At 34.2% G+C, this 104,698-nt stretch overlaps 2 protein-coding genes across 9 annotated transcripts; both read right to left on the bottom strand.

Moving 5' to 3' along the window:
* Nucleotides 1-1,195: 1,195 nt before the first annotated feature.
* Nucleotides 1,196-2,779, bottom strand: LOC124354419 (protein yellow-like). Its single transcript, XM_046804857.1, has one exon. It carries the CDS (start codon nucleotides 2,750-2,752, stop codon nucleotides 1,514-1,516), a length of 1,239 nt encoding a protein of 412 aa, XP_046660813.1. The 5' UTR covers nucleotides 2,753-2,779; the 3' UTR covers nucleotides 1,196-1,513.
* Nucleotides 2,780-15,699: 12,920 nt separating this feature from the next.
* On the bottom strand, nucleotides 15,700-102,049 carry LOC124354420 (trehalase-like). 8 transcript variants are annotated; one of them, XM_046804860.1, is made up of 13 exons: nucleotides 49,218-49,364; nucleotides 46,559-46,701; nucleotides 39,365-39,481; nucleotides 38,462-38,561; nucleotides 34,876-35,051; nucleotides 33,044-33,308; nucleotides 28,825-28,949; nucleotides 25,379-25,512; nucleotides 23,930-24,096; nucleotides 22,685-22,868; nucleotides 20,604-20,803; nucleotides 18,775-18,910; nucleotides 15,700-15,945 (listed from the first exon to the last, which is right to left on the bottom strand). In XM_046804860.1, the coding sequence occupies exons 2-13, from the start codon at nucleotides 46,675-46,677 to the stop codon at nucleotides 15,926-15,928; spliced, it is 1,743 nt and encodes a 580-aa protein (XP_046660816.1). In that variant the 5' UTR covers nucleotides 46,678-46,701; nucleotides 49,218-49,364; the 3' UTR covers nucleotides 15,700-15,925. The 8 variants fall into 8 exon arrangements, with proteins under 8 accessions (XP_046660816.1, XP_046660817.1, XP_046660822.1 ...); XM_046804861.1 differs by lacking the exon at nucleotides 49,218-49,364 and adding an exon at nucleotides 47,254-47,376; XM_046804866.1 differs by lacking the exons at nucleotides 46,559-46,701; nucleotides 49,218-49,364 and adding an exon at nucleotides 101,994-102,049.
* Between the last annotated feature and the right edge of the window lie 2,649 nt (nucleotides 102,050-104,698).

Below are 104,698 nucleotides of genomic sequence, written 5' to 3' on the forward strand. Positions count from 1 at the left end.
TCTTTCTGGGCTTTAAGGTTCAGATCTCACTTTTAATTATTTTTTTATATAATTACATAGAAACTGTTCTAATTTATAAAACAAATAAGTATGTGTAGGAAACAATTTTTCATGTATAAATTGAAGAGCTATATTAACTGGTTGTGTTGAAAAACACAGCAAATACCACAACACATCTATTCTAGATTCAGTACTATTATATTTATATAGTAAAATGAAATAGAACTGGCGGTTCCCAGTCATGCTTTGAAGATTAACACATGTGTAATATTATGAAAATTATCAGCTAAATTGTTTTAAAACTGGACCTTGACCCGCTAGTTCTGGTCCTTGTCGAGTTTACAATGTACCATTCACTACACGTGTAAGTGCAACCTTTGCCTTTCCAGAAAATACAACCATAATCGACCGTGAGTAAAAATGGACTCTGTGGTTTAATTCAAGTAATGACAATTTTTATATATGAATTAAAACTTCTTACAAAATCCAGTCATTCTAAGTTGAATTTTAAATTTGAAATAGTTTCAATACTTTTTTAAAATAAAATTCCAGGTTTTACAAGAAACTTTGATATCTTGTTATTTTAATAATAGATAGTATTAGACCCGGTATCATATGTCTAGAAATTGATCGGTCCTTAGAAATAATGCTATAGTTTTGGAGGCTGTAAACCTTCTTAAAAAAATTTTGACTTTTAATTATATTTGTTTAATAATAGAAGTTATGTAATATCAAATTAGACAATATTTCTATTAATCAATATTTATAAAGTTAAGGGTGGATGATTAATTTAAAATTATAATATCATAAAATTAATCTCATTCTTAATACATGTTTTAAGCAAATGTAAACGGTAAGTCACAATAAAAATACACTATTAGTTATATTATTTATTTGCTATTATTTATTTCTTCTGTTTTGATTTTAGTTCATAGTTAATCTTTTTCATTGTGTTCAAAGAGGTTTCCGCCGATGGAATATATCATTATTGTACAAATTATATTGAATACATATTATTGTACTGTATAATTTTTTAAATCTCAGAGTTCCAGAATTATTTAACTTACATTAGTCATCTGTTTTCATCTATTGAACAAAGAAAACTATCAATTAAGTTGATTACTAGTTTCTTAACTCTCCAAGTGATAGTGAACTATTTATACGACTTTATGGTATCACCAATAAAAATACTGTAACGGTAACAAATAATAAACATTTATTGTTAATACTGTACAAAAACTGTTACTTTACAACAATATACAACACAGTGAACAGTAATACTACTATTTACATGTACTATTAAACAATTATAAGTTATTACAATTTAAAATAATTAATGCTATTTAAAAATCAGTGTAGTAATCATTTATGATTAATGAAGAAGTTTTAAAATAAAATTTAAATTGATTTATAATAGTTATTTTGTGTATTTATAACACTATTTTAAACCAAATTTAAAGTATCTAAGATAGTTGTTATGATGATCAAAGTTAAAAACCGCTTACTCGAACTCTTACCTCAAGGCAACTAAAACTAGTAAGATAACAAAACAGGCGGTTGACGCTATAGACTTCGCTGAGCTGGCCGGCTGAGGGGCGTACATATATGAGTTACTTCTTGTGTAGGCTCTGATCAACCGGAAGTTGGGAACCTCTAGATTCACATCTCCATTGAGGTACGTCTGGAAGCGGTTCGAGAGGACCCAAAGGTTTTCGGAAGCGTCGAAGGCGAAGCTGCTGGGAAACTGGAGGAATGAGTTGTCTTCCGTGATGATCCTGCTGAAGTCCTCGAACCTCCTGGAGGTATTCCATTTTCCCAGGGAGTCCTTCTCCAGGATCGTGTAGTAGAGGTTCTGTTTGGAATCCAGGATGAGCGCGTAGGATAACCCCTGGAGGCTTCCGATGGGTTTAATGAAGGAAGATACGTCGCTTTGGAGATCTTGAACTTTGACGGAGTATAACATCTCTTCCCATGAAGGATTGAAGTAGAGAGTTTCCTGCCAGACTGATAGGGCTAAAGAGAGTTTGTTCAACTTCAATGGCACTTCAGTTCCGTTCACGATGACAGAAGTCGGTTTTACTCTCGGAAGGCCCTCGACTTTAATCGCAGATTTCGTCTCGTTCTTATAAACGATGATCGAAGCATCGAAATCGTTGACGGCACTTATGTACGCAGTCTTGTTTCCTCTGGGGTCGATGACAATGTCGGTCAGGATAGAAGCTGGACGGAGGAGTTCACGGGAGAACTCGAACTCAGACACCAGTTCACGTTTCTTGATGTCAAAGATCACCAACTTAGGAGGACATTTGTTGTCTGGCTCGCCGAACTCACGAAGTTCCTCGATGGTACCTGAGTCAGCGACCCACAGAAATCCATCAGGGTCTATCTCTATAGCTTGGACGTTCTGGAGGGAATTGCAGTCACCCACCTCTTGGAAAGACCACGATGGGAAAGGCTGGAGTCTTGGAGAAGCGCTGTTGCTCATCGGTACAGAAGACACTGTCACTAGAGTAGCAGGTACGCCGGATTTAGACCTCGGAAGAGTTAAGAAAGCGGTTTCCTCCCAAATCTTAATATTCTGGATTATATTATTCTTCGGATTGTACATCCTCCTAGCATATGCCTCAAATTTCGCTTGGGAGTTTTGCCACTCAAAGTCCAACTTGAACCATTCGTAGACCACTCGGAACTCCTCGACTGCCGCGCCACACGAGGCAACCACCAGCAACACCAGTACACCACACGACCTCATGGTAGCCGCCGCTTGACTGCCGGCTGGCCGCAACAATGCCTTGCTCCAGGCCCACCAACCATATTCCCGCTCGTGGTGAAATTCCCTCACATCTAGTGTTTACAAATCGCTGCCATAAACAAACAATTTCAACCTTCATAATGGCATTTCAATTTGTTTTATCTATATTCTAAGTAAATAGCACAAACTAACGCAAACTTAATATTTATTCAGCTAAGAATATCTATAACCCATAAATACCTAATACAAAATGTTACAAGATTCAATTGAGTCTAAATAAAGCGAAATATCAAAACATGTCAAAGTAAATATTATTAAACTGTACAAGTGATACAAAATGGCAAACCGAGTTTAAATTTGTTAAGGATTCGGCCTGAAGTTTGTTTTATTTACGCAAATGTGTTTGCCACCTTTTGTATTATTTAAGGGATTTAATAGATTCCATCTAAAAATATTCTGAAGCAAAAAATACAAAAAACTGAAATTCTATTATTGTATCTTGATTTTATCCCAAACGATAAATAAATCAAATAAAATATTCTATTAATATTCTAAATAATAATATTACATGCGTCTAAATATAATTTAAACGTTTTTTGAGTATCAAATAGTAAAGTACAAAAGATTATAAGGTGTTTTCTGAAAACATATATCGAAAAATCCACAGAAAAGTTTAACATTGTTCTTATGGAAATCTATAATTAAAACGGACGCTAGTACAGCTAGCTCTTAACATTTATACCCCCTAAAACCCGGCTTATAAGGCATTAATATTATAAACTGTGTCTAATAAAGCTAAATTGTTTGGTTTACTGTTATAAAATATTGGTTTTAGAGGATAGGCTATACTTTGCATATTACTTCATATCTATTGCTGATTTTAAATCTAAGCAGCTACATCATGCAATTTATATTTCTTAGTGAAGAAATCGAACTGCTCGTACAATATTGAAAATATATCAATTCACATAAAAATTGTGTTGATTTAGATACCTTCATAGGCATAATCAGGATTGAGTGAGAAGAGGTAAAGATTACAGCAAAGTTTAGTGGTATGGAATATCACAAGGACGAAGGAAAAGCCCGGGAATGCTTTTAAAGAGAAGCAGAAGAGTGTTGACATCTCGATGACTTCTACAGTTTGGTAGTTACGGTAAATGATTTCTTGGATGTCCGTCAAGAGTTTGTCCAGTTCTAAAGATTAACAACCCTCTGCCTCAGGCGCGAGTTCTTTGTTGTATGTTTCTCTGGTTCACTGTCAAATTGTTGATGTCCTCGTCTTAACGGTCTTCAAGTTTCCATAAAATCGCTTATTTACCCTTAAAGTTGATAGAGATCTACGTGTTCATTTTCAGCTGTTAACAGAACAAGTTGGGAGTTCACTTCTTACTTCAGGAGACCGCAGTTTTGAGCCAAGTCGTCTAGTCGTTAGAAGGTAAAGGCGGGGTGTAAAATTATGGACAGTTTTCTCACTGAAAGTGACCCCTGTTGCTTTATCTGAGAGATCAAATTATTCTTTTAGAACACTTGGCAGTCCACGTAATATTGTAATAAGAAGCGCCAAACTGTGTCTAATTTTAAATTATATACTACCAGTAGGCTACTTAATAAATAATGAATATTACATTATTATTATACAAATTTATATCTAAATGACATATCAACCTACTAAAAGCAATAATTTAAGTTCATAACGAATAAATTTATGAGGCAAATAAAATAATAAACTAGTGTTGTGTGGTGTAGTAGTTGATTTTGAAATAGTTTTGCTGGAACAGTGTATTAATATAACCTGCAATGTGCAGTCGATTATAAGAACGCATGTAGTATTGTTAATTGTGGTTATATAAATTGTAGGCGTACCAAAATTGCGGCATCAGCTACAGTTATTGGTAGACTGCCGATAGGTGGCATAACAGGATGAGCGGAAAAATATAAGCCAATGTAATCTTTAAAACATACATTGCATTTGATTTGGTAACTAATGTTTTTAGATTCACTGGGTGGATTTTCAGATATTCTGTATGGTATTTGCTCCACACTTAATTCTCTAAAAATACGAATGACTGGACAAGGGTATTCATATAGACATAAAAAAGGCAGAGCAAAATGTACTGGCACAATTTAAATCCAGTCACAAAAATATCGCAATATAAATAACCGAAGAACCATGGAACAAGCTCATCAATAAAATCTAAATTTCCAAGTGGTCTAATTTTAATAGACTTAGCCAACAAAGTCTATCTTAAATAATCAAATCAAAAGGAAAGAACAGATTTGGTCTCATTGATACTTTACTTATTTATATCTATTACCAGCGGTTACCCGCGGCTTCGCACGCAATTTCGGAGGCTTTGCACATGTTTGAGCATTTCTCGTTCGAGTGAATTATACTTCCAATATCGATGTTGAATTTGCCTTGATCCAAGAAAATATGTCTAAAAGTGTATATTTATGGCCGTTGTAATTTACTCAGGTCCTAGTATTTTTGTATCATTGTTGATTTTGTCTTGTTTCCCCGATCAAGAAAATAGGCTATATTATATAGAGTGAGACAGACCACCCGTCCTGTCCTCGACATATAGTGGTTGAACCGAGAAACCTACCTTCTTCGTTTTAACCAAAATTCCCAATTTCGACCCCAAAGAATTCGGGAAAATAATTTTTAACACAGCAAAGGTGCCATATATATATATATATATATATATATATATATATATATATATATATATATGGGGGGAGAGGTCGTTTTTTATATTTTCATGAGAAGATTGAGCCGTAATTCATTTTAAAGGTTTATTCACACTGATAATTTGGGAAAGTTTAAATTTATTTCGCTTCTTGTACACAGGGTGGTCAAAAATGTCAAAGTTAAAATGTCCAGGTTTTTTTAACCTTTTTGACAAAGTTTGGGAGAAATGATAAGAGATGTTAATCATGTCTTATCAGATTTTATATATTTTGGTTAGTCAGTCAGTTTTGTGTTGTTCATGAAGATGTGTTTTGTCATTCAAATATGCCATTTCTCGATGAAAGCATTCTTTGTTAGGTGAATTTTTACAGAAGTACACAGCTGCTGCTGCTCTGTACGCTCAACGTTACCCGGACCGTAAACATATTTGTAAAAGACTTGCTAGTCATATTCATGAAACTGAAAATGTAAAACCGGATCACAACAAAGAGAAACAGCTTACTAGACCTGTAAGGGATGATTAGGCACTAGACGTTTTAGGCTGCGGTTCAGCTCAATCAACATCTCATCTACAGGAGTGGCTACCGATGCAGGAATTAGCCAATGATCAGTACTCAGGATCCTTAAGGACAATAAAATGGACCCATACCGGATTTCATTGCATCAAGAACTGCATGGAGATGAATGACCTTCTAAGAATAAACTTTTTTGTAGCCTCATGAATATGAATATTTTTAGCAAGGTTTTATGGTACAACGAAGCATCCATCCTGTATAGAAGAGAAAAATAAATTTAAACTTTTTCAAAATGATCAGTGAATTTATCACTTAAAAATGGTAAATTCTATACCTTTAAATGAGGTATGGCTCGATCTACCTTATATTTGAACATCTTTCAAAAATGACCCCTTACCACCCTGTTCCCAAAGTGACGTTTTGGGGTACTTTTAAGTGTTAAAAATAATTTTCCTGAATTCTTTGGGATCAAAATATGGGGATTTTCTTTAAGGCGAAGAAGATGGGTTTCTCAGTTCAGCTGCTGGCTATAAATCGTGGGTGGTGGTCTGCCTTACTTCTGTTTACATACATAGGTCAGAAACCTACTTTTGTTAAAAGACAACTAAGATGGGATTTAAATTTGTAGTAAGAGTGAATAGTAACTTTGTCTTTTATATAGACGCATTACAGTACTAATCAATCACTGCATACCTAATATTTGCTAAAATGTACAGTTAAAAGTATATTTTACTACAATATTTCAGTTTCTTATCTGAATATTATTTTAATCTGCGGCCAATAGCGGTTATAGAAAATGTTGAAATAAGAAATGTTGTTACTATCAAGCTTACTATGCACTTTGAAGTTAATGTAAACAAATTGAAAACTGTGGTTATATTAATTAGATGGTTGTGCTGTCATAAAACAATGTTTACACAGAACGGTTGATTATATTTAACATACTCTTTCAAAATATTTGTTTACTGCAATGCAACTTTAGAAACCAAGAGGGATGTTTTCACAACTTTAGAGACCAAGTGGGGTGTAGTCCGAAGGGATTTTCAAAATAAAATAAGCCTATATCATAACTGAAGACTAAACGAATGAGCATATAAAATTTCAGTATGATTGGTCAAGTAGTTTTTACGTGATTGAGAAACACATGCACGAACACAAACATACATATAAACACAAACACACAGACAGGCTAGTCACCATTAGATATGTACGTAATACAGTAGCATAGATAATTTATTATTACCTGACCGATTATATTCTTGCTGAAATATTCTAGTTTTCAATTATTATTACTATATTCTGATTGAATTCTGAATATTATAATATAAAGTTTTAAATTAAAAAACACTGGGTTTCTTATATTAACCATATAATTTTGTTCTTAAGCAAACTGAATGGTTTCCTACATTAAAAAGAAATTAATGTATGATTCGTTTTCTGATTGATATATTTCAAGTACCTAACATTTCCACTGTTATTTTGAATACAGTTTACCTATTACCTCAACATTGTAAACGTAAATTTCCGAGCTCAAACAATAAAATGAATTATTTTACGACATAGTCATCGTTCTTACAACTTAAATTCGAACCTACAAATAGTTATAGTATACTTTTAGACCGTTGCACTGGCTACGGGTATAGAAATTTACTGATTTATTTTACACCAAATAATGAGTTAAAACATATTGTGATTTATCATGTTTTGGATTCATAGGCTAAGTTTTAAAATAGTTGTTACTCAAGGCTTTGCATGTTATTTCTTATTAAGTCATGGGCATATCCTTTCTAAATGCCATATCAGCAAATACACCTGCGGTCATTGGAAGATATACCCATCTCCTGATCCCCTTTAGGAAAACTGAACTTGAAGTTTAAAAGACTATATCCAATTATTAAAATATAGGTGTAATTAAATTGCAAATTCAGAAATTTGTGTTTATATTTTTTTACTTTTATTGAATTGTTAACAAAGGTTAGGATTAGTTAGTTTGATACAGTTGTTGATAAAATTGACATTGAAAGAGCAGAAAATAAATTGATAAATACAAATACTGTTTTTTTGTTAATCACATAAAGAGGCTTTTTCTACATTCCCACATCAAACTTGACCAAATATTTAATTATTAGCCAGATGATATTTGGGGCAGTGTTGCCATATCACTGCTGACCACCAGTTGTACTGGTATATTGAGACAGATCAATAATTTGTTGTACATGTAAAACTAGAGAGTGTTGGGCTCATAATGTAGCCACCATTTGACTATTTGATGCAGGGTGTTCTGATTTGTTTATTCTGAGCCTTTCTCCGTGCGAACATGGTTACCCCTAAGACCAATGTAACCAGTTCCACTTGTTTAACCCTCCAAGTGGTAATTTAATCACTTTAAAGTGCTGGGCTGTTTTGAAGCAAAAGTACATGGTTTCTTAAAAGCCCCTTTTCAGATACAAATAGACATTCAAAGATCATGTGTTATATAACATTCTTTTCAGAAAAACATGCTTTAGGAAATAAAGATAATTCAAAACACTTACCACTTTTCTCTAAAAAAAGTCTTGATGAGTAGTAGATAATTTTTTTCTTTTTGTTTTATATATATATATATTTACATTTGACTGAAGAAACAGTTAGATTCTGATCGCTGCACTACCCTCTTTCTTTTTCCCCTCAGGGGCGGTCTTACTTTCGAGGCTGTACGGGTAGTGGCGACCCCGAGGTACCCTAGCTAATGCTCCAGATCCCTTCTCTTCTTGTTCTGGAGGTCTATGGCTGGTACACTTTTCTATGTGTCAGCCTATCTTTCTTCTTCACTCTCTTCTATCCGAGGTAAACTTCCTCAACCCTTCGATTTAGTTTTCCTTTCATTTCTCCCACTAGGGGCCAAGCCACGGTGGAACAGCATAGGCCAGGGCTGAATGGCTGGTGGCAAACCAGTCGGACTATGCGGACTCTGGATACCGGCGACCCTCCAGTTTAAAGCAGCTTACCCAGGCATGCGGGGCTCTGTCTGGGTCGACCTTCCATTCCCTAGCTACTCGTGGGAACAACATGAAGAAAAATAACAAAAACCAAAACCAACCAACCCTTGAAACGGTTCCTGAAGCTGTTTCTAACCTACCTCTTCCTGCTGAGGTAGCTCCTGAAGCTACCTCGCATACACTATCACCTGGTAATACAACTCAAGAGGTTGTTATGCCAACATCCCTACCTTCTCCTCAACAAAGTGCCTCAGGAACACAGGAGGTTCCAATGCAAACTGAAGCTCCCATACATGGCAAGGCTTTATCTGAGGATGGTAGTACAAGCGCTGAGGAAGCAAAAGCCTTTCAAGACATGGAAGATCAGCTCCTCAACAGCCCAGGCACTCCCATGTCTACAGGTACGCTGGATGACGCCACAGAGCAACTTGGCAACCTTAGAATGAAGAGGCCTCATCTCACCACAGCTCAAAGGAGAGAAGCACTCAAGGCTAAACTTCTTGAAAAGGGTGAAGCTTTTGACCCTTCCAAGTGGAGGAGGGAGAAAAAGAAGAAAAAGAACAAAGAACGGCAGGCGGTCTCAACTCCGGGCCCAACTGCGGGTACCAAGGCGGGGGAGGGGTCGGCCAAACGCCCCAGAGGCACCTTGGCCACCCCACCCTCCGCTGAGGGGCCCGCAAAGAAGGCTAGGAGGGAAACCCAAAAGCCGGAAGCCCACGATCCCGAGGCCTCTGGTAGCACATCCAAGGCTACCTACAGAGAGGTCGCAGCGATCAAAATGGCCATAGCCCTCGATGGCTACCCTGATGCGAAGCATAGTGAAGAGCAAGGAGAAGCCATCGAGGATGCAATTATGGAGGAAATCCAACCCCTGGAGGATGGTTCCGTTCCATCTTTTGCGGGCACCTACCTAGAGGAAGGTGTTTTAATTGCTTCCTGCATTAACGAGCACACCAAACGTTGGCTGGAAGAAGTAATTCAAAGAATAAAACCTCTGGGAGACGACATCTCTCTGAGAGTGGGTCTGCGTAAGGACATCTTGAGGTCCACTAGGGTGTTTTTCAGAGCTCACCCGAAGCTTCTGAAGAAGACACCTGAAAAGGTACTTGAAATGTTTGAAAAGCAGAATCCCAACCTAAACGTAAACGAGTGGAAAATCCTTCCATCCAAGCCAGATCCGAAAGGTTACGGATTCGTCTGTTTCCTGGACGAGGTCTGCTACAAGGCTGTGAAGGCTTCCAACTGTAGAGCCAACCTAGGACTCTGGCAGGTCTCAATTGTCTCCTCGACAGGCAAGGACAATGCCACGAGTCCTACAAATCAACCTATAGCACAGTAAGGCTGCTTCGGCAGCCTTCTGCCAGTTCTTCCTCCAGGAGGGATTTGATCTGGCACTAATTCAAGAACCATGGCTTCACCAAGGGAGAGTGGCGGGCCTAAATGAAACCAAAGGTAAGTTAATCTACTGTACCTCTCTAAGGAATGTCAGGACCTGCATCCTGTTGAAGAGAGGCTTAGATTTTCTAACCCTCAACGAATTCTGCTCCAGAGATCTCACTGTGGGCACACTGACCTGGAAGAATGGAGGCATAGTACAGAGCACAATTGTAGGCTCCGTATACTTGCCATATGATGCCAGGGAACTCCCTCCATCAAGAGACCTAGAGCTCCTGGTGGAAGAAGCACAAGCCAGACATCAACAACTACTTTTAGGTTGTGACGCCAATGCCCATCACTCTGCTGGATGGGGCAGCACCAACACTAACCCCAGAGGTGAGGCACTTCTACAATTTCTTCTAGTAGGGATCTATTTGTATGTAATAATGGTAACCGCCCTACGTTCGTAACACGAATTAGACAGGAAGTTATTGATATAACAATCTGCACACAAGGTATACTTGGAGTGGTTGATAATTGGCACGTAAGCGAAGGGGCCTCATTATCAGATCACAGGTATATCCGCTTTAACTTGCAAGGTGAAGCTGCAGAGGTCCTCTATCGCAATCCCGGGAGGACTGACTGGTTGGGCTATAAGTCTGACCTTCAGTCACAGTTGGGATCGGTAGGTGGAAGGGTGCGATGCTTCACAGACATAGATCAGATAGCTTCTGACCTGCAGAATGCTATAATCAACTGCTTCCACGACAATTGTCCATTGCGACGGGGGAAGAGTCGAACCAATACCAAGTGGTGGACTGCGGACCTCGCTCGCAAAAGGGCTAATGTTAGGAAGCTGCACAATCAATGCAAAAGGAGCCGTATCTGGGAGCCCTATCATAGAGCTCTAACAGAATACAGCTTAGCAATCAAAAAGGCAAAACAAAGTTCCTGGAGGCAGTTTACACAGGAGGTAAATGAATTAAGCGCGGCAGCTAGACTGCAACGTTTATTAGCCTCAGGTCCAACCGGTCACTTGGGATCTTTAAGGTCCCAGGGAGGTCAATACACTTCCGGGTCTGGTGACAGTCTCAAACTTCTCCTTGAGACTCACTTCCCTGATTGCATCTTTGAGAATGACGATACTGGAACGTCTGGTAACCATGAGGCGGGCTCTTGGCCAAGAGCTGATCGTGGTAGCTGGGCCATTGCCAGAAGGATTGTCACTCTCTCTAAAGCCAAATGGGCAATTTCTAAATTTGCCCCTTTCAAATCTGCAGGAGGGGATGGAATCTTTCCGGCCCTGCTTCAGCAAGGGCCGGAGAATCTCCTCACTCTTCTATGTGAACTATTCAGGGCGAGCCTAGCTTATGGGTACATACCACAAGTCTGGCGTCTCAACAGGGTGGTCTTTATCCCTAAAAAAGGGAGAGCGGACTATTCTGTCCCTAAATCTTTCCGTCCCATCAGTTTATCTTCGTTTCTACTGAAAACATTAGAAAGACTGGCGGAGAGGCACTTGAGAAAGGGAGTTCTCTCAGACACTCCCCTTCATCGCAACCAACATGCATACCAGCAAGGCAAATCCTGTGAATCAGCACTGCACCAACTAGTCAGTAGGATTGAGGATAGCCTGTCCGCCAAGGAATTGGCATTGTGCACCTTCATGGACATTGAAGGAGCTTTTGACAATGCTAAATTCACTGCGATGGTAAGTGGAGCACAGCGACGTGGCCTCGAGCCAGCTCTGTGCCGGTGGCTTAGGGCCATGCTGTGCTCCAGACGGATCAGGGCCGATCTCAATGAAGAATCGCTTGTGATCGCACCCACAAGGGGATGCCCTCAAGGAGGCATCCTGTCACCTCTACTGTGGAATCTAGTAGTAGATGGTCTACTTGAGGACCTTACTAACAATGGAATCTATGTCCAAGGATATGCAGACGACATAGTCCTTATGGTACAGGGAAAATATACAAATGTTGTTGCTGATATCATGAATATCAACCTTCAACATGTACACAACTGGTGTCTTGGAGAGGGACTGAAAGTAAATCCCTCTAAGACAGTAGTTGTACCATTCACTAGGAAAAAGAACCTAGAGTCTCTTTCCAGGCTGAAACTCGCATCCACACAGCTTGAGTGGTCAAAGACAGTCAAATATTTAGGACTGACTCTAGACCATAAGCTTACGTGGAATGACCATCTTAACAATATCCTGCACAAAGCAAAGTGGGCGCTTATGACGTCCAGGAGACTTGCAGGAATCTCATCATGGGGCATAAAAACCCATATAGCACTATGGCTTTACAAAGCAGTTGTAAGGCCCCAAATCACTTATGGTTCATTAGTCTGGTGGACAAAGGTGAATCAGGTAACTGCTAAAGCCAAGCTTGAAAGCTTACAAAGGCTTGGCACAATCTTTGCAACCGGAGCATTTAGGAGCAGTCCTTCAGCGACCCTCGAGGTGGCTTTAGGACTTCCGCCTCTTGATGTCTACATAAAAGCTGAAGCACGCAAGTCAGCTTATCGGCTGATGGTTGCTGACTTGTGGAGGAATGGCACGTCTAGAACGGGCCACGGCACCATCACCGAAGCTGTAAACCCAAACGCTATTCTCGAAATGGTCTCAGACATAATGAGAACGGAGTTCGTATTCAATAAGCCATTCTCTGTTGACTTCTACTCCAGAGATGAGTGTAAATCGCAAGATAATATCCCAACAATAAGAAAGAGCTTTGTCTGGTACACGGATGGCTCGCTTATTAAGGGCAGAACCGGATATGGAGTGTTCAGTCAATCCCCTAGAACTGCCCTTTGCGGCAGTTTGGGACGGAACTGCTCCATATTTCAAGCCGAAATCTATGGTATCCTGGCCTGTGCCAACCTAGGCCTCTCCAGAGGGTACCAAGGAAAGAACATCTACATAATGTCAGACAGTCAGGCAGCTCTTAAAGCTCTTGACTCCAACAGCATTTCATCCAAGCTTGTGTGGGAGTGCTTCGACACTCTCTGCAAGCTTGGATCACGCAACTTTGTACGTCTTGGTTGGGTACCGGGCCATACAGGCATAGGTGGCAACGAATGCGCCGACGAGCTTGCCAAAAGCGGAGCAAGCATGCCATACACTGGTCCAGAACCGAGTTGTGGTATAAGCAAGTCAGCTGCTTACCAAAGTATAAACAAATCGTCCAGGAAGACACACCGCTTGCGGTGGCAGAGTCACCAAGGACAAGCACTCGGCAAAAGACTGCTTACTGACTCTAGCTCCGGCTTCACCAGATGGCTGATGGGGCTGGGCAGGGATCAGGTTAAGCAAGTGATTGCCTTGATCACTGGACATGGCCACTTCAGGAAGCACCTAAACACTCTAGGTTTACGAAATGAGGACTCGGAGTGCAGACTCTGCAATAAGTCTGAAGAGACTGCAAAACACATAATACTGGACTGTGAGAGACTGGGAGCAAGGAGAAGGGCTCTTTTCGGTGATAAACAACCAGGCGACGAACCAGATGCTAGTATCGGGGAAAAGCTTCTTAGCCTAATTAAGGGCACAAAGATAGGCTTTTACCCCTCTAACATCAAAGGGGCACACAATAAGCTCAGGTTGACGTGTGAGGATCTGTGAATCCACCCCAATATCCCAACGCAAAAAAAAAAAACCCTCTTTCTTCTGCCTCCCCCTACAGGCCTCCTGAAGTGTTCTAAGGCACTGTAGCAACCAGGATGAACACCACAATCATATCCAGGGCACCAGTACCGACTACATGTTTTTGAGAAGTAGATCATATAACGCACACACAAAGTTTCACACCAGTCAGTCGCACCAGGTTATGGGCACCATCTCCAGCTGATTGGCGAGTGCGGCAATAGCTGACAAAACAGCTGACTGTTATTTTTCATTCTTCCAAAGGCTTACAAAATAGAGCCAGTGCGTAGAGAAATCTCTCCTACGTTGTACTATGAAAATTATGGAAAAATTAAATAAACCATTTTACGCTAATTTAACAAAAACGAACATATCGCACAGTGCGATAGTAGCACTTTAAAGTGGTTCGAACATATCGCACAGTGTGATAGTAACGCTTGGAGGGTTAATAGATTGAAATCAGGACTCTCAAAAAAAACCAGGAGATAGTAAAGAGTTACACACCAAATTTCAACCCTCTAGGTAACCTTGTTTGACAGCTATTGTGCATACAGACAAACAAAAATTGGATTTTGTCATCAGCAACTGATGGACGAGGCTTCACTAAATTCTTAGCCAATAATTGAATCTTCACATCTTAAAATTCCTTTCACCCCAAAACTGTCAGTACCAATAGATGGGCATAGGTCATCTCCTTCAGTGCTTGTTTGCAATTCTTTACATTGACAAACACTTCAACACAATGCCAGTTTGCTGAGTTTGAGCAGCTAATAAAAACAGATAGATTGTCAACAGAATTAAATCAAATAACCACTAAAAATCAGTGTCTTGATCATGTCAACTTTGTATAATTTATTGGGATATTCTTGGGTAAGAGTTCACTTTGGATTACCATGTGGACTATCTCTGCAAAAGGTTACACACAATCTGTTATGCACTTAGCCGCCTGACCGTATGTATAATAGGGTCCTCTCTGACTTACTCTCTTACTCTTGTGGTACAAGTACTTTTGAGATGGGTGTACCATCTCAGTATCTCAGTTTATAAAAGGCTTCCTCAGTATCTATGCAACATGACCAGGCCAGGCCGTGTATTTTACAAAAAATTTAAAAGTGTATTTTATAAATAATTGTTTTTATTTTGTTGAATGATAATAGTATAATCTGATACATTATCTTATACTTAATAGCAAAATCTTCTTTTAATTCATTAAGTTTAATGTATTTTAAAATAAAATATAATTTGACATGTTCTACTTTAAGTTATACATAAAACAAACTTCAACTGCCACAGTGAAGGATCTTCTTCGAGAATAACATACACATTTACATTACAAGCTCTTGTTGTGTAGGAAGAGGTTCCAGTAGACATGCTCATTGTTATAACTTGTTACATCCACAATGTTAGAGCAACTTAGTGTAACTCTTATGTTTTCTCATCTAGATACCAATGCAGTCATTTGTTTTACAGTTTCTACAATAATGATTTATCCTTATTTTCAATCACCCTCTTACTACTTTTTAAAATAAATTTCATTCATTCACCATTCATTTATAAAATGGACAACAAAATGATTATTTACTTTTTAATGAAAATATTTCATTTGTACATATTATTTATAAATGCTCCTGAATCATTTTGGTTGACAAAATAATTTTAATAATACATTTTCAGGGTAAAAATTTCACATTCTGACTCTTTCCCACTGAGAGAGTTAGGTCTCAAATAAACTATAACCATTTAAGAATCATAACCTAACACAGTTTATTGTTACATCAATATCACAATTGCTCTTAAAATAATAAGGTAATTAAATAATTATTTTAACAACGTTTGACGTTTTTTTTAAACTGGATGTATGACCCCCGACACTTGGTACGAGGCACTATGGAGGAGGCACTTGGAGGCTGATGGCACTTGCGGGCTGCTGCGCTTGGACGGAATGTGGAGAGTAGAGAGATGCCTTTAGACAGGCGAACTAGAGCCTGTAACATGTCCAAAATTAAGTTGCAGAACTGTAATTACACTTTGTTGGAGAATCAGATTCAGAGCATTTGTCTTTGAGCTTATAAGATAGAAAGATAATACATAAATGCTGGTTGAATAATAAAAAATTGATACATCCCATCAAACTAGTGTATGGTATTCTTGAATCTGATAAATGTGGGGAGAATACATATTTAAATGGTGGTATTTTGCTCAAAATTCATCAGATTAAGTTTAAAAAAGGACTAAAATCACAACATAAAAAAATGCAGGTGAGCAATAATGGTTGGAAAATGAGTTAACTCAGCAAAAAACTGGACACAAATATTAGAAAACATCAAAGTAAAATGATTTTAATAGGGGCTAGGGTAATAAGTAAATAAATACATACATTTCACATATTCACTTGTTTTTCTTTAAATTTTTTCCCAACTCTTTTTTTGGCATTATGATACATAACTGATATAATATATGGTCACACACAGAACTAAAAGACAGGAGTGAATTTTTGAATTCCAGCATTAGAGAAATTCTTATGCAAAAAAATCAGGACTTTATTGCAGTAATTTTGAAGTAATTAAAATACTGAATTTTATAATTACATAAAATGCTTTGTTGTAATAGTTATACTATTATAGATAAAAACAGGTACTCTGAAATCAATTTTCACTAGCCTATTATCAAACAGTCAATAGACTATGTAGCAACATTTAACTTATACAACATAATTGTTTTATTGGTTGCATAAAAGTAACATAAAACTTTTCAAAGGGGAAACTAGAAACTGCTTTTACTAATTTTAGACCTGTTTAAACACATTTTTTAGATTTTATATACACTTATACAACACACTTTGGGAAGGTTACAGTTAAAACAATACATGTGAGAAGTTTGAAATTTATTTGTTCCAACTCAGCATTGAAAATTATTGGAAGGATGTTATTCAGTTAACATCATAAATTCAATGATGTTTAATTTGTTAGTAAATTAATGATCAACGATTCAGTATTCGAGAATTTCTTTCAGCAAAAGTTCTTATGTAATTACGGACATTAGTATGAAAGCAGATGCAAATAAGATCATTCAAAACAAGATCACCCTTGAAAACTGTGTATTAATACTTCTTTCAACCTATGGATTAGTAGTTACTAAAAAGCAAATTACTAATAAGTAAAAAATGAAATTGTTAAGTGGAAAATGTGGGGAAATAATTGTGTGGGATACAAAAAAAGGTTAAATACCACTGGAAGAGGGAATTGAGAAGCAACAGGCAAGTTTGTGTAAATAATAATGATGATAATGATAGTATGATTTCCAAATGATTGGTTAACAAAATCCTTGTAGCAAACAAAATGTAACTAAAAGTTGAAACAGTGTACTTTTGGAAGTTATCTGGACAAAAATATTCGTATTTTCTTTTTATATCTTAATAATCTTAGTATTTTATGCAAGATAAGGCATATATACAACAAGAAAAATATGTTACAAGGATGATAAAATTTTACAGCAAGATCAGTTTGTAATTCCAAATAACAAACCATGAAGACCATGAATGAACACACAACATTGTACCCTTAGTACATTTTTAACTTAGTAGGCTGTTTGAGTCATAAGTATACTGGCAGATGAACACAATTAATTATAAGTTAATTGAAACTGAATTTAATGATAAATATATTATTTCTTAAGGAAGTACACAAAGTAAATATTTATGTACTTCGAAAACTTGAAAGCATGGTGAACATTTTATTCTGGGATTGAAACAAACAGTGAACATATATTTTAATACTCCTCAACATATGGTGTACCCAAAGGAGAAGGGGAGCATTTCACAGCGAACTTAATTTTGAAAGTTAATTAAAGGAACTCAGAAGGTTTGAATTCCAAGGGATGTTATATTCAGCAGTGGTGTAGTCCAGGGAGGCCTTGGGTAGGAAAAGTCTTCTTTTATATTTTTAAAAACACAGAATATGTTTTTACTAATAATTCACATTCAATTTAATTTTCATCAAAAATGTAGAACTAGATCAAACAAAATTAAATTCTGCTGAACGCTAACATTGTAAAGCAAAAATGATAGATGTTCAAAGTGACAATGGAACATACTATACTTACACAACCTCAGACAGAACAACATGAGACGAGATGAGATGATCTAGAACAGATGGTAATTTATGTTAAGATTAAAAACATGAATCAAGCCCAAGCCCCAGATGCTGAGAGTGATGTTACTCCACCAGTATAGAAAAGCCACAAACACATTTGTAATACAGTGTGTTATTGGTACCCCACCCTCGTAATATTGTCTGTTAAGGTTGTGCAATAGGTTTTTTGATGGGTCGTCTTTTTAATAATAATTTCAGAGTCACTTCCCTTTAAGATAACTTCCTTGAAAATTAAAAAAATATTTTTAAACTGTGTATAACTCCAGGATTGTACCCTATATAGCATTTAAAGAAGAAACTTTAGACAATTGTATACTACTGCAAAAAGTGCAGAAGCATTTTTTAAACTTTGTGCCGATCGAATGTTTTCACAAGCCATTTACATTATCAGCACATAATTTTTTCATTTTGAAAACTTATAAATATTATTTTTAAATAGATATTTAACCTTCTTCTATTTTACAAAAATGTTAGTTATACTATAAGGGAATTTTTTGAAGACTTTTTCTAAGTATTTCAAAGTTGTTGAAAGGTCACAAGTGTCAACACTTAACTAAACTATGTTCACTCAAGACAAAGCAACCAGCAGACATGCAACACCAGCACCGACTGAACCCCCCATCATCCCACACCATGGTGCATTATAATGTAATTATTACTCACTTTCACGTTCGTGCACAGTGATATCACGTCCGAAAATGTCCAAGATCTGCAGGATCACTCCGTTACTCCAGCCGAACCCTGTCTGGGCCTCGTACTCTCCTCCCGATCCAGTCTGCCCCAGTAGCTCCACATCATACTGTGGACAATACATTTAGTAATATTTTCATAGCTCTGGGTCAAGCTACAAGTATATAAAATTTACCGTGGTAAAGACCATTTTAAGTAAAGGTTAGTGCTGTATCAAGGGTAGGCGTTTTTATCCCCCATTAATATTTTTACCTTCAAATTTGAAAGTTGCAGCCAACAGGAAAACACATGTATACCTTAAACAATATTTGATTGCTATGTTAAAATTAAATAAAAAAACTAGTATTATTAACCCTCTAACCAGCATATACCATATCAATGGCATTAAGAACAATTCTGTAATGTATAATCTATATAACCTGGCACTAAACATACATTTAGAAGATAATATTTTTTTCATAATTTAATGTTTTGGTTTGTTTTACTTTCTATTGGCTACTTTACTCATTGTCTGATGATGAAAAATGTTTTTCCACGAACATCTGTGAACAGTTGACCAAAATGTTTTTCGCATTGTTCATATTTGCTACGTATCTGGTGTTCATACTGTTGATTCAAAATTTGTTTGTACGTTTTATTGGAAATTTACAAGATTGGATAATTGAAAAATGGTGAAATGGTAGAACAAATTTATCCAAAAAACTAGTACACCTTATGAAGGATTATAAAAAGTTTTTGGAAAACTTGTAAAAATGCAATTAAAAGAATATAATGATATTCCATGAAGGTTTATTATGATAATTATGAACAATAAGTTATATATCAGTTGAATTTATATCTAAAAGTGCTAGAAAAAGTGCCAGTACATTTGGAGAAAACCATTCAATCCCATAGTCTAAAGGCAAGAGTTAATTTGCACTTTATAAGCTCATAGCTGTTTAGTCTGGTATTTCTTTTAATCGATGGAGGATTTTGTTCCTAAAAAACAAATTAATTACAGTCACATTAGTTTTGTTAGAGGTCAAAATGGGAAAATATAAAAAAGGTTAAAAATTGTAATGATATGTTTTTCTCAGATTACATTTTTCCTTGTTTAATACATTAAAAACCGACAATCAGACACATAAATAATAGTTATATTATCGTCAGGCCACTAGATAAAGAGACTGAAAGTTATCACTGTACGGGTCTGTTATGTGGTTAGCTGATGCTGGTTTAACATTTATTTACATTTGAATAACACATTTGTTTTGAGGTGATAAACGGACACTACCTGTTCAAGAGCTAATTTGAAGCAGATGATGGGTACATTTATTTGCATATACTACTTTGACTATGAAAAGGAACAGTTATTTTTAAAGTTTTTTAGAGCTAGATAAGATTAGCTAATTTACTTTTGAACTTTATAAATTCATGATTATGCCTAAAACTTTTTAAACAGTTCCTCAAGCTTTTGGTGTTGTGTACACTTAAGGCATAATTTTTATTTATATTTCTAAATTTAAACGTCACACCATCAATTAAAGTTAAATGGTTAAACCTTTACATGACATGGATCTATTAAGATACATCATCCTGATTGCTTGTAGCCTCAATTGTGTGAAGGACCGTACTCTGCTTTGGGAAAAACATTTGGCCTGGGCCCGTTGTGTCCCGCCGCCACGTCGTCTGTCGACATAGTCCCTTCAAACAGACCTGGCTCGGGCCCCGGTAAAATTGTCAGAAAAAACTGATCCGAGTACGGGTCCGGTAAACTCCACTATATACCACCAGGTAAAGAGTTAAAGGAAACCTTTTCTCACCTTTTCAAACATCTTGTTAAAGATCATGTATCCCTTGTAGTTGGACCTGAGCCATCTCTCTGCGTAGAGTCGTGCAGTCTCCGTAGCTGCAGGGGTTTGCAGCCGTAAGAGCCCTTCAATCAGGATAGACTGCAGAGGGGGCCAAGCGTTGGGGAAGTCCCATTGTTCTCCTGATGCATAGAGTGATGTAGGAATACCACCTGGACAACAAAGATTGCATGATACCTCTATTCATGTTTGCTACATTTGTATGTTAGATATAATAGAATATGTTATTTGTATAATAAAACAAAATGTTTGTGTTATATTCTTTTTATTTTAATAACTAACTTTTTTTCAAGCTTGCCCTAAGACACCTTGTGTTTGTCACATTCTCTGTGTAAACTTTTATTAGTGGAAAAATTTGACAATAAATGTACTTTGTATTTTTTTAAATAGTTCTTGCAAAAAGCAAAGAATCAGAATCAAAGAATAGACAGTGGTCTATAACGAATGGTGTCGACAGGAATCATAGAGATAATCATAATTGCAATTTCATTGACAGTAATTGTGAGAAATCTCCATTTCCACTTCCCATTGCAATGTTAAATTTCATGGACTCCAAAACCTATTGCAAGAAGTGATTGAATTTTATGTCCTTTGTAGTCTTGTTATAACTTAAATTTTACAAACCCTTAGAATCAATATTTTAATAACTGGCCATTAATACTGATAACCCAATTATCCTGGAAACAGACGATGTTACAAACTGGTTAAAGTAAATGTCATAGAAACCTGTCTTAAAATTGAACATGCTGAGAAATAGAGAAAATATTTACACCATCTTATGCCAAGTGATTTTTAGAGCTCAATCTGTTAAGATAAACTTGGACCATAAAATTGGTAGATTTGTCTAAAAAATGCATCTAAATGTGAAAAACTAATAAAAAAAACACTTGGAAACATAAGGCTGATATAGGCAGAACGATGATCTTTATATCTAGAGGTAAAATATTTCTTTGTGTACCGTACCTGATCTATACTCAGGGTGGGTAATTGTTACAAGTACAATTGAATAAAAATACAGTTTTTTGTTGGTTTGACTAAAACAATTTGGCAAACACTATGTTATGTAAAGACAAAGTTTTGTTCCTGTCAAAGAAACATAAAATAGTATGATCCGGAATCAAAAAGAAATCGATGTAGTGAATAAAATGAAGATAAAAGGGGCTAAAGAAGTTCACACCTCGCAGTATCAGATCTTACAGGAAGGTAATATGAGATAGTTCACATTTACCCATCTGAGACTCAAATGATTAAATTCCAAAATTGGCCTTCTAAAATAATGGCCACTATTTTTTGGATAAGAAATATTGGTCATTGAATATCTCTTAAAAACACACACACACAATAATACACCACTAAACGTATCATGCACCAGTTTGAAGAAGTGTGAGATGTTGCAGGGAAGACTTTACAAGAAGTATAGTCAGCAAAGAGTTTTAGTTTGACAATGTCCCTGTTCATAAGTTGTCAAGTCTGAGTGATGTCATGTTCCAAGAAATCAATCCATACATTCTACAATCCAGTCTTGACTTCTACCCAGGGGACTGTTCTGCTCATTGGCTAATTCTCGGATGAAAATAGAAATAGAAATACCACACCTAGAAATACCACAGAACGGTTGAGGCCCTGTCATGTTGAACACTAAGCCCAAGTTTGCTAGGACATCAGTTATTTAATTCCCAGAGACTCCTTAATAACCATGAATGCAACACACAGTTGCATTGTTGATTCTACCAGGGGAAGAAACAACTCAATAGCAATCCCAGACAAGCTCGGAGTTGAACACAAATGAGTCCAACACCTTTAATGTTGCCTAGCTATCTGTGAAAATGCTAATCGTCTTACTCCTATACCACAGAAGATTCTCACAAGTGATTACTATCTGTTCAGTAATTTGAAAAAGTACTTACATTGACACAAATTTGAGGATTAGGATCAATTGAAAGCTGTCTGTTTTCTTTCAAATAATACTAAAAAAATGCAATTTATTGCTGAAAGAAAGAAGAAAGTATTGCTCAGACACCACGCTGACTGACCTATATACTCTCCTACTTTGCTGTCATTGAGGTAGGTGATAACTCTCTTGCTCAGCTCTTCCTTGCTCTTGGTATAGCTACCGGTCCAGAGAGGGGCAAAGTTGCTCATGTAGAAGTAGTCCCGGGACTTGAGGTTCTTGAGGTCGTAGTCCAGCCACATACCTCGGTCCTCTCGCCACAGGATCTGTCACACAAATTCCTGTCATTCACTAATATTGTTTATGTTTACTAAATCTATATATTGGATATTGTGCAATGTTTTTGCTTTTAATTCGAATTTGAACAATACCATCATCAGGCTCCTTTAAGAAGCCAAATCAGGTGAACAGGTTAGTTGACATGATCTTTAGAAATACGAGGGCTATTCAGAAAGTAAGGAACGTTTCCACCTGACGCTATGCTTGTGCTAGGCACCTTAGTCAGCATCCAGCCATGACCATGGGAACAACTCCATGCTGCCCGTTTGTTTTATATTCAAATTTTAAATGTGTGCTGCAATAAAAAATCCCGCCAGTTATGAAGTGTGATCTGTAATTCGATGTTGGTTGACAAAAAACTTAAAACCAATATAAATTCATCGTAACTGTGTGAAATGTACAGGAACAACGTAAGTTCCTGAGACTGAAAGTTCTGGAAAATTGTCATCCGAAATTTTGGTTTTGCAAGACAAGGCCCGATCTCACATGGCAAACAGTATGCAAGAACTCTTGAACTCGTTCAAATGAGAAGTTTTTCTTCATCCCCCTACAGTCCTGATCTTGTTCCAAGTGATTTTCACTTGTTCTAAAAAATAAAAACCTGGCTAGCAACACAGGGTTTTGACAATGATGAGGAGCTCCAGGTAAGTGTAACTGAGTGCAGACCCCACAGGGAACAAAGTTCTATGGAATAATGGTTTCCAAAAAATTTACAAACAGCAAAGTTCTTGTTGGCAGGGGCCAAAGAAGATTATCAAATTGTTTTAGATTTGTTATATTGTAAAATCTGTATTTCTGTTAAATACAGATGGGAATTAAATACTAATATGGATTATGATATGGTTGCTATGTAGCCATGTGATTGAATTATTTATTTTTTCCCTGTGTACATGAAGAAGTTACCAGTTCTTTAAACTTTGTGCTTAGTAATCCTGTTATTTCAAATCATATAATAATGATGGATTTTGTATTGAAAGATGGTAGTTAAACAATGAGTAATTTAGTACAATATCACAGTTAATAAAGAACAACAAAACAATCTACTTACAGCTTCTATAGCTTGTAGCAATTTGGTTGCTCTGTGTTTGTAGTGGGTTGCCTTGGCAGCATTGCCGATTTCTGCGTATAGAGAGCTCAGGATGCGTGCATTGTTCTGCAGGAAGGCGTTGAGATCCACAGGCACTATGTGGGGTGTGTCTATGTCACTGAGGTTACCTGTTGGCATCGGAGATTAGGTTGTGAGAGGCTGCTTCATAATGAGTCATACAAAATAGGCATGTCACACTTATGAAGAATAGGTAAGGTAACATATACCAGAAAACCTAAACTAAATTGATCACATACACAATTACACATTATTAGTCATAATAAAAAGTAACATTTCAGCTTCCACAGTACCACAGCTTCTTCACAAAGGTGGGTGAATAGAACTTAAGGACACAAGGTCGATTAATCCTTGTGCTGGCAATTTTTATCAGCTGTTTTTATGCTTTTCCTAACATTGTTGTATACCAATAAAATTGAACCCACAAATGTTACTATCATTTTATATAGAGAATTTCAAAGAACAATAATATATTACTCCTATTTATCAATTTCATAAAAAGGTTGTCTATGTTTGAAAATGCTGAGTAAGAATTTTTCAAACTTCATACATATTTTTATTAACCTATCCTGCATGTATGAAATATGTATACATTTCCATCATATACAAAAGAATCAAAATTAAGTTCTTATAAATAATTAAATAGTATTTCCTTCCCAACTAGCAGACTCAAAATCAGTAGAAACATTCATATTCATCTCTGGTGCAAGGGCGTAGCCAGCGAGGGGGTCCAAGGGATCTGTCCCTCCTCCCCAAATGTTCAATTTTTTAATTAAATTTTAGTAAACAATTATTATTATTTAAATAATTCAGTACTACTGACATGTACTGCTGAAAGATCGTTCTCAATAGAGAAAACCGTTCGTGAACTTTTTAAGGAACAAATTGGGGCCTTAACAAAATTGTTATCTTAAATTTATTCTATTTACATCCATAATTACAATACAACTATATAAAATTATGTTAATATTTTTTTAAATGTATAAATTTTAAAAGTATGAAAGAAATAACTGGTTCCTAAAAATGAATGTTTGCAAGAAACTATGGGTAGCATATGTTTTTTTTGTATATTAAAGAAATAAAAAATATAATTAAATCAAAACAGTCTAATTGCTGTAGAGTAATAGTAAGAACTACTATTGTCATTGTTTTGGAAAACTAACAGATACAAAACAGTGAAAATATGCAGCCGTGGAGTATTAAAGACAATATGATCAATAATTCTTTACACCATTTAAAAGATTTTGGTGTATTTTTTAACAGAGTCTTTTTTATTCAATCCCCATTCATCAAGCTCATGAAACAATGTTTCTTACAGTAGTCTGGAAAGGCCGCTAAAATATCAGACCAATCTCAATATCCCAGAGAACATGCCAAAATATCCTCACTGACCATTGTTTGTGCCATCTTTGATGAACCATCTGGTGGAGAAGTCGAGGCCAGATTCTGCCGCAGACTTGAGACTGATGTACAACTCCTCCTTCTGTTCCTCATTAGGGAGACCCTCCGCTGTGGAATAGTCCTCCCTGAAGACACATAGTTTGTTGTTAACAATGCTTCGACACAATACTCCACCACAAGTGTAACAAATGGATAGATCACTTGGCCACTCACAGTTCCTTGTAGCTCTGATCTAATTTAATGTACCACATTTAGTTCAGTTTCTTGAAGAACTATAATTGTAAACACACTCTACGGAAAAATGTTAAGACCTCCACTCGGCAAAACTCAATGCCTAGAGTTGAATAGAGTCCATGCCAATTCATCTTACAGGACGAAAAGGTGACGGTTTGGGCGCAACATAGTATTTTTGAGACAGACATAGCTATTAACCCTTCCCTACACCTCTATCAGATTTTCTGGTAATCAGGGACGTACCAAGGGGTGTATATGGGAGGTCACTTGCAACCCTTTCTGAAATTACATTTACTTTATCAATATTTTCTAAGTAAGAAATAATTATTTAAAATTCTAAAAATATATTATCATATACATTATTAATATTACATTACGCTCTTAACTCCTAGAATATTGTTTCACCTCATATAATAAATTCGTGAGTATGCCTCTCACAGTCATAGTGTGGAGGAGAGATGAGTGCCTTGACACTGTTCAGCACTCACTGCACTCAACATCTTAACATTATCTCTGAAGATGTTGTACCTGTAGGTAACACGTTGACTGCATCTTTATATTGAGATATTCTGTTCGTCCCCAAGTTGTACAGATAAAATACTACCATTTTCAATTTTGACTGTAGCTAAAGTGGTGGCGAATGAATACCAAAGCCTCAGGATGGTATAAAATGAGATGTTAATGATTCTTTAAAATGTTTCAATTATAATTATCACACTTCCACATTCTTACCTTTAAATAAATAGTTATTCACACGTCTTCTAAAGTATTCCACTTATTTATTCTACTTATGTATAAAGTGAACTAACACTGTCAAAAGTAATTGAATTACTTTGTTACATTGATGCGGGGTAACACCTTAATAAAAAAACAATAATGTTCTTTTATTTAATCTTTAACATTTTAAAGAAATATTTTAAATTAGTAAAATATGTTTTATAAAAATATTATTTTTTAAGCTTTAAAATTGGTCTTTTAAATGGAATCCTTTGTAATAGTTAGAACCAATAAGTTAAAAAAATTAATTTAATCTAATGTTTTGTTAAAAGGTATTTATATTATTGCCTATATTTTGTATTGTTTAGTTAGTTTGTATGTATGTGTAGTTAGGCACAGTTATTCCCCTGTAGTAATACAAATCCCAATTATACATCTCAATTCTTTTGTTACAAACTTATCTTTAAAAAGTTATACAGCCTATAAAAACTTTAATCTAAAAACATTTATATATTAATGTTTTCTTTTTATGTCATATAACAAACTGCAAGGTTGTTTGGTATACATTAGTGTGTGTGAACAACTTTAGGAGCAAAACACCTAATTTTAATTTGCAATCTAAGCTGTTAAACATAATGTGGATGTATTTTAACACTGGGGTAATAAGACAGGTGAGTAAAACATTAAGTTCACAAATAAGTTTTCTTAAACCTCACAACATTACAATTTTTGCAGAAGTATTAATTAAAAAATCGTCATATTGAGTAAGAAAACTGATAGGCAAGTCATACTATTAAGCAACTCAACTGTCATAATTAATCAAGAGATAAAGTTTTTGTAAACATTTACATAATTGTTGGGTTTTGTCATAGCCATTGTCATAGTGAAGCAATCGCATGAGACTTTCTATCTTCATGATTTGTCAGGGACATAGCCAGAAATTATTCAAAGGGTACAATAAGTGGATTTGAGATATACAAGAACTCCCTTACAGTGGTTGTGGAACTTCGAGAGTTTTCTTAAAAAATGTAATCTTAAAACATTTTTGGTTTGCAATGAGTTACTTTTTTGAACACAATTCTAGGTAAACAGAAATCTGCCGACAGCAAGATGTTATTTCATACTTGAAAGTACACTTTTGTCTCGTTTATGATTAAATGTGTTGAAAAATTAAAAATTGTTTCATACTTTCAATTACATAACACAGAACAACGTTTGCTCTCATAAGGGGCCTTACAAGCATCAAAACTGTGGCCGTTTAGAGATTTAAAATTATGTCTCAAAGAAATGTGTTCCTGACTTAAAAGTGTCTTAAATTTTAAATAAAAATTGTGTTTTATTAAGGTTTTCCATTTGTGTTTGTGTTTCTTCTGACTTGAAACTGGTTATATAGGTATTTAAGATTTTAACTCACAACGTTTTTGTTATCAATTTAGACTTTGGCATATTTATGTCCAAGTGTTTCAATTGTTTATTTCTATGCTAAATAATTGCTTAGCCTTATGTGTTAGAATCTAACACCTGAAGTAGAGAGAATACACTAGTTTCAGTTACACTGCCTTGTTTCAGTTTGTAACAATGGCAAACATCTATAACCATCTACTTGGCATCTCTTCAAATCATTCAAGTCAAAAGTGAGCTTTAAACACAGCATATGTGAGCAAATTGAGGGGCAGCCTTCCAGCCTTCACCCACTGTATAACATCCATGTTTTATTTGTGCTCAGAAAGTTTTGAGTCGTATCTATTTGTTACTTTTTGGTGAAACATTGTTTTAAGTCTCTCGTGATAAAACAAGATAAGGATTGGCTTGAGGCACTTTTCAATGAAGCTTATTGTATTTTTATACCTTACATATTGTAGGATCCATTGTTTATATTTCATTATGGTTATTTTCTTTTAAAATAAAAAAATCATAATTAATACTTCAACATTTATGTATCCAAATTGTAAAATTGATTACTGGAAGAAGGGCATATACCATAAATTTATTTTTATTGCAACTCAGATCTTTGATAATGTGTTATTACAATAGCTTTTAAATATATTTGAATTTGATTATATAGACCAATTTTAAACTAAATATTTATAATATAGAAATAACTATTGGAAAAAAAATTTCTAAGTGCTGTTTTCCTAAACCGCCTTGTTTCCTCTAGTGTAAATGTTTCTCCCTAAAGAGTAAAGCTGTTGTACTCTTATAATACATATTAGTACATTACTAAGAAAATGGTGGAAAACAATCCATTGTGGTCATGACTGAAATGAATGTTAGTTACTGTGGATAGTGATTGAAATGATTGGTATTTATTAATCTTGTCAGTAGGAAAAATGGTGTGTACATATCATGACAGGAAAGTGCCTCGTTTCTGGTTCTGCCTTATGTGATCAAAAATCTCTCTCCCTTACATACATGTAACTATAATGACCAAAGACCCTTATCCTGTTTTCAAATGGACAACTGTTTACAAATGTACCCCAACTCACCAGTATGACTCTGGCCTAGGACCAGAAGATGGACAGTAGTACCTCGCCAGTTTGTGGCAAACGTTATTCTTCTTCAGCCTCACCATCCGATTGTTCATCCAGAAGTTAAACTCTTCTTCAAGAACCTAAAACAATGCCAAATAAAATTTATTAGTGTGATTTGTATAGTGATAGTTAAAGGATTTACAATTTTTCTAACCCAAAAATGACATTTATGGCACTCCAACTTGTGTTTAACATTTTTGCTTATACAGCGTGAATAAAAAGTATGATACCCCATATTAACTTTTTAACATCTGCACCTAGAAAACCCTAACTAACTTATTATACAAAATTGCACTTTTTGGTTAGTATCAAAAGATTGTCCCTGCCTTTAAAATACCAAATTTTTGTCGCACTTAAAAATTTTAAATATAACCCCATAAATTTAGCCATTGTTTGAAGGATCCGTATCAAAGAAAATTAACAGTAAAACATAGAGGTCACTATTTCAAGCCAATACAAAATGGTGGTTAATTCAAATTTAAAATATGTTTAATCAGTAAAAGTAATGAATATGACAATATACATAATGAATTCATTGCTTAACAGTGAGCAAAACCCACAATAACATTCCTAGAAAGCTTTGATCTGCCTTTATAAACAAGGGTATCTAGTCTCATATACTATTTGACATAAGGGAACGTGTATTGATGGTGTTCAAAAATTAAGAAGAGATAAATTGAGTGATCTACTAGTTGTACTGTATGGAGCTCAGTGAACAAGGACATAAAACAATTTTAATGATGCATAGTTATGGAGATCAGATTAGATCTTATGATGAGTAACAAACTTATTCAATGACACTTTTCCAAATCGCAACCCTAATTCAAAATCAAGAGTGGAAAAGGCAGGTCAAAGCTTGCTACTCATATTGATATTTATTACTTTTCTGATTTACAATATTTAAAATTTGAATTAACTTTCATTCTGTACTGGCTTGAGATAGCACTAAGTTTCACTGTTTATTTTCTTGCATGAATACCTTTAAAACAATGTGTAACTTGAAGGGGGTTTATGTTTCAAATTTTTAAGTTGGGCCCAAAATCTGGTATTATAGAAAAGTGCATTTTTGTACCCTACAAATGTATAATGAGATTCTAGGTGTGGATGTTAAAAATGTTAACCCTGCGTTGGTCGCACACAGTCCGTGATTCCATAATGCGGGAATTTTTGATGCTATTCTTGTTGGGGTAAGTAACATTCAAAGTTCTTAATTTAGCTGAGTTATAAATTCCCCTCCCCTACCCCATGCAGTAAAAATAGTGTTTGGTGTGACCTTGGCAGCAGCGGAAGAGTATTGTTTATAGCCTAATCTGCCGTTCTGGCACCTATCAGTGTAATCGTTACGCCAGAACTCAGGACCATGCGTAATTGTTCCTTTTAGTGTGTTCACGGACACCAATAGTGACAATCCTGGAGATAAATCCAATCAAAATAGACTACATCAACGTCACCAACAAGAGGTTACTGATCCATGTTTTTTTGTTGAATCCATGTTGTTAGATCTATGAGTATGAATAGTTTTTAAGATGTAACACTTGACAATGATTATAAAAATTTAATAACGTTTATTGCATGATTGATGCTTAATGAGAACAAATATCTGAATCGGAATATATGGTCTGTGTGGGGAGTAGCAACAGGTGGGACTATTTGAAACAATTTTAACATTGTAGTAGTGAATGTGTCAAAGACATCTGGAGAAAATATAGAAAGAAGGACATACAATGAACAGACATTATGAATCGATTGTACTAAAATGACATGGAGTTTTGTGTCATAGCACCAGTGTAGAAAATTAAGTGTCAGTTGTAATTAAATGACCTTGAGTTTTGTACCACAACAACAGTGTAAAACATTAAGTGTCAGTTGTAATTAAATGACCTTGAGCTTTGTGTCATAACAGCATTGTAATCTGACAGTAAGTGACAACTGTACTTACAAATCCTTGAGTTTTGTGTCATAAATTGAGTATAAAACATTAAGCATCAGCTGTACTTCAATAAATTTAAGTTTTGACTAATAAGAACAATGTAAAACTTGAAATCACTTGCCTCCCTAATGTTAGCTTACTCAATTTTACAAGATGTCTCATTTTAGAGGTCAGCTTATACATAATCAAACCCCTTAGGGATTTTTGTAAATTTAGTATAATTTATCGTAAACCAACAATGATATTTAAATATTGTGAAAACTTTTTGATGAATCACTAGCAATAACATTAGAAAATTAAAAAAATCTTGAATGTGTACAAGATTTAACTTTAAAATCTCATAAATTACTACAACAAAAATAAGGAGTAAGCTCGTTAATTATGTCTTAGTATTGTTCTCATGGTTTAAAATCTATACTGGATGCCTGGCAACCAGTGTAGCTGGTTCTTAAAACATTTATTTTACTACCACATTTTCTTGTTGAAGTTTTATGAGATATCTCATTATTGAAAGGTATGATATATACTCAACTAGTTGCTTTGGAGGTTTGTATCTTTTAAAGTCTTTCAATAATTAAGTGGGATTTAATACGACATTTCTTGTGAATAAGCAGTACAATGTTTACCTTTAGAATGAAACAACTTACAAGAATATGGAAGTAACATGTTTCAAAATGTAGAATATTTAGTAAGTGATAGTAAATATCAAGATGGTGTAGACATCAACATGAACTGTCAAAAAATAATTTGTAATGTAAGAGTACTTTTAATTAGTTAGTGGATAAAGTACAGAGATCCAATGTATTGAAAAGTAATTATTAACTTACGCAAATCTAAAATAACTACTTGAATTCTTTTTCTCTAAATTGCTGAGAACAAATCTATATGAAATTTATTTTCTAAACCTCATTTTTTAAATACGCATTTACAAGTTATCAATTACTATCAATTGTCATATTGTTCTGCCCCACTGTGCATTCTGCTAGTTTTTTTTGCCTTTGGATATAAGAGGCTCCCTACAGGCAAACGCTTAGAGTGAAAAATCAGAATTAGCGCTTTCTGTATTGTACAACTACCGGAAACCAGAAGATATAAAAACAAAAAAGAGGGGAGAATGAGGCCATCTGCTTGCATCAAAATGATATACGAGGGCCCAGTCGCAAATCCATGAACCAGCAGAAGATATTGACATCGTTGGATGACTAGATGCTTCCAAATGGTAGAAAAACACAAATTCTCCAGCCTGATTCTTATTCTGATTTCCCTTTTAAGCCATCTTCACATTCACTAAAAGTGCCAGACACCTAGTCATTTCCTTTAAGGCAGGAGGTTGCCATCCCCTCCAGCTACTCCACCCCCTCAACCTAATCACAGTCCAGTCCAACTGTAATGAAACACCATTTTCACGGGCTGTGTACAGGTAGAAGACATTATTTATATGTGTAGAACCAGCCAGAATTTCATTGAAGATTTAAAATGTCACTAGTTGATTCATTTACCATATGCACACAAATGTAATCACATCATGTCAGTTAACAACTGAGGCAACAATAGAACATAGTTACCTAGCTGACAACGTGTGCAGTGGACAAGGTGCCATTTGTTATACAGCATATCACTTGAGGTTGTGATAAGTTTGAGGCTTTGACTTGTAAATAAGACTATTTCCTTATTGATAATATTCAGGTAGTTCAGATTACGGAGGTGTCAAATCACAATATACCCATTTGTCATTGCATACAATTTGATAATAAAATCCACATGTGACAATATAGCAAGCAATTTTAACATTAATGATGATAACAACCTTCTGTACTTCACGTTTACTGCAGTACTTCATTATATTGGCCAATTTCAAGGAAACGATTTTATAAGTTTTTGTATAAACAATGAATAATGTGGAACCATTCAGCGAATAAAATACTTTATATACTATAATTGTTAAATCCTATACGGTACTATAATTGTTAAATGCTATTTCTAATTAATAAAAACATCTCAAATACTTGAGGTTATACATACATTTAAAATTATAACTAATAAAGAAATTACAAAAAAATGTTTGAGAATCTAATACTGAACTTTTCTAGTTAAATTAAATCACAGTGTTGTATAAATAATAAAACAAGGTAGAAGTACGCCACAACAAATGTCGCTTAATAAGCTTTACTGAGGTTCATAAAATACAAAATTTTAAGTCTATAGTTCATAGCAAGTCTATAGTTAAACACTGAAAAAACTAACCTCAATGTTCTGCTTGATGAACTCCAGATCCTTGGTGAACTTGTAGTACAACTCCACCATGGGAATAAGCAGAGGAGGCTGGGAGCGCTGCAGGTAGTACTTGCGGCTACCGTTCGGAATGATGTGGTAGTTACGGATTAGATAGAAGAAGTTCTCTATGACACCTCTAGCAGTGGTGGCCATGTCACAGAGCAAGAGGCCATTGATAATCCAGTACGTGTCCCAGTAGTAGAGCTCTCGAAATCGGCCTCCAGGTACGATGAAGCTGCAAGATCAGTTGGTCAATAATGTGGTAGTTGCGGATTAGATAGATGAAGTTCTCTATGACACCTCTGGCAGTGGTGGTCATGTCTCAGAGTAAGAGGCCATTGATAATCCAGTACGTGTTCCAGTAGTAGAGCTCTCGAAATCGGCCTCTAGGTATGATGAATCTGCAAGATCAGTTGGTTAATAATGTGGTAGTTGCGGATGAAATAGAAGAAGGTTTCCATGACACCCCTGGCAGTGGTGGTCATGCCACAGAGGAAGAGGCTATTTATGATCCAGTACATGTCCCAGTAGTAGAACTCTCGGAATTGGCCTCCAGGTACTATGAAGCTGCAAGATAAGTTGGTTAATAATACGTAGTAAAGAAGTTGCTGAATTTCTTTTTTAGGCACTACATTGATTGAGCAACTTTGTATCTTGGTAGTTAACAAGGATGAGCACGACATTAAAATATCTCTTTACCAGATGATAAACAAACTTCCAAAATCCTTAGTTTAAAAACATATTATTCTCTTGTAATCTTGTAGTATATAACCAATTCACGGAATAAATATGATATATTTTGTACATTTTTTAACTCCACATGATTGGTATGTGAGGCTTAGAAAAAACATTCAAGGTGGCTATCATCAGGTCATCATGCACAAAACAGAATTTTTAGTGACTCCTTTTAAAAATAATTTCCAGGAGTTGATAAAGTTCCATAACAAACTAGTCCAATAAGTAATGAAATATATCTAAACTTATTCATAAGACTAAAATACTTGGTTGTAAAAAAGGAAAATATCAAATTAAAAAGGTAGGAACTTCAAGGAACTTTTCCAAAAGGAGATCAATTTAATGGTCATTAGACACTTTATAATTCATCCCAAATCATGAAGATACCAAAAACATTAGATGAAGTAGTATCGTAAAATCCAATAACTTGTAATAAGTATTAAAAAATACTCATGTTTTCTTTAAAACTCTTATAAATTATAAACACAAACAGGTTTATGGAAACTCTAACATACAAAAAAACAAAAAAAAAACAAAAAGTAACATTAATAAATCCACTGTGGACAATACTAAAGAGAAAACACAATGAATAAAACCAAAAGACGATTAGACTTTGATATTTACGTATTTTCGTTTGTGTGTAAATGTATGTGATACAAACACCCTAAAATTGTATAGCTTAAAATTAAAATTTTTGGAAGGATATTTCTCAATTAACATAACAGCTTTATTTGTCCCTTCATCTACCCAATTAAAATCTTCTGAAATCAATATCATTTACTAACATGAGGGTAGACTTATCCATATGAAAAGGAAGGTTCATAGTATCACATTTTGAGTAATTATACCAGGATAAAAATAAACCTACAAATAATGTACTGTTTTGTTATTATTTTTCTTCTTTCTTTCCTTCCATACATTGTACTTTACTATCTTTACTGATTATTGTTTAAATTGAGTGTGAATATTCTTTTACAATCTCACTTAGGCTCAGACCTGAGTTGGAAACATGAGATTTAGAAAATAGCTGATAAACCAACAGATACAAACATTTCCAAGGTACTCACCCATTGGGTACGTAGAGCAGAGAGTAGAGCCCAGGGTTGACCTTGACATCGGCCTTGACTTTGCGACTGAGTGTCAGGAAGATCTGATTGAGCTGCTCTACCCATGTCTTGAGCAGAGGATCGGTCACTCGGTCCACGAGTGAGGGCTTCGGGTTAAAGTCACTTGGAGTCCATTCCTACAGTGGTCATAATTGTTTTAAGTACAGATATTTTTAACAAGAACACCTTTATATGATATTGTCAGTCTTACTTCACTTTGATTTAAAATTTAAATTATGAAACAATATCATCAATCCCCACGGTGGCCGTAGAGCATAGTAAACTAGTTGACTAATGTTCTACTTTAAAATATTGTAACTATTACAATTTTAGAAGCACTGGCTGATAATAACAGGACTCTTAGTTAACGCAAATATAACAGATTTACAATATTCAAATATGGTATGATTAAGAAATAGATCAATTAAGTTTAGAAAATCAAGTAGATTTCCAAGTTTAACTTAGGTTTACGTTTTTTTACTAAAAAAAGTATCTACTATATAAAAATAATGTCGTTACTCATTTCAGCCATATTTACAGCAACATTTACATATTTAACTTATAAAAATAATTTACTCAATGTGTGCAAATTAAATTTAAAATACCTAGTGGAATTCTATGTTTTTGCCTCAATAAAAAGACTATGGTGTACACTTAAAACTTAAATCCTTGATACATTATTGGATAAAGAACAAAAAAATATATTATCCATAAGAAACCACAAATTTTTGCCACTATGAAAACGTGAATCTTCTATTAAAATTTAGATTAGAATCATATTGATGTATGATTCAGTAATCAGTCTGTTTCAGAAGTTAATCAGATTGTTATTATTATAATAAATAATTACAGTTCAACTTTTGTTGTACAAAAACTAGCAAAAACTATTCCATAGGATATGCATCCTGGATCCTTTGTACCAAAACTTAAATCCTAGGTACGCCACGGGTTAAAATTATGCAAGTGGTTTCCTCATTAGAAGTTGGTACTGTCCAGAAAGACCACAACACACCGATCTTCATAATGGTTAGTAAATTTCTAGGTAGGCTTAGCATGTTTCATAAGGAAAATAAACTGTAAAGCACACTTGTGTGGTGATATTTCCTTTCAACGGGGAAAACCTTGGATGTCACTCATGTTTATGTGAATTTATATTGGTCTATTGATGTCGCAAAGTGCACTGCCTGTCACCCACTTAGGTTGTATCATTGTTACTAGATGTTATACTAACCTCATACCACTACGTTCTAATCAGCTAATGGTTTGGTCAACTAATTTACTCCCAGCTAATGTTCCAGTTTGCTATAATAATGTTCCGGACAGCCAATGTTCTTGTCAGTTAAAGTTCTGGTTAGTTATAATAGTTCAGTCAGCTAAAGTTCTGAAGAGCTCATGTTCCTGTCCGCTAAGTTCTGGTTAGCTACAATTTTCCAGACCCATAAAATTCTGGTTAAATAAAATTTCAGCCTACCAAAATTCTAGTCAGCTGAAGTTCCACTTAGCTAATGGCTTTCATAATTTGTGGTAATCAGTTGGTAATCCACATTCCAAGTATTATTATGGACTTCATTGACTATTCCTTGAAGTTACTTCCACGCTACGAAATAAGAAGACAGAAAATCCAGCCTTTTATGGGAGAATCAACATACCCCTACTGTATACCCCTAGGGTATCATGGATTCTATCAATGCAGAATAGATAACTTATTCATAAACACCACATTGCCTGTTGTAGCCTATGTTAGTTCAGATTATCAATCACAGGCCATGCATGATATCATGTGATGTCACAGTCTTATGACACCATACTGTTCACTTCAGTCACTCTCTTGTAACTCTGTAATTCACAAACAAAAACCCACTTTGGGCGCTAGAAGGCGGATTTTCTAGTTACATACTTCATTTATCACAAATAGATATATGTTAACAATTAACTGTGATTAGAATAAGGAACATTATATTGGAAGACTACGTTTTCTTATGAGAAAAGTAAAAAGTCCTAATCTACAACCATATTTAGCTTGTCCCCACAGCACTGTGAAGGGGCTGTATGAAGCTGACTAAAAATCTGAAAAGCAATTCTCATAGTAAATCAAGTCAACCCTACTCAAGATTAGAACCAATGCTATTAACCCTAGAATGGTAACGTGTAGTCTCTCAGACGACGCAAGCTATAAAAACCGGTCCAGGTGGCAGGTGCATGACGTAACCGACCCCCCCAATACCAATACCTTCCCCCTGCCAGCCAAGGTCAATGCTGGTTAGGGTTTCATTTTGTTTCATTCACTTAGTTAATTTCAGTGAGACCATAGTAGTCTGGTAGACTACGCGTTACCGTTTATGTTACTTTTTTGTTCCTGAGTAAATATATGAAAAAAGCGAATGTAGTGTTAGTTTTTGTGATAATTTTTATCGTGGATGGTCAACTAACCATGGCTGATCCACTGAACACTAGTTTTGAAATAAGATAAATACTATCTGAACTTGAACGAAGTGATTGTGATGAACAAGAAATTGATCATGATGAAAAGTTTTTTTGATCATTTTGATCAACTCATTTGTTATTTATGTCCATCAGGCATTATCAAAAAAATTAAACCAATGACAAGAAGGGCATTTGCTAAAGAAATATGTGTTGAACTAACAACTCCGCACATTCAGGGAAGACAAAAACTGCCAAATTTATCAAGGAATCTCAAACGCAACATTGAAGATGTCGTTAGCCCATCAACATCTGAGGCTCAAAATGTTATTGAAGAAGCAGGAACAAGGAAGATTTGTGCAGTTTGCCCAGCGAAAAAATGGAGAATGACTCGATTCCAGTGCACAAAATGTTATAAGCGTATTTGCTTGGAGCACCGAGGAATGCTGTGTGTAAAGTGTTCCAATAAAGACTGAAATCAACAAAAATCAGGAAACATGACCTCTAAGATGTAAATAATGTAATTTGTAAATAAATTTAATTTTTATAAATTTGTATTAATTTTTTCCCTAAAGTAGTCTGAGAGACTACGCGTTACCATTTATGTGTGCCAAATAGGCGTTACCGTTCTAGGGTTAAGAACTATAAACCATCTTATTAAGATTAGGTGCTACTCTTATATTTCAGACATTATTATACTGTTGTTATCAACAAAATACCAACTCTGCTCTGAATGTAGTTTAAAATACGTTACAACGATAAACTATTGGTTTTTTTTAGTTTTAGATTTTGAAATTTGTTTGTATCCAATAGGTACCTTGTTTTGACATCCTGACAATTACATTACCAATTTTCTGATATAATGGATAAAGATGTTCCCTATTAAAGAACTAAGTGAATTAGTAATAGCAATTTAACTAAAGACATGTTGCTGTGAGAAAACGTTGTGCATGCGTAGTCAAGACATATGCCATCACATTTGGCACGCTTTGCAACTACATTGAGCAGCATGTTACAATTCAAAAGTTTCACAATTTCGACCATAATTGTGATCTTCATTAATGTGAATTGTATGGATATTTTACAAATGCAACTTGAACTAATATGCAATAATACAATGTTTTACCTCCAACTCGTCGCCGTTCTCAAAATTTTCTTCAACAAACTCCTGGATTTTTTCCCTGGGTGGTGTTTTGTCCCCAAATTGTTTGCGGAGTTCATCATATCTGCATAAATAAATTACTGTTAAACTCTGTCCATCTAGAGCAGAAAGTGAGAAAAAACAGCAGTTTTTAAAAAAACCTATGACTCAGGCATTTCTTTCAAATACAATTTCTGGAAGTAAAAATTACACTAAATTGTAATTTTTTAACTTCTAATACAAATTAGTTTCTTTTCTTAACATCAATACTTCCTCATTCAAAGCTACAATAAAAAGACACTGTAAATGTTTTATGATACAAATACTGTTATGCAGGTAATATAGCTCCTCTGGGTAACACACTATTCAATAATTATGAGTGATTTGGTTGTATTTTTCTTGTCTACATTTAGAGTCTAATATATCCTAAATGGCCATGCTCGTAGGAAGAATAAAATCCTATTTTGAACTCTAATATGATTGGTAGGATTATAAGGGTTCTGGTTTATCGTCTATATGAAATAAAAATGAATACTGTAGATTGTATTTCCTTATATTTTAAATAGTTAACCAACCTTACTGTAAATCAATGAATAAAATAATTTCTACTAAAGATTACGTTTTCTGAAATTTATATTTCATTAATTTTATATTTTCATAACAAAAAATTAAAACAGAATAAAGACAAAATTATCTCTTTCAAAAGTTTTATAAACTATAATTGCAACAAAGTGTTGTAAATTTTGACTAATTACAAAAACAAGAAAAACAATAAAATTTTTAAAAAGTAGAAATGAAGATAGCTAATTAATTAATAGAACTAGTTAAAACTTCGCTACAATAAATACCTAAGAAACTACTTTCTTAATCGAGAGTACAAGCACCTACTTTGATACAACTTCATCTTCAGAATACTTCAATTTCATGTCAACAAACGTCTTTGAATCGGGGTACAGTCGAGCCATCTGGACATCGTGTAGTAGGACACCGTGGCAGTACACATTGCTGCAACAAGACACATCCTCAGGAATAAGCATAAAGTAGCTGCATTGGGTAGTCAAACCATCTATCTGAAAGTTACCTTGTGCATTACAACACTCTTGCAGTATACAACACTGCAACAACAAACCTACATAGAAATGAGGATAAAATAAGGTGGATTTAACATTGACTCAAAACGAGACTGCTATACACATCTTTGGGAGAGAAAGAAATAAAAAATAACTTTTTTCCTTTGGGTTTGCCAAGTGATACAGTTTCATTTCCTGTATTTAAAATGATATGGAGAAATACAACAATACTGTGTTACATTTTGGACGTCTTTGGAAACAGTTGAATGTGTTACAACAACAAAACTGGTTATACTCCTAAGACTATGTCCTGTCTGTTAAGCAGTGTGATTGTTTGTAAATAAAAACTATTTAAATTTCAAAGTTGTAATTTTGATTTTTTTGTGCCTTATTGAGATTTAAATGATTAGCAAACATTAATAAAATATTTACATCAGTTCTAGAATGGTGGCCAGTTTGTTTAAATAGTGAATTCAAAATTTCATAAAATTGATACAATGGGACCAGACATAACAAAATATGTCAACATAGGTAAACTAAGTGGTACTTTGTGTGTTATCAAATGAAAAGCAAATTATAGAGTAATTTTTTAATATAAATACAATTTATGTTTATTTAATGTTAAACATTCTTATGGATCAAGAAGCATTTATTACCTAATCCTTTAAAAACAAACTTACCAATTTTTTAAGCATAATATCATGTTTTTTAATTTCGTTGTTGAATTTCTTCAGATTAATATGCAGATTACAAAACAAGGGCTATTTAAAAATTTTACTTCAGTTTTCATTTATTTTCTATTTGAAACAGACTAACAGGTGTGTAACTATAGTGGATGGACATATGTTATATCAAAAGATAAGTTTTTGTTAATATTGGCGTTTTAATTTTGTTTAAAGTTTCAATTTTTAAACATCGTATTTTTTACAAGTCATGTTAATGGAATTTCTTTATTACAGCACTAGTGTGGCAATGGGACAAACAAATCATACTTCAATCATCTGGTTGTAGTTACTGGATCTGACCAGATTGAGCAACCTTGGTGTGTGGAGGTTATACATCTTGGATTTAATGAGGTTAATCTGAGGAACAAAGTGTTGTTTATCAATGAGGAATCAGCTGGCAGGTGAATAGATTAATCCGACGGCGCGATCAACATACTAGCTAGAAAACCTTGATAACATAACCTCAATCATCGTTTGATGAAGAAAAGGGGCAAACAAAAACTAAACTAAAATATAGCATTCACGTATAATCTGTCATATATTATATGGCACTCGGGTGTTTATGTTTTGACAGGAACGTTTTATTTTACTTTGAATATGTTAAAAAATATATTGAAATCAGTCGTAAATAGATTTTATGCTATTCTAATTTTACTATAGAATAAATATTTGGATGGCCGTAGTGAGTGTTTTAATATTATGATAACTATTTACAGTAGGGCCTAGACAAGTTTTCAATGATTGTAATCTCATTATATTCGTGTTATTACGGAATCGTGTATTTGTACTCCTCAAATGGTGAATAAACTGTAGAATTGTATTATTACAAAATAAACTCCTGCAATTTATAGACTGTCTATGTTACAATTTTTATTCGTTGTAAAGCAACCAAACAGCGAATAATTTAACACAATGTTACATCAGAATGCTTGATATTCAAGTGCAAACCATTAGAGAATTTAACTCACTAGTAACTAACTAACATAAATAGTAACTACTAAGGCTGATTACATTTAATTACGGTTGTACTTTGTTCAAATAAATTAATTATTTCTAATTTGCTTCATTGTGCATTATCCAAATATACGTAAGTGTCCAAAAAGTATAGAATTTCTAAACGAAACCCAATGCACACAACCCAATAACCATAACTAAACCCGCATTTTAACTACTCATACACCATCATTCACTTAATAATCAGTTAAAGCACCAGTGTAGTATCCTATGCGACCACAAGCTACGATTACGTAACGATAATATGGTTCTTTAAGCTAATCAATAACCCTGACCAGAGAAGCCTGCAATGATTCATTAGTGTTTTATAGCCGAAGTCTGGTGAGGTTGATCTGAGAAAACCGAATGAGATGTTTATCAATATACGAAATAGGTATTTACTGTAGTTTCTTTCAACCATATCAACTTTCATTCTCGTGGTGTAATAGAAGCCATTAATTAACTTGTTCGGTAAATAACTATTACGTAATGCGAACTTAAGCTGTTAGCATTAGCCATAGAGCATTTGACTGTATAATTTATGTTGTAAGTTTTAAACTTTTAGGTTAGTTGGAAGAAAATACTTCTGTAGTATTCGCCCAGAAATAAAATAATGTTTGAAAAGCGTTTATCAAATTAAACATTATTTCACATTTTTAAAGTGTGATTTTTTTGTTTATTAAGCCAACATCTTTGCTGCCGTTACTTTAATTTTAAACCACCTTTCCGATTCAAGATTGAAGTGGAAACAGACGACTAGAAGAGAGTAAGTCATTGATTTCAAGTGCTCGTTTCAAAATTTGGCGTAATGTTCAAGTTCCACGCTAAAGTCGTTGGTTTTTACAATTTAGAAATATGGAAAACAATAAACACAACACTCTCGATAGCTTATTCAAACTCAATTTCCATTCGAATTCGCCTTAACATACGTTATTTAGAAAGGACATCTCAAATTTATGATTAATACAAATAATGAATTGTCAATTACATATTGAAAGGGTGGTAAATCAATGCATGTCATTTGAGCACGGTCATACATTTGCTAGACTGTTGATGCAATCCGTGAAATCCGATTGTGAACAACATGACACACGAAACACTGGAACAACGATAATTCAAACTTGGTTGGTCGCCTCGTTGATATTGGTTCGTATAAATAGTCAATAGACAATGTGTTAGTGTTGCGTTAATTCCCGTTAGTGGTCTGCCATTTAATCGCTTCGTTAACAGTTGTTCCACAAAGATTGTGTTTTATCATTTCAGTGGTCCACAGTATGATAAGATCATTGTATAAATATTCGTACATTTTAAGGAATAACATTTATTCATTAAAAAACCTTTTAGAGTGATTTATTCCTTTCATAATTGGTTATGGTACCCAAGAAATACCATACAAAGATAGGGATGTACGATGGAGATTCCTTATTATAATTCATGAATCCAGAAAACTGCATTTGTTAAGTACACGCTCTAGTGCTATCGGCTAAGAGGGGAAGTCTCCTGGAAGCGCAATTTCTGTAAGAGTATAAATTACCTTGAATGTCAGCTGTCATTCTTAGACTTGACGAAGAAACCGAATATAGTACTGAAAGATGCTACAACAATATTTGTGGTTCATATGCCTGAATAAGAATTTACAGTTTATAAAGAAAGAACCTACAAACCAATCACACAAACTACGATGGAAACGTGACAAAGGTATGCCGGACCATCAGCCAAATACAATTTATTAATGTGGAGATAAGCGTGAGTAACTATCTCAAACTTTAGAAGGAACTATTGTCGATAACGCTTGTCAAACCTTGAATAATTGGATAACTAGCGAAATAATAATAACTTTTGCACTTCCATCCTGATAAAACCAAGGTCTGTTAAATTGACTTGAAAATGTTCACATGACAGTCCCTGTTAAAACTACTGGTTGGTTCCTCTAAACAGTGGACTTCACTCACTCAAAACGTTATGCAGTTGATCAGTTCTAGCTAAACACAAAAGTAATTAACGGAAAATAACTAACCATTGATTGCATAGTATTCTGTGAGTATGGCTTCACAATTCCAACGTTGCCGTTCTGAAACTTTCTGGTGCATGCTATCTAGCGTCAAATCACATAAACATAATTATAAATACATTACACAATGTATAAAACATTTCGTATTGAGAAAAGTCGTCAGACAATAATCAAAACTAAATATTATATTCAATACATAAAAATACGGAGAATACACGAGCATTAACATTGGTTTATACATTGGACAGTATTTTACACGGGAAAATCACGTGCTTAAACTGTTGTATCTGCTTTTATGATACAGTGATGAAAACTTAAAATGCAATACGTAACTGTTACTGCATTTCTGAAAATTGGGAGTATCGATAGCTTCATTCGATATTAATCGTATTCATTGATGTTTTAATCGTTATTGCCAACGAAACATATTGTGTTTAATATGACCTTCATGCCTTTTCGATTCTTACCACCGAGTATTATATAAATATCTGATAGAAGAGATTTTAATTTCATTCAGACGCCGATCAACTTAAATACTTAATTCTGGGATAAATATGAATTGATGATGAGTGTATTTGGTGGATGAGGTAATGTTGGTCGAGTTGACTGTTAGCAAGTGTTAACTAGTTCAATAACTAACTGTTAAATAAAATTAATTGAGTGAAATTACATTATCATAGTTCGCAACTAAAGCCATCTCAATCACAGTTCGGGAAAAGGGTGGGGGAACCGGAAATTTTTCTTTAAACCCCTAAGTACTGGCACGGGCTGTTTTCAGACCCCCACCTTAGTAAATCTGGAGACAACAACGAGTCGTGTGTGATCTGTTAAAGTGGTTCCCGTCAGTTCAAGTAACTTTGCTGCAGTGGAAAAAGGGTTAAAAATGTCCAGGGTTGTCGTTACACCCCCGCGCCACTTTATGTGTTTTGTAGCTATTGTAACTTCTCCATATAATTAATTATTATTGTAAAGTTATTTTCGTGTTGTATTTGCTATTTTCTTTTATTTAAAATTTTTATAATGGACTCAGAGGAGAAGAAATTAAGGCACAATTAGGCCATATATCTAAAGATATGGCATGAAGTTGATAACTTTCTTATTGATCCAAAATCAGTCATGATAAAGAGGATCGTATTAGTGCTTCTGAGTACGACACTAATTCTCATACAGATGGCAACGAGGAAGGAAACTGGATTTGCAATGGTAAAACCATGAGGTCCAACCAGCAATCAGCCATTGCTCATATTTCGAAATATTTCCAGTAGTCTGCAACGAAGATTGCATAAGTTCCATTGGAGGATGGAAACACCAACAGGCAAATTTGAAAAGAAGGAAAGTTCAATATGTATTATGCCCAAGGAACAGGGACATAACAAGTGCTTCCTGTGCAAAATGTAGTAAACCAATGTGAATAAAGCACATGAAAACTGCTTTATAAGAGTGCTTGCAACCCGAAGCTGAATCGGAGGATAAGGAAATCTCTTTATATAAGTATTCGGAGCATTCATTAATTCCCTGTGATTATTTTTATATTTCGTACATTCTACATTTTGCCCTTAAATATAAGCAGTGAATTTGATAAATTTAACTAATATATAGAATAATAAATGTGGATATATTTTGTAAACAACGAAAGCATATTTTAAGTTTCAATATATTAAGGTAATTTTAAGTAATCAAAATAAGAAATGTGCCATTGTGAACTAAGAGTATGTATGTATAAAATACATAGTTATTGTACATTTCTATAACCTTAAAAACGTGCATGTATATATATATATATATATATATAATATATATATATATATATATATATATATTTAACATCTATTCTGTTTACTACTAACATTGATTTTTTTGTTTTCACTTTCTGATAGGATTATAAGTAAGACTATTGATAAGTTTTTATTTTACTGGAAACTATTTCGACAACCATACAATCTGTTTTTTCTATATTTTTAATAATACAAGTATCTTGAAATAAAAAAAAATGTACTTGTTAATACTGAACAACCAATAAAAGGAAACTCCTGTTGTTTGTATATATACACATATATAAAACCTTACATGTATATAATCGCCAATAGACTAATTCCATTTCAATCAATAAAGATTGATTCACACAGAGTACTTGCTCCGCCGGGACTCAAGTCTGGATATCTTATTATATAAAATTAGTATTTATTTGGTTTAATATTATATTTATTATAATATTACATTATATCTATTATAATAATATTATAGTCTAATTATGGCATTCAACACATTCAGGTATAATAACACTTACTCCTACCATACCACCACCACCCAACACCCTCCCCTAGCACCCTTCACACCGTGCCAAAAACAGACAGCAAGTAGGTCACGCGGTTTCACTTTTACTGATTAGAACTGACCCACCATTTGTGTCATAAATATAAACACATTATTATTTATTAAACTGTCTTCACTTTCCCTGTATTAATTCAATTCCTCCGTTGGTCTTGTGGATAACGACTCACAAAACCAATGCAAAATTTATTGTACAAATAGTAATAACTAGATTACGCCTTATTAAAAGGACAACGAGTTTAAATTTTGTAAGCCACTTAACGCTAAAAACTAATAAAATGCCCAATAAATATCTTCAAGGACCGGACAACACAGCCAAACCTGTTGTATTAATGATTAGGCGTGGCTCATGAATATGTGTTGTCGCGAAAATTTACATTTTTACAAGCTGGCGAAAAAATACCAACCTGCTGTTGAATTAATGTCTCTAATTCATTTCCGAGAGAAATGGCATATATTATTACTTTTTTATAACATAGTTCTATGGAACCGTTTTCATACGTTCTAAATGAGTTCTGTATCCACCGTAATTTCAGCAAAGTTGTGAAAAAAACGTAATTTAATTTTCTGTCTCCGTGTAACAGCATCGAAATAATTAAGTTTACTGACTTAGATAATTTAATGTTGTAAGATAGCTCTCACTGTTCAGTAAAAAAAACACAACACAGGGATAAATTTAACTTACATAGAATTGTATGGCTATACATGACAGTCAAAAGGGGTTCATGATATATACATTTTTAGTTCAGTCTTAATGCCCCGTTTTAACATTAAAAATTTTGAAGGTTACACAGAGAGTTTCATAATTTACAACACAACCAATAACCAATGTTTGTAAAATTTCCCCACAAAAACGTTATTTACAAACCCTTCATGAAATCGATAAAAAAATATTCGTGCAGACATGTTTAGCCCCAACCCCAACCTCCAAGCACTTTGCCTTCCGTCATACCTTTCGCAGGGCGGGGGGAGCGACGTCAACCCCCTGACGAGATGGAGCGCAGGCACACCGACGATCACAACGCCGAAGAACACAACGCCGAAGAGGACGAGACCGAAGGAGGATGACATGGCGATCTTCCCCTCGCGGTACCACTAAGCCAACAGACGTACTACTTACACTTACCACAATGCACTCATGCGGACACCGGCGGTACTACTTATATACTGTAGACAGGTATTGCCACAACTAATGTTATTCAAGATAAATATTACTGCTCTGCCATTGTTTATTATTTTCTAATTTAAAACCCCATTTTTACAATTTAAATTGATTTAAAGAAATACAGTTTGGTATTTATATTGTTATTGTCTTCCATAAATATTTATGCCAAATAAGTTTTCTAGTATATGCTAAATATTGTTTCTTTTTTATCTCAACTAACGAGTATTTTATTTTCAGCAAAGCAAGACGAGACCGAAAATTTTAACATTTTCAAATTACACTTTTTGTTGTCTTTGTAATCATAAAAACTTAAACAAAATCAATGTTGTCAGACACTAGACTTAATCTATATGAAATAATGATTTTTTTATGAAAACAGCCCATTTTACTAACATGGTATGATAAAAGTGCAACTAGAGTATAATGAAAAACCGCCATTGATAATAAACGATTCTATAGTCATAAAATTTTTATTTAGATACCTGTGATAGTATTAACTGATACAGCGACGAAATTGAGAAGATCCTTGTCGCATGACAAGTATGGAGAGTACCGCGATCGAATCGGCTGTGGAGAAAACGGCGGGAACGGTGGTGTGGACCGAACTGGACGAGAACCGGTGAATATGAAACTGATATTTCCAGTTTCCCGCCAATAAGAGAATGACAGCTGGAGTAACCTTGATTAACAGCTGGAGTAACCTTGATTCACCGCACGTAATAATGCACAATCACTCGAGGAATAACAGTGGTCAAATAGAAAATACCTTGAGTAGCATTAAATCAAATAAATGAAGGATTTTAGACGAGGACGGTTGGTTGTTGTAAATATAGCATCCAAGTTTAGTTGTGGTCTACGAGGGGAAGCAGACTGATAATGTAAGATTATGCCGTTCAGTATTAAAACCCGTTGAAAGTATAAAATTATATAATATAACCGATATAAAGATTCACATTTTAACTAAGATAATTGAACTATATATAATTTTTTATTTTACCACATTGAAACAATAAAAATATAATAATACGAACTCATTTGTTCTGGAAAATATGAATGAAATATTAATTTATTGAAGTTGTGCCAAAATATTTTAGACAGTAAGAGGGATAGTTGTTGTCGGGTCTGATAATTTAAGCTGGAATTACGTGTTACAAAGAAAAACTGATAATTATATAAAAATGAGTATCCGAACTCACTGGATAAGATAAACTTACGTCTAAAGAAATGGTGATTAAAAACGAGTGATATTTACTTAAACTCGAGTAACTCATCTCGAGGCAAACAATACACTTAGTTATGTAATCTACCACATGTGCATTTGAATCATTGAACCACAGCGATAGAAATCAATAACAGATACGTAGTTGCTGATTGCGGTTCGACATAACCTAGAAGTTTCGACGATCTAACGAATCTGACATTGTCACGTGACTGACAACTCTCTTGTTAGAGTAAAACAGCAGTGCGTTTCCAAAACCCGAGTTCTGATATAAATATACGAAGTTACCAGAATAAGAGTTTTGAAAAGCCTACGCAAATGATTTATTATAACATTTTATATTAATGTCAGTAATGCGTTGAAATCAGGTGTAAAAGTTCATGTTATGCAACGCAACTAATACGTTTTTCGATGCATATTTAGTTCGACCCCTTCCATCTATTACCCGAATGTTCAACCCATAATTTGGGACCTTGTACTACGCGGAGAAATTATCACACATGAGTCTTACATTAATGTTGGCAAATTATTAAAGATCTACATTATGTTGGTCAAGGTTGTATTTACAAATCGCACAGGCTACATAAAAAATAGCCTTACCCAATACCACGAGTTGCAACGTTGAACTACATCAAGTACTGAAACCGTTGGCTGTTATTAGTTCTTGTAGCGAATTTCCCGGTAATAACACGTAATCTACTGACGTCAAATAATGATTTTAGTAATGTTTCTGAACATGACTTATTTGTACATAAACTGCAGGCGGTAAACATTTAATTTATAAGGACTCTAATCTAATCTCTGTAGAGTTTTAGTTATACAATAATATGAAAATGAAATGCGTTTTAACATACATTGACTGAAAATAAAGAACAATCCAATGCTGTAACTAATAACTATAGAGGAATTGCTAAACGTTTTTATAATTACTTAGATTTTGCTTGACTGCAATACTACGCACCAAAGTTAATTGTTAAAGCAATGTCGACACATTTTACAGGCTTCAACTTATATGAAATTGACAGTGTAATTTATTAAAAAGGACGACATTTAAAAAGTATATTTCCAAAAACCGTAAATTTCTACTGGTCGAGAGACAAAGAGTTGCTCGGAATGACTTGCAATCCGACAATCACCTAGGCCGTAAAAACGTTAAGTACCGTGTTGATACAAATAACGATGAATGGTGATGGTAATGAATGTTGATGATGATGATGTACACAGTACCTTGTCTGATGCGAGATACAAGCGCTGACAGGCCTACTACACAAACTGATGGTGGGTGATCTCCCCGTGCAAATCTAACGTCAAATGAGATAGCGCTTATCACAATCGCGTTAATGTCAAGTTGAAGTGGCGAATGACAGCGTGTTTATTCGAGGTGAGAATCCTAATGGGGTTTTTATATATCACTGGCATTTCATCATGAATGAAATTATGCAAGAACCGTTGATATGCTCGACCTTCATTAAACACAATGCTAGAAAAAAAGCGTTTAATATAATTGATTAAGATATACAAATTGTTACACTAATTTTTGAATAATATTTGCGGATTTTGTTTGAATTTATACAGTGAAATTTTAATTTGAAAGAAGAATAAAATATCCCAAACAAGGAAATTTGGTTAAATTTCCTACCAAATGTCAGGAATACAAAAAATGCAATACATAATACAATATATATATACAAATACAAACAATCAAAAATAAATTACACGGGTTTACAGACAAGTAAATATGAATAGTTTACAGAGAGGTGTGTATATAAGTCATAATGAAATGTAGCAATTGTATGACTGTCATGAGGTTTTTCAATCGTCAAACAAATTTTTAAATAAAAACCAAAACAAATCGGAACTCATCAAAGCAGAAAATAAACTAGTTTTCAAGCGTTTTGAAAGGAACATATAAAGGAAGGTGTAAGTCAATTATAACAAAAGACATCCAATAAGAAAACATTATTCTATATTTGTTAAGTAATCAGTTAAATAGTTCTTTTTTGATATTGTTTAATCTCCAACAAAGATTCTTCAGACACAACCCTTAAAACTAAATAAATAAATAAAAAAATAACTGTCATTTGTGAGCTATCCGGAAAATTATTGACATGATCATGTGATTTAAAAATGTACCATGACTGAAAAGTAATTTTTTCTCTTGTGAGAAGTATACAAGAGGTGGGGATTGCAAATGTAATATTTTATTTCAGGTAAGAAACTACTATATTATTAATTACTGTAGTTTACAGAGATCATTCCATTAAGTGGTGACCCTCCACAAAAAAGACACAAATAAAAAAGAAATCGCCAAAGGGTATATCCACCGAACGGTTTCAAAAGGACCTAGCAGAATGGTAATAACATGCAGAATATTTAACAAAACCTTCGCCTTGTTTACTAACGAAGCCACTGTTCACTGTTCTACGTTCGCGAATTACCACAATTCATCACAAAAATGCTTCATTACAACTGGAAATGGACAAATTCTCACAGGAACTTCATAACGAGCTATAAAGAGTCATTCAGACCTTCCTTATTCAAGGTAGAAGATACATGTATTAAGTATGAAACTGATTTGAACTTAATTAAATTATTGATAAAATGTATCTGCAAAGTGGAACCGCTTTAATTTTAATCATAACAGTTATCGTAAAATTGTGTTTATTTATAAATAACTGGAACGTCACCTTTCTACCATTAACTCAAAGGCCAACAGTTCTTAAGGAGTAATAAAAAAATTGAAAAATAAGGTTATGCCAAGCTGCACGTAATTTTAAAGATGTTGATGAGACGTAAGCATTGCTATAAGTCGATGCAGTTTAATTTAAACGACCTTGATAAAAAGAGTGCTCGTTTGATGTTTTTGACAAAATAAATATACAGTACTAATTTTTAAGTACGACATAACAAAGCAAACACTCACCCAATGATAAATATAGCGAAATGAGAGCTAAAAATGATGTGGTCTAAATGGATCAACTAGTGCAAAGACTTTTACGGATCTTTTTGAAAACTATACTATTGAAATCATATTCTTACTATCCTAAATGTACTTTTAGCTTCATCCTATTAGTGAACCACTAAAATTTAGTATTGTGATTTATTAATAACCCTACTTTAAAAGTGCTGGCCATTTTCGTCTGAGATATTTCAATTTACTTCTGTTCAAATCGCTTATGTCTTATTAGCAGCGTTAACATGATTGGATTTTGTATAGACTCTTCGTGGAGTCATCTTCTTGATGAGATTTGAGACCAATGACAGCAGAAGCAGCAGCTTCGCATGTTTGTTAAGACGTACACATATGAGAACATTTTCCTTTTATATGTTAAAGCAATAAAAGATTATTAAGGCAGTGCTACATTTAGGACACCTTCCATAATGTGCACGAACTGTGAGAAAATCGTTGGTTAAATTCCGTTATCTGTCCTCAACATTTAAACTTTCTTCTATACTACTGAAATAAAAATACAAACCAAGAAAACAAGTCCTTATGATTTTTTCAAGAAGGTTAGTAATTGTATATAGTTAATGAACGGTTTGACAGGAATTGCTCTGACTATCTAGTGCTAGTTATGGTACAGCGTTTGCTTTAAATATATGGCCAAGATTGATTACTTTACTTTGATGAGCAAATCTACGTTTGTTGGGTGGCGTCACAATTAACACAACATAAACACGAAATTTACTTTGAAAAGAGCTCCAAAAACGACTGAGGCGTGATGTGAACACACCACACTTTGAATAGTGAAATCATCGTACATTTCCGTTCAACATTGCTGACCGCTTCACGTGCAATTATTATGCTGCAGTGATTACGCTAGTTCACCAGTGTGCTTCTTGCCTCGGTTTGTTGAAAACAAGCCATGAGCAACAAAGTTGAATGTTTAGAAGCACGACAGCATGCCTCGTAAATGAACATAAGGGACCTTGGCAGATAAACGTTGGAAAAAGATAAACACACCACTCGAAACAGTCTGTAGTCTACCTTCTCTCTAAAAGTGTCGTTATCTTATGCCATGAGAAAAGCATAAACATTCAAAGAAATTGAGCAGGTAATTTTATCTATGATATGATCTTAAGCACACTCTTTCCGTTAAGTGATTATTTTATGACTCAACTATGTAAAACACTCAACTAACTATAAATAACACCCAATTGTTGCAGGGATAAAAGTTTTTCCCGACAGACTGTTGGCGTGAACTGTAACCCAGCTACAAGGAGGTCGGCATTAAAAATAATCTGATCATCTTTACAGCCAAGAACAGAATTTCCAAGTTCGCTTTTCTCGTAAAATTGAATAACTTCCTTGATTGTCACTGTTCATTGAGGTGCCAATCAATTAAAATACAGAATATTTATAGTTTCAGCTAATGCGTACACTGCATCTCTATCACCATCACTCTCATTATTCATTCGTAAGAGGGATTCCTCCACCCCTTAAACCAATTTGCGCTCAAAATACATAATTGGGTATCTCAACGTCTCAATTCGCCGATATTAATGTTTTGAACATTTAACTGATTATTAACCGATAATACGGTAAATGAATTCGAAATTAAAATAGGCAGCCGACGAGCAAGTAAAACTTAAGATGTTGGATGTGCTCTACAGTGTACGCTTATAAATCGCATGAAAAGAGTTTATAAGTAACAACTGTACTAAACAACAAAACAGACAATCGTCTAACATATTAAGTCCTCCTCCCTTAGAGGCTCTCTAACTGAGAGATCACGGGTTCAAATCCCGAGAAGGGCCAATCATGTATACACACAATAAACAGTGTACTTTGCCAATAAATACCAGTGTACATCAATGCCGGCACAGCTAACGCTGAGGCTTAAAAAGGAGAAAAACACGTCACGGCCTGATAGTTCGCAATAACAATCACGAGAGAAAGGTCCACAATGCAGAAATCGCTAAGTTTCTACTGAACTGGAGGGAGTTTGTCAATATAACTATCTGCATATTCCGCAAATTCAACGTTGTTACCAAAACTAACGGATGAATATGCAAACTGTTTGTCTAGATGTCAGCAGTTTTGTTGTCCAACTGTCCCCCTGCCGCCAACCCTGGGTTTTAGGTTAGGTCAAAGTTATTGAACTGGTGGTACGAAAAACGCACCATTTACAAGTAATGAAAAATCCCCGTCGATTGCATCGGGATTCCAGTGGTTCGGTTATGGGAAGGCAAAAGTTTCTAAAGGCACTTACAGTTTCGGTTTTACTAGTTTCCGGCTCACGAGTCTCGTCATTCGATTGCATTATTATTTCTTTATGACAACACATCCAATCCATCTAATGAGCAGTATATTACGTTCCTTGGAATAAACTCTTTCAGAGCAAACTCTGGCAGTTCGGAATTCGAAGTCTAGGTCACAGCCTTCCATTACGGGGTGCAGAAAAGCACCGCATTTTAACAAAGTAAAGCTTACGTTATTTATCTGTACCCCGGCCACATTAGCCAATAAAGCTGAAATAATTAATGTCGCTTTGGAAATTACATCTTAAGGTGATCTAGTGAACATGTTCACACCCTTCATGAGTAGGGGATGAGGTAGGGTTGATGGGTGGTTTACGCATTACTCGGTTTCGGATTTTGGCAAACGTTACCAGAACTGTTCGGCTTAATACGAACATGTGGAAACAAAAAAAGCCTTAATCAATAATATATTAAATAAAAACTAATTATACATACATTTGATTAACGATTGGAACACGATATTTTGTACGTAATATAAGAATGTAGTCTTTATAACAAAAAAGAATTATGTTTTTTTAAAGAGTACATTCTTCATTAGTTTTCTTATTGATTATTTTGAGTGTGGTCATATTATTTTATAACTTTACACATACTCATTTTTAAATATATAAAATATTAAATTAACGGCCGCCATTTAGATTTGGATTTAAATTTAAATGGATATAAATAGAATCATATTTAATTCATTCGGTTATAAAACTGTTAAGTAATTTATTATTGATTTAGTTAGCGTAATAGAACATTCAATAGCTGCTCTCACTGTTGATAATCTGAGGCACATGCAAGAATTACGTTGTAAGAATTTATAAACTAGTTACAGGTTTTTAGTGCCAATTAACATTATCATGTCGAAGGCATTTATTTATTTCTCTTATCAGACTTTAACCATTGGGTTACACTTAAGCGAATAGAGCACGTTTAATGTACGTGAGAGAGAATGAGGCAATACGATAAACATTGCGCTCCACCAGTCAAAGGGTAACGCAGTCACTCACTGTATACGTTTTATGGTGTATTCATTAACCAGGTTTGAATCGATCACGATAAAAGGCACCGTTGTAGAGATAAACGTGGATAATGGGCCATTACTTTCATGAGAACTTATACATTATAATACTCTTTGGAAACAGTTCCTTTCTCGATTTTACTTTATTGTTAAGTTCTTCTTAAAACTGCTATTAGTTACAAAACAAGGAATGAAAGGTTCAGCCAAGTCCACTTGTCCAGCAAAAGACTTCGCTTACGTTAGAAGAAGGCATCCCATAGCGGGCCACGCGCCGTAATCCTACTCGATATTGTCTATTTAGAAATGAAGTTTAATGAAAATATTCCTCCAAATGCCAGAATTATGGGCATCACTAACGTTCAGCGAAATCCTGACTACATACATGCACCGGCAGCGAACTCGATTTTGTCTATTTAGAAATTAATTTTAATGTAAAGTTTCGAGTCTATAGCTCAATTAGTTCTCAAGATATCCTCTTGGATGATAAGCTTTGCTAAAGAAACAGCCAACAATTAGTGTAAAACTAAACGTGCCAATAGGATACATCAATTAGCCGATACAATCAAATCAGAGACCATTTTACTCCCTTACTCGAATAATGAAAGGTTTTAAAGTCTCACCCCTCCCCACTCTCTCTCTCTCTTTTTCATCGTATGTTTCTTGTTATATGGACGTTTCACGTTCCAGTATATTTTTATAAATATTCAGGGTTACCACGGGAAATTCAAAATTTAATTTAATTTTAATTGTCAGATCTATTATTCTAACAAGTATTAGCTATATCCCTTCAGAGGATCCTAGACTAGTTATGGTCTTCAAATAATTATAGTTGTAAAAATAGTAGGATTTGAATCACGACTAATGGTACGAGGTAAATAGAAGCCATTTTGGATATCTTTTTGATATACATAAATATTCTTCAAATTATACAGAGTTAGCCTGAGAAAAGGTGAAGATAGTTTCTTAAGATTATTCTTCTAAGTAATTTACTTTAAAATAAAAACTAAGCTATGTACATTGAGGTAAACTTTTATAGGCCACCATTTAGGTCAGTGTCTGCATTAAGACTTCATTTCTTTCTCCTTGTAAAATTCTCTACCGTATCGTAGAGGTAAGGCTGCGTCTCTAACCGAGATGTCACGGGTTGAATTCCCAGGGAGGTCAATAAATATTTGTAATGTGAGCGTTGTCCCATAAAAACGTTTGCTATACTCAATTAAAGTGCCAATAGCATAAAGGTCCCCATTTAGTAAATAGATAAATAATGACTTAAGTTTCACCATTTTTCTTTCTCCTGTAAAATTCTTTAGAAAAATTCATTTAAAATTAAACATCACAAGATCACGAGAGGGGTGGGGGTTATCAATTCAAAAACTTTTGGGAATATACTGCTCCCCCTCTTTTATGAATACGAAGGGGGGGGGAAGTCATATTCACAAAAACATAAATATTGATCCAATACATGTTTACTGAGATGTACAATTTTTATCTATCTTCATTAAGAGTTAAGTTGATGTAGGACTATTTATTCACGATAATACTTAATCACAAACTAATGTTTTTCATCAGAAAAATGAAGTATTAAATTTAATAAGAGTATATACTACGGCAATAAATCTAATTTGTATTGAGATGATGGTAGAAAGACCGGCAGTGACAAACCTTATTGATATTCTTCTCCTTCATAGAAAGCTAATATTGTGTTGAGAATACAAATAAAGCGTTTTGTCTAGTTAATAAATGATACAACATTTTAATCGTTCATTGGCTACATAACTACATGTACTGTCGTTAGGCTTTTCCATTGATCTCAGACCATCTTTCATAGATAATAATTCACTTTTCACCTACAGTTAGTAAATGTCATATACAAAAATAATCTTTTATAGTTTTTAGATTTGGATAGTATAATATTCACAAATGTTGGTCCACTGTACTTAAACTCACAATCTGAGAGTTTGCGTAAGCGTATGGCTGATGCAAGGAAGGCGTGAATTTAAGCGATCGAGATACGATCGACAATCACTGCTCTCACGTTCTAGTTAAAAAAATCAGACAGCAAATATAATAAAGACAACTTCAACAAAGAAAGGTTATATTAAACTGGTGGTGAACTTACGTAAGTATTTTTGCGTCACCGGTTCCTCTCCCAAAAACCATAAAAACACTGGGCAAGGAAGGGACGACAACACGAAAACGATCACAGCATCGAGATAGAGCCAGGTAACGTACAACGAACATATAACAAAATTCGAAATTTAAGATGAACAGCTTACATTGCGTCATCTGGGTTGGCCGAGGATTGTCCATAAATCTTACACGATATCGGGAATTTATTCCATGGCGAGCCTTATTTTATCAGGGAGCACTGATACTGTTATGGACAGTTCAAACGTTGTAAATAACGGGTGTTTTGCGTAATCTACTTACCATATGTGTCTATTATTGTAATATGTCAGTGTTACCAACCTTGCACATATGTTATTATAATTGCTAGGTCCGTGCTACTGACGTAGTATTGTGCCCAAAATATTAAGAATCACATGATTCAGTTTGATATCTAAAATTCAATGTTAATCAAATTATATTTTGTGCATAACAACCAAGTTTATATATGAAGGGTAAGAATTGAAGCCACTCCTTAGCCAATCAGTGAATAAAATTTATAAACCAATACCGTACATAAACTGTGGTTTATGGGATGTTAAATCATTACTCTTTACATAAACTTATCCTTAACTCGAGGAGTCTAATATGTGAACATGAATTGCAAGGTAATAAAAGTACGCAGCGGAGTTATAGCCATGTTGTTACTTCGTGTACAAAGTTTCACTAGTTCTTTTATATTAGTTTTGGGAAACGCTCATTTTTAACACTTTCATTTAAGGTACTTTTTGGCACGAAACAATATGTGTTTCGTGGTTATCAGTCAAAATAATGACAACTACAACATATTTTAGACAACCACATATTTGTACTTACATTTTATAATTCGTACATATTTACTTGAATACAGTTATGTTCATTTATATTTACAATTAGGTCTACAGTATCTCCTCTACAGTATTGCTTATTGTGTAAATGTTATCAGTTTACTGTTACAATAAAACAGCCATTGCTATGACTAGGAAGGAACGAACTTTGGAACAACAGTTATGAGAGAAACAACGTGAGTAAAATTGGCATGCAAGCGATATTTATCATAAAAGATAGTTTCTCATCGGTTCTAATATAGTATATTACTCTGTCACGTTATATACGTTTAAATTAATACATTACAAATATAAATAATACAAGTAGAAAACCTAAATTTGATCCTTTGGATACTTTGTATTTATTATTTGAGATTTAAGTAAAAAATAAAATAATTTAATAAGTAAATAAAGCATGCAAAATTATTTGAGATGAATACATATACATGTACGGAGTTTTGGTAGTTTACAAAATGATAGGCCATAGAATCAGTTTATAAATTAAGTGGTTGGAACTACAGATAATCTGGTATTAACTATATTACAGGATAAAGGAATTCACTGTCTAGTGCCAAATTCAAGCCAACTTCACCACCAAAGGTCTTGATATCTTTACAAGACTCCCTCTTACCCAAGGGGTTAAGATGGTCACTGGAAGCCAATTTCAGTTCACCTGATTATCAAAGCACGTCCTCCAAATAGATGGATAACAGCACCACGCCACTATACTCAGCCAAAGTCCATTATCTTAAACTCCAATAAAACACCCGGACAATTTACAATAGTAATAGTGGGCACAACAGAGCATACTTCTATTGGATACATTTCCTTGGCCAGATATAAAAACTTACTGTGAGAGATGGGTGTGGATACGTCTGTCCTTAAAGTCGGCCACCGGCACTTCACAGCATATCAAGTAAATCATGACTGGATATGTTGCTAGAAACTGCTAGAAACGCCCCTAGAAACTGCTAGAAACGTGCCAGCAACCGCCGAGGCTGGGAGGCTAGGCTCAACTGTGGGTGTTGACCCCCGCAGGAAGATATACGTTGAGTTATGATGTACTGATGTTGATACAACGGTCAATTCATCACCCTATTGCAGATTGTGGAAACAATAAATATGCGGGAAAATTAATCAAATTGATTGCCATTTGATTTTAGAATCCGTTGTTATCATTGATTTCCTCTTTGTTTTCAACCTTATTTGGGTTTTAGAGGCGATATATTTTTGTAAAATTAAATTATTTTTGCTGCTTTTGACCATTGTATATCAAGACCCAGCTGTCCTGATACAATTTGGAATACTTCGAAAGGGATTAATATATTGATTATTTTCTTTTCTTTCATTCCTTGTTTTTATAACCATAAATAATTATACATTTTCCGTTTTTTTTTTCATCACGGGTATTTTTTTACAGCAAAAAGTGTCAGTATGTACACTTTTTACTGAAATTTAGCTTACAGTTTGTATATAAAGCCTCGGAGGAAACAGATGTGAGCAATAACGTTTGCTCCCTTAATATGCAACTATTAGAGGGTTTTTTTAGTTAACTACTCTTGTGTCTGCGTCAGCTATGGGTAATGCATGTCTTTTGTGTGATAATACAAAGAACTTTACATAGCTTCATTGTAGTTTAGGACAATATCAAAAAGCTAAAGTTAAACCCAAGACTGACCAAACTTATTTTGTGATTCTCAAGCAATAACGTGCAATTATTGAAGAATAGATCTCAAATTAAATTCCTAGGAAGATTCTTTTTCTAATCATTGCAGATATGCAGGTCAACTCCATTCCTTTACGATTGTCAATATGTTTTAAGAAGTAAGTCCAGCTAAACAGTAATTATTATAATAATAAAATTAAATTACTGAGGTTTCTTTCTTACCTTACAAGTATAACGAGTAGATGTTGTTTAGACAACAATGTTTCAGAATATGTCGAGTAATCAGGTCTGAATTTAGGACAGAGCAGATATCTTCCAGTTAAAGGGCGATGTTTTCGTTGGTACCTGAACAATGCCCAGGAGATGAAGACTCTGCCTAGCACACATTATTTACTTGCGCGGGGTGGGAAAAAGAGATCGAGGAAGAAGCTACTAGGATTTCACGAGTGAAAGTCCGCAAGTTGGGATGCGGTGAGAAAAACAGCTCTTTGATATTTCCATCATCCGCAGGAGATTAAAGAAGTAAAGTGATAACAAGCGAAGAGTTACCGTTTAGAAATAACGGGTACTTCGAAATGATAGCGAGCCAATGATCTTTATAACTTATTTATAACCCTACAGTTTTGAATAAGTGGATCCTTCAGAGTATTTTATTATCAAACTCTCCATTTCTTAGTAAATATCAAACGTCTAATGTTTACGTGGCCAATATTTTAAAGGAGACGCTAGTTTTCCTTTTGCCTTATTATTCCAGGCCTGATGGGTCGCTGGCTTGTTCGATGGTCTTATCAAATATAGTAAGGAAGAGACTCGGTACAGTAGGATGTCTTCAATACTGATACAAATAATACATTCACATTAAATATTTGAATTTTCGCTATCTCTATTTGATCGATCTTGTTGTACTAAATTTGTGCAAACGTTTTTAATAAACTCTGCTGTCTACACGCTACGATATTTTAATTTAAGCCTTCTTTTCGATTTTCAATATGCTGTACCTAGTTGTGGTCGACGTTCTGTTGCGACCTGTATATACTGTTTGTCTAGCAAGAATAGTTACCCCAAAATGCGAAAACCGAGAACTATGTGATGAAGATAATGAAACGAAGTTTTCACAAGTGTGACTCTTAAAAGAATTGCGCAATGTACAAATTGATTGGAGAAATTATTTGTGGCAAATTCCGGCAGAGTTCTATAAATTCGCTCAAAACTTCGCGAGACTCAGCCATGATGCCTAACCAGAGACTGCATACTCATACAGTACACTGATGCGTGGGACTTTGTTTTTACGTTAAGTTTGAACTTTCAAGGTTTGAGTAGCTGTCAAGCTCAACCTGTTGCTCTATCTCCCAATCGGAAAATTTTTATCAAACTCATTCTTGCCAAACCTGCTCCAATCCAGTCGTTTGTACCAATCTTCAGTCCACACGCTACGATAATTTGTACAGTTATATTTATGCAAATCAAATTGTACAATAAACTGGACCTTGTAATCGGGCTTTTAGACTGTGAGACAACCGACCCTAGTAATACTATCATCTGAATCGTTTGATGATTAATGGGCTGGAGATCGACAATAATATCGTTGTAATAGAATTAGTTTCTAAAACTATTACAAGTGTATGACTGTGTGTATCTTGTGCGCTGATGTGTGAGCGTCGCAGCAGCATTAGTAGGACTAACTGCCACGTATGTAATTTGCGAATCACTTCAAGGTTAACTAGTTTCAGTACTCCAGGGAAACAATAATTTACTATCTTCTTATCAGTTGGAAATAATCTGATGTCCTCTGCCAACATAAATGTCGTCACTAGCTGAAAATGTCGACGTATTGGCCAATAGTAAGATTAATAGCTAAGTTTGCTGCAAAGAATGATGGATGAAATATATGGGTGTTCCTCAGTACCAAAGGGTTATCAATCCTACATCGGGGAAGGCTTTTCTCTTCTGTCCGCTTTGTCCTTGTGCTGGAACAGCATCAGCCTCCTCTTCTTCCAAGGTCATACCTGAAGCGATCCCACTCAGCCCTCACGGCCCACTAAAGCACCCAGTCCCGGAAGCGGTGTAGAACAGTTTTTACGTTTAAGTACAGTGGAAGTTTCCTCCGCTTACCCAAGACGGAAAAAGCTATTAACGTGACAATATCGAACACCCAAGTAAAATTAAGTCTTAGCCGAACGTCGAAGTAAACCACAGCTAATGAATATTCAGCTGCTGTTTGCAGCCGTGAAGCAAGAATACGAAAAGTGCAGCAACTGATACGTACCGAGCACGTGCTGACATCATCGTGTCGTATTGTTGCACAAAATGCCAACAAGTAAACATTACACTTTGGGTTAAATAACACTGCATTGATTGTTTGATATCATACATAAAAATCACGTGAAAAAAAATTTTGACTATCAATGAACCTCTTCCAACCAACATCCGATATCCATTTAGTTCGTTCGCTAAAGAAATAAAGAACACATATAGGCACATATTTTGATTACCAATTGTTCAGAAATCAGTACTATTACAATTCTGAGCGTTAATATATATATTTTAAACCAATTGATATAGTTACATTTTAAAGTTAGCCAACGCAATTAAAACTGTTATTTAATTCACGGCTTGTTCTACGTGGTATGTCTAAACTTGCGTTTTATAAGCGATGTTCACAGCCGCAGTGGTCAGTGAAAAGCGCGAGTTAACTTTTATGTGTACAAGGTAAGCAAGCATAACGATTTCGTATTTTTTATACACATTTATTGTTGAAAATAAATACTTTTGGCCACAGTTGCATCGCAAATAAATGGACAATTTACTGATAACAATGGAACGGCCGTTTGTTCGTGTAGATATTCGGAGAAAGCAGCAATTACTTCAAGAGCTACAAATAAGGTTTCTGCGAGCAAGTTTCGTCTCATTGGCAATATTAAGCCACATTAAGCTATGTGCTCTTTGTGTGATTATTTAGTTATGCAATGCACTTTTATCATACTTAAAAGATAAATCCAGTATTGAGGTGGAATTTTGCATTTATATTTCTGTATTTAAACCATAGTTACAATAGTTCGCAAGTAAGTTAATGTATTAATGATAATTTACGACCACCTCCTTTACAGCAAATTGCCTTTTCACAATGCTCTCTCTCTCTCTCTCTCTCTCTCTCTCTCTCTCTCTCTCTCTCTCTCTCTCTCTCTCTCTCCTCTCTCTCTCTCTCTCTCTCTCTCTCTCTCTCTCTCTCTCTCTCTCTCTCTCTCTCTCTCTCTCTCTCTCTCTCTCTCTCTCTCTCTCTCTCTCTCTCTCTCTCTCTCTCTCTCTCTCTCTCTCTCTCTCTCTCTCTCTCTCTCTCTCTCTCTCTCTCTCTCTCTCTCTCTCTCTCTCTCTCTCTCTCTCTCTCTCTCTCTCTCTCTCTCTCTCTCTCTCTCTCTCTCTCTCTCTCTCTCTCTCTCTCTCTCTTTCTCTCTTGTTTCCATGGGCACACTATCTTTGCCCAGTGAATTGATATACACGGTATTCGTTCATGGTTACCGGTTAGTGTTACTAATGAAAAGTTAAATAATTGTTATAGGCCGGTGTATATGCTTCAAAATTACATGATAAGTCATGCAAAACTACAATTTTTTAAACTTCAAAATAAAAAATTTATTTTTTACGCACTATGATTTTTAGGAGCGTGACGTAATAATTGTGGTGGGAGGGAAAGTCAACGTTTGGATCTAGATATTGATCCAAATATGAAATTGGCGAATTAGAAATAAATAGCATTAACCTCTTCTTCTGAAAATTAAAATTCTTTTGAAATTACGAAGTTAAGATTGAAATAGTTTTCAGTTTATGGATCTCCAAAACAATGAAGGAAACGTTCTAGATAAAGTCTGGTACCAACATAAAAGTAAGCTAATGATAACTGTAAACTGTTTTGTATTTTAAAATTAATGAATTAAACATTTCTGATGCTTTTCTTAAAGTGTAGTCAATTTTGAACGACTTACTTGTATAGATAATACAATTTTGTTTAAGGATTACATAACAAGTCTTTAACCACCAAGTATGGCATAACATGGAGGAATTCCACGTCTTCGTCGTCGCGCGTGTATGTGTATTTAGCTGATTTTAAAGTTTTCAGTCATGTTACCAAACTTATAAAATACTAAGAGATGATAGTATTGGGGAATACGCTTTTTTATTTATCATCGATATTTTGTATACTATGTAACATGTTTTTTTATAAATATATATATATATATATATATATATATATATATATATATATATATATATATATATATATATATATAGATAGATAAATAGATATATGATTGTGTGTTACTGAAAGAAGGACTTATTCAAGTCAAAAAGGTTGCACATTTACTATTTAATTATATACTGAAAAAAGTTTCAAACTTTAAAATACGGTTCAATATTAGAGCGGCTAAACAGAAAAGTGAGGTTATGTGCGCTCAAGGCCACAACTGAATGGATTTCGTCGCTGACAGCTGTTTTCTCTGGCTTGGCATGTTTGTTTCATCAGCTGATCGCAAACACAGCGATGTTGATTGTCAGTAAATAAAACAATTACTACTCCCTCCTCCCACTTGCCTGATGAAACATCCAATGCTATGAAGTGAAGCCTTATCAGTGGAAATAATATTGCAATTTTTAATGGACATAATGGCTGTTGTACGAGTTAAAAGGCGAGATTATTCACATCAATGTGTAATTATGAGATAAGTAAACTGTTTTGTTTGACTACTAGTGAGAGTTTCCGAATGATAACAGTTATTTAACTATTTCATTGCTTAGGCGTGAAAAATACTACTTTATTTTCAAAGCTAAGGAATAGTCGGAAAGAACGGCCGCGTCTGCGCAGAGGTGTACTTCTTAGCATTGATTTGAAGGCTGATAGTACATTTCACACATATTTTTAAGGTAACGCAACAGTAGATGTTTCAATCAATTATAGACGATTTCCTGTAACTAACCTGTATAGTCGTTGCGCTTGTCGTACCACTCTCAGAAGTGAGGTTAGAAGAACCATGTCTATAATCGCAGCTGATCAACACTTCGTGTTTATTGAACTGACCGCTATGCCGCGCCACCGCACGCCACGCCGCATTGCCTAACAGCTGATTTAAGGTGACAACAAAAGGTATCCAGCTTTATTTAGCTGCACCACGCCTCCTTGCGAGTCTATTATTAGCGCAACAACCCTTTATGCACTAAACAGGCTGTGTAGTGCTTTGATAACGGTTGGCTGGCTGTTCGATAAAATTATCATTATTGGTCGTTAATTTTCCTCTATCTCTATTGTATGAGAGAAGCTATCCAGATAGTGCTTATAATGATTGGTGCCTCTTGTTCATATGATCAAACCGTACATTGTCTACAAAATAGGGTGTGAAACAACAAATCTTAGTTAGTATTTTATCTCGTTATACAGTACTACAAAACCAAATTTTACAAACTACAACTTAAAACTTGTCATCGAGCCTTTGATTAAAACCAAAAGAAATTTAAAAAAAGGTTTCCACTCTTTTTGTGAGCACTATTACAGAAAAATCTTGTTTAGACTCCTTGGGTAAAATATACTTTTTGATATTTCTTTACAAGTACGGAAGTAACAAACAGAAACATTAGCATGTGTTGAAGGAGGAGGAGCTCTTCTTATTGGAATATAAATTTTCTATTATTTCACAAAAGAAAACTCACAATTATCCAATAATTAGTGTATTTTTCACGAGGCCTTTCGACATCGAAGATGCCATCATCAGGTGTGAATCAACAATTTAAAAACAAATATCAGCTGAGTAAAACTAACAACATTTATATGGTTAAAATTAAAATAAAATGAAATAAATATTAGTATATGTATAAAAGTTTGGGTCAAAAAAGAATTTAGTTATATTTTAAGGAATGGTGAATTTTGAATCGGTCCAAAATTCACCATTCCTTAAAATAAGTTTAAGTTTATGACTGATTTATTTTCTATTAATATCGTTTCAAATGCAGTACATTATATTTAGGTGAAGTAAATATAATAGTTTTCGGTTAGTTTAATAAAAAAGCAAAAATTTAGCCACTATATTTAAAAATATTATTTTGTAAAGATAAAAAAAGGAAAAAACATAATTTTGCATAATATAGGCTTACGTGCGAAAACAACTGAAGGATAAGAAATGTGTGTGTGTGTGTGTGTGTGTAATGTAATGTAATATATAATGTAATACCATAATGTAATATTGTATTGTAAAACAAAACTAGCCATTTTTAAAATTACAATATTATTAAAAATGTAATTTCCTTACACCATAAATAACAAAAATTCTTGTCATTCCCTATATTTTCCATTCATGTAAATATGCTATTGTGAACACTGTATATCCTTATCATCAGCCATTGTTCCTTAAGTCTGATTAAAAAAATTGGAAAAAAATTCTAATTTAAATGGCATCATTCTTCTTGGAATGATAAAAAGGTCTTTTCTGTTGGTCATTTTAAAGAGCTGTGGCTCTGGCATTAAAACACAAACGCTTACAAAACACCAACTAAACCACATCAGTCTATACAGTATGATACTGCAAAAGTTTAAAATTATTTGAAATCCACAAAATGGCTTTGTTAAAGTATATTGGCTTTTATAAAGTGATCACATTCATATAGGACAGAAAAGTAAATTATAAGATGAGCAAGATTTTTCAATTTGTGACCGAAAAACAGTTTTTTATCCAGAGAGAAAATTGTATCTTTACACTGTCCTTAAAATAGCCATCATGAATTACATGATTATTTTCGTAATAAAGTTTTATGATTATTATTAAAATATTTAAAAAAACTAATGAAAAGAGAACCCATTTGTATGATTTTATCTATAAAGAAACTAAATCATCCTGATAAAACATTTAATGGTTGATTAAATGGTACATGATTGATACTGTTTATCTGAGCAGTAACAATAACAATAGTTTTAATTCTTTTAGTGTGCAAAGATTCAAGAAGTATAATTGTCACTAGGATAATAAAAATTGTAAAAAGTTCCATTCCGGATGTCTTTGATAACAGTTTCAATACGATGTAACTAAAACAAAACTTTTAAAAAAAATCCAGTATTAATAATTGTTATACTCTAATTAGGTATTGTAACACTGATATATCAGAAAACGTAAAAATGATAAAAAAATCAAATTAGGAAGTATAAGACAAAAGCAAGACTCCTTCAAAATATTTTTGTACAACAAAATTATATTTAATAAAAGTGAAATGCATCTCGGTTTAAAACATTTATAATTACAAGATCAATACATAAATAATTTTGCCAAAATTACAGTGAAAGATATGCGGCCTCTTATTAGGACAAAATCTTCACTGTCTTGAATAATATGTTGCTAAAATAACTGGTAAAATATTGTATTACTATTATCAACTGTAAATTCAAAAATATTATTATCACTACTGAAACAAAACACGCTTTGATCTTACTTGTCATCTGCAAGTGGATCCGTGGTTTGGATAGATTCCCAAGTGGTCTTATCCATCGTGAGATCTCAGAGGCTATGTAGTCTAATTCTGCTTTCAGCATCCTTAATAAGGACATCCTATAGCGATTATCAAGGGGCCTTCTCCCCCCTCACGTTATGGTAAGCCGCCCCTCACTCGCAAGTCAAGTGCGGTGTTGATCTTGACAATTGCCTTAATCATTTGGTGGAATGTAGATGATCTAGATTGTTAGCGCGAGAGGGGGAGGGGGGGGTAGATCAGCTTAATAGGTTTGTTTGCCGGGAGATTGAACGGAAAACATCAGTCATCGACTGCGTAACACAAAGAAATCAAAGGCTTTTAGTGTAAAGCGGCGGATTTGGGTCAAGAGTTTTCACGAATTTCTTATTATGGAAGTAAAATACATTTAAATGTTTTTTTTAAATGTATTTTAAGTGAAATGAATAAAACTGATTCCATCAATCCTTAGTACTTTCTCACAGTGAACTAAACTAGGCGAAGGATCTGGTTTATCAACCCCTAGAGCGAAGCTGTAATATAAATAGATCGCTGAAATATAAGCCGTTAAAGCATCTTTAGTAGTTTAGACTTTGGCGCACTTTTTAAAATTGTGTTTTTACAAAAACGCTCATAATTTAACTTATTTTAATGAAATTAAATAAATGTTATATGAAAAATTAGCAAGTGGAATTTATGTACTGAAAAGAGTTTCATCCTTTGGCAAGTATTATTAATACCACACAACATAGGCAGTAATGATTTTTGGCGAGAGGTGAATTCCAAAGTCAAAAAGGCCTCTCTGCTATAAAAAAGATAAATAAAAACCATATACAAACCGACAAGAAAATCATGTAAAAGTACTTTCCAAAACTATAATAGTCTGAAATTCCCTATTACTAGCACATTAGAAGTAATACTTCTTTAAAACGTTTGCTGTCTTGGTTTAGCTTATAAAATAACCATAATATTCGAATAAAAACAACATCGAAATGAAAAGCCACAGAATAAATATGTGCATAAATAAACTTTATACACATCAACAATATTATATTATAAATTACCAGATTATGAAAAGAATCGAGTATGAAGAAATTTAAATCCGTATTAAAGCTAAACCAATAAAAGATATTACTTTGGTAGAGAATATAAGAAAATTATCCTTAACTCAACGCTGTAAGTCCTACGCTAGCTTTTCGGAAAGGGAAACATTTCCTCGGACGTTTTAAGATAATCCTTCTTGAAATAAAGCAAAACCAACGTAAAAGGAATAAACAGGTTTTCTGGGTACTTGTAATTTTGAGATGATTAGCCTACAGACAAAGTAGTATTTTCTCCACTCTTTCGAAAATAATTGGATTGATAGTTAAGCATTGCTTAGCTTGACTGCTCACAGTTCACACATATTATATGCATGATCCCAGTTATGTCATAGAGTAAGTACATTATAATACGCTGTTGATGTGAGGCAGACGTTAAAACGCTTACCTGGGCCGACAAATGAGATATGACGTCATGCTTGCTTACGCTACTTCCTTTTCAAGAACTCAGGATCTCCAGAGTTTTCAGCGAGGATCTGTTCACGGTTATAAAAATATTTTTGCCAACATTTGTCATTAGAAATAGTGATTAACATAGTTTATTGAAAAATATTCTTCCTAAGTAGATAAGTGAATTTAGACGACTATTGTTAACAAATAAAAAGCAGATGGGATTAAAAAAACTATTTTCCAAAATATTTTGCTGAATTTAAAACATACGAGACAAATTCAACTTTATTCGTAAACAAGGTGCCTGCAATATTTGAGATACCACAGGCACACATCCATGGTTCACTTGGCTCGGCAGCTGTGACATTCCATCTCGCCGACAATACACGTACAACCAACCATACTCGTTTCTCGTTTACGCCAAAACAATTCAAGCTCAAGTTCGCACAAATACATAAATCTTTGATTCTGGTGTATAAGCTAAGGATGGAAAAATATCAATACAATATTCAATATTTCACTATAATTAAACAGAAAATACAATAGTTAATTAAAAAAAGAAAGTTTTTTCATAGGATTTACTGTTACAAAAGTTACCTTATCACCTTACAATTGTCCTCTTTCTCAATATTCATTTATTTGTTTTCTTCAATTTCATGTAGACATTGTTATTATTCATGATTACTTGTAATACTTTTGTGCTAAAGAGACAATTGTGCAGTAGAGAATACAAAAAAACGCTATTTCAATAGAATGTAGAAAAATGTGTGAGCAAAACGAACTGATTCTTCTTATATGTATTTTATCAACTGCGTTAAATAATTTTTAATCAAAGACTTATACTGTTAGTCCTGAATAATATTTGATTTATTTTACAATTAAATTAAATTTGTTTTGTAGATGTAGTCAAATTTGTTATAATATGAAAGAAAGCGTTACATTGATTAAAAGGGATTTCATTGTACAAATGGAAAGGATACAACAAATAAGTGAATGGCGGGCGTGGCTAACCCTAGAAACTCATAAATAAGCTTTGTCGCCTGCAAAGTTGTCAATACTATGTGCAAACCATAACGTCAAATGTATTGCCTAGGCTAGCAACTGAAGGCGTTCTGAAAATACCGCATCGGTGTATATTCTTCATTCCGCTGGTTTCAACAACAGCGACAGCTGTTACTTTTATGCACGTCCTTTATTATATATCTTAAATAAATTTTTAAGGCGAATTACTTTATAAGTAAAAACCTAAATATAATAGTAATTATTCAAATGTACCAATACTTTACTGAAATTACTGAGAACATCATAATCATCATGACTTGTAATAACACCTCTGTTAAGATATAGTTATTTCAATAAAAAAAACTGAGAGTAAAATGATAATGTAAGTATAAAAATCTGTAAACTTCAAATGCACCTTTAAAATATGATAATGTTCGTTAATGTTTTTAACACTGATTATAGTCATAACTATTAGTGTAAAGGATAAACTAAACAATTATCCTGCTATTAAGTAATTCAATATAAATAATCATAAAACCTGATATATATATATATATATATATATATATATATATATATATATATTAACCACTATTTTGTATAAATTAACATGTAAACACACTATTAATGTGTACACCACAATAATTGTATTACCATCACATGAGAGATAATTCACGCGCTAATAATAGATAGTCAGTCCTCTCACTTCCTCAATCGGTATGATTTTATATGAAGAAAGATAGCACATTCTGCACGCACTCTTATCTTATCTGTTAATGTGTGGTTTAGTATTCAGAAAACGGAAAAAGCTAAACAAACCAAGTTCATTCTAAGATGACAATTGGGATAGTCTAAATTTTCAGATAACTATAAGGTTTAGTAGGTACACTTCCATTCGCATCGTGTTGTACCGTGTAACAATTCTCAGATGAGCCTAGCCTGAAGTTATGTGATCAAGAGTTTCATGTTAGATTCATACAATCTATACAAAAATAAAACTGAATACCGAGATGTCTTCAGGCAATACACCGATACTAATTCCGCACATTTTCCGTATCCCTGCACTACTAGTTGCCCAAGTATATTTCCAACAGGGGCGTTATCATAGTGCCGTTATCAATTTTTCACTAACATTTGGATATCAACGACATTTGAGAAACACGTGTACCAGTGTTCTTCTATTTTGTCGACTTCGGAGTGTATAGACTAACATCAGGGGTCATTTGTTTAGTAGAAGATATATACATATTTACTGTTGTACTTATACAGTTTTTTAATCAAAGTAAAGTAAAGTCTTATTTTACCAGGCGAAGTTAGTACTAAGTAGACCTCTATAACACAGCCTGAGGACCAACGACTTAAAGGTGATTTCCGAACCACCGTCTTAAAACAACACTGCTTAACAACAACTTGTGTTATAACTTTAAAACAACTAAAAATACGTCGATATGTAGGTAACTGTTTTGTTCCGAATTTATTATTGACAATTCAACGTTTACTTGAGCCCGGTAAAGACCCATTCTGTTTTTATGAATTTGACAGGACAAAAACTACTTAAAAAGGACCACAATTTCTTTGTAAGTATATAAAATATCTAAACTTTTACATTTTTAATAATTGATTACAACTCCAGAAGACAATTTATATCTGAACATCAAAGTATACACGCCATTTATTTATGATATTATACATTTTTAATCTGTTTATTTACGTTTCTTTGTTTTATTCTCACAAACACAAACAATATTCTCATAAAACAATTCGTACGGCTCGAAGCAGCCTAGAACAAAAGAAACTGTTGGAAAAAGTGACAACAATAATTGCGAACTGTGATTTTTGGACCAGTGACAGACCTTGGCACCAGCTGCCAGTGACGCGAACTCGCGGTACACGAGCAAGCCACTGTTATTACCGTCTCCATGCAGATTTTCCGGCTACATTTTCCGGCAGCGTAGCGATTCCTTCACTGTGTCTACATCTCTCTAACCACAACTAGCTGATGACGTCCACACGTGTTCTGTTTTACAATGTCACATTTCAAGGTCGACTGCTTCCACAGAGTAAGCTGATTTCTTCTCGGAATTTTCAAAGATATTACCCAATAGGCAATTTACTATCAGGTTTCGGTATTCACCATAGAGTATAGAAGCTCAATAAAATGTATTAGAGAATAAATACTCAAGATTTGCGCAATATGTGTCAGTAAAGATTTGTGTGACCTATAGAATGAATTGTAAGGGCTTCGTTTTTTAATATACAATGAAATATATTCACTTCGACGTTATTGGGAAGCTATTGAAATAAATGCAGTATAAAATTATTTTCATTATATTGATATTTAATACACATACACATTGTATGTTCATTTATGAAAATATTTATCGTGGTTAAGTTTACAGTGCTGACAAAGGGAATTTGTTTGAAACTAAATATTTCTATTTGTTTCTCTCATGCCTATAATAATATTTTAAAACTTCTTAACCTGAAGGTAAATTATTTTTATTTATTATATTGCAAGATTTAAATTTTTTATTAATGTAGACGATAATTAACTGTAATTAACATGTTAAGTTGAGATCAATAATTTAATATGTACACAGCTTTGGTGCCTATATAATTTTGCTATTTTTAATTCCACGAAGAATGCTAATCTGTTTAAAACATTTAAAAGCTTGGACAAACATTAGATAAACACTTCCACATCTATAAGTAAAGGAATAATATTTTCGGAAGAGTTACACTGTTTATTTAATAGTTGTTTTCTCAAATGTAAATAGCGTTAAAGCAGTTTAGCGGTCATAAATAACAGGGTAACATGAAAGTATAGGTAGTGTTAAGGCCTTTACCTTGAGGTCGACCGGAAGTTGAAGGACTACGTACCGTCACTTTCTACTTTGACTACTTCCTGTAGTAAGTGTTTGTCTGTCTGCGCAAACACCGTCAAAACCAAGACAATGTAAATCTACTGTCTCATTAAGATTAGTACCTAGGGCCAATCGAATAGGGCCAATAGAATCCACTAGTGATGAGCTAGGCGTAGTCAATGGTAGCACTATACCTGGCTCTAGGATTGCGCTGCAATGAATGAGTACTTTAAGAATTCCGTATACTTTCATTTTTATGTAGTCACTTTTTACATTTTTGTAAAAAAACAATTTTGGTGTGTTTCTACAAAAAGTGTTTTATATTCTTAGCGCAGTTTTAAAGAAATTTAGTTAGGTTTGAGAAAATCCAGAATTTTTTGTTGTACTGGTAATATGTCACATAAGAACCACTAAATTCGATAATAGGACTTTTTTTTTATTAAAAATATTTATCGATTTTTGTTCGACGATTTTAGATATCTCAAAGTATCATTTTAAGAATATATTTAGTAATCTAAAACTTTTACATTCATGTGGTTCTTGTGAATTTGAAATATATCTAACTATACGATCTTCCAAAATACTAATGGTAATGAAATGAATAATTTTTGTTTAGCTCGAACAGCTGATTACGGGTACCTTATGTTGTTCAGGCACTTGTCCTTAATCCATTAACCAACCTAATGTCAATTTACATTATTTGTGATACTTAGATGCATCAAATTTGATTAGGTTGTGGAACACTTAGAATACATGCAGTGGCAGTGAAAAATATCAAAATCACTATCATATAATCCAATCAAAGAGATTTCCTTAGTTTTTCCTTCTCCTAACTAACCATAAAATTATACAGAACATGTTAGAAATTATGGTTCTAGGGTATGGATTTTACTCTACATAACCTTCATAGAAAACAAACAAAATGAAATAAACATCTGATAAGCTAATAGCAATATAGTAAATTACAAAAAAAGAAGAAAATAAAAAACACATGAATTGGAAAATGCAAAGACTAACTAATTGTTCATAGCTTGGCCAGCAACCACAAGGTTCATATGTAAAAAGTGAATACGGCAAATAACTAGAAAGAAGACATAACAAGTGTACTACGTGGCCGCATTATAAGATTATAAAGGCCAGCCAACAGGCAAAAAGAAAAAAAAAAAGAAAAAAAAAAAAAAAAAAAAAAAAAAAAAAAACCTAATGTCAGCTGAACTGGTATAACATTCACTAACCAACTTAATGTCTAGGCTTATTCTCTTTGAAGGTTGACTCTCGTTTTCTAAAAAAGACATTTATTATTCGGTAATTATACATAATTTATGAGAGTTTTGATAAGTATACTCTAAATTTAATGTGTACTGTGGTAAACTTAGTTAGCAATTATTCTGACAGCAAATGTTTCTTGCAAATTGAAAACTGTTATATATACTCGTATATGAAGCAAATCGTCATATTAGACTTATTGCACATGAAATGTAGTTAATTAATTATCAAACCAAATTAGCTTATTTATCAAACATTTTTGTACAATAATTTAACAGATTTATAATTAAGTTAATTCAGAGGAAATTATTAAATTACTATGATGTTATTTTTAAGTGGTTGCTACTTTTATGAGATTGCTCCGTGATGAACTTTTACTGGTGTCTATACATACACACGAATCGCAACAGTTTTAACACTTCTGGAACGTTATCTTCCAACACAAGAAGAAGGTATCAGTGGGTATTTAATTATTACATGTCTTAAATAAATTATGGATACAAAGCAAGGTTGCAAAGTATAGGGATCTTTTTTGTTCAAAACGAGAAACTTGTAACTGACTATTTATGAATGAATAACTATGCAAAATTGGATATATTTATTTTTCTATGGTTTAAATTATTTATTAACATTTTCCAAGGTCATGGTAGGTGAACTACACCACGTTTCGCGTAACAGACTTCTCTGTAGTTGCATGCAAAATTTCAATTTCACAGGCCATTAATTACGTTCTGATAGTTAGACTACATGTGTTACTATGTAAAATGAACAAAAGAGTCATACGATTGTACTAACTTAGTTTACAAATTTATTCTACAACTTTGTCGTTGCTATTGTAGTGTTAAGACCCATAAGACCAATTTAAAAAATGTTTGCTGACGCTCAGCTAAATCCAATGGAGTGAGAAACACCACCGTCGAACTCGAAGTTGTCTATATAGCTTATATATAAATCTTCATGCACAATATCCTTTGTGTGGATCAGTTTGTTCTAGAGATATCGATCGTGCGGTAGAGAGATAGAAATGTATTATTCTTAATCCTTCGAATAAAAGGCTTCGCTAATTTAATAAAACAATACATCAACACTAATGTTACACATCATATTTCATACAAGGAGCTTAGCCACATCCTTTTTAAAAATATTAGTACTTGAGTTAACTAATAAAAATGTCAGCTAATTTTAAAATTCGTGGTTAAAAGAAGAATGTCTGATTCTGAATTGATTCTTCCATTTTGTCAGGCAACACCTTGAACTTTGTATGAGAATAAAACTGTTCGCATTTGCACGGCAGCTTCCTCGAACAATAAGCATTGTGTGCGGCTATTGTATTGAGATCAGCTGATCGCTGCGGGTCTGTAATCAGATGTTGATCGTTTATTGTAACACAATCGCAAAGGCAGTGGCTGACTGTCTGACAGTTGTGTTAATTGTCTTGTCCCTACAGTGCCGTGACGTGATTCGGTAGTAGAGGTAGCATCAAGTAGGATGAATAGATGCTTTTTCACTGATTTATCATGTAGTAATAGATACTATTAGAGTTAGAAAGTAGACTTTGATCCTTTGATCTTTTAGTCTCTCAGCCAGTTAGTAGCTAAACAGGAAACAATTATCACCCCTTCCAATTAAAATGTCACTTTATTTGGAAGAAGCTGTTTTGCGTAATAAATCTTCACTTCAGTTAGAAAATAAATGGCTGGTATTATCTAGACGTTAAATTACTTTTACAAGGATTAAACATAAATTACAAGAAACGTTACATGAAAAACATAAAACCAAAAATGCGCTGGCGAAACCTGAGATATATTTAATAAAATTTGGAGAATGAGATTAAATTAACTTTAACTTATAACTTTAAGTAGTACACAAAGTGCGATTGAGTTTTTAAATCTACAAACAAATTAAAAATAATAATTTAACTTACCAAATGTTTAACATGTTTCATTGCAAACGTCAATTATAATAAATCAAACTATTTTTCCGACAAACATTTATAATACGATTAATTATTGTATATTTTCTTCAAAGAATCGAAACGTAAAGGACACGCTTATTAGTAACTACGACCAATGTAACAGATTTTGCTAGTGTTACGCTGGGTCCTATTAGTGGGGATAGCGCTATGAATAATTCTTCAAGTGAAACTTTTTAATTCATGTGTTCTGTGACCTGTTTAAAAAAGCTGTTTATTCAGACAAAAGTATTTTAATCAGAGATCACTTCTGGCTTTTTTATCCCTTCCAGTTGAACCCACCACTGGGCACAGCAAAAACCGATATGTCACTTAAATCTGGGCAACTTTGGATGTCCAGGAGCGGCACATCACTAACCGCGAATGTCGAGATTCCGAGATGGAAGTGTAATTCGATAGGTGTAGTCTTCTGCGAGAGATGCCTGTTGGAGTTGGTGAGGTTCGTTCCCTAAGTGTCATAATTTCTTGCTAGCCTCAACATAAGGTTGTGCCACCCCCAGCCTGCTTTGACTGGAGAGGCTCCGAGAGGTTCAGAGCTGGCATCCCCTTTTTTGAGGGAACATGACTTGAGATTCGTGCCCTAAATTCTCATGGATCTCGATAGAATGCGGCTCCTACCTCCAACTTACCCATCCTGAATATCCTGCCACTCCAGAAGCAGTGCAAAGGTCCTTATAGGACTAAATGCAATTTATAAGTTTCTTGTCCTAAGAGTACAAAAATAAGTATTTTAACTATGACATCGAATTCTTTAAATTGATGGGACATGTATATAACAAATCCAAAATTCACACATATAAATGTAACACACACATTTCACACTAGGCATTAACATATTTTTTTTAATTTATCATAGGTTCACTCTTTGTTTTAAACAAATCTGTTTTTCTGATAGTACATTTAAACCTTTTCCCTGTAAATAAAAAAGAAAATTGTACAAATAAATGAAGAGTAAGTTAAAACATTATTAATAAACAACGGTTTCTGTAAAATATTGTGGAAGAGTTTTTTTAGCTATAGGACATGAAACCCACCCCACTCTGACTCTCTTCAAGAGCAGATTGACAAGCAGAAGCTCGTCGTCGGACCGATTTCCTTCGGAACTCAAATAACATATAAATTATTACGTGTATATTACTTGAGAATAGTTATGAACATCATAATATCGTTGGTTATATCGTTAGTAAACGATACCAACACAGCTAAGCTTTCTTTAAGTCCTAAGGTCTCATTTTTCGCCTTTATCTCAGTAGGGATTGGTCCTACGTATACAAAAACATTGTTTGGTAGTAGTGACGTCTGGAGTAATCATCGTTGTGGGCAGGAGGGGCCTGTTCCCGGATCTGGTGGGCATCCTATTTGGTCCTCTAATTACGACAATTCACAACGACCGAGACAACGTTGAGTAGACCAGACCGAGTGAAGGCGCCAACTATTCTGTATCTAACTATTGAGTTACAGAAGCTTGGCTAAGGCACTCTGCTCGTTGTTCCTTCACAGAACGTGATACCACATCAGCATTACGCAAGAGCAAACTTGCATTCTCAAACTGTTCAAGAAGATGCTGATGTGACGTATGCTACTGAAGTCTTCAACAGTCCTTCAGCCACTCGCAAGCAGATTGCATGCAGGGCAACGACCGTCTCCTCCGGCGGTACGGTACCTCACAATGCTTTGACATAATCGTCACGTCTGTGGCGAGTCTGAAGCACGATGTCTCATTCCTCCCATTATTCAAGGGATGGCCAAACATTATACCTAACGGTGGTACATTCAGATACAACGGTCGCAAGGAAATATCACCCAACACCCAGTGGAATGGGGGAGAGAACTCAATGTAATAAACTGCCTCATACCTATTACAAACCAAGATCCAGCCGCCCGCGAGTATTTCTAAGCAATGGTACCATTCATGTTTTCCTTAAACTAATCATTACACACATCTGTGGCTTATTATTAACTTGTAAACATTTATTTACTATTTAAATCGAAATAAAACCAGTTTGGAATAAGAAATAACTTTCCTTTAACAATTTCATCTCATCTCCATTTTCCCTGGTTTTCTCCCCTTCCCCCGCCAATCCGAATCCAACCCATCCTTTTCTTAGCGTGACTGATATTTTAGTACTATCATGTACAAGGGAGTTGAGAGCGTACAGAAAATAATTTTCACTAGGTGCTGGCTTCTATCGAAATCACTCATTTCAATAAAAATGTTTAAATATTAAATGATAAATAAAAACCCCATATTAAAGTGAATTTAATTCTCTACATCGCCTGTTAAAAATTTTTCTGTGAAATAAATACATGAGGCATTGTGAACATCAGGTTGACAAAAATGTGTCCCTATAAGGGGATTTTAGAAATTTACCAATTTACGAGAGCTTATATGTTTCTAACGATATTAGCTGTGAACTATAAAAACTATGTAGAACATTTTATCATCGTTAATTTTGGGTGCGAGTTCATTTTCTGTGGTACCATTTCTTACCGACCAATGATACCATGATATAGGCGAAAAACCAGAAAAATGGAAATTTTACCCCCTTCCACCCCTTACGCGTAGCCCTAACGTGGAGGACATTTAATGTTATACTACCAAGTACGTCCCATAGTTGGGACGATACGTTCCCACCTTGACAATTCCATATAGCTGCGAATTTTGATTGCTCAGGTGAGATGAAGATTGTTAAAATAGTAGTGGTGTTCTGGATACTATGTAGAAGTTCATAAAAACCCCATTTTACTGCATTATGGGCAATGTACGTTCGTCTGGATTATATAACCACTATATATTGACTGTGTTGTGGCTTTCAGCGTTAACCTTTGAGGAACTGTGATAATGCTTCGACATTATATAACCATGTGAAAATTGGCATGTCGTATCTACCATGATGAACATGGTCGTCAAGCCTTCAGGTAGATAATGGTAATGCCTAATGTGGCAGTTTATTGATGACATTTCATCCATCAAAAATCACGAATAAAAGGCACCGGGACAGTTTATGCTGTCAATATGTGGTCAGTTCTCAACCAAAAATATACGAGACAACTGATTCTATATTTTGATATAAATAATAATTAACATACTATTACTGACAGAATTATAAAGCACTTCCATATCAGCGAGGGAAAAATAGCAGTTTTATGGTTCTGGACTTGAACCACCTTCATCAAATGAGATATTACCCAATTTTTATTTTAAATGCAATTTTAGAGCTAAAAGAACCAAGCAATAACTTTTAAAAGATATTTTACCAAACAATTACGGAATATTTAGTATACTCACGAGCTTCAGTCGCACTCATACATTTTATATATAAGGTCAAAATAATGGCAAAATGCCTGGTAGTGTTGAAATGATTAATACTGACCCTAGTTAGTACCACGTAGAAGCTTAAGTGCTAAACAAAATATACAGTAGGTTTTCAAAAAAAGTATATTTAAATACTACTTAAATATTGAGAAGTAAAAGTACGTGGGTTTTATGTATTTTAATAGACGCATTAAACACATGTTTAAGCGTCCAATTAAAGTGATAGTCTTTAAGGATGCAAATCTAACTTAAATGAAAGAAACGAAGAAAATGTATGCTTTTAAAACTTGCCTAACATTGTTTTCGAGTAAATGTAGGCAACGTGGTGAATGGAGATATAATAAGATAAATATGCTATTTTACTGTAAACATGTAATAAAAATGAATAATTTAAGTTTTTGGTGTCAAATTAAAATGGTTCTCGTTGATAATATAAATCACAGTTATATATTTAAGCAAGTCGGGTCTACAATTACAAATCTTCCAAAGCCGATCAATGAACAAGCGAACAGAAGTAGGCCAGCAGTAGAAACGGCCAGGAGTAGAAGGAGCAAGACTATTCTTAAAGTCTGAGATGTTCAGCGTGGAGGAGCTGAGCAGCTCAGTTGTACGTGTTGAACAACCGAGTGTTAATGTGACGGCTGTGATGATGACCTGCTGACGACAGTACATTGACACCTGCGCTGACGTAGACTCAGCGGTCAGCAGTGAAATAACTAGGACATCACGAGGCAAGACAAACGCAGGCAGGGTTGAGCAGCAGGCTGAACCGTCGAACAGAATAAAAAATGTGGTCTCAGCGAGAACTGACTTGTTTACATCCGGGAGACATCACGAGTTTGTTCACGATTGTCTCCATTGTTGGCAACTGGAATAGAATTTTTCTTTCTTGTTAATTAATAACTATAATCATCTTCAGATACTTGTTTATCCAAGCACGTGTTTTGATGGAAAAATCAGTGAAGGATGAGCGTAATGGGTGAGCGGATGTAGTTGGACTCTTACCGACTAAGAGACCCAACTGCCTAGGTAGATACTAATCTCTCTCTCTCTCTCGGCAACGCTTTCCACATCATTTCAAGGAGAATACATTACGTCCTTACAGGAACTCTACTTCGGCTTATTGAAACAATTGGGCAACCCCGCTACCACATTATTTTCCTTCTCCTTTCCTGGAATTCATCACTCTTTTCATATGTGCAGAGACCATGATACAAGCGTCTAATTATAGACCACTTCTTCGGCTTATTCAAACAATTGGGCAACCCAGCTACCACATTATTTTCCTTCTCCTTTCCGGGAATTCATCACTCTTTCCATATGTGCAGACACCATGATGCAAGCGTCTAATTATATACCACTTCTTCGGCTTATTCAAGCATTTGGGCAACCCCGCTACCACATTATTTTCCTTCCCCTTACCTGGAATTTTTCACTATTTTCATATGTGGAGAGACCATGATGCAATCGTCGAATTATAGACAATTTCCCGGACAGAGTACAGCGTTAGTTGTCCAACCATCTCGAGTTCTGTTCCTTCTTATTCCCACCTTCAGATGAATACAATGTTGTGGTTATCCTCACCGAATCACCTTAAGGGCACTACAGGTGTCCAAACAGCAATCCAGTATGAGTCAAGAACTTTCCGTAGCTTGTGAAGTTTGATCTAAAGTACTATGAACACGTAATTCTGGGCAGATATTGGGGGAACGATTCAATACAACAAGTTGGTAATCTCGGAAATATAAAACGTGTTTTAAGTGTACGTGTTCATGGTTTAAACTATAATACATCTCTAGCTATAGAATACGTTGTTAATACCTTTACTACGATTCTAGTCATGGACTGACCTTAGAACGGCCGGTGTAGTAGTAATGTGCGTCCTCCGCAATCAACGTATCAAGTGGAAAATATGGAACAAACAAGACGTAGTAGAAGCACGATAGATAATAGCTTCTCCCACGATTTGTTGTTGTTTGTGTTGTAATTGAGCCTAAATACACTTAGGCGACATGAATTTCTTTTTGTAAACATTAAAGATTAAGGGGCAAATATTGAGCCCTGTGGAAGACAACTTTCTATATAATGTTGTATTTCATTTATTTTGCCCATTAATTTACTCGTTAATAACATAGGAGTGTTTGTTTACTAAATGTATTTAAATTTTTCCACTGCTAAAAACGAAGACAATACTCGAATAGAGTATTTTAAAGTAGTGTAGGTAGTGAAATGTTACGGCTTTTGCAGTGGCGAATAAATTGGATTTAGGTTACAACAAGACAGCCAACAAATTGATTTCTCCGATCTCCATCGCCTCTCCTCCCTCTGGCCACAAACTAATATATTGGCAACCCAATCTCTATCGTTTTGGGGAAATAGAAATTGTAGACGATATTATTTTAAGGTAAAAATTCTCAGCAATAAAGTAAATACACATTATTTTATTTTAGGTTTAAGTTAAACTGCTAATAATATTATTTACGATTACGGAATGGTTTTTATTAATTTTATTCACTCTGCTCAACGCTATACTCTACTTATTCAAAGTGACACTCTGAACCTCAGTATTATTTCTCGCCCTTATTCTACACAAGTACCGATCTTGGGTCGCCGAACCTACTAGGATTCATACAGTCATGTTGTAGCACATGATCTTGTAATTAAATCCACATATGTTGCAGTGTTAGCCATCCCCATGTTACGTGCGTTTGTTTTACCTCATAATATTTTATCTCGTAGTTTAAAACTGTATTTTGACATAGATTTACGGTTTAACCTTAAAGCGAAACAAACTAGCGATAATGCGAGGAAAAAAATGTAATGTGTTTAAACTTTAATCGAAAACTTAAGAAATTCAATCTGATTTAAGTTGATTAAATTACATTCTTAATAATAAAACACTTGGTGCCTTTATTTCTTTCTGTTTGATTTTTAATCTCGGATCACAATAAACATAACACTACATCCTGCAATACATGGACTCTAACAATTGGTTTATGTACTGTTAAAACCCACAAAGAAGATTAAAACTACATTTAATTGAATAAAAATTTTTTTAATTATTTTGTATATTGATTGTTTGTAGATAAGTTACTTACAAATGTAAAACTTTAAACATCAAATAAGGACGATCATTTTTTTGCGTAATCAATGTCTTTTCGCCGCTTTAAAGGGACGCTATGGGTCAGTGGAAAGTCTTAAATCACGTATAAATAACCTTGGTGAAATACTGGCTGTGTACTCAGCACCAAGGATTCTAAGATACAAGGCCAGACTTGTCTGTTACAATGTACTAGATAAGAGACAATGCGTTGTCACTCTCCGGGGAAATGACGGACTATCTCTTTAAGAGAACGAGCTCTTATCAATTATTACGTCATTTCCAAAAACTGTGATTAGATTTCGTGTAGAATCCGTCTCGTATAGTGATAACAACGGCTTTTTCATCTTTCACTAAACGAAAGTGATATTATTTATGCAAAGGATGATACATATAAATTACGTTTACACATAATTCACATAAATTTATTTGATTATATTTCCTTATATGCCGCTCTTTGTTATGGCATTTAAATTAAATTAAAACAAAACAGTATACTGTTGCAGGTTGGATTTAAATGTAGAACATAAAGGGGCATTTAGTTAAACATGGCAACACCTTACGTGATGATTTCCGTACTGTTCTGTTTAATATTTTTAGATGTTATTAAGCACACCATATACACTAATAAGCTATAATTAGTTTCTAGGTTGGATGTCACTTGTATACAACAAAACCAAAAGTGAAACAAATCCACATCGACTTGAAAAAAGGGACGTTTACACAGGCTAAGTTACTTGAGTCGAGTGTACTTTACAAAAGCAATTTGAATTATCTATTCCTATGAAATCCTATTTCAAGACCATAACTTTTATTCAAGTACTTCTTGACCCTTGCTACAAGTGGAAAGTAAAAATTAAAAGCTCTTGAGTTTTACTTGCACTTGAATGCACTCGATTCAAGTAGAAGCTACTTGGATATTAAAGTCTGTACTTAAGCTCATTCAAATATACATAATTCAAATACACAAAATTTAAAGAAGCATACCTGACCATTTACACAAACAAAAATCGCTTTAAGTGCTTTAACTAATTAAAGACAACCGTATACAATAAGCACTATAAGTAAAAATTAATCAAATAAATACCTTTACCAATGGAAACCCCGATTTTCATAGTAAAATAAGTCATGATAAAAATAAAATATTAAACGTAAAAAGTAGTAAAATTTAACAAAGGTGATATATTCCTTAAATGAACTGAGTTATCGAGTTCTATGCGAAGTGGCAATTTTGTAACGAAGTACTTATAAATTTACCAGTTTCGAGGATTTTAGTATTATCAAAATACTTACAATTGTGTACCCGTATTTAAGGAAACACGTTAAGTGTAAGGAAGGATCTAATTGTCCAACTTAGCCTGTCAAAATAAAAAGCTTATTCATTCATTCATTCATCTATTCAATCGGGTAACAGTTTAAAGCTTTGAGATGATAAAAAAACTTTGAATTTGTTGAGATAATTTCGAAGAGGAAGCTTATTGCAAAGTTTTAAAGCTGACCAGTAAACGCTAACTTGTCCAAGTTATGCGGTAGAGTGAGAAGTGAAGATTTTATTTTCATAGCTGGTAACTGTATTTGTGTTGATCATTATGAAATTTGTTGTACCTTTAATATAAAGGTAGGATTTTTTATAAATGAATAGAGCAGTCAACATTAGGATTCTGAAGCATACAAGTTTGGTGGTATCTGTATTTAGCTTAAACGTCGCACAGATACACTATCTTTGAATTTCAAAACTTGTTTATTTTTATTTCTCTAAAATAGCTACAATTGGAGGTAAATCTTGCCGATTATGACAGTTTTAAAGCCCAATATTGAAAATGTGTGAGATGATGCCATTGATGCCATTTAATAAGAAGTTCGGTATGGTATTCATTATAAAGTAATCTTCACAAGTATTGGAAGGAACCTCAGTTATCACACTACATGAAAATATATTTTTTTTTTTTGCCGTAAAAGGTTGAATTTCTCTCAGTTCAAAGCAAACTAGTTTGACAAAAGTCATTTTTCTATTTGTCACAGAGTTGTTTGCTTGCAGTTCATTGTGTTCTCGTACTTTTGTAAACGGTTCACTTAATGTAGTAGCATCGGCAAAGAAAGCAACCGATCTACTTAGTCTATTATCGTTACGCTTATTTGGAATATTATTGTTATGCCTACTTAGTCTTATAGTCTATATTATGATGCCTATTTATTCTTTCATTGTTGTACCAAACATTTTATAATAATTTCGATCCATTATGTCATTGTTTCCCTACTCTGATATTGTTGAGTTAACGTCTCATAAATTAATCATAATAATGTTTAATTTTTTTCTCAACTCGATCCAGTTGTAAAACTATGTTTATTTTTCTAAAACTGCATGTGCTCTTCTTCTTCTCTTCTTTGGTTTATCTCTTTCAAAGATATTAAGCATGGTTAGTTGTATTGCATGTACTTTATTATACATACTATATTATTATTATTGCTATTGCTTTATTATTGCTATTTTATTTTTATATACTATTCAAGCTATCAAGAACATACATTGTAATCTATTGTAAAAAAGATGTATTTCCGTGTTCATATGAAATAAAATAAACAACCTTGTATAAGCGTATGCTGGGTTTAGTGACATAAATATAAAATATATGGGTGATAAGACTGATCCTTGAGGTACACTACAATCGTTAACTTTGCAGAGGAAGTGAAAGGTAATCCTATCACCTTTGAGAGACCTCACTCTCTATTTCTGCGGATCTTTCTGTACAAACGAAAAGTTACACCTATTGCTTAAAGACTGGAGGCGAAGTATGATTTTCAAGTTACTGTATATTTACAAGTTTATAAATAAATAAAATTCTTAAAAACATTTGTTACAATGTTTGGATTAAACACACAAAACTTGCAGCGGAATTATGTTTATATGAGTTTGTTAATCTAGCTTAACCGTATAAAGTACACACCTTAAATTTGTGAAATACACTACCTGTACGATGTTTCAACTCATAATACAGTAATATAATAAATCAGTCTTGTTAAGTTTATTGTTCAAAATAAAAATATTATAATATGGGAAAAAGGAATAATACCAAAGGAACAACGTTCTTACAGCGCATAACAATGTATTCGTCGACCTTTTTCCATTCTTACTTACATAGAAGTAATTAATACACCATAACGGAATATAAGCTTTATGTGGCCTACCTACAACTGCAAATTTTATTAGGGTTGCGACTTATATTCCGACTAGATGTTTGACATACATTCTTGGCTACCACACCGAATGTGCTAAGAAATATGTGATTTCTACGAAAATAAAAACAATGTTCAGTGAAGGACTATTCCATGTATAACAGGTGTCGGCTGATAGCGTTCCATACAAGTAAAACCTCCATCTTAAAGACAAAAATATATGTGAACTATGTGGAATTCCAACTGCGAAAACGCCAAAAAAAAAAAAAAAAAAAAAAAAAAAAAAAAAAAAAAAAAAAAAAAAAAAAAACTTGTCTGGAATAGGTATGAACTTATTATTAGGCAGCAGTACGCCACACCACGTGTCGTGTAACAGATTCAATACTGAATTTTCAGAATATAGATCATTTTATTATTGACAGAAAGATACGGCAAAGAAATAATTACATCTCCCAGCAAACAAAAGAGAATTTGTCTCAGCCTATTGAGTGATACGCTTGAACGACGCTGAAGTCCGTGGTTGGACATGCACTATAATAGAACTCATTATTGTCTGTGTAGAAATAATTACATCTCCCAGCGAACAAAAGAGACTTTGTCTCAGCCTATTGAGTGATACGCTTGAACGACGCTGAAGTCCGTGGTTGGACATGCACTATCATAGAACTCATTATTGTCTGTGTAGAAATAATTACATCTCCCAGCAAACAAAAGAGAATTTGTCTCAGCCTATTGAGTGATACGCTTGAACGACGCTGAAGTCCGTGGTTGGACATGCACTATAATAGAACTCATTATTGTCTGTGTAGAAATAATTACATCTCCTAGCGAATAAAAGAGAATTTGTCTCAGCCTATTGAGTGATACGCTTGAACGACGCTGAAGTCCGTGGTTGGACATGCACTATCATAGAACTCATTATTGTCTGTGTAGAAATAATTACATCTCCCAGCAAACAAAAGAGAATTTGTCTCAGCCTATTGAGTGATACGCTTGAACGACGCTGAAGTCCGTGGTTGGACACGCACTATCATAGAACTCATTATTGTCTGTGTAGAAATAATTAAATCTCCCAGCAAACAAAAGAGAATTTGTCTCAGCCTATTGAGCGATACGCTTGAACGACGCTGAAGTCCGTGGTTGGACATGCACTATCATAGAACTCATTATTGTCTGTGTAGAAATAATTACATCTCCCAGCAAACAAAAGAGAATTTGTCTCAGCCTATTGAGCGATACGCTTGAACGACGCTGAAGTCCGTGGTTGGACATGCACTATCATAGAACTCATTATTGTCTGTGTAGAAATGGAGTGTCATGGTAAATGTCAAGTGTAGACGTGAAATATTTCAAAATATATATTGCCATATGATACATTCACATTTTTGTTCATTACATTGCTTTTTATACCATTGTTTAAATAATAAAAGTCTACACTCTTCCAAGTCATTATCAGATTATATGGTGATAACTGATCCCTTTTGCAAACTGTAACCACGTCGTACCCAATGTAAAATGTTGTATGTAAATCGTACAAAAATTCAGTTTCAACCTTAATTTTACATCAGAATCATTTCGGAAACAAATACAAAATGATAATTAGTGTTAATGAAAAAGATGATAGAATTAGTAAAAGTCTCATTTCGACGTACGCCATTTTGAAATAAATTGTTTTGTGTGATCCCATGATCTGATATTATCTGATTTTGGATATATTAATCAGTAACGATTTCTGATTTTAATATACTTAAAAACCTTCTACTACTATTTTCCCAAGAAGAAAGAGTATTTTCTTTAGTTTACCTAGTCTACGTTGATTCTCTCTTAAGGCAAAGAATTATTTTATATATCTGAGAAATATAAAATAATGCAAAACTAATGAATAAGGAGTAATTTTGAAATATTTAGTCAGTCGCAAATTTCCATCACTCTCTAATTTAAAAAGCGAGTTAAATCCCATGGTGGAAAAAATATTATGGGCTACAAAAATAAAAACAACGTTCTCTAGGAAGCTGGGTAAAATGTCCACAGTGGTTTTTAACGTCTCGCAAATTTACTAACAAGTTTTATCATTTGGGCAAACAGCAGATGTCCAATATTTATGAACTACACGTTGATTCCTACTCAGGTTATAAACAAGATGTTGTTTGTATGTTGAAAGTAAAATGAATCAGGCTCTCAGGCTGGTGGTTTCATAAAAAAATTTGAAAGCGATTTGGCCCTCAAGGATATCAGTATCCATACAGTTGTATACTACCCAAGCTATGCATACATTCAAGGTGCGCAATGTAAGTAACTAGGTGGCCTTTACCTTACAAAGGTACAGTCCCCACCGTATAACTGCTGATAAGACTGTACAGCCAATGACCTTAGAGGTGATTTCCTACTTAACGGGTGCAATTATTACGGCGACAGGTCGTATCTATTTAATAAGCCTTTAACAACAGCAGTGTGACTTCTTTTAGTCTGCAGAAAAAACTTGTTCCTTGATTCATTGATCGTTTAGTAGATTACAGCCCAGTCGTTACTATAAATTAAATAAAGTAGCACACACAAGTTGTACTATGAAAGTGACACGCCTTCTTAATCGACTTAAAATTGGTATTTCACATCTTTACACTACATTATTGACAATCCGACAGAGCCTTATTGAAATCGTCGTTCTGTCAGTCCGTCAGTTTGTGTGATAACCCCTGACAGACAGGTCCTAGAGCATAGCTTGAAACTTCGTACATAGCTTCCACGGTGTCCAAGGAAGAACCTTATTGACTTTAAGGTTAAAAGACCAAATAGCAATGTGTTTGTACACAAACACAATAGCAATTAGTGTAGCAATGTGTGCACTATCTATTTTGTTACGTTTTGTCGGATCCTTCGATAATTCGTTGTATCGATTTATTTACAGTTAGTTAATTGTAGAATTTGTACACACAAAATAATTAGACATTAATTTATATCTGTTATATGACTGAGCGTGGAAGTGACAAACACACACCTTCGCTTCCTCTACTACACTCACTCACCCTATAACTTTAACCTCGGTTTTCATTCTAAACAACTGTGACTTTCTAACGATGACATGTGATAAAGGATATGTTAAGCATCAGAAAAATGTATTTGTTTTTTTAAATTGGGCTATTTTTATCACAAAAATTCAATTCCTACTTTAAAAAAATTTAAATTATGATTACGTGTTCAGAGATCACCAAGATCCTACAAGATCTGCTGTTTTATATCCTGATATTCCTAATCCCATAAGAAAAGAACGAAGGATTAGTTTTGCGAGTAAAAGTTACTAATAAAATTACCAACGTCTCTTTTGTTCAGTTGTGTGTGGTGGTGCATTTCAGCCTATCTTTGGATTTGAACCTTTGGCTGATCCAAGTGGTTTAAAACTCCGTCGATCAATAGATGGACACTAAAATCATCAGCATAAGGCTGGACATCATAACTCGGGATAGATATTACGTCATTATTAAATCAAAATAAAAAGTCATGGACTGGAACCTTGGGGCACTCCAGAATTGGTAATTTAGCGCTAACAATACACCTCACTAAATCGTGCTCCAAATGTTTTTCTAAAACAATTTTTATGAATGTGTCTCGTTGAAAAAATTAAACAGTATGACCTCCCACCATCGTCCCTATTTTAATAACCTTTTACGACTATCCGAACTGGCTCAACGTTGAGAATTAATAGAAAAATTGTCACTTGCCTCACCATAACATAAATGTCTATCATCTCACACTGAAATGACATTCTACCACACATACTAGTGTATGAAAGTTGTCTGTATGTTTTGTTTACATATTCCTTGATTAGTTAATGCTGTACTATTATTTTTTGGTTACTCGTGAAGAAGATAGTAAACATATCGAAAAGTACTGTCTACATAGTGTATTTTTATGTTTTTCTTAGTGATTATAAATATAAAATAATACATTTACTATCATATTGTCACTTCTCGCAATACTGATACGGTAAAAACCAGGCACCGTTGTAAATAGCAGTGATTGTGCTAACAACTGTGAAAGGAAAAGGAAGGGGAAGTCTGACCTAACTTGAGAGATAGCAAATATCACAGTGGTAAAACAACCGCAAACTGATACTTCAGGAGTTTTATGAAGAATATGTATTTAAAATGTGCTTTTTCAATGTCAAGAATAAGTACAGCTTTGGAACTGTGTCAACAATGTGTACTGGCACTGAATTGAAATCAAACCATCCGCTTCTAGGAATAGAATATGGGAAGAAGTCAATGAGAAACCGATGCCGAAACTATTCTAGTTACCGATTCATAAAGTATTTACGGAGGACGAACCATTCCAGACCATGGAATTAAACTAAGAAAAATAATTATAATATATTTAAATTTATGTTTGATTTTCTCCAATAAAAGGAAAAAGTTTGTTTTCTTTTGCACTTATGATAAGAAACTGAGTTAAAAGGACCTTAGCGCTGCTTCCGTAGTGACATTATTTTTATCAAAGTAAGTTAAATAAATCAAAATATTTAATGATATTGAGTGTTTAAAGTGTGAATACATTTAAAACTGTTGTAGTTTTGTGGAAGAAAACATTTAAGTATGTGATAGTGATATTGTTCTGTTATTTAAGCTCATAAACGTACAGCTGAGAATATGAATTATTAAAAGTATCTACATAAAAGATTATATGTTCATATTATATATTTTGGAAATAGGCAACTGCATTGTCATGAACATTTTTTATGCAATCTTATGTCATCTCATAGATGGTCTCGAAGAAATGGGTTTGCCCTCCTACTCGAGGTCTCTGATAAATTGAGTTTTGAAGTTAGCAATTTAAAAATTCAGAATTTCCAAATATGAGGAAATCTCCCAATGACTTACCTAATCACGTGCTCAAGTATGTTGAGATAAGTTTTTAAAATTGAATTTATGCGATCTTTCCGTTGGAATGCAGTGAACAACGTGTGATGCTTTGGGTTATTTTGTTTAAGTATATTAGAGAAAATTAAAATAAACCGCATTCAGATAAAATAAAATTCCAATTTAATTTCCTAGAACAACTGATTTATTGCATTATATATTTATATACGTATATCACTCACGCTGTTCTGTATGAAAGCAACCGATAATATTATCGTATAGGTTTACAAGACGCTCAACAACGCTAGTCAACATCTCACCGAGATAAGTTTGTTTTCACGGTCGTAAATAAAATTTTGTTTTAAGATGTTTAAAGGAAAATGCTCGTAATTTATAATGGCTGTCATTGTTGCCTAATAGCAAAACGAATATATTTATATCCACAATATATTACTATTTTCATTTAATATTACATAAATAATAACAATGAATATAAATATTATTTGTAGCATCAGAAACATTACTAAACAACTGGAACATAAACAAATTGGTTCCTTATTGAAGTTTCCCTATTTTTCAGTGGATTTAGAACCAAAGAGTAAATACTGATATTGTGATAATTAAAATATTTTTTAAATAAATAAACTATATCTCACACATATACAATCTACTTATTACCGTAAGTAATAACCTGTGGTTTCTTACCGTTTTGTTTGAAACAAAAATAACTGAATACATTTTTAGGAGTGATTTTGATTGAAATTTTACGAGGATTTAGATACCATTTGTTTGAGTAATAAAACGTGGAATTTAATATTAAAACCAACATAAGGGATGACGTAATCAGATACGCTTGGTTCTTCAATAGAGCTGTAAAATTCATATTCAGTTTCCCACATAGCACTGCAAGTTATATAGCTCTCACTGTTTTGACGTTTTACGAGATTTTGGAAGGTTTATCTCTATCTTCCGTCACAATTAGCTTTCCAGCCAAACTATCAACATGATTGCTTATTCCTTCCGTCAGGAAGAAGGAACTTACCAAGAGAGTAAACCAATGGCGAGCTAAGTCACGTGCTCATTAGAGTTGTACTCTTCCATGGTAGTTTTCCTAATTGAGCAGACGGATACGAATGTGCGGGTCTTCTGACATCAAGTCGAGCTTACTTCGCTTTTATAATATTAGTTGGGTGACACTTTTATGAACCAACTTCAAATTCAAACCTTTTATTACCGTAAACAATGTACATTATACGGTAAAAGTCAGCCATTTAGTATAAAATTTTGCAAACACACCACAGTGTCACATTCATACATACATATTTTGCATTCATTAATTCCAGTCACTCGCCAATATTCACCATTTTCAACGCCAGGGTCTATTTTCAAAATGGGTGGTCTCCCAGTTACATGCCAAAAACTCGCCGACATTATAAAATGCCATTGACGGCTAAGACGGGTTTTTAATGCCTTAGGCGTTGGTGCATTGTTAATGGAAGCTGGCAATCTGTTAATAAAATGGACAAGGCAAGTGTTCATAAACCACCCTTCTCTGTTTTCCAGAACGGTAGTTGTCTCTGCCTCTTGTCTCATATCCGTGCACGTCATCAGGGTATATTTGGACATACAGAATGAAACTGTTTCCAGGATGTACAGACAGGGCAGAGTTAAGAGTTGCAAGTGTCTGAAGGCTGGTCGGCACGACTCTCTAAAACTCAATTTTGTAATTATTCGAATCGCTTTCTTTTGAAGTTTGAAGGCTCTCAAAAATTGATTGTTTGCACTAGAGCCCCACAACACCAATCCGTGGGTAAGATGTGGGTAAATCAGACCATAATATGTCGTCATCAGTACCTAACTCGGGCAGTATTTGGCTAAAGACCTCATAACATAAATGCCTGAGGCTAATTTGGTACAAACTGAGCCGATGTGAGCATTGCATGTCAACCCATGGTCAAGGTGTATTCCAAGGAATTTAGTGGATTCTGTTTCTTCTAGAACGGAGTCTGCCAACATTATGCCAGACCCACACCCAGAATCTCCACTTCGCTCAAAAAACGTTCAAAAAATTGGATTTTGAGGCGTTTGTTGTGAGATTGAGACTTTGGAAGTGTTGGACGCAATTATTCAGGTCAACAAAAGCCTGTTGTTCTAATACTTCCTTTGATTTTCCATTGAAGCAGAGAGTCGTGTCACGAGTCTCCCGTGCAGTAGTGATGAACCTATATCATTGACATAGACCAGGAAAAGAACTGGACTGAGTATGGAGCCATGAGAAACTCCATACTTCATTTCTATTGGTGTTTAAAGTTGGTTTGATATTTAACCACTTAGGTTCTGTGGCTTATGAATGAACTGAGCCACGAAAGAGGCACTCCTCGAATGCCCTGCGATTCAAGTTTTTCAAGCAGTCTATTATGGTCAACAAGTCAAATGCTTTGGATAAGTAGAGAAACACACTTAAGGTGGGGTTTCGACTTTCTAATCCCTTTACAACTCTTTCGACTAGACTCAACTACTGCGTCTACCGTCGATTTGCCCTTTCTGAGAGATTACCATTGTTCATCAGAGAGCTGGTTGTGACTATTAAGAATTCAAAGCATTCTTACCAAAAAGAGTTTTTCATACATTTTGCTCCGAACTGGCAAAATGGAGACAGGCTGATAGTTATTGATGGAATATGGATCATCCTTTTTGAAAATAGGAGTTACTTTACCCATTTTCAGGAGTGAGGGAAACTCCTGTTTGGAAAGACAAATTCACTAGTTGAGTTAGGGGACTCACAATGTTGGGAACACTTATAAAACTAGACGTGAATACCGCTACTAATTGATTGACTAACACATTGATACAAATTATGCTGGATTTCTCGACGAGTTTTCTAATTGTATAGGTTTATAACCTTTTAGATTGCTACTTTGAATTTCAATTCTTGCTTTTAGCCCCTAATAAAAGTGAAACACTCCTTACTTAATTCTTCCAAACCCTGAGGAACTACAATTAAAAATTATAATCTTGACCTGCCATAATTTAATGAGCAACCAAATTAAATGAGTTTGTTTGGAGTAGAATTTTCAGACCTGCGTACGTATATATTTTAAAAAACAAGACACCTTTTGATCGAATTAATGATTGGAATATTTTCCAGTGACCAGCACATATCTCAAAATTGTTTGATATGCAGTTTAAAAAGGATATGTCCACAGCGTCCATGTTATTCAGTAGGCCGGGTAACTGTTAGTTAGGAATAAGTGTTTAACTTAACTCATTACCTTGTCAATTATTACGAATATGTCTGGGTCTAATTTGTATAGTCTTCCAGGAACTAGATGTGGTGGTTCCCCGGAGGGTTGGTTAGATTACTGTATACAGTAGACAGAGTCAAATAATAAACAAAGCCAAATAGGACATATCAAATAGAATACGTTTTGTTCAATGTTGGTTTTAAGAATATCTTAGACCGAAAGTCGATTAGAAGAGTCAAACGTAGACGCATTTTGACCGAAAATGGTTTCCGAAACCAAAATTATGTCTATATTTTCTTTTCGGATTATGAAGGTATATTCAAATGTGGTGTCATAAATTAACATAAACAAACATTAGAGCGGAAGTGAATTTAAACGGCCAGAAGTATGCGCTTTTTATCAATGTAGGCTGTTTATTCCTTCATGTGTGTATATTTCCTTCTTTGAGAGAACAAATCAAACTCGACTACGGCTGCGAACATCCTAGACTGGAAGTAGATAACAAGGGCCAGAAGTGGACGCTTTTTACCTAAATAGGTTTCCTAGACCTACATAATTTATGCTTATTGGTGCTTATTATTATTATATTATTTATGCTACTTTCTTGGTCAAAGTAACAAGGCAAACTTAGCTATGACATCGGAAATATAACTTAGACTACTGGAAATAAGAGTGTTTCTTCACACACAAAACCTGATATACGAGTTCATCGCAACTTCAGTTAACCTCTAATCCTCTTAACCATGGACACTGAAATAATATATACATAACTTCTTCCGTTTAAAAGTATTATAGACCTCCATCATATTACATCGTAAGTGTTTTTACTAAGAATTGTGCGATTTTTATCTTTTTAAATTGCTGCGAAGTATTGAGTAATAACGATATTTTATAATTAATATAATATTTTGTAATTTAGAATAATAATGATAATTTTACGAATCATACAAATTAAACTGGTAGTAAACAACTGTTGACACTTTCAGCTGAAGTTCGTCAAAGAGGCAGAAACATTGGATATACACTTAAATTTTAGAAATGATTAAATATGCAGTGCTTGATCACATGTATAATGTAGATTACAAAAACGAAGTTACTACGTAATTTTTACTACAAATTGCGAAAGTGAAGAATTTAAGCCATCTAAACATTAGAAATACCATTTAAACTAAGTTATAAAACCCACCTTAATGAAAAACGCTGTAAATGTTTGCACATAGTATACGCGAAACTGGTTGGCTTCCCTGAGATTGTGTATGCTATTTATTGGGACTCTAATCATTATTTCCCAGAGACTGCAACCAGACTACAGTCCTTAAACACCCGCAAAACTTATTTTTGAAATTTAAAATGAACTTTAAGGATTTCCACTCTTACCCTTATGCCGGAAGCATAACTCTAGCGATGTAAGAATATAATTTCCGACAAAAATAGACTAAAAGGTTTACATATACATATATAATCTTGATCAGCGCAAGAAGGCAACGTGAAATGTGGCACCGTAACTAAATTAGACTCGGAATGAATTTGTCGCTGTAAATACATGACTGGAAAGTAATTTAAACGCGAATATACCCTTTAAGACAGTTCGTTATTAAAAATGTCATAGACATAAGTGTTCTTTAGTCCTACATACGTATATATTTTCTCTTTTTCGGGATAACAAGGCAATCTCAACTTATGGCACTGGAAATAACTTAGACTGGAAGTAGATTACAAAAGGGTCGGAGCTAGACGCTTTTTGAGTCACACACACACAGACACTCACATAATAAGTAACAGATATATTCCTACTTCTCTTAAGGCTCAATCATATTATAATACTACATCATATGGCTTTCGCTAAGAAGACTACCTCCTACGATTTTGCAAATTTCGTGCGAAGCCACACAGGTAATGACTCCTAGTATATTAATAAACAAAAACTAAACACTTCATAGTTTTACATTTCGGCAAAAAATAATAGGTTGTAAACCTATAGATTGAAAGAAGTCAAAATCATTAACTTAAGTTATGTTTGAATCGAAACTACAAACTTCTAATTTCTCCAAAGTAAATGGGCGAAGAAGATGGTTTGGTCTTATTGTTGACGGAGGGTTACTTCTACTAAGAATACGATATGTTAATAGATTTAACAATCTTATTATTTAGAATAAAATAAAATAAAACTAGTAGAAAACATTTAAACTGTTCTATTATTTCAATGATGTAGATATGTATTTATTTCCCCATAAACATTGACTTTAATGAAATTACTTTATTACTAAAGTATTTTTTTTTCAAATTCTAGAAAAGAAAATGACTTACTTATTTTTTTATTAATACGTTGATTTTTGTAAGCTATATACATTATTAATTTACGTGTTAGCAGCAAGCAAGCACTGTTAATAAAAAATTTTAAAGAATCTAGCCCCGACAAACCGCCTATAAAGGTTAAAAATTTCAAAACTCACTCGTAACTTCCCTCGTTGAGGTAGGGAGTGATGGGTGGGTACTCGATGGCCACGCCAGAGGGTAGTTCGAGAGACACGGTTTCCCGAGGGGCGGATAGGAGGCGGTCCAGACAGTTGTGTGACCAAGAGGTAACGAGGGGCTCAGCCATTGTGGTGTTCGCGTCGCCGCGACCTGACAACTACTGGAGCTGTGCGCGGGTCGTGGGTACAGATCGATTAGACAGGTGAGTTTTGAGGTTATGTCTGCTGCCACTGCCACCGTAATAAGGTCACCGGCCAGCGCACATACTATACAGGCTGTTCACAATCGCTGGAACTGTAGGGCTGGAAAGATGCCATTAATTGTTCTGGAGTAAAAATTTACAAATAAATTCTAGTTATAAAAATTGTTAAAACTTTAACCTCGTACAGTAATTGAAAATTACTATACATTTTTAATTGTATCTTGTATTAAAAAGTTACAACATCGGTAAATTACTCAATCAGTGATATCAATATATTTTTTATCTAGTAGAATTTTAACTTACAAGTATAACTAATACTTGTTAAAAAATAACTGTATTATTATAATTTTTATTAATACTGTTTGAATGGTTAAGTTACCTCAGACAAAAGCTGCACGAGAAATCATCTATATTATTTACCAATCATAAAGAGTACATTTTATTTGGTAGCACATCTAGAAAGAATGTGCTTCACTGAATATTGAATTTGCATAGGTAGGGGGAGGGATGATATATCATCATATATCTTAAAATGTATGATAAAATGAGCAATAGTATTCTTTACATAATTGATCATTAACTCCTGAAATAGAGGATGAGTAGAATTGTAGCGTTGCTTTAGTATACTAAAAGCTTCTATTCCAGCTGGGGTGACATGGACAAAAGTAGGATATTTTGTCACTTAATTGTCTTTTGTTATTTTGTCAATTAATTATTAATGAAGTCGTGTACCGGTACGTTTAATGCAACAAAAAATTAAATTTGTTAAGTTGTAAGTAATATTAAGCAGCGAAAGTTCATGTTCATTATTAATTAATTGTATCGTTATTAATTGTAACAACCTGTTTGATTTATAGTTATTCCTGAAAGTTTTTTATTTAATTATTATTGAAGTTAGTTGGTTTAAAGGATAACATGAATGTGATAATTAATAACCATTTTCACTGGTACTAGGCTACCCTAATGTACAAGGTAGGAGTACATCACAACTCGCATCGTGTACCAGGCTTTGCTGAAGTTTCATGCAAAATTTCAAGTTTAGAGTTCAATTTGGCTCGACATTACTTGTGGGAGACAGCCATGCAGAATATGAACTTTGTCTGTCTCCTGAGGAATAGGCTTCGCTAACGCTCAGATAAAAAGGTTGGCACGAGCAATTTTCAAAAGAAAGATCTTTGGAGGGGGGAAGAAGACAAAAATCATTCTTGAGCTTCTTAAACTTGCAAAACACGAAACGACTAAACGTACTAATGAAGACCTTAAAGCCCCAAGCTTAAGTCAGATTACATTTTAGAAACCAATACAACACTATGGGCACATAATTTACGATAAATAATATACGATTGTTCAAATTTTGGAGATGACCTTAAAGAAACTGGATAATTAATTTTGTTTTACTGGGTGAAATTAACTTGTCCTTGTTAATGCGATTAAAACATTTTCATATCAACAGATATTGATGTCTAAAGAGACCTCCTTACGTGAGGCTGAACCCAGGAAGTTTTAACTGTAAATATGTATATATAAAAACATAGACTCCGTGTTACTCAAGAGAATCAATATGTACCACCTTTAGAAACTGTGGATTAAAGACCTTCGAAAACTTCTAGAATTATGTTATGTTTTACTCGATATAAATAAGGAATTTATAGATCTTTGAACTGCAGCCGATTCATACATGAATAAATTCAGGACTTTATTTTCGCTGGTGTCTTCCACCTGATGTTAATATCTTCGTTCGCTCTTTCTTCGTCTTTCGCTATATTCCTTAACCGCTGAGGTTTAATTATTACGTTTTAATAACATTGATATGACTTTAGTATGATGTATAGACGAAGAGGTCAGGAGGACCCAAAGGCATAGGGTAGATGCCCACTATTAGACGCAGGGAATTTTCAGTTAACGGAGCAATAAACTAAAATAAAAAAGGAAAAAGAGTTCTAAAAATCCATGTAAAGAAGTATAAAATAACCTATGACAGTTTACTAAGCTAAAAAGTCGTACGATTAATAGTTGTCGGAAATTATAAGAGATTCCAGAATACTTCACATTTAAACAACTGGACTTCTAGAGACAAATATTTTGAGAATTTTAGGCACAATGATTGTAATTGCTTAAAAAACACAGTGCGTATAATTCTGTGACATTAATCGTTCGAAATCAATAGTTTAACTGTTGGAATAATTGAACAATGAATATATTATTTATTATATTAAGGGAAGTTAGAACAATCAGGGATTTTCTTACACTTGACTTAGATAATTTAGAACAGGAACTTCTATGATTATATGCAGACTTGGAGCAAATGGCCTGGAAATGTCTGACTCTAAAGATCGGTATATGTGATAGGTTTAACATAAAAATTGGGTTCAACTGAGTCAGGGGCTCGGTTGTTACTTAGGATTTGTAGGATTTTCTGTGATTTACTAATTGTTTTCCTTCGTAAAAGTTTTTTTCTGAACTCTTGGTAATCGTTCAGGAATTTGTTCCTCGATCAAGACGGATACAAATGTTACAAACGTATGTATCGGTAATTCTTTGTTTACTTGTGTGTGTGTGTGTGTGTGTGTGTGTGTGTGTGTGTGTGTGTGTGTGTGTTTTCTTAAGAATGAAAACACACAAAAACCAAAACCAAAATGAATCAGAAAATATAATAAAAAATACAGAGAAAACAGGCAACTTTTCTAAAAGAATTTTTACTTACATTAGAAAACCAACAGAATGACAATGCCATACGTTATTCTATATTATGCATTTTTACATAAAATACTCTTGTATACTAAAATGTGTATCTTTTTTACTTGAGATTGTATGACTTTAGTGTTTACCTTTAGCTAGTTTCTTAGCGCTTATCTTTAATGTTTGTTTAATTAACTTCTAGTTACTTCAGTAAATTCTATATTATATTACTTTCTCATTTCCTTGCTTTTTCGAAATTTCTTCTCGGCCTTTTAAATGTATATGTGATGATGTTCGGACACTTGAAATATGAGTGTATTAATTTATATTTACATTTAAAATAGGTACTATATACTTATATAAATAATTTGAATGTATTCGAGTTCCTAATACTTTAATACCAAACAGAATTAATTGATTTTATATTTTGGTTACTTTAAATAGATGCTCATCGTTTTTATAATATTTCAGAAGAACTTCCGGGGGGTTTTATTGTAACTCTTTCATTTCAAGATAAATGTGTGGATGGGAAACATAAATCATTTACAGATTTGTTCCAAGCTCGAATAACCAAGTCAAGTCGAAACAGCAGAATATCTTTTGTCACGCCACTTCTGTTCTGGTACTTCTGGTACGAGCCAGTTTTATATCTTATCTTATTGCATAATTTATTTTCACTCACATAATATTTTGTCCTAGGAATTATCTCGCTCACAAGGTGTAAACCTCTCATTTAGACTCAACTTGACCTCTATTTCAAAAGCTCCTTGTCAACTAGTTAAGAATAAAATTTATTGAAGTGATAGTTAAGCTTTCTAAATACTGGTGTTCGTCCTCAGTACTAATATATTACTTCTAGTTAGTAATTTCACATGATTAATGAAGCCTATTGAACATGACCTCAAAAATTATCAAGGAAAACATAAACTACGCCATTGCTGTTCTGACAGACATTTACACTGCAGTACGGTTGAAATACTCATACAGTTTTCCTTCATTTTGGTCAAGGTGGTGCGATCGCCTTTAAAAAATAATGTTTTTAAAGTGATGAATAACTTTTTAATTGAGGACAGAAAAGTTTGAACACGCTCCTTTGTTTATCGCTCCACGAAGAATTACAAGCATTTATAGTAGGAAATGGGGTAAAAAGTAGGCTGAAGACAAAAATGTTAATTTAACGAGTTAAAGTTTCTAGGAGTAACAGTTTTTTATTTGGGGCTGATTATAAGATGTCCCAAAATTGAATCACAGAAGGGGGTTTTCTCTGGGAGTACAGTCATTCATTTGAGTTTATCTATATAAATAGGGGAATGAAACACGGTACTGTTCAGGTTCGGTTACCGTTACTGTTACTAACTTTTCATTTTATATAAACACGTTCTTTATTACCTTTAAAAACAATATTGTTCGTAGAAACGTTTATTTATTTATTTTTTTTTTATTCTCTTAGGACATGAAGTTTAGAAAATTGCACTTAGTCATATAAGGACCCTTGCGCTGCTTCCGGAGTGACAATATATTTTGGTCGGGTAAGTTTGGGAGCAGGGGCCGCCTTCTGTCGAGATTCATGAGGAAAAGTTTAGGGCACTAATTTCAAATTTCAAGTCATGTCCCCTAGGAAGAAGGAGAAGCCAGCTCTGAACCAGCCTCTCCAGTCAAAGCAGACAAGGGATGGCACACCTTTATGTCTAGGCTGGCAAGAACCTTTGACTCTTAGGGAACAAACCCCACCAACTCCAACAGTCTACTCCTGCAGTAGACTAGACCTATCGAATTACCCTTGCGCCCCAGAATCTCAACATTTACGATTAGTGGCACCCATAAGGTTGTCCAGATTTAAGTGACACATCGGTTTTTGCTGTACCCACTGTGGGTTCAACTGGAAGGTATAAACCAGCCAGAACTGAATCCTCCTCAATGTAGCAACGTTACAAACACTTGGAATTTGAATATTTTGAATAACTAATAATATAGTATTATAATGTAAAAGTAACAAAATAAAGTTTAATGTTTAGTAGCAATGTGGCCTACAGAAGTTTTTATTAATTGTTAATTAATAGATCTGTGCTTAAATAAAAGTTTATGAATGAATAAAAATTATTTAAAGTTGAAGTTGAACTTTTGAAATTGTGTATAAGTTCATCCACATTATTTGTTAAAAGTAATTTTAATTATGATTTAAACAATAGAGACTTTTCTTAATTTTTAATGTTTTTCTATCTCTTTAATTCTTTTGCTGCACATGTACTCCATATCTCTATGCCATATGATAGGTATGGAAAATCATTCTATAATATGCAGATAGTAACATTTTTAGAGGACAGATTTTTGACAAATGACTGATGACATATATGTTATGAGACACCTTGCAACATAAGTCAGTTCCATGTCCAGGAGCATTGCCAAAAATTTAATATCATAAACTTCATTCATAATTTCATCATGTAACATTATCTTTGGTCCTTTGTCATCAAGTAATGCAGTTGGGTTTTAATGGATTTATTTTCAAACCATTTTCATCAAAATATTGTGTACAGGAATTGACCTATTCAAACATCTTAATTTCAAAATTAGAGGTTTTTAAACTTGCTGCACAAAGTAGTATTAATATACTAAATTTGACAGTTGATTCACAATTATTTATGTATGTTAAACAAAGTAAGATCCCTTACTTTGAGGGACGCCATACTTTATATCTAAATAATTAGATAACGACCCTCAAGTATCTACTTGTTCTTTTCTAATTTGAGATAAGATGCCATCCATGTGACACCCCTCTTATTCCATAATATATGGTCATATTGCATAGACTCCAACCCGCCCATCATATAATACAGTCTGGTCACGACGTTCATTTATTCTTGCTGGAATATAGTATATATCACATTAAACAATTTTGTACACATTTTAATATTTTCAAACTCGTTTTTTGATTCTAACAAAATACAATAATATGTAATGATATCTTTACTGAGTATATTATGGGGTAGCATCATGTATGTAAGACTAATAAAGATTTGAAATTAATTTTAAGCTATATAAAAACTGGTACGAAATGCTCTGAGTTTGTACATACTAAGTTTTAAAGATGTAATTCAGCAGCAAAGTGTTAAAGGTAAAGACATGTTTTTGCCATCATCAGCAGGAGGTTTAATCATCGAAATCATAGCTCGTTTTTTATTGTCTACTTGTTATCTGAATCTAATTTGCCTTATTGACTTGGTACTTTCCATCATACGACATTGAGCAAAGTGTGGAAAATACACCGGAAAAGATAAATTACTATATACATTGCAAGTGACGCTTTTACTACTATCTGAGTAATTTGAACATTTTGGGCGAGCTCGGTGAAACGTTTCTATAATTCACTTTTATGAGCCAGATGAAAATTAATATTGGCCTGTTACAAGTTCTAAATTTGAAAACAATGTCTCTAGTAGTAACAACCTATAAAATTTAACACAGCAAATCGTGAGTAAGTATTTCTGTAACATTTGTGAAAGTATTAATGTCTCCACTACTGTTAGGGAGCCATCAGCTTTGCATTACAATTACTAAATTAAATGTTAGAATATATCTTTTGTAACCATCTACAGTGGAAAAGCTGCATCTCTACTAATAGAAGTAAGCAATCAGACTGGTAATAAAAATTGAGAATAATAAATCAGTTTTGTAGGCATCCATAACGGGAAATCTGTTTCCGACCTGAAGTAGTCCTGTTTTACTAATAATACATTATGAAGTGACTATCTGGAAACGAGTTTTGTATACTCTGTAGAGGAAAATACATTTAAGCGTTAGTGTGCAAAAGGCAAACAAACGGGCATGGCAAAAAGTTTAATTAGAAAGGAAGCAGTTTTATATAAAACTATTGCTGGACAAAAGCATAATAATTACATGGCATTATTTAGCCCACTCACGGTTTACAACAGGAAAACAGAAAGCTAAATGCCAATGTAAACAAAATTGAGTGAAATACGTACTGAACAGAATCATCAAAGTTGATCAGCTCCTCGCACACCATCGTAAAGGTGGACGTCCCGGCGAAGATGGAGAGATACGTCACTCACAGACACAGCAGATAGTACTAGACTACTAGGTGAGGTAAGGTGGGTAGGTGTACGATATGATTGCGTGTTATCAGCGAATGTTGGAAGAGTGACTGATAAAGGCAGGCAGCGGTAGAACGCCATGCAGCTGTGCGGTGCTCGCGTGATAAAAATAGAATGGGACTGGGAGGAGTTCCCTGTACTTCTCTAATTCCCCAAAACGCTCAAGTGGAGTAAATTCATCTCCTTGAACTTTGTTTTAATCATATGTTTTAATCTCATATAGACTGTTTTAATTTGTGATGGCTGAATAAATTCAAGTGGACTTCAGAGAAGTATACATATTTTTGTCTCTATCTTGTCAGACCTCCAGAAAATCGTGATCTTTTACCTCTCTAATAACCTCAAAACCACTCATCTCTATAACGTTAATTATGTTATCCGGGTGTTTAAAGATTATGAACTGAAATTTTGAGAAGTTATTAACAAGAAATTCTATAAAATAATGAAACTAATGCCGCAATGGTTTGTTTAAAGTTTATGTATTGTTATTTATGTATATCAGTTACAAATGCATAACTGTAAACATTTCAGTCTCAGGTGCATTGATTCCTTTCAAACTGTTTGATGAAAGGTCAAACATCTGATAAGAGTATACTATTAATTTTATGTTAAACCATATTGCACATTTCATGTTTTTTCACCATTAGACTTAAGCACAAATAACATTGAATATTCTGATTCAGGAATAGGGAGGATTCACATTGCTTACTTTACACACATCATTTTCGGTGCGGCTGGCTCCACCCTGGGCTATCGGGCAACGAACGCTTAATGCAACGCCACATCATTTTTCCTTCTCCGTTCATCATCATTATGCTTTTTACCATGGCGGATGAGTTATGATCGTGAAAGAAAAAGTGTAAGATATCTCTGATCAAGACAGGTTGATACTCGTAATTATGCATTAATTTATAATACTAGTAAACTTATTTATTGTGTCAGAATCTGATTCCTCATTTAATTTGTAAACATCTTTGCGGTATTATAGAAATTATTTTAAATATTTGGTTTTACTGAATAGGCTAACCCTTAATACCAGTTATTTGACACTTCTTGGATGCGTTAAAACCGAAAGTTGTACGTTTCAGTAACAAGGGGCTATATCTAGGGATTTCCTAGAGAATTAGGTCAAGATAAAACTTCTGTAAAATATAGATACCTGAAAAGAATAGATTAGCGATTTCCCAATTTGAACTTTAGTATACTTGTTAACTATAATAAAAAATGAATCATTCGGCTTTAGTTAGATCAGTACTATGAGAATCATTGTAACTAATATCGCGAGAGAAGTTTGTTTTATTTATTTATCGTTTTTGTAGTTTAACTCATATTTTTATAAACACTCCAAGTCTTCAATATTGTAACACATCATACATTTAAGTAGTATTTGAAGAAAATGAAGACCCTACAAGGAAATCTAGATGTGGAGTTCTATCCTTAAAATCAAACGCTGGATACTAGACGCTGACTTCAGTTAGAACAGACTAATTTTCCATTAATATTTAACAGTACGTAATTTTCTGTCGAAAATTTAAATATGTATTAATACAATGTATAATATTAAAACATATATTGTCAACCCTTACAGTGCGAGGGTCTCGAGTAAATTGCGAAAACATTTAGATAGTGATTAGTGTCAAGTACTGTGAGATCTGTGTACACTCAAGGTGTTGAAATTATTGATTGCTAGACGTAGCAGAATAATTTATTCTGGCATATAATAAATTTACCCAGCCAACTAGTTTATTTGGAGGAAATTATTGAGAGTAGGCCTATCAGTGTTTTACTATATGATTATGTGCTGTAGCAGTTGTTTTTTTAATGAATCTGACAACTGATATTAATGATAAATATTGGCATATTTTGTATTAGGATGTACGTATTTGCGACAAATGCAGTATTATTGAGTTGTACTGTAGAAGCATTTCGACCTTTTGTCATTGTGATTGCCATGCGCTGTCTTCGCCAGAAAAACAGTTGGCCGGCTCGGAGAGAACACACTGGTTGAGAGAATAGGCAGACAACGTTGCAAAAATCCAGGTCTGAAACCAGTGAAACCAGAAAATCCGGTATTGGAATGGAGTGGAGACAGGGCGAGAAGTGGAGAACAAGACAGTAGAGGTTAGTTAAACACTAAGTCGCTCGTGTCCATCTTACAACGAGTAGACTGTAGCAGATGAAGGGAGGGTATCAAGGCCGGAGGCTCGTCTGTGGAGGGGGGACACACCTCCAGAAACGCCTTCTGTAACGTCACAGCTGCGTTACGTCAGTTGATTACGTCAGAGTGCCAAACCTTTCAAAAATTTCAGTCTCCGCCCGCTTCACACATTGTGAAATTGTCATAGTGAAAAAATGTATTTCTTTCCTCAAATTATATAACATATAAAACCATCGTATTTAATAATTATGCGTTGTAGGGCCTATGTAAACCTGACCAGAATACCCGTATGATTACAATTTGTGTTGTGAAGACTTTTGTATCTTATTGTGGTATGTTTTAAAATAATGTTTGAGGTAAATGATTTATTTGGACAATAGACTACTTTTGCATCTATTATGTATCTCTCAGAAACAAG

Source organism: Homalodisca vitripennis, chromosome 2, assembly GCF_021130785.1.
Source record: "Homalodisca vitripennis isolate AUS2020 chromosome 2, UT_GWSS_2.1, whole genome shotgun sequence".
In the NCBI taxonomy this organism is placed as follows: domain Eukaryota; kingdom Metazoa; phylum Arthropoda; class Insecta; order Hemiptera; family Cicadellidae; genus Homalodisca; species Homalodisca vitripennis.

Coding starts and splice junctions, on each gene's coding strand:
- LOC124354419 (XM_046804857.1), bottom strand. CDS start 2,752: ATGAGGTCGTGTGGTGTACTGGTGTTGCTGGTGGTTGCCTCGTGTGGC.
- LOC124354420 (XM_046804859.1), bottom strand. CDS start 95,256: ATGGCTGAGCCCCTCGTTACCTCTTGGTCACACAACTGTCTGGACCGC. Junction 39,482..95,107: donor CTCAACGAGGGAAGTTACGA/GTGAGTTTTGAA, acceptor GTCTTGTTGCAG/CAATGTGTACTGCCACGGTG. Junction 33,309..34,875: donor CTGCTCTACGTACCCAATGG/GTGAGTACCTTG, acceptor CTGATCTTGCAG/CTTCATCGTACCTGGAGGCC.